Genomic DNA, 144,179 nt, shown 5'->3' on the forward strand with positions numbered 1-144,179 from the left:
GTGATAGGATTCATACAATCAGGATAAATCAGATAGTCTACCTGAGTCGAGGTGTGGAGGCTGCAGTCACTGAATTGAATAAGGACATGTCTGGTAACTGAAGGATTGTTCTTGATGATTGGAAGGAAACCTTGTCTTCAGTCTAAGGTTGTTTAAGGAAACACAGCTGATTTGTTTCCATTTCCTTTTCCTTCCTCCAGGCTTAAAGAACACTAGGGTAAATAAGTTCCTAAAACTCAGATCGACTGGGCAGAGAGAGTTGGTGGAGCACTCTGTGAAATACTGAAGATGATCTTTTTTTTCCTATTTGTGAGAGTCAGTGATTTTTGGAGTCTATGCTTTGTATTTACGTTTTCAAGACTTCAGTGAGATTTAGCAAGATGTTTAAAGCTGGGGCTGGGGTAGAATAATTCTTGAGAATTTAAGTTTAATTTCATACCCTATACAGTGGAGATTAGCATTCCAAGCCTTACTTTCACAGAGAATCAGGGAGTTATTATGTGATATATTAGGGATCATCCTCCACACAGCAGAGAACCCCTGGCTTCCTGCCATGTCCTGAAAAAAGGGGGAATGCCACGGTTATTTACAGGACCATTTTTTCCTTTGGGAGGTTTTGTTCTAGTTCACCTTAGCTCATTACTGATTCATGGGCTGCTATTTTGGCTGAATGATGATGGAGGAGCAATATTAGGTGAGAGGCTAACCAAATATGCTGTAGGCTTTTCCACCATCCCTATCCTTATAGGGTCTTTGCTGTCAAAAAAATCCCAGTCAAGATAATGCCTTCCTTTCATCTCCTCCATCCATACCCATGAATACTTTTCTCCTATTAAGGTTCACTTGTAAAAGAACTGCATTCACTATTAATGTGTCTGCATTTGCACTTTACAAGGTACTCTGCTTTTATTAAGCACCAGTCTATGAACTGTTTCATGTATGTGCCCAGAAGCCCATCCCTTTTTCTGCTCCCCACTGGCAGTTGGCTTTGACTTAATGGGGAGATATGGACCCTTCCAACATGCCTAGCTCAAGTGGAGTCTTCGACCAGATGGCAAAAATACTACAGCTTTGAAGACACTTTGGCTGCATCATTAGACCAGTTTGTAATTATTTTATGGTTAGCCCAAGGTATTGAAACACCATTTCTGAAAGTGGACTTAGAGTTATCTTGGCAGATAAGTGTTTGTTTATTGAGTCTTATTGCTTTAAAATTAGAGGCGACTTTTTCAAGAGAAATACTTTGAGGCTAATCCCAGCTGACTTCTGAGAGGTTATTCCTCTGAATAATAGAAACATAGACTTATAATATTTACTTAAAAACTGTGTTCAGGGCTCAGCAGATAAGGGAGTTAGTTGTACAGACAGTCCGTGGCACTTATATAGTAGATAATAGAATAAGAATTATTGGCTTATAGAAACCAAGTACAGGCTACTATTTTGCCTGGTGTTACTGATTTGGACTATGCAAGCCCAAACTTATTCAATAGAAGAAGAGCGTTTTTCTGTTCTTCCAAACACTACACTACTTTGGAACTTTTGTTTCATTCAGTAGCACCAGTCTAACCTACTATATACTGATAGAAAGTTAGAATATATATATAGTTATAGAGCTACATCTACAGCTACATCTATATAACATTTGTGCCCAAGAGTGATTTAATTAGCTTGTATGATCAGTTCTCACTGCTAACAGGTCAGATGGGTGAGTGTAGGTGACAAAGGGAGAAGGGTTACAATATCAAATTATTGCACACAAAAGCATCTTTTTTTCAGCATCACCTTGATTTATTTTCCTAGTCTTTTTTTTTCCTCAGATGGAAAAATAATTTCATCAAGAAAACAAATATTTCTGCCAAAGCAAAATAATTTCATGTTTTAATGCTTTTCTTTTTAAACAAGTCAACATTGAACTAGGACATGCTCTGACCCCACTCCCCTCATTTTGCTGACTAAAATTTTTTTTAAATCCATTGGCAGAAAAAAAGATATTTTCCTCAAATAGGATGATCATATTTTATTGCTGCTTTGTTTAGTAGACATTTTTCTCAATTGGGAAAAAAAAGTCTAGGTGAAAAATTACCTAACAAGAGAAGTAGTTTACATGGTCATAACATTTAAATTGCTGCCAAAAATGTAAAAAAAGATTTTAAATGTAAAATATCACATAACTTCAAAAAGCTTACCTCAGTTTTCTATCACTTATCATGTACTATAAGTCAACTTTCTAAATAGGATTATAGTCCTTTATTATAAGCCCCTAGTTGTACTATGGTATACATTTAAAAGAATGCTACTACAAAATTTTTCTTTTCTTTTTGTTTCTGCCTATTGTGTACTTAAGCTATAGATAATTTTTGAATAAAAAGCCTACGGTAGATATAAATGCAATAGTTAACTGATCCTGTTTGCTGATGTACTTTTCGTGGTCCACGGAAGGTGGCGTCTTTTAGTCCAGCATCTTCTCCTGTTTCTTGCCTTCCTTTTTCTTCTTCTTAGATTCTGCTGTGATTAAAAATAAAAGAAAGAGAAGAAGAAGCATTGCATTAGTAAGCTATGAGGGAGGGAGCCACTTGTCTTATAAATGGCCAGGAATGAAATGATTAGATACATAGAAAAAGTACGTGTGTATTGGGGTGGGGGGGCTCTGCTTTTGTGCTTTTGTCAGGAGAATGCCTATGAAAATAGGCAGGAGTAATACAGCTTACCTCCCTGTGTGAACGCATATAAATGCCTGTTATCTTACTGGTTGCCCCCATTTAATAAACAACATACTGTCTGGGGTTCCTACTTAGAAAATACAAACACAGCCAGAATCTCTGAGAGAATAAGCCAGGTCACTGCTCAATGGAGAGCTACAAATGCTTTCTTAGCCCTTCATTTCCCACATTCCCTTTCCATGGAGAGTTGATAAGCATTCTTTACTGACAAACGTTTTCAAAGTGCTTCCACTCCTGATTTGCCCTCTGTTTATACATTTAGCCAGCTATTCATATACAAAGGACCACCTTTGAACCTACCAGACATGGAGCTTTGACTCTACAGAGACTCCTAGCCTTGGATGAAGCAAGTGGAGTGTACCAACCTGGGCTAAACCAGGTGAGTAAAACTATGAGGATTTAAATCAAAAGACTTTATCCTTTTCCATTCAATCATCTGCCATCTCCCTTTTCCTAAGCATAGGAGAATGCAGTATAGAATAGAACATGTCAGCTTTGGCTCCAAAGATAAGAATGGTCAGCATCACCAGGCTAGTGAGTAAAAGGATATTGCTAAATGTTGCTAAAATACTTCCCCCATTTGGTCCACAATAGTGGCAGAAATGTATGGATTTGGGGCTGGAGCCAGACTGCTGGAGTTTAAATTCTGGCTCCATCACTAGTTACTATAAGACTGAGAAAGTTAATTTGTGTATCTGTGTCTCAGATTCCTCACTTGTGAACGGGCATATGAATAGTACCACTTCATAAGGTTCATATCCAAATTCAATGAGTTGTATAAAATCCACTGAGAACAGAACATGGCACAATGACATGTGCCAATAAAGGTAAGCAGTCATCATTAGTGTGATAGTAGACTAAGAACAAGAGGTAATTTCTCTGTAAGATTAATACGCTTTGTCATCACCAAGACATGTGCACTGAGCAGGTTATTGAATGTGCTAAGCAACAGAGGAATATCAGGACACAAACAATGGCCAGTAGGGATTAGGGCTTTGTTCATCAGATCATAGGACATGTGTCCAAGAGGGTCAAAAGGCTTATGATGAGAGGGGACATGACACCAACCACAAATGGTGTACAAAACCCAGCTTATACTTAAATAGAGCTTGAGCTTTTTGCATTCTTACCAGCTCTTCAGATAAGTTCCAAAGTCCATTATATATTAGATGAAGTAGTATTTCTGTACAAAGTAATTGTCCTAAACTTCCTTTACTCAAGCTTCAAGGGTGCAACATACACAATTAGGTCAGGAATTGCTAAAATTTTGCTAAAGTGCTGCTCACAAGCATTCATTTTGTTCATGTGTATCCTCAAATTTTCCCCTCTCCATTCTGAAGTAACAATTTTTTATTCTTTCTATTTTTACTTGTCATTATAAAAGTCTCCCTTTTTTTAACCTATTAAAGGTGAGATGACCAGAACTTCCAAGTTTAAAGATACCTCTAAGCTCAAAGAAGGTTTTCTGTTCAATTTCTGGACAAGTAATGTCTGAACATTTAATAATTCCCGCTCTTTGGTTGACATTTAAAGTAACAGCTGTATATTAAAATGGTATCCTCAGGGAATAATCTAAGATGACAACTGAAATATAACTTTGATTTCCCTTGTCTGATTTTCTCCAGATCCCTTACTGGGGAAGCCTTAGTAATTTATAATCCTCTAGTTCTCCAGTAGAGTGGAAGTTTGGGGCAATAATTTGCATATTTTGGCTAGCATGTCCCTATTTCATATGTAAGTAAATGGATCCCATACCAATCAGGTGTTTGTAAAATTTTATTTCATAACACTTAAAGTTATTCTGAATATTGAACACTATTTGATCTGACTGATGTAGGTTGTTCATTTCAGGGAACACTTTGGGAATGGGAATCTCTCCTCAGTTCTCCTTGGTAAAGGCAAGAGCACATCCTCTCTCTGTTACCTGAGCCTGACATTTATTTTATATTCATCAATTAACAACTGGCTAAATACCAAGAAATCAACCAATTGCCATGTAATCTGCATAACATCAATCAATTTATTTTTTTGATGCAACTGGCAAGTCATCATGGCATTCCTTTGACACACTACACACCTTAAGTCCACTCTGGGTTCAATATAAATAGGAAAATGAGGAGCCTCAGTAAAAGGTAGTGGGAAGAAGGAAGAGTTTGTATTTGCATAAGGTCAATTTGATTTCTCACATTGTGACTTTTACGTACATTTTACTGACAAAATGAGCTTTGTCACTACTTGTCTCTGTGGTCTCAAAAACTTGTGAACATCCTCTCAAGCTTTATCCTGTCTACATGAGGGTTTTTAAATAGTATCATGGAATCTATGATCAAGAAAGAACTTAATCCAACTCCCCTGTGTAATTGGTGCAGAAAGAGAAGCCAAAAGAGTGTCAGTGATTCCTCAAGGTCTACAATGATCCAGCAGTAGAATCAGATGAGGTGCCGTTCCCTGACTCTTGGACCTCTTTGCACAGCACAGCACCACATCCATTAATCATCACATCTGTAGTAAATGCCCATTGGTCTTATTTTGTGCTTATATGTTGCCCATTGTCCAGATCACCTCCCTTTACTTGAATCTCTACACTTAACGCTTATTTCAATTCCCCCAAGCACATCATTCCTTTTTCTCTCTCAGTCTTTGGCCTTCAAACCCACTCTTTATTCCATCAACTCCACACTTCCATGACCACCTCCATCTTGTTAATGCCTCCCATCCTTCAGGAACCACTTTTGACACCACTTCTAGTTTGTTAAGCTCTTGATCTGAGTTAGAAGCCTATTATCTTTATTTCCCCAGCAGAGCACTTATCTCTAGTACTGTAGTTGTCACCAAAGTATAAGCTGTGAGAGGGCAGAATCTCTACTACTGTTAACCCCGTAGCCCACAGCATGGTACCTAGTGCATTATAGCTGACTAGTAAATCTTCAGTGAACTAAATAAGTCTGCAGCACGGCAAGAACACATGCCTCATTGGCTTGCCATTTTCCTTATGTACTCATTTTCCTTATGGAGGTTCCCTGAATTTTCCTTGGTTATTTCCACCTCAGTCTTTACATATTATGTTCTTTTTACCAGAGTGTTTTTATTCCTACTATCCTAGCTTTGCTTGGCCAACATCAACTCATCCTTAAGATCTTCAGTTTCACTTCTTCAAGGATGCCCTTCCCAAACTCCCAAGCTAAGCATATTTCACCCATGGTTAGACACTTCCATTGTGCCTCTCATTGCTAGTAATATTGTATTGAATTATTTAACATGCATTTTCCCTTCCTACGAGGGTAGAGACTATGTTTGCCTTTTGCATCTGTGTCTTCGGTGCCTGGTACATGATAAGCCTGGTACATGAAATGCAAAAAAATATTTGTTGCATGCAGAGTGAAGAAATAAACACTTGAAGGGGAAGTAAAAAGAGTCAACTCATTAGTACATAGAAAAGTAGTATTTCTCGAGGAAAGTAAAAAAGTATAAATTCAATCAGAATCTTGTAATATTTCAGTGAAATATTTAAAGTTCTTCTTTAAATATTCTTTGAAGAATTTTTTACAAAGAATAATTTACAAACATATATACATGAAATTTATCCAAGCTTCTCAACATTTTTCTTGTCTTCAAAGTCCTGAATTAACTCTGTGGGTAAAAGTAGTGTCCGATTTTAGTAGTCTTTCAAGGTTGTGGTGAAAGAAACCTTTCCTCTAAGCATGAGGGTCACGAATTGGCCTAGAGCAGGGGTCTAACTGGGTAAAACAAAGTGCTTTGTAATAAAGTCATACAGTGGCTACTCTCAAAGGTTTTAAGAGCCCATGTGATCATTGTCCTGACTTGAAAGAGTAGGGCACCTTAATTCACACTGAAAAGAGCCAAGTCCAGGGAAAGCAGTACACACTCACCATACCTCAAATAACACCCCAGGCTACTGTCACTCTTCCCCACCTGGACTGAAGTTGTGAAGCAGAAACGGGTGCAAACAGGAAATGAGCCATTGTCAAAACGTGAGAGCGAAGGGCTTGTTCTGTTCCCTTGAATGATCACTCCCGAGACATTGCTGCACCGGAAACTCACAGTGGTGCCCTTGGTGTGCTTTAACTTCCTGGGTTTCCAAACTTTCATCCTTTCTTTGGCCAGTTTTTGAGTTGATGGAGGAAAGTGCTTATCTCTCTCTCATGGTATATATGTAAAACTTTGTATTATTTGAATAGAAGCAGGATTTTTTGTTTGAGATATATTTGAAAGTGTTCAGAAAGCACTAAGACTTTCCTAAAAAAGAACACTCTAAACAATTCGGGATCTTCATATTGCTATGAATGACAGCACCTGGAGTGCCATCTTTGCCATATTCTATGTAGAAAACTCAAAATCTAGCCAGGAAAATTCTTTCAATGCATAGCAACTACTGATCGTAAAGAATAGAGGCAGTGAGAAGAATAAGAATAATATGAGTTATGCTAGAATAAATTCTGAGCTCATATATATACTTTAAAATCTGAATAGAAAACAAAATCTTGATGGACTCTGAAGAAATAAGTGGCACGGCGGCCATTTGTTTAGTCAGGCAATGAGGCTACAAGTTCTGTTAGGAACGTCCTGAGAACCAAGTCTTCACCGAGAGGATTGGTTCAGACTGATGTCTTCCATTTACCAGCTCTGTGATCTTGGGCAAATCAATCGTTCTGCATCTGTTTCTGTAAACTGAAGATAATAAAACCTGGTATATCCTCCTCATAGGGCCATCGTGAATATCATATGAGATGATGACCTCTAAGATCCCATTTTACTACTACTAAACAAAAAAATTCATATAGCAGATATTTACTCTATATCGACTACATATCTGGTGCTGTTCTAGATGCTGGGATATAATAGCAAACAAGACAAAATTCTGCTCTCACAGAGCTTACATTACAAGTACTGTTCTCAAGGTTGCTTTATGTCAGGGTTTTTCAAAATTGTAAAGTACTCTGAAAGTGTATATTTATATTAAAGATCACGGCACCTATTTTTATGGCTTCACTCCATATTTCTCTTGGCACACCACAGATGCATGTGATGTAAAAGAGAATTAATTAGTAGGGAGAAAAAGTATGTCTATAGTAGATTTGGCCTGAGGGGGGAGAGAGTTCCTCTTCTCTGAGTTATTTCATTCTTCTTAAAAAATATTAGTTAGCTTTTCAGTTTTAAAAGTAATACCAGGGCTTCCCTGGTGGCACAGTGGTTGAGAGTCCGCCTGCCGATGCAGGGGACACGGGTTCATGCCCCGGTCCGGGAAGATCCCACATGCCGCGGAGCGGCTGGGCCCGTGAACCATGGCTGCTGAGCCTGCACGTCCGGAGCCTGTGCTCCGCAACGGGAGAGGCCACGACAGTGAGAGGCCCGCGTACCGGAAAAAAAAAAAAAAAAAAAGTAATACCAGCTTATATAGAAAATAAAGAAACATATGGTAAAGAAGTTACCCATGGTTTCACAATATAAAGATAACACTTTTAGCAACAGGTTGTATTTATGTTTCCTTTCTATAAATATATGTAATATATACTTTAGACTAGGAACATATTGACAGTTGATAAAGTATATTATACTAAAAGTTCTATTGTATTCGTTTTCATGTCACTGCATATACTCTGAAACATGACCAAGTAGTATTCCTTTATGACATGCCCACTCTTAGTTTTTGTAACCTTTCTTCTTTTGCTGCTCAGTTGGCGTGTTCCCACTTTCTGTTATTATGAATAATGGTGCAATGTGTGTTTTTACAGACAAATCACTGTATGTTAAAATTCCGCCTTAGTATAAATTATTAGAAGAGGATCTACTTGATCAAAGGCCAGAATGTTTTTAAAGCTCTAGGTATATTCTGGCATATTTCTTTCTTGAAAGGAAGTGCCAATTTAAATTTTTATCAGCAACCTACATGAGTCTATCACAGCAAACTCGTTCTCAAAAGGCAAATAATCAAACAGGATGCATCATCTCTTTTCCATCTATTCACAGGCCCTTTTAGAAATGGGATTGCCATGTGGATTGTACAAGTAAACACCCACTCCCGTATCCAATATTAGGGAAATATGGAAGAAATAAGGTTGTGAGTGAGCATTGAAAGTTTAAACATTTTTTGAACACCTTGAGAGGAAATGTTATTCTATGAAGCAGAAGAGTTGAAAATTCTGGGATAAGCTAATCTCATTTTCTGAGCAAAATGTCTTGGTTTGATTTCTCTCTTTCACATGATGTATGGGGTAGACAGAAAACATAAAAAGAAAATTAAGAGATGAAAAGATTTGAGAGGCGCTTGAATTTTAACTGAGTCAACCTCTCTTTGCCACTGATTCAAATAAAATGGCTTTGGGTCATTAAATCGATGGGAGGAACTATTGATTAGACTAGGAAGAAGAGATTTGTGCCTTCTAAGAGGTAGGATTCCTATATGAGGAAGCTATGAACACTCAGAAATGGACACTGGAGATTCAGAGGTCAAGATTACCAGCAGACAGGGACAGCGGGAGGCATGCCATAGAAAGCCCTAAAGCTAACCTGTGGAGACTCATTCAATAAATCATGAAAACTGAGTGAAGGAAAGGGATCAGATTACTGACAAACAGTAACATCGCAATGTAAGTAAGTCCAAAATCTGGATACCACCAACACCCTTTTAATGCTTCATGAACCTATTTAAAGGAACTCACCTGTATTTAAGAATTAGCTGCCTAGTCACCTGGAAATATCTAATTCCTTGCACCATGCCAGCTGTGTCTCAGAACTGATAACAAGGCTTGCTGAATTGTAAATGTACAGCTCAGTGATCCACCAGGGATCCAGGTACTAGTTGGCTTGGCTTCCCGGCATGGCACCATTCATTAAACTTCCCAATATTAAGTGGCACAATACAGGAAGAAATTTCTATATATTTAAAAATCAAAAATATAATCTGTTAAATTTTTGTTCTTAAGATATTATTCTCAGATATGGTTCGGTCCAACATCTGTGTAATGATTTGTTGTTTCCTCTTCAATTTCTTATTTTGTAATGTCACTTGCTTCATTTCCTCTTTTAGGGACTCAGTGCATTTACTTCTAGGATTTTGTATGGAATACATACCTACCTCTATACATACATATCCACCTGCATACGGCTGCTACTCAGTGCTGCCCACGTGCTGACAGCTGTTCCTTCCCTCACTGTCCACCTTCCTTTTTGCTCATCAATTCTATTTCATAACAATACCTACAACTTCCTCCCAATTATCTGCCCTTCTACACGTTTGCTTTCTGACATCAAGTAGATGTGCATAAAAAATAGTATACATCTGTGTCTAGACACAAACAAAATATGTCTGGACTCTCTGAGGAACCTCTGTTCTGCCCCCATTTACTTTGAGAGGTGACTCGGCACTTAACTGCACAGCCTCCAAATAGCAAGTTCAGCCATCAGAGCAGCGGTGAGTAATGTGGACCTAACAGAAGATTTAGTGGAGGTGAGGAAATTATTTCATCAGCCACCCAAAGCAAGCTTAGTAAAAGTCCCTAAGCATGTCAGTTATTTTCCAAAGCAACTCCCACTGGATCAGTAGATGAAGCCCTTCTCCCTTCACCCAGAGACTCCTCTTTTCAGCCTCTTTTCCCGCTTGTCTCTCTGTTTCCTTTTCTTTGAAGGAAAATGTTGAGATAACTATTGGCTTCTCCAACCCATCTAGAAAGGAATCCTCTCTAGGATGCGCTTCCTTTATACAGTAGACATGAGTGTGATGGGGTCACTCCTATGTGCATGTGTGTACCAGGTAGAGAGTCACCAAGTCAAACCCCTCTTTTTAGCTTAGCACATTCACATTGTCCTTATGTATCAGCTACACCTATTCATGTGTTTGAAAATGTAAAAACAACTGAAAATTTTTGTGGATTTTTCCTCTGAATTCACAAGAGAGAAGATCAGTGAAGAAAGGAATCAGAGTTGTTTCATCTGTACATCCTTTAATCCAGGGCTTTCTCACTTGTAGATAGTTACAGAAGGAAAACAAAAAGCTCTGTGCATGTGTGTGTGTGTGTGTGTGCGCGCGAATGCCTGTGTGTGTGTGTTTTTGTCTTTTTCAGCTTTGGCCAAAAAAAAGGTTTTTAAGTGTTAAATAACACTGAAGAGAGGCAAATATAGCTAAAGCAAGTGAAACTCTTCAAAGAATGTGTGATTTTACATAGGTAGCTTTGAGAATGTAGGTTATGATTATGCCCGTATATTTGCGGGTACAATAGCATGCAAATCTGATACCTGTGTTAGAGACTCGGGGTATGTATGTGTTTGGTTTGGCAGTCACTATATGCTGTCATGCTTGGTGATACTGCTGGCCCTAACTCCGTCCCATGCCTCCCAGCTACTTTGCAGAACTCTAGAAGCTAAAATAGAGTGATATAATTAAATCCACATGTCTCTCCCCGCCCCCCCCCACACACACAGCCTTACAAGGGGGAATGAACGTGTAGATTTCTTCTGTTCAGCAAAGCATCTGCCCCTTCTTCAGTCCTAGGCCACTCTCATCACCTTACGCTTCTTGACAGTGACTTCCCCACACACAGATTAACTGCCTTCTTCTACATCAAAAGCAGAAAAGAAGAACGCTTATTTCTAATATGATATTTAAATGTTTAAAAGCTTGTTTCTGCACTAATGAAGGCATAGGTAGAAAATTTACCTTATTATAAAAATATTAAAATTTATATTGTAGCTCATCAGAAATGAAATGTATAATTATAAACAATAAGTAATTCCCACTTAGCACATCATTATTTTTCTATTACCATATCTGATGTTTAATATTATAGGACTGGTGTTACTGTAAACTCAAATTATGATTTATGAAAAAGGGGAAAAGCTTGAACTCTAGAATATTTAAAAGCTCAGTAAGTACAGCTCAATAAATCATTTTTTATTCACTCTCAAATAAAATTTTTTGGTATGTGTGTATATATATATATATATATACGTATATATAAGAATCAGTTGTTTTATATATAATATATATTTTTTATATATATAAATTATATATATATATCTTATATATATAAATTATATATATATATTTTATATATATATAATATATTTTTATATATATATTATATATATATGAATCAGTCGTTATGGGCTGAATTATGTCCCCCTCAAAAATTCATGTTAAATTCCTAAGCCCGATACCTCAGAGTGTGAACATATTTGAGACAGGGTCTTTACAGAGGTAATTCAGTTAAAATGAGGTCATTGGAGTGGGCCCTAATCCAATATGACTAGTGCCCTTACAAGAAGAGGAAATTTGGACACAGACATGCACATAGGGAAAACGATGTGAAGGCACAGGGAGAGGACAGCCATCTATGAGCCAAGAAAAGAGGCCTGGAATAGACCCTCCCCTCATGGCATTCAGATGGAATCAACCCTCCTGAAACCTTGATCTCAGACTTCTAGCCCCCAGAATTGTGAAAAAATTAATTTCTGTTGTTTATGGTATTTTGCTACAGCAGTGCTACCAAGCTAATACAGCAGTGAACTAGACTTCACACTAGTTTTCATTTTTGTATATCCTTCAGATCACCCTCATTAGTTGTAGAGATGCAAAATATACGTGTTTATTCTTATGTTTTTAAAAAAATCTGTTCCCCACATTTTAAATAACATCATTTGAATATGTGACTTTGGTACTGCATACTCTAGGACTTTATGCTCATTAATGGTTTCACAGTGCTCTCTGCATTAATCCACTTACCTGTCTCCACCCTTGTCCTCCAGATTTCCAGCAGGTGAGCTACATTTCCCCATTACTTGATTCCTTCCACCCCCATCCACCCAACGCCCTGTCTACAGCAGCAGCAAAAGTTAGATCTGAGGAGATTCCTGTCGACTTCTCTACATTTTTTGAGACAGCAGCCTTCACAGCAGCTTAATTTATTACTCTTGTGCATCTGGGCGAAGACCTGAAAATAAAGTTGTCTTTTTTTCTGTAGAATAAGAATAATTCCTGAAATTATCTTTGCCTTGCGAAAGCGAGTGCTGTGAATGTGTGAACCTGCGGCAAAGAGCTCTGGGCCTTGCCCCCTGTGTGACCCAGAAGGAGGACACCAGAAAAATGTTTACCTGCTTCTTGCTCTTTGGATTTCTGATGAGCTCTCTATAAATACTGTTCTTTCCTCCTGAAAAAGTCTTTTTTTCTCTTCCCTGTCTGTGCGCTGAGCAACAGCCAGCCCGCTTTGATTTCCCTGTAGGCTCCTGAAGGCTTTGCATCAGGGCCAAGCTGGCTGGAGTCACGGAGAGTGTGCAAAGTATCTCTGCTAGCAGCACTTGTTACCAGGACACCGGTGCCTTGGATCCTGGGGAAGCACCAACATCTCTATGAATCTCACAGTGGAGAGAAGGTAGCCCTGAATCCAGCCCTGGGTTGAGCCTTGGAGGCCACTGAGTGTAACAGGGTGCATTTCACTGCTGTGTCTTACTCTGGAGGAACTCAACCCCTTTAGAGGACCCCAGCTTGAGAACTGCAGCACTAAAAGTTATCATTTGCTCCCATCCAATTATTACACAAAGACAAGCTTGAGTCAAAAATTATCTGACATGACTCAATCGTAAATGACCCCAAACATGCTTATACCAATGTTTTAGAATTATCGTTAAAACAGAAACCAAAACTATTCATTTATTTTACAATACCCAAAGAGATCCCATAGGAAGCGCTCAGTTTAGGAAGAACTGGTGTAATAGAAAAGAACTCTGGACACAGTCCTGACTTCAAGTTCAAGCCTGACCCCTCACTGGCTAGTGACCTTGTGCAAGTTGCAACCTTAGTGTCCTCCTTTGTAAAATGCGAACCAAACTCCTTGGGGCTTTGGTGGGGACCAAGTGAGACAATGCATGCTAAGGGCTTAGTATAGTGCCTGTCATGTTGTAAAGACTCAATAAATAGCAACTGCTTTTGTGATGCTCAAGAAATGCTGATGATAATAGCTAAAACCTAAAACACAAAGCAAAAGTTAGAAAGGAGAGATGCAGAAGCTTCAGGGGGAAATAAAAAGAAGGTCTCTCAACCCAGTATCTAATTAGTGCAAACATTGTTCTATTATGCAGCCTTCCTTGATACTAATTATTATATAGCTGTTTTGTGTGTGCACAGCTAATGAGCCTCTGAGCACGGAATTTACCAAGGGAGATGGAAGAAGACACACAGCATGAAGTAAACTCTACAAATATTTATAGTTCCTAGTCCTCACATCTGTCCCAGCATAGAAACAAAAATTCTTCAGTAAGGATGGGAGTAAAACACCCAGGTGACTCTTCTTCCAGGTGAGTGTCTTGTGCTTTAACTGTGATTTCTGTATACATTTTTTGGCAGCCAGTGAATGAATGATGTGCTCTAGTGAGCCAGACCAGGACAGTTTAGTTGGATACATCATTCATTCATTAAGTCGGTACTATATGTTGAGCTCCTCTCAGGGACTAGGGACATGAGATGTAGTAACTTGCAAAGGGGAATGGGCTGTGGCTCCTGACCTCAAGAGGTTCAGGGTGGGGCAAGGCAGACATGCACTCATGGCAGAGACAGGGATGAATGTCTTATCAGAGGAGCCAGCCCTCGGAGAAAAGGCAGCAACTCAAGGCTCGGGAAGGGAAGTCTGGCAAGTTCTCATATTGATCTCTTTTCTAATCCTTGAACAAAACAAGCTCTTTTTGGCCTCAGGACTTTGAACTTCCCCTTGTTTCATTTAGAACATTCGTATGGCTAGCTGCTCTATGTCTTCAAGTCCAAGTTCAAAAGTTGCCTCTCAAAGGAACTTTCCCCAGTTACTCTATCTAACTTAGCCCCCTTCCCTTTTGGTCACTCTGACACTTGGCTCTTTAGATTTTAAGACCACTTACTCGAATATGTAGTTCTAATTTTAATTACTAGTTATTTATTTTGGTCGCTATTATCTACCCACCACCACCACTAGAACATAGCAGTAAGAGGGAAGGAAACTTGTTTAATATCAGCAGCACCTAACATACAACCTTTACCACTGTAGGCTCTTAATAGATTTTATAAATAAATGAATAAATTGGAAACAATGCCCAAAGACAGCATGCTGCTCTCTTTCATAGCCTTTGTACTCTGAGCGGTACATTGGGATTTATCCTCCTGTTTTTCCTATTGCACTATAGGTCCATATAGGTCATTGATTTGTCCCTGGTGCTAACTCTAGCCTATAGAACCCCCTCCATAAATACTTGCTCAATGAACGAGCTGGGTTTTACAGAATGAAATGTATGAAGTATAGAAGAAGGAGAACAAGTTCCAGGTTTCTACAATCATAGGTGCAGAGAAATGGACATATAAGAGTTCATGGCCCGTTCGGCCATCTCTGGGAGTTTGATGTGGCTGAGGCAGAGTATACGGGCAATGCCAGGAACAAGGATCCGGCAAGAGCCAAACTGGATGATCACGTCCTGCTCACGAGCCAGGATCTGATTCTGTTGCTGGTGGAAGTGATGATAAAAGAGGGATTTTAGGAAGAATAAGTGGGTCTGAAATTCATTACCTTTCTTAGATAAGAAACTGAGATGCCCATGTTGAATAGATACAGGGGTAGGTGCTGTACATAATGCAGGAGATCTAGAGTCAGGCTGCCTTGTATTTAAGTCCTGGCTCCTCTGCCTATTAGCTGTATCACCTTACACTAGGCGTCTCACTTCTCTAAACCATAGTTTCCTTATACATAAAATTGGGGATGATCATAGTAACTATTTCACAGAGTTTTTGTGAATATTCAATGACACAATGTATGAGCAATGTACCCAGCTATAATCAAAACCTACTAGGCTCTCATGAAATATTAACTATAATTACTATCGTTGTAATCACCATAATTCTTTTGCCTGAAAAGGTGCTGAGGGAAACGCCCACCTCAGGAAATCCATTTGGAAGGAAGGAAACAGTCTGAAAAACACTGCACATTTATCAGGTATTTTTACATAAATTACTTCATCTTTACAATAGTGCTATGAGATATTCATTGAAGACTTTAGTTTACAGAAGACAAAACAGATATTCTAATAAGAAAGTTGCAGAATTAGATTTTCTCACTTCAAGAACAGTATCATGGATGGGAAATAAAATAGACATTCAAAGATTTCCACAAGCAGAATAAAAAAGAAATGAAAACCTTAAGGCCAAACTGAACATGAGTGTTTCCCTCTGATCAAAAAGAACAAAATCCCCATAAGATGCCCCAGGCTGCCTCTTTCTGGTCAAATGCAAGGGCAGCAGCCATCAACCCCATCAGGGGTCTTAGAGGGGAGGGAGCCCATTCCAGGCTGGCCTACAGTGGGATTCTGTGCATTCACCTCTCTCAACACAGTTAAAAGTCTCTCAGCCTAGCAAAGCTCATCCACAGAGGGCTGCATGCTCATTCCCAAGGGATGTCAGAGCCCAGAAAATAGAAAGAAATGTTGGGGAGCATCTTTTATCTTTAAAAGAACTAACAAAAGAATCTACTTAGCGGGAGAGAATCGAGAATGCTGGTAATATCACTTTACTGACCCCCTTTCCCATTTAATGATCAGTTGCTAAACGCTGTGTTCTGCACACAGCTGAATCTCACACTTAAATGGTTGCTGTCCTTTTGATTTTTAAAGATGAATTGACAAACCTGAGAGGGCTAGGAAATCATCCAAAAAGAGAGAGCAGCGACATGGCAAAACTTTTAGAAATAGCTGGGAAGAACTAAAAGGAATTAGGGTTATCGATAGCAGGGAAATTTAACAAGGGCTTGGTACGAGCAGAGCATGAATTGGTGGACAGGACAGCAAGAGGGATTAACACTGTTGCCTGGACCACCTGTGACACAGACATCCATCCATGTGCTTCTCCCTCTGCCTACCCCAGAAACCATTTGTGAATACCCTTCTGTCAGGCAAACTTGGAAGCAGATATATGCCAAGCTGGCCTGTCAGTATCAAAAGGAGTTTCACAATACTTCACAATATTTATGTATCTTGTTTATAAAGCAACTAATAATTTCCAGGTCAATGATAACTCAAGATTCTAGAACGATCCAAGATGATCATTAGGCTATATCATTTATGGCACCTAGGAAAATCTCAGTTCATCTAGGTGCCTTCCACTCAAGCCCCCACCTTGGCCTCATCTTTGACTCTGCATTCTGGTGATAGCTACCAGCAGCCCGCTCCCCTGGGCTGTACCTGCTCCCACAGACAGCACTGCCTGGAGGACCACAGCTTCCCCACAGAAGGGCCCTTCCTGAGTCCCATTCAGCTCGGCCATCTTCTAATTCTACAGTGAGTCCATCCTCCAAGGGGACCACTGAGAAACACTTGTGGCTTGGAGAACAGTTATTTGCACCCCCCCCAAGGGTTCTCTGCTCTGATCTTTGATATAGCGCTGTCAGCCCAGGCTGGCCACAGCTCAATTATTCCTGTGCATTATTTTCAAACTGAAAAGGCTGAAATGACTCAACAAAGAATGACTGGTGGTTCCAATAAGGAAAGACCTAACTCTCTCTACAGTTGGGTACTCAACTGGCCCAATATGATTACTCCGGGCAGCTCTCTCTCCAAGAAATGTCATCAGTGCCTCTTCTAGCCCGACAGGAGAGAGGGGTAGGTCTGATGATATACTCCAACACATACTCCCTGAAGGATCACTCACTAAAGAGCAATTCAAATCCCTTTCAGCTTCTCTTCTCATATTTACAGGCAGAGTTTGGAAAGTTATAGACATTTCCCAGACCCTCTTACAACATAATTTTATATGTGACCTACTTTCTACCATGCAGGCACTCTTAAATGAGTCTTAGAGGGAGAAGTGAACAAGTAGAAAATAAGGCCAAATTTGGGGATATTGGACATTTTGGCAAGAAAGGAGAGGTGGACGTGTCTGGTTTTAGGGGTACAGGGAAGGTGAAGTTTCCAGTGTCCAATTCTTAGTATTATATGTGCTGAGCAGTGGGTAATTTCAGCAAGAGGGTCTCTGCTATATCAGTCACGTATGGTGTGATTAGACATTTCTCTTGAATCTCTTGCCTTCTCTGCAATATTGTTGGATCCAAGTCAAATCCTCTGGCCCTTGTAGAGATTCTGTGAGCTATATAATACTCTCCAATCAACACCTTTCTGCTTCACTAGCTAGAATAGATGTTGCTGAGGCTAAAAACTCTGACAGATATGGGATTTTCTTAATGAAAAATTTTAATTAATACTCTCAATCTCTTTTCCTAAGAAATTAAAATCTCAAGTGCCCACACAATTGCTCACCAATTTCTCCCTGCCAGATTCTGGCAGCAATTAAGCAAATTCCAGTTATAACCTTTCAGTCAATCATTGACCTTCCCCAGAGCAATCTGTCCCCATCCCCAGGAAAGCTACATTCCAATTTTGCATCTTTCAATTCTTATGCCTACATTAGAATATCAATAGTCTCCCTTCTTCTGTATACATAATATAGAAGTGAATGACTAAAACCTCTCTTCAGATTAAGTGGGATTCCAACACAAGAGAACCTTTAGATAAGGATTTCCAACCTGATATCTGGTATTACTGAAAGTGTGGACCAAGGCTAGAGAATAGAGTTTGTACAATATTGACACAGCCATAGGAAGGACCACTTCTTTACCTTCAAAAGCTAATGCTGTTAGAATGGAGTGTAATGAAGTTTAAGGCAATTTTTAACCAAAGCAAATGGGATATTTAGTAATTTAGTAATTTCCCAAAGTTTAGATGGCAATTCTAGATATTAAGTGCCTCCTCTCCCCAAGCACGTCTTTTTTTTTTCCAGTACTTTATTTTATTTTATTTTAATTGGAGTATAATTGTTTTACAATGTTGTGTTAGTTTCTGCTGTACAATGAAATGAATCAGCTATATGTATACATATCTCCCCTCCCTCTTGGACCTCCCTCCCATTCCCCACCCCCGACCATCCCATCCATATAGGTCATCACAGAGCACCGAGCTGAGCTCCCTGTGCTATACTGCAGGTTCCCACTAGCTATCTATTTTACACATGGTAGTGTATTTATGTCAAAACTAATCTCCCAATCCATCCCACCCTCCCCCTCTCCCCCTGTGTCCATGCGTCCGTTCTCTCCTCTCCCCAAGCAAATCTTTTAATCTTTTAGCCTTGTTAATAATCAAGTCACAACCATCATCCCACAACGGGCATGTTTTCCTATCTCTCCTCAATTTCATGGTGGGTTGTCACAGCCTTACCAACATCTTTATGTTCCATTCTAAAATTTAAAGAGCATGTTTTTCACACTGAAAATCATGCAGTTTGCGTATTGATCCACTACCATTTCCCAAAACAAGAGGCCAGTAACCAAGCAAAAGAGTTTTATAAAACAAACAAACAAAAAAAAGACAAAAAAATCCCAGAACTGATGATGTGTTTCATGAGAAGGATAATGATGTGTGGGGAAAAAAAGGTACATTCTAGCTATAAGTTCAGTGACTGGGTTTAAAAAGGCAGAATAATGATGTCAAAAGAGAACAAAGCCTGGAGCTGATTCTGCTTCTCAACAATATGGGGACTTGGATGAATCACTGATTTTTTTTGTCCTCATTTGTTACATGAGGGTCCCATCAATCACAGGCAAGGTCCCCAGAAGCTCTACCATGTAATGAGTCTAGGAATTGAGATTTATCTAATACTACCAGAGTTTCATGGGTTTGTAAAACCTAGTGGCAGCACGGTGCAATTGAAAAGGCAGTGGGTCTTCTGAGTCAGTCTGACTTTGAATTTGAATCCTCGTTTCAACACTTACGAGCTGTGAAACCTCGGGCAAGTTGCTTAACCTCTCTGAGCCTGTGTTTTCTTATATATAGAGTAGGATAAATAAAATGCAGTACATAGTGTTGCTTTGAAGCTTCAATTAAGCTTCAAGTTAAATTAAATGATGAGGTAAAAAGGAACAAAATTGGGTCATTTGTAGAGACGTGGATGGACCTCGAGACTGGCCTTCAGAGTGAAGTAAGTCAGAAAGAGAAAAACAAATATCGTATATTAACGCATATATGTGGAATCTAGAAAAATGGTACAGATGAACTGGTCTGCAAGGAAGAAATAGAGACAGAAGTAAAGAACAAACGTATGGACACAAAGGGGGGAAGGGGGGTGGGATGAATTGGGAGATTGGGATTGACATATATGCACTAAGATGTATAAAATAGATACCTAATGAGAACCCGCTGCATAGCACAGACAACTCCACTTCGCTGTACAGTAGAAACTAACACATCATTGTAAAACAACTATATCCTAATAAAAAAATAATAAAATAAAATAAATTAAATGATGAGGAGTGCCTATGACAGTGCCCAAGTCAAAATTAGTGGGTCCCCTACCTCCCTCTGTCTTTTTCATGTCCTGAGCTAAAATAGGAGACAGCATTGATGACTTATTCTTTCCTGAGTAAAGGAAGAAATTAAGTTATTACTGTATAACTTTGAGAAAAATTTGCTTAAATGACTTCTTTACTACAGCTTCCACCAGTCTTTGGTGGATCTAGTGTACAAAACCTTTTTCTCCTCTTTTAGCATTTATTTATTTTACAAATATTTATTCAGCACTTAACTACGTGCTGCTCCATGTTCTAAGCAAAAGGGATACAGTGGAGAACAAAATAGACCAGGTCCCCATCCTCCTGAAACTTATGTTCTGGGAGATGTCTTCTTTCATAACAGTTTTAGAAATAATGTTCTAGAAATTGTCTTCTTCCATTTGGTCATCATCCCACACATCAATATTGGGCTTTACAAACCTCACCTTCTCCTATTTCAAAGGAAAATAAACTCATGGAGGTTACCTTATACTCATATGAGATTAAGTGAGAAATCCACAGGGTATAAAAGAGAACATGAATTTAGAGTCAACCAAATGTGGACTCTGTCATTTATTAGAGATGTGACCCTGGGCAAATATTGAATAAATTAACCAGGGTTCCTCAGTTTCCTTCATACCACTATTTACCTGCAAGGATATATGGAATTTTTATGAGATAATATATGTTAAACACTTAAAGCAAGGCGTGAGATTAGAAACAGAACAATACTAATAGTACTCATAATAGAGATTCCATCTTATTACTTATTTTTCCATTGATCAGAAATAAAGGAGCTATCTTAAGTGCAGAAGTTCACACAGGGAAAGCTGTAATACCCATTCATGATTATTTGAGAAAAATGGTATAAATATATGTGAAACCCACACATGCCACTTGTTACATTTTACTTAAACCAGGAAACATATGTCATGAAAAGTGTGAGTGAATCCCATTAAGAAAATCTTCTATCTGACATGTCTCCCTAGCTCAACTCGTAGGATAAGATGATTCTTTGTGCAGAGTTCCTGGTGCCAAAACAGGATTCATAGAACCCTCCATTGTTGAGAGGGAAAAGAAAAGATTACTTTTAACAAAGGTATGTTAGGCACAAAAAGAAGATTACATTTTAATGACCTACGAAATGCATAACTGGTAATGTTGTGAAATACAGACCTCAGGGTAATGCCATTTTCAATTAATTATCTACCTTAATTTTTGACATAAAAAATTACAGACTGTCTACACACTTGAAATATTTTTACCACTATCTTTCAAGTCTGAATCAGACTTTTAACCTTCATTACATATCACTAAATGGGAAATGTAAAAAGGTGAACTATTCACCAGTCCAATTAAAAAGGAGCCTCACTTAACGTATTTATCAAATATCCTGAGGAGTCTTTTTTAATCACGTTCCCATTTTGTCCGATATATTCCAAACTTTTCAACATTCTCCATATTCACCCAGCCCCACCATCATCCACCACCTACTTAATCACGATCCCATTTTTTTCCTCCCCATCCATTAAGCTGCAGTTTCTCTCACCACAGGAGAGAACAAGGATGGCATGTGTGCTTCTGTGTGTGTGTGTGTGTGTGTGTGTGTCTATGAATTTCACACTAGAGCAGTAAGTCTCAATTTTAGTTGATACTGAAATCTCCTAAAGAACATTTTAATTTTCAAAACGACTGATTCTGACTTAGTTGGTCTGGGTTATACTTGGGTACTGGGACTTTTATAAGTTCCCATAGAAAATTGTGTGTGCAGCCCAGGTTGAGAACCACTGGACTGGAATATAGAGATGTCTTCAATCCCTTTTCTTTTCCCACTCTATATTTATGCTGAAGATTTTGGTTCTCTGACTAGGTTAAAAATCAATTACTTTGAAAACTGTATCTGTTAGTTCTTCCAGTTTGGGGACTATCTCACTGAATAGATGAGGCCACCGATTTCCATTAGATCTGGGTAGTTGTCTCCAGGTGAGTGACATTTGTACAGTTGGCACACGAACTCAGTGCACTGACCCTAGCCCCACGTCATGCCTTCCAAATATGCACTACAACCAGCAGAGGCTTCCATGCTCTGGAAAGAGCAGCCTGAATCCTAGACATTCACCTGCAGGTCTACCCTGCTTCTAACCATCCTGAAGTTGGAGGTAACCATTTCTATGGACCACCTCATCAGAGGCTAAAAGAGTGAGGCCTGTGAAAGGGGTCCTTCCTGACCATCAGCGGCAAGTCAGCCAATCCTTCCCAGTTTCTGGGGATATTCTTGTATTCATTTATTATGGATTTCATGTTAATTTTTCTGAGTTTCTCCTTATGATTAATCTAGCCAGTATGAATTTTCAGGTCCATTTTAGAATCAAAAATGAGCAAAGGCCAAGGAGATATTTTAATGCAGAGTTCACTGAGGCCCACTGTATTCATTTGCTAGGGCTGCCATACACCGAACCAAAGAGTACATGGCTTAAATAATAGAAATTGATTTTCTCACAGTTCTGGAGGCTAGAAGTCCAAGATCGAGATGTCAGCAGGGCTGATTTCTTCTGAGGCCTTGCTCACTGGCTTGTAGGTGGCTGTCTTCTCCCTGTGTTTTCACATGGTCTTCCTTGTATGTCTGCCTGTGTCCTAATCTCCTCTTATATGCCAGTCATATTGGAATAGGCCCACCCATATATGACTTCATTTAATTCTAATCTCCTCTTCAAAGGCTCTATCTCCACATACAGTCATATTCTGAGGTACTGTGGGTTAGGACTTCAACATTTGAATTTTGGGGGAAATAACTCAGCCCATACAACAATGAAATAAAAGAGTTTAACACCTCTTTGTCTTCCCTCCGCTGGGATTCTATTTGTATGAAACCATGGCCGTGATATTTGGTTTGGTTTACTTTCTCCAGCATGAGAGCAGAGTCTGACTTTCTGGGAATGGATAGAAAGATAGCTCTACGTAATTCTGAAATTCCATGATAAATGTAATTGGTAAGCTAACCTAACTAAACAAATATAAAGGCTCTAAAAAAATATTAGAAGTACAGAACCTATCAAGTTATGTGGTAAAAAAGGAAAAATATAAAATAATTTAACTGATTTCATGAAAACTATATATGTTGATAATCTAGGAGAGACTTGATTTTTAATTTTCAGCCTCTTGATCTTTCTAAGTTTGTCCATACTTGTCAGGATGTAGTCCTGATTTAGGGTTTGAAATATATAGTCACCATGCAGCTGTCTTAATTGGCCTGTTTTGCTAAGTTGTTTATTTGTGCGAGGAGACTGTTCCTATCCCCCCATCTGTGCAGAGGACTTCAATTTGAATTCATCAATTGCCTGCTGAAAAGTACTTGTATGATGCTCAATATATGAGCTTTTTTCAATCCCTTTCTAAAGGTAATTCACCCAAGTTTTCCTTCTGGAAAATTTGAGTGTGCACATCTGAAGATCCCGCCTGAGTCCGTCAATCCACTCAGATTAAAATTATGGTTCAAAGGCAGCAACCTACCTTGAGGTTTGGTCTTAGTCAGTTTGCCACAGGGCTTGGAGATGGTGACTGTCTTCTGACAGTCAGCGTTGTGGAGGGCTCGCTTCAGGCTTCCAGTTCTGGTCTTCAAGGCAGTATTCAGGTCACATTCTCCCCAGGCCTGGAACTGGTATTTGCACTCCGCTAGAGGCAGGGTAGGACCAAACAGAAATCTGTGAGTTCCTCTTGGAGTGCCATGAAAATAGACACTTTTGTTAACTTTTTGTAGTGAGGTAATTGTAGGTTCACATGCAAGAAATAATACAGAGAGATCCCATATACCCTGCACCCAGTTTCCCTCAGTGGTGATATCCTGCATAGCTATAGTCCAATAGCACCACCAGGAAACTGATGTGGACACAGTCCATAGACGTTATTTAGGTTTCCCCAATTTCACCTGCACTCATTTGTGTATATGTACGTGTGCACATTTAATCCTCTGTGACTTTATCACATATGTAGGTAAGAGTGAGTACCCCCACCGTTAGTATTCAAACAACTTCTAACACAAGGGTCCCTCGGGTTATCCTTTTACAGTCAGAACTTAGCTTCCTTCTTCCTTTCCTACCTCCTTAACCCTTGGCAATTACTAATCTGTTCTCCACCTCTGTAATTGTGTCATTTTACGAATGTTATATAAATGGAATCATACAGTATGTAATCTTTTGAGGCTGGCTTGTTTTGCTCAGTAAAATTTCCTGAAGGTCCATCCAAGTTGTATTAATCAATAGTCTGTTCCATTCATTGTTGAGGAATCCTCCATGGTATGGATATACCCCAGTTTGTTTAACCATTCACCAGTTGAAAGATATCTGGGTCATTCCCAACTTTTGGTAACTGCTAAAGCTGCTATATACATTCATGTATAGGTTTTTATAAGAACATAAATTTCCATTTCTCTAGGATAAATGCCTAAGAGTGAAACCACTGCATTGTATAGTAAACACAAGTTCAGTTTTGTGAAAAACTGCCATACTTTTTTCCAGTGTGGCTCTACTATTCTGTCTTCCCATCACCAATGTATGAGTGATCTAGTTTCTCTGCAACCTCGCTAGCAATTGATGTTATTTCTAATTTTAGCCATTCTGATAGGTGTGTAGTATATAGTGATGTCTCTTGGTTTTCATTTTTATTTTCCTAATGGAGAAAAGATGTTGAACATCTTTTCAGGTATTTATTTGCCACCTATATATCCTCTTCAGTAAAATGTTTGTTTATGTCTTTTGCCCACTTTCTAATTGGATTTTTAGTTTTGAGAGCTCTTTATATATTCTAGGTATAAGACCTTTAAGACACACTTTTTAGGGCATTTTGCATGTAGTTCTTTAGGGTACCCATATACAATTTAAGATCAAATGTATCTGAATTTCACCATGCCTTTATAGAATTAACCTCCATTCATAAAAAGTTATAACCCCAAAGGTTATAGAGAATGAAAAAGATATAGTGCGTATATTCATTATCCTTCTCCATTGAGCAATAGGCCAAAGCACATTTCTGTCAACCAGTGAGAGTATTTGGGGCATTGTGTCCCACTATGGCTGAGAAAGACAAAGAATCTAGAATGTGAAAAAACAGGCAATTTCGGTGTTCAGTGGTGGGTTTAAAGTTGGAAGTGTGAAAGATTCCTTCTCAAATAAGGAGATGAGGTCAGCATGAAACTGGTAATAGTCAGTGAGAGAAAATCTGTGAAAAGTGGCTCATAGCAGCCCTGCTGGATCTGATAAGTAAATCTATGAAACAGTGTGGAGAGTGGGGAGGGAACAAAAGAGAGAGAGGGACTGGAAGTAACAGAAAGAGATCTGGAGGAGGAGGAGAATAAGTAAGAAAAGAGGAAGGGAAGATCAAAGGAATCTAGAAATAGAAGAAGGAAAGAGAGCACTGCTAGGAGAGCTCAAGGGCATATTTTCTGTCCATTTTGGTAAGATAGTGGCCTCAGTCAGGGACTATGCTGACACGCCCACTGAAAGGAAACATGCAGCAGTATCTGGAGATATTTTCAGTTGGTGCAGTTGGTGAGGTGGGGAGTGCCACAAGAAACTAGTGGGCAGAAGTCAGAGATGCAGTTATTATCCTACAATGCACAGGACAGCCCTCCCTCCAGGACAAAAAACTGTCTGGCCCCAAATTCTGGTAGAACTGAAAATGAGGGACCTGGGGTTAGGCAAGATGCTTGGTTATTTTTCATCTGATAAAATAAACTTGTTAAAATAATAAATAGAGTCAACCTCAAAAAGATGCTTGATGGGAGAATGACAGAATTATCTCAGGGTGGAAAATTAAATCAATAGGACAGAAGGGGTGGGATTTACCTCCAAATTGCTTTTTCCAGTTGCAGGGGATCTTACATCTCTGGGTCTTCATGGTTTGTTTACACTCAGCTCCGGTCCGGGTGCCCTCCCGGGTGCCCAGCCCACAGTCCCCACTGGTGGGCACACACACACTCCACTGCCATTCTCCACAGTCGGACTTCTTCACTTTCTTTTCTGAAAGGGAGGAAGGAAAAACAATCAACGTCCAGAAAACTCTTGAACTGCTAGATATAACCAAGTTAATTCCTGAGCTCCATAATTGCATGGTTGTGCTTTTAACCTCTATCTTCAGTGTCCAGTAAAGAGTAGGAACTCAATAGGTATTAGCTGAATGGTTGAATCAACCAATGACCAAGAGAATGGAGAAAGAAACCAAAGGAGCTAGAACTAATATTCATTTAGCTCTTACTATGTGCCAGGGACTGTGCTAAGTGATTTACTGACATCTCCTTTTAGAAGCAAACATTTCTGAAAAAGAGAAGATGATCAAAGTCAGTTAAACCTAAAAAATGAGAAAATATTCTTTGAGAAGTAACAGCTGTCAGATTAGCCATTTCAATGCATGTCAATGTTCCTTTCTCTGTCTTATAGATGGAATAGCATAAATTAAATGTGGTGGACCACAGATGTAATAGACTCTCAGCTCCACAGCCTCCTTATGACATTGGGAGTGACACAGAAAAGGTGCTTTATCCTCTCTATGCTTCAGTTTCCTCCTTTGTAAATATGAGATAAAACAAAACTTGCTTGCAGGACTCTTTTTGAGGAAGAGTGTCAACATAAGTAAAACACTTGATTGCTGGTCAGTTTCTGTATGTTGTAGCTGATAATTATTATTATTTCAGTCAGTAGTTAATGATCACCACCTATACTTCAGGACTTAGAGTGGGGGGTGGAATCAGAGGGGATCACTTAGGCTCCTCTAAATACTTGGAAGGAAGGAAGGTGGGAAGAAAGGAAGAAAGAAAAGGAGGGAGGGAGGGAAGGAGGGAGGGAAGGAGAAAAGACAAAAATCAGGTAGTTGGATTAGATGGACGTTAATCAATGAAGAGTTTGGTGTTCATAACTGTCTTGCTTACCTGGTTTCTCTTTCTTTCCTGCTTCAGCAGTATCCACAGCTGCTAAAATGAAAATAAATGCCAGGAAGGCAGCTGCAAATTTTCGACGCTGCTGCAGGTACTGTTGAGTCTGCATTCTAGGAATAAACAGAGAAACAGAAGAAGGTGGTGTCAACCTAAGTAACTATAGTCATCCTTATAACTCCTGACAATTCCCAAAAACAGCCACGGTGTTGTAGCCCATGTGGATAATCTGAATGGACACAACGAATGGATTACCTGTGCAAGTATATGTTTGCTGTTATCTTCAGATGCATCAGTAATGACCAACATCTCAGATTTCTTTTTACCGTTTCCATCATCATGATTATCTTATCATCATAATTCTATTATTCATTGGTCCACTGAAGAGTAAAGCCCAAAACAGAAGAAGAGCTAGCACACCTTCGATCTATAGCAAAAACACTTCTAAACTCACATGTGCTGAAAATCCACTAAATTCTAGGATGGAATGAAGAGTTTACACTTACTCATAATTTGAAATTCTCCACATTTGATATGAATAAAAATCCCAGGATAACATTATGAAGACTCCCTTAGAACTTAAAGTCATTTGCGACAGCCTAGTGTCAGTATGACTGCCTTGCTAAGCAAATTTGGGAAGTCTCAGTTCAAGCCCCAGGACAGCCCACTTCTTGAAGCTACACCAAGTCACTGGCTGCAGCAAATCACCTGGCAGTCATTTATCTCTATCTGGTATGTTCATGGTGTTTTATACTTCATATAAAAATGACAATAATAACATATGGTCATTAACTCTGAGAATTTTTCTTCCAGAAGTATAGATTGTTTAGATAATTTTACATTCTCATGAGTGTAAACAATAAAATGTCACACATATAAGGGATTGAGATCACTCTATTCTGCAATTTGCTTTTCCTCATTCAAACACATCTACGAAATGATGTCCTTGTCCGTGAATTTCTCCCCTTTCTGTGACATTGGAAATGCTATCCCTTATTAGTGTTTTTTAAATTCATGACTCTAGATTCCATTGTATGGATGAAGCATATTCCATCTATCAGTTAAAGTTAGTATTTTGGTCATTTGGTCCTTTCAATGAATCTTACATCCTAAATAGCTACTCAGCATCTCCATTACTTTCTAAAATCTAAAATTAGGTGTTTTGTTCTTCCTCTTAATGCTAAATTTTTATAACTATACTTCACTGATGGTCAGACAGAAGAGTTCCTACTGTTGCTGAGACTTTTCCTATGACTCTCATTGGACATGAACTATATGAGAAGCCAGTCTGGATGTACTGGTTGGCAAGTCTTCTCAGAGTGCATCTACACTACTATACATATGTCACTTAGCCATGCGTCATTTACAATTATTAGGTGTAATGTGAACCAAGGTGAAGGTCTTCTGTTGTTCTCTCCAAAGGCTGTCCAAGAACATACTCTCAGTGACAAACCACTTTGGAGGCGGAAACTTTTCATTTGAACTTTCTTAAAGGGTAAGTTAACTTTTAAATTTAGAACTTTAAAATTTTAACGTATTTCTTTCCAAGTTGGAATACACCTTTATGTTTCACAATTACCTTTGAATACCTGAAATATTTAGATTGTGAATTAGATGAGAAATCAGAAATTTCCATCATGAAAGCACAGCTCTTGAGAGAACTTTCTGATCAAGCAATGGAGAGATGCTTGCACAGCCTTGTAAAGAAATGTCACTGAGGAAACATGGCCACTTGGCAGAAACAGAAAGAACTCTTCCATAAATAACACACACACACAGAGTTATTAATAGAAAGGTGCTATTGCTGGCTATTTTAACCTCAGCATTTCTAGTTTGACATTGCTAAGTTCTTACTTTTATAATTATTTTCAAAAAGCTTTCTCTCAATCAAGTTAAATTCACTTAATTTCAAGAAAAAAAAATCCCACATGGGCCAGAATTTCCTGACCAAAAATTTCTTGTGAGTCATAGAATGGTCTATTAAACAAGTGATCTTAACTATGGTGGGAGCAGAGAGGAAGGAAGGAGAGAGGAATTGGGGTGAGGGTTGAAGAGTTGGTAGAACGGAAGTGCACTCTAGTCTGTTATTTCTCCTATTGATTCAGAAAAATTCGGAATCTTAATTAGTGGGCAAACGGTTAACTTCAGCTGTTAGATGTTCTAAAGAAAAATGCATGCAATTCCATGTGCACAGGGAAAATATGTAAAGTATGTGATCAGCAATAGGTGTGAGTTGGAGAATCTTCTCAACCTCTTTTCCCTTCCCTCCTGTTTTGCCTACCATTCTGCTTAAGCCTCTATTTTGATAGCTTAAGATTTTGGGGGGTAGAGCAAATGAAAAAAATGGTTATTTAAAAGAAGAGAGTAAGGGAGTTTAGAAAAGAGATGACTCAAATTATCCAAAAGCCCAAGTAGTATGCTGGTGCCTTGGTACCGTGGTAAAAACTTGGGTAATTAAACATGTGTAGATAACAGTTTCCCTTGCTTGTGGTATTTGCATAGTTGATTGTTTATTTGTCCTTAGCATCAAACAAAGGCAAAAGCATCTGTATATAGTTTAACCCTGCCTGCTATCCAACAGATGATAGATGAGCACGGAGGCAAGAACATTGACCTTAAGGAAGTGGTCAGGATCATGACTTACTTTTCACACGGAGGGAAATAAAACAGTGGCAGAATAAGCCTTGCTAAGTCAGCTCAGTTCTTTTGAATAATTTACTTATTTTCACCCCCTCCTACTGCCATCTTGTGTTGTACTTGCTCTGACAGATTTAATTTCATAGGGTTTAACGGTTAAGTTGAAGACTACCCTAGATGTCTGTTGTCTGGAAATTATTGTTGAGTTATCTCAATCACTAATAAGTATGAAGTTCAAAGTTTCCCCTGAGTTGGTTTCTGAAACCAACTCAGGGGAAAAGTGTTGATTTATTAAATCCTGGTCACTTCTATAGAGAAATCTCTGATGAAAAGGAAAAGAGAGCTTTACTTTCCTTTAGCATTTTAATAGGATCTAGAATAGGATAGGATCTAGAATTTTTTAAGATGATTAACATCTCGTGTAAACATAAAACAAGAATGCTGGAATCTGTCTCTTAGTGATCTGTTTGGAATGACTAATATAGGATTTGAAGGCAGAAGCTTTGGCTTAAACTTCAGCTCCACCATATAATTTTTGGAATGTGCTTGGCAAATCACAACCATCTGAATCGCTGTTTTGACATCTACAAAGTGGTTTTGATTATAACAACAACTTGAGAGGTTTATTGTGAAAATGCAAGATGTAGACAACAGAGCTAACCCAGAATATCAAGAAATATATTATTAGTTGTTGAATAAAGTTAATTCACCCCTACACTCGAATTACTTACTAAAAGGAAGTACTCCTTTTTATTAAGACATAACAAGCATGACACTTTAAGCCATCTAATATCTAAAATCAAAAGATAAAAATTTTAAAAAACAAAAAAAGAGACAGAGGTATTATTTAATGCCAACTAAAGATTTGTTCAGCTTTCTAAGGATACAAATTTGTTCAGCCTTTTGACTTCTTAAAAAGTTAAAATAAACTCAAGGACCTTCATCCCCAGTATTTCTTTGGAGTTTGCTGAAGTAAAGAGACTCCATGTTGAGAATTAGGGAAACTGTTGATGTAATTTAACATGTATGAAATGAAAAAAAATCTAACTTTGCAACTGCATGTTATGCCTCTTGTGTGGTGAAACTATTCTACTGTCCTCTTTATTTCAAGTACCTAGGATAGGGCCCCAGCACTTAGTTGCCACTCAGTAAAATTTTTGCCAGCAAAAATTACCACCAAAACATGGTATCAAAGAGAGGAATTAATATTCATGCTAAAATGATGTCTCAGCCCTTTGTCTATACCATGGGATGTAAACTTCACTGAAGAAATTGGGCTGGAAACAAACAGAATCTAAAGCAGTTTCTTACATACAGGAATAATCAGTGAATGATTTGCAATGCTTCTGCATCATATATTACACATCATCAGACTTTTCTAGATATTTTGTGATCTACCTGCCTAAATCTCTGTGAAAAAGTAATTTTTTTCCTTTTTATAGGTCACTTTTCTTTATTTTCACCAACTCTTCTTCAAGTCGTAATCCTCATATTGATTTATTTTCAAATGGTTTGGTCATTACCTTAGATTCCTAAAGTCTCATATAAATAGCCATTATGTTTACAATGGAATCTTTTGCTATATCAGACCTTCACTTTGACCTTGTTAAGCTTATTTAAACACTAAGCCTTGAAAAGAATGTGTCCCAAGCACGTGTGTGCATGATGACCTCAGGTACACTCTACTCACACCCCAGAAATGAGTTCAACAGTGTTCCATCTTTGATTTTAACTAAGTTTGATTTTAACTAAGTGCATTATCAATTAGATGGATAAAGAAGGAATTCTCTTAATTTTGTATGACTCAATAAAAACAGGCAACTTTAAGGCTGAAATATTTTCATGGCATGGTGGCACCTGCTGGAAAAATGTGATATTTTAAGACATCTTCTTTAGACATCTATTCACCGATTTTTAGAGTACCTACTAAGGGCCAGGTGTATGCTGGGCATGGGAACATGATAAATGAATATGATTCAGCCCTCCACCTAAAAGAGTTCTGTCTAACTGGGAGAAAAGGGAGAGAAATGATTCACTATGGTAAATATCATGAAAAGTTTATACACATAGTGCTAGCTCAGTACATAGGCTCAAGTGATAATTTTGCTTAGCAAGATTGAGTGAGGTAGAGGGCTGGGTATATTTTATCTTTTTTTTTTTAAATAGTTGAAGTCTTCTAATTAAGGAAAAGAGGGAAGGAAGGGAAATTCAGGCAGAAAGGACCAAATAAGTGAATATGTGGAGATGATGTTTATAATACATTCAGTGACAGAATGTGATTAGAATAGAGTGTACAGTAGCAAGTAACAGTGGGTGGACCTCAAAAGGAGAAAGATAAAATGAGTTAATCCTGGGAGCTGTGAGGGAGGAAGGTAGACTTATTAACTGGTCTGGAGAAGTGAAGCAACGGAAGGTCAGGGAGGGAGGAAAAGGCTGCATGTTGTATAAATGTGACTAAAACCCTAAATTACCACCAAAGGGGCAGCCACCATACTCAACAGTTCATCCAGATATCTTTAATATAGTACATTTTTAACCCTTTTGGCTTTGTTTTTATTTTTGTTTATCAGTTTTGTGGCTGTTCTATGTACTTTGATTCATTTTGGGGTGTTTATTACCAAAGTACTATAATTGGAGTCAAGAATGAGCTCCAAGACTCAAAAACTTCATACTCAAAAAAAAAAGTTCATACACACATTTAAAAATCCCTTCTGATTTTCATTAGAAAAATAAAGTTGGGCTAAAGCAGTGATTTTTAGAGCACCGGTGTTTCCAGGAAGAGGTCAAAGGCTGCTGCCAGGCGTTAAAGGATCCTGAAAATGTGTGTTGAAAGCCACCCTTCTGTGCCCATAGCTCCCACCCTTATCTCAGCTTTAGCTGGAGCAGCTCCTCTTTAACTACTTTCCTTAGTGGCTTCCTTGTAAGTTTTCATTTGTCAAGAAAGAAAAATGTATTCAAAAGTCACTGGTCTGGCCAATATCAAGATCTACCCAGTAGGGGGTATGATGGTACAAAACAGTATTTTTTCAAAAGGTAGAAATGGAAAAATGTCTCAAGTAGCTGATGTAAATATGAAATATATTTGAGTATGCAAAATGCCTTGCTTGTGGTAGCAAAAATAGGAATTTTACAAGTGTGTATTTTAACTACTCCATACCTTACAGTAAAGTTGGACATGATTATATCCTCTTATCAAAGATCAAACACACAGTATAACAAGTATGATTACAAATATGAGGAAAATATGTCAGAAAATCATAAGGCATTAAAAACAAAAATTTTAAATCTGTGGGAAGAGGACCTTTGGAGTCAGCCAGATTTCTTCCATATAAGCTTCGTCACTTACTATATCTATGATGTGGACAAAGCAGTCACTCCCTTTTACTCTCAGTATCCTCCTGTAAGAAAATTTAGAATTTTATTGTGCAGCCTCGTTGTTTGTTTAAAGATCACAATGAGAGGAGACCTTCAAGATGGCGGAAGAGTAAGAGGCAGAGATCACCTTCCTCCCCACAAATACATCAGAAATACATCTACATGTGGAACAGCTCCTACAGAACACCTACTGAACGCTGGCAGAAGACCTCAGACCTCCCAAAAGGCAAGAAATTCCCCACGTACCTGGGTTGGGCAAAAGAAAAAACAGAGACAAAAGACTAGGGACGGGACCTGCACCTCTAGGAGGGAACGTGAAGGAGGAAAAGCTTCCACACACTAGGAAGCCCCTTCACTGGCAGAGACGGGTGGGGGGAAAGCTTCGGTGCCATGGAGGGGAGCGCGTTAACAGGGGTGCGGAAGGCAAAGCAGACAGATTTCCGCACAGAGGATCCGTGCCGACCGGCACTCACCCGCCCGAGAGGCTTGTCTGCTCACCCGCCGGGGCGGGCGGGGCTGGGAGCCGAGGCTCGGGCTTCGGTCGGAGCGCAGGGAGAGGACTGGGGCTGGCGGCTTGAACACAGCCTGAAGGGGTTAGTGCGCCACGGCTGTCCGGGAGGGAGTCCGGGGAAAAGTCTGGAGCTGCTGAAGAGGCAAGAGACTTTTTCTTCCCTCTTTGTTTCCTGGTGCGGGAGGAGAGGGGATTCAGAGCTCCGCTTAAAGGAGCTCCAGAGACGGGCGTGAGCCGCGGCTAAAAGCGCGGACCCCAGAGACGGGCATGAGACGCTAAGGCCCCTGCTGCCGCCACCAAGAAACCTGTGTGCGAGCACAGGTCACCGTCCACACCTCCCCTCCCGGGAGTCTGTGCGGCCCGCCACTGCCAGGGTCCTGTGATCCAGGGACAACTTCCCCGGGAGAACACACGGTGCGCCTCAGGCTGGTGCAACATCACGCTGGCCTCTGCCGCCGCAGGCTCGCCCCGCACTCCATACCCCTCCCTCCCACCAGCCTGAGTGAGCCAGAGTCCCCGAAGCAGCTGCTCCTTTAACCCTGTCCTGTCTGAGCGGGAACAGACGCCCTCCGGCGACCTACATGCAGAGGCGGGGCCAAATCCAAAGCTGAACCTCAGGAGCTGTGCGAACAAAGAAGACAAAGGGAAATCTCTCCCAGCAGCCTCAGAAGCAGTGGATTAAATCTCCACAATCAACTTGATGTACCCTGCATCTGTGGAATGCCTGAATAGACAACGAATCATCCCAAATCGAGGAGGTGGACTTTGGGAGCAACGATATATATATTTTTTCTTTTTTCTCTTTTTGTGAGTGTGTATGTGTATGCTTCTGAGTGTGATTTTGTCTGTATAGCTTTGCTTTTACCATTTGGCCTAGGTTTCTTTCTGTCCCTTTTTTTTTTTTTTTTTAGTATAGTTTTTAGCACTTGTTATCATTGGTGGATTTACTTTTTGATTTGCTTGCTCTCTTCTTTCTTTCTTTTTTCTTTATTTTTAATTTATTTTTAGTGATTTTTATTTTAATAACTTTATTTTACTTATTTTATTTTTTTCTTTCTTTTTTTCTCCCTTTTGCTCTGAACCGTGAGTCTGACAGGGTCTTGGTGCTCCGGCTGGGTGTCAGGCCTGTGCCTCTGAGGTGGGAGAGGCGAGTTCAGCATATTGGTCCACCAGAGACCTCCCACCTCCACATAATATCAAACGGCAAAAACTCTTCCACAGATCTCCATCTCAGTGCTAAGACCCAGCTCCACTCAACGACCAGCAAGCTCCAGTGCTGGACACCCCATGCCAAACAACTAGCAAGACAGGAACACAACCCCATCCATTAGCAGAGAGGCTGCCTAAAATCATACTAAGTTCACAGACACCCCAAAACACACAACCGGACACGGTCCTGCCCACCAGAAAGACAAGATCCAACCTCATCCACCAGAACAAAGGCACTACTCCCCTCCACCAGGAAGCCTACACAACCCACTGAACCAACCTTAGCTGCTGGGGGCAGACACCAAAAATAAATGGGAACTACGAACGTGCACACTGCAAAAAAGAGACCCCAAACACAGTAAGTTAAGCAAAATGAGAAGACAGAGAAATACACAGCAGATGAAGGAACAAGGTAAAAACCCACCAGAACAAACAAATGAAGAGGAAATAGGCAGTCTACCTGAAAAAGAATTCAGAGTAATGATAGTAAAGATGATCCAAAATGTTGGAAATAGAATGGAGGAAATACAAGAAACGTTTAACAAGGACCTAGAAGAACTAAACAGCAAACAAACAATGATGAACAACACAATAAATGAAATTAAAAATTCTCTAGAAAGAATCAATAGCAGAATAACTGAGGCAGAAGAACAGCTAACTGACCTGGAAGATAAAATAGTGGAAATAACTACTTCAGAACAGAATAAAGAAAAAAGAATGAAAAGAATTGAAGACAGTCTCAGAGACCTCTGGAACAACATTAAATGCACCAACATTCGAATTATAGGGATCCCAGAAGGAGAAGAGAAAAAAAAAAAGGGACTGAGAAAATATTTGAAGAGATTATAGTTGAAAACTTCCCTAATATGGGAAAGGAAATAGTGAATCAAGTCCAGGAAGCACAAAGAGTCCCATACAGGATAAATCCAAGGAGAAACATGCCAAGACACATATTAATCAAATGATCAAAAAATAAATACAAAGAAAAATTATTAAAAGCAGCAAGGGAAAAACAACCAATAATATACAAGGGAATACCCATAAGGTTAACAGCTGATCTTTCAGCAAAAACTCTGCAAGCCAGAAGGGAGTGGCAGGACATATTTAAAGTGATGAAAGGGAAAAACCTACAACCAAGATTACTTTACCCAGCAAGGATCTCATTCAGATTCCAAAGAAGAATTAAAACCTTTACTCAAACCAGCTTTACAACAAATACTAAAAGAACTTCTCTGGCAGGAAACACAAGAGAAGGAAAAGACCTACAATAACAAACCCAAACAATTATGAAAATGGTAATATGAACATACATATCTATAATTACCTTAAGTGTAAATGGATTAAATGCTCCAACCAAAAGACATAGACTGGCTGAATGGATACAAAAATGAGACTCATATATATGCTGTCTACAAGAGACCCAGTTCAGACCTAGGGACACATACAGACTGAAAGTGAGTGGATGGAAAAAGATATTCCATGCAAATGGAATTCAAAAGAAAGCTGAAGTAACAATTCTCATATGAGACAAAATAGACTTTAAAATAAAGACTATTATAAGAGACAAAGAAGGACACTATGTACTAATCAAGGGATTGATTCAAGAAGAAGATAGAACAATTGTAAATATTTATGCACCCGATATAGGAGCACATCAATACATAAGGCAAATGCTAACAGCCATAAAAGGGGAAATCGACAGTAACACAATCATAGTAGGGGACTTTAACACCCCATTTTCACCAAAGGACAGATCATCCAAAATGAACATAAATAAGGAAACACAAGATTTCAATGATACATTAAGCAAGATGGACTTAATTGATATTTATAGGACATTCCATCCAAAAACAACAGAATACACTTTCTTCTCGAGTGCTCATGGAACATTCTCCAGGATAGTTCATATCTTGGGTCACAAACCAAGCCTTGGTAAATATAAGAAAATTGAAATGGTATCAAGTATCATTTACGACTCCAACGCTATGAGACTAGATATCAATTACAGGAAAAAATCTGTAAAAAATACAAACACATGGAGGCTAAACAATACACTACTTAATAACCAAGAGGTCACTGCAGATATCAAAGAGGAAATAAAAAAATACCTAGAAACAAATGACAAGGAAAACACGATGACCCAAAACCTATGGGATGCATCAAAAGCAGTTCTAAGAGGGAAGTTTTTAGCAATACAATCCTACCTCAAGAAACAAGAAGCATCTCAAATAAACAACCTAACCTTACACCTAAAGCAATTACAGAAGGAAGGACAAAAAGACCCCAAAGTTAGCAGAAGGAAAGAAATCATAAAGATCAGATCAGAATTAGAAAAAAGTGAAGAAAACAAAGGCAAAGATCAATAAAACTAAAAGCTGGTTCTTTGAGAATATAAACAAAATTGACAAACCATTAGCTAGATTCATCAAGAAAAAAAGGGAGAAGACTCAAATCAATAGAATTAGAAATGAAAGAGGAGAAGTAACAATTGACATTGCAGAAATACAAAGGATCATGAGAGATTACTACAAGCAAATATATGCCACTAAAATGGACAACCTGGAAAAACTGGACAAATTCTTAGAAAAGCACAAGCTTCCAAGACTAAACCAGGAAGAAATAGAAAATATAAACAGACCAACCACAAGCATTGAAATTGAAACTGTGATTAAAAATCTTCCAACAAACAAAAGCCCAGGGCCAGATGGATTCACAGGTGAATTCTATCAAACATTTAGAGAAGAGAAAACACCCATCCTTCTCAAACTCTTCCAAAATATATCAGAGGGAGGAACACTCCGAAACTCATTCTATGAAGCCACCATCACCCTGATACCAAAACCAGACAAAGATGTTACAAAAAATGAAAACTACAGGCCAATATCACTGATGAACACAGATGCAAAAATCCTTAACAAAATACTAGCAAACAGAATCCAGCAGCACATTAAAAGGATCATACACCGTGATCAAGTGGGGTTTATCCCAGGAATGCAAGGATTCTACAATATATGCAAATCAATCTATGTGATACACCATATCAACAAATTGAAGAATCAAAACCATATGATCATCTCAATAGATGCAGGAAAAGCTTTTGACAAAATTCAACACCCATTTATGATAAAAACCCTCCAGAAAGTAGGCATAGAGGGAACTTACCTCAACATAATAAAGGCTATATATGACAAACCCACAGCCAACATTGTTCTCAATGTTGAAAAACTGAAACCATTTTTACTAACATCAGGAACAAGACAAGCTTGCACACTCTCACTGCTATTATTCAACATAGTTTTGGAAGTTTTAGCCACAGCAATCAGAGAAGAAAAGGAAATAAAATGAATCCAAATCAGAAAAGAAGAAATAACACTGTTACTGTTTGCAGATGCCATGATGCTATACGTAGAGAATCCTAAAGATGCTACCAGAAAACTACTAGAGCTAATCAATGAATTTTGTAAAGTAGCAGGATACAAAATTAATGCACAGAAATCTCTGGCATTCCTACACACTAATGATGAAAAATCTGAAAGTGAAATCAAGAAAACACTCCCATTTACCACTGCAACAAAAAGAATAAAATATCTAGGAATAAACCTACCTAAGGAGACAAAAGACCTGTATGCAGAAAATTATAAGACACTGATGAAAGAAATTAAAGATGATACAAATAGATGGAGAGATATACCATGTTCTTGGATTGGAAGAATCAACATTGTGAAAATGACAATACTACCCAAAGCAATCTACAGATTCAATGCAATCCCTATCAAACTACCAATGGCATTTTTCACAGAACTAGAACAAAAAATTTCACAATTTTTATGGAAACACAAAAGACCCCAAATAGCCAAAGCAATCTTTAGAAAGAAAAATGGAGCTGGAGGAATCAGACTCCCTGACTTCATAGTATACTACAAAGCTACAGTAATCAAGACAGTATGGTACTGGCACAAAAACAGAAATATAGATCAATGGAACAGGATAGAAAGCCCACAGATAAACCCACGCACATATGGTCACATTATTTTTGATAAAGGCAAGAATTTTATTGTTTTAAGGATTTTTTTTACATAAAGTGGTGTAATGTTCATTTTGAATAGGAAGTTATATGTCAAAGATACATATGTCAATTCCTAGAGCAACCATTAAAAGAATTAGTTCAGAGTTACAACTTAAAAGAGTAGAAAAATTAAAGTAGGAAACTTAAAATAAGGTTTGATTAACCTAAAATAATCAGAAAAGGAGGGACAAAGGAACAAGGAACAAATGGGATAAAAGGAGATAGCAAGAAAGTATGTGTAAACCTACACATATGAATGATTGCATTAAATACAAATAGATGAAATGTATTAATCAAAAAACACAGATTGGGCTTCCCTGGTGGCGCAGTGGTTGAGAGTCTGCCTGCCGATGCAGGGGACACGGGTTCGTGCCCCGGTCTGGGAAGATCCCACATGCCGCGGAGCGGCTGGGCCCGTGAGCCATGGCCGCTGGGCCTGTGCGTCCGGAGCCTGTGCTCCGCAACGGGAGAGGCCACAACAGTGAGAGGCCCACAAACCGCAAAAAAAAAAAAAAAAAAAAAACCACAGATTGTCAAAGAAACAAGCAATACTGAACTGCATGCTATCTACAAAAGACACACTTTAAATATATATATATATATGTATATACATATTTATATTTTTTTTTAAGTTAAAAGTTAAAGGATGGGAAAAGTTATTCCACAAAACCAGTCATCATAAAAAAGCTAGTGTGGCTATAGTAGTAATAGTCAATGTAGACTTCAATTCAGGAAGAATTAACAGAGACATTTCATAATTAGGAAAAGTATCTATTAATCTAGAAGGCATAATACCAAATGGATTTATATATAATAAAATTTCAAAAGACATGAATTACTCACTGACAGAACTGAAAAAAGAAACAGACTAATCCAGAATCATAATCTAAGGTTTTAACCACTCTAATTGGTATAAGTGAAAAAAATTCAGTATGAATGAACTTGACTTGATACCAAACCCTAACAAGGACATTTCAAGAAACTATAGACCAACACTCCTCATGAACATAAACATAAAAATCTTTAAAAAATATTAGTAAATCAAATCCAGTAAATGTTAAAAAAAAGCTAATAAATCATAACTGTGATGATGTTTTTTCCAGGATGCAAGGCTGTTTTAACAGCTGAATGCCAATGTATTTCATTGCATTAGCAGAATTACCAGAATAATGGAGAAAAATCATGGGATTATTTCAACAGATGCCATAAACCTGAATCAAATCCAACACTATTTCATGATAAAATAATGATGCACTAAAATTAGAAAATTGCTGTAATAGTTTTGTTCTTCTTCTTCTTCTTTTTAACGGGCATAAAAAAGTTACCTAAGTATGTTCAGAGTCTTTAAGGAAAGCTTCCAGAGGAGACTAATTTTGAGTTTAATCTCAAATAACAGATTAGTTTAGAGAAAGAAGAACATGCAGGCAAAGGCCTGCAGGTTTGAGTAACTGTGATATATTTCAGGAATCAATGATTAGTTAAAAATTGCTCAAGCATCAGTGAGAAAAGTTGAGAAATAGAAAAGAAACTAAGAGATGGAAGAGACTAATCTTGATGTTTCTTGCTTGTCATATATAAGGCTCACGTGAGAAATGCAATTATGTTTTACTTTAGGAAATACGGAGCTATGAAGAATTTTGAGAGAAGGAGGACCAAGACCAGCTGTGAATATGAGAGAGCACTCAGCAGTCGGTAAGCAGAGTGAATGGAGGATGTGAGCCTAGACTCAGGGAGGGTTAGACAAGGGCAGTTGACATAATCCAGGTGAGACACTGAGAAGACTTACACTGTGACACTGGAAAAGGGATAGAGAGAAGACCAAAAAAGTTATTTAAGGGATAAAATTTATTGGACTTATCACATTAATTGAATGTACTGTGGAAGGAGAATCTAAGACATCTCCCAGATTCTAATCTTCAATCCGGAGGTAGGTGCCAACATAAACAATATGGTTTTAAACAGATTCATAAGTAATACACACTCAGATCTGTCCTAAGGACAGTATTCTCAGCAACCGACATATATTAAATCTCAGAATTTGTATAATAGATATTTATATATAATATAGTTAATATAATATCTATTAATATATTAATTCTCAGACATCTGATTATTTAGCTTCTTTCACTAGCCTGACTTTTCAGATCAGTAAAAAAAAAAAAAGCTTAAAGATGTTAAATGACTAAGGTTAAGTAAGGAAAGGTAGCAAAGATCTGTTTGGACACACTGAGTTTGAGGTACCAATAGGATATCTGAATTGAAAGAGATAGTAGTTATCGATCTAAGAGACCACAGAGTAAGAAGACACAGAGTAAGAACTGAAGACGTACACAAGACGTGAGAATTCTAATTCTTACATAAGTGAATCGGGGGTAGCAACAGAGCAGTAAGAGGCAAGCAAAGGAAGTTGAATCATGGAAACCAAGCAAACAGGAAGTTTCGAGAAGTAAGAAATGATGAACAGTGTCAAATTCTAGAGATAGGTGCCTATGGGAACTAGCAACAAGGAATCACTGGTAACATTGAGGTATATTTTAGCAAAATTGTGAAGTTAAATAGAAGCACATAGCTGCTTCTGAAACAATCATTAAGTTAACATTAGTTTAGAGACTGTTTCTTGGCCAGTGGGTATCTGTGTGACTCGGCCGAGTTATTATGTTAGAAGAGCCTAATAAATATTCAATGTGACATAATGAAAGGCCCTGAGAACTGCCGCAGTGTAATGGAAAAGACTCTGTCCAAGAGTCAAGGGACCAAGGGTCTGCTCAGGGAACTGCTATGACTCAAAAGGACGGCAAAGACAATGACGTGTCAGAAATAGAATCCCATGGGACTCTTTCAGGTAATTTGGATTAAAGAAAGGAATCTTTTACTCATAAAAGAATAAGAGAAATAAGACACCATCTCACTGCTCTTGGTTGCGAGTCAAAGTGTGCTAGGCACTGGATACTTTGTGTTTTTATAAAGCTCTAAGCCACTCTTCTGAACCCCTTGCTCCACAAAGCACTCCTCTAAGGACAGCAGCATCAGCATCACCTGGGAGCTTGTTAGACATGCAGACTGTCAAGTCCCACCCCAGACCTTCTGAACTAGAATACTCATTCTAACAAGGTCAAGATCCCCAGGTGATATTGAAAATTTGAAAACACTTCTTCTAAACCATAATAAAATAAATAAAAAACTTAAATATTTGATTACTATTTGATTACTTATTTAACTTATTTATGGTCCAATTTCTTCCAATAATTTTAAGGTACCTTTTAAAATATATACATTCTAGAAAGATGAAATAATAAAAGTAAAGAAAAAGGCAAAGGGAAAATAAGAGTAGGGAAAGATAATAGCCATCATGGATTAAAGGCTTTGCTCTGTGCTAAAAGCTTCCTCTTTTATCCTCTCAACAACATTAGAAAAGAGTCAATATTATTTCAGTTTTACAGGTGAGTAAAACATAAGTTAAAGAATCTAGGTAACTTGCCCAAGATCACAAAGTGTTAGAAGCAGAGTTTGTAAGTCAACTATATTTCAATTAAAAAAAAAAAAGAATTTGAACCTAGACTAGTTAAAACCAAATTAGGTCTGTGCTCTTAATCACAAAGTTGAATAGAGAGGTTAAAATACAAAATGCCCATGATGTACTCTTTTATACTTACTAATAATTTACCAACATTTGGTTCTATACTTTCTAGAAGCTGATGTGGAGAGAGAATACAAGAACCACATCCGTATTTAATTCTCTGCCCATCACAATGCTATTTGTGCTGTAGAGGAGAGAGCTATCACTACTTTTTTGAGGAGCTATACATCCTTGTAAAAATGTGAATTATGTAAAATCTCTAGATTACATTTTCCACTTTGCAGGAATTCTTGAATATACTTAGTGACAGTCTAAAAATGAATGACTTGAGGGCAAGTCATTCATTGACATTGAGGGCAAGACAAAGAGATCAAAATGGTTCCTTCATGCCAAATAAAATTTCTAAAAGCAAAATTACAAATAATTTTACCCCCCAAAATATATGCATATGGAAATAGATAGATGTAGATGTAGATACATAACTCCTGCAAAGATATTAGAAATCCTTGTCCTTAGTATAGGTACCAAAGTGGATGGAGCTGCCTGACTTCAGAGCTCCTAGTTTTCTCCTCTGTCTGTAGTTTAGGGCCTATGCTAGGTTAGGATGGAACAGGAAAGATGAAAGAGCCTGAAGGTTATCCTCTCTACACACCCACCGCGAACCCATGAGTGATTTAAAATCCCTTCCTACATAATTCCCACACTGCTAGGAAGTGTCCAGATGGGTACTAAGACACCTGAAGGTAAAGATGTGATGTATGTTTTCTTGGTTTAGCTTGCAAAGTCTGGGTTATTAATGCCTGGTTCCATACTAGGAACAAAGCACTAGAATAATGAAACAATTGCCCAGGAAGCCATTTGGATTGAAGTTAGCCTCTCCTTCAAGAACGGAAGAGCTGAAACTTGCCAGCTTTGATTTGCACGCCTTTCAGCTACTATTTCCAGCCAATTCAGTTCATACAGCTCCAGCTTTCATTTAGAGCTGAGCTCATTGACTAAAAAAATAAAGAAGAATGGAAAAAAAAAAAAAACAAGAAAAGAAATCAAGGAAAGGCTTAATTGATTATGCAGAGTGTTGCTTTGGGAAAGAGGAAAATCTTGTTAGAAGCCTAGCAAACTCACTTCATTAGGGACCTAGTGACATCTTCCAAAACCAGAACATTACATCAGGTTAGTTTAAAACATCAAGTGACATTGTAGTTTGGTAGAGATACCTCACCCCCATTCATTCTGTCTGCCTCATTCTTTGCATTCTTCATCATATTTTATCAACGGTGAAAAGTCTGCTACTAAAAAACATGCTGAAAGAGATGTAACACTGGAAACTAGAAACATTAAAATCAGGCGTTGTGATTCTGCTCACTCGTCTTGTCCTCTAAAAGCCCACTTTCTGTTTCTGCTTACATGGTTATTTTCACCTCGTTTCCACATCCTCTTCTCTCATACACAGAGTTCCTTCCACTCATTCTTCTTTCATCTAATGATTCACTGAATGCACTGTTGGTAAAGGAATGTGGACATGAGTATCACATCTCATGATGGTTCGTGAGAATCAATTGCTTCTTGTTCCTTCAGAGATCCTGTGAAGTCCTTCTGCATGGTTTCCATGTCAAAAAAAGGAGGTTGTTGATTTTTTTTTCCTTTTTTTGGAAGCATCAAATGCCCCACTTACTGAACTCCATCCTTTCTAGAAATAATTAGCCTGAGGGCTAAAACTACCATTGAAATTTATAAAAGAGTGACAAAGAGATCAAAATGGTTCCTTCATGCCAAATAAAACTTATTTAGTTGTGTGAGAAGGTGGCTAATAATAGTGATCTTAGGGCCATAGAGTATCTGGGTTTCAGGAAATTTTGACACATTCTGAAAACATACCTCTTGAGTAAGACAGCGAAGTTCCAGTCAGGCAATAACTCTGTGAGGTGGGTACACTGTGATATAACTACCCATTCCACCAGAGAGTGCTTATATTGAAAGGGAAAAAAATCTAAAATCAGTAATTTAATCTTCCATCTCAAAAATCTAGGAAAAAATTCAAATCCAAATTGAATACAGGTAGGGACTTCCCTGGTGGCACAGTGGGTAAGAATCCACCTGCCAATGCAGGGGACATGGGTTTGATCCCTGGTCCAGGATGATCCCACATGCCGCAGAGCAACTAGGCCCGTGCATGGCACTGCTGAGCCTGTGCTCTAGAGCCCGCAAGCCACAACTACTGAAGCCCACGTGCCACAACTGTTGAAACCCGCACACCTAGAGCCCACGCTCCGCAACAAGAGAAGCCACCGCAGTGAGAAGCCCATGCACCGCAATGAAGAGTAGCCACCACTCGCCGCAACTAGAGAAAGCCCACGCGCAGCAACGAAGACCCAACGCAGCCAAAAATAAATAAATAAATAAATAAATTTATAAATTAAATACAGGTAAGAAATAATCAGGATCAGAATAGAAACTGACAAATAGAAAAGAGAAAAATAATAGAGGAAGTCAACGAGATGTCCACAAGAAATTCACAGAAATTTCTCTCTTTAACTCTGTTCTGTAAAAATCTGTGCAAATACTTGGAATGAAAACATGAACAGGATTGCAGTTAATGTGCAGGCCACTTGAAACTGGGGGAACTATCAAATTACACTGATGGTAAATTCAAGATTAATTCTATTCTTAATGGACTACAATGTTGACTTGAAATAAATGAATTAAAAATTAATAATGATAACTGGAAAGTCCTGCATTTGAATGTATTTAAATCAATAACTTAAGCAAACAGCAATAACTTGCTTCACAGTGCTTCACAGGATACAGTGAAGTGTTTATTGGACCACAAGCTTAATATATACAAATGGTAAATATGGGTGGAAAAATGAAGCTAATGAGCAATCAGTACATTCTATTTTTAAGAAGCTCAAACAGAAAATTCTTCTTTATATGAGCTGGAATCTCTCCACCATAAATTTCATTTAATTTTTCTCAGAGGTAAATGAGGTGAATTCCTGGCAACTCTTGCATAGACAATAGGATACAAAATTAACTCTGATTATAATATGTCTAACATGATGATGACATCAGGGAACAACACTCAAATAGGTTAGAGATTATTACCTTGCAGCTGCAAATTTTAACTAGATTTAAAGTAGTTGCTAACCTAGATCATATTATTTCTTTTAAACCATAAAATAATATCTTGTTCTACTAGCAAATAAATCCAGAAATTTTATATATCTATAAAACTGTGTTCTATACATCTTTCAATCTCCATACTTAGTAACTACCTAGGTACTCAGCAAATATTTACTGAATGAATAAATGAATAATGTTTAAAAGACTGACCAGCCCAACCCAATGAAACAGCATCACATGGTTGATGCCCTTAGGATATTGATCATTATCTTTTGAATTTCATATATAATTCTACAGGTTTGGCTATTTCGGTTTCAGGTCCGTAGTAAATTAGAAGGAAGAAAATAAATGCTATCACCAAGTACATCAGTATCCGCATAAAGATAAAAGAAAATATGGGAAAATTATTTTTAAAAACTCATATGCACATATGAGTCATTTAGGATAGAGTCAAATAGCCCCCAACAACTCAGTTTTCCCTGATTGGAGCACCCAGATGTCACAGTATTGATATCTGCAAGACAGCTAATATCATCAATGTACACCGATGTTTCTTATATGTGATCAGCAACATAGAAAAGTATGCGCAGTAGCTTTACAAGGCTACATCTGCAAAGCTAATGAGCTGAAAGAATTAGTACATAAAGGCATAAACTCTCAGCTCTCTAAAAAACACTCTAAACTCCACTATTCATAGTTAGTTGCTTCCTATGGGAGGCTGACAGCCTCAGTCTCATCACAGTTTTAGAAAACCCCCATAGCAACTTAAGTTACTAGCTTCCAGCGATTCTTATTTTCACCTCAATTATCATAACACATCAGAGCTGTAGAATGAGGACATTAACTCCAATTTATGGACATGTAAACCAAATGAACACAAAAGAAAGTGAATCAGGAGAAACTGAGACAAGTCTACTCTTTAAAGGTAAAGATGTTGTTTTCCACTCAATCATTCACTTAGACTGAATAAACTGATGGTGTGAATGTGTACAACACACCAGGCACCAGGTCAAGTGATGCAAATGTAGAGGTAAGGCAACTCTCTTCAGAAAACAGACACATAAACAAATTTGGAGGAGTATTTTCAGAATGAGTTAAAAATTGAAAGGTCTGATATGTTTAAAATACTATATATATATGGTATTAAATTTTTTCCTTTAAAGTGCTTTTCATTTTTAATCACTAATTAGACTAAATAACTACTAACTACTTTTCAGCCCCAAAATGGTGTGATTCTATCTTGTTCAATTCTGCAAAACCACTGTGGGATTAACAATGGCAGGCACTGTTAATCTGCAGTTAATAGACTATGAGATTGAAGATTTAATAGATTGCATAACTTACCTCAAACCACACAGCTAGTTAGTAGTGAAGCCAGATAAGAAGTTAACTTGATTTGAATCCTAATTAATTATTCAATATACTATATAATATGTCTCTTCCATGTTTTATGACAGGAAATCATCAGCTATCCCATCTCATAGCTTGAAATCTCATTCTAGTCATATGTTTACAAAGGAGCATACTGAATAAACAAGACTTGTTCCCCATATGGTATAATAGCTGCTGTTCTGCTAGTAAAGTTTTTCTCTCTCCTCTCTTGACATTCCACAGTCACAATTTGTGAATGAATTCACTGTTAATCTCTACTTGCAGTGCTTCTTTTAAATAAATGCTGTTTCCAGAGGACTTATAAAAAGGAATTTATGAATTACCAGATGTAAAGCTTGTCAGCTATTTTTGGGTCGACATGGAGTTTCTTTCTGTTTAGGATGTGATCTAAGTACAAACAAAATGTACCTTTTTTCAGAGAATTTTAGAAAGAGGAGTGACCTTAAATTGATCCTTCAGCTCCTAATCCACCAACTAGAATTTATGTAGTGTTGTTATGTACAAGACTCTGTGGACATAAATAAATAAGTAAGTAAGTAAGTAACATGTGACCCTTATCCATAAAGAAAGTAAACTAAAACTTGAAGGTTTTCATGAAAATGTAAATGTAGCTCCTTTGCTCAATATGACAAAGTGTCCCAAGGAATTAAAAGCCTTATGCTGTATATGCTTCTCAAAATGCTTACAATGTGGTCCATTCTGAAGCCAGGGAGACCTATTTACTAGATGATTTCTTTTCTTTAATACATTTTTCCAAATTATAAAAGGTGCATATGATAATTATTATCACCTGTGGACTCTCCCCACAGAAGACCAAACAGAAAAATCTATTAACTAAGCAAAGCTAATTTTAAACCTACTACAGTAAGGAAGATATAACCTTGACCACATCTCACTGTCTCAGAAGGAGTGGATTCGGGAGAATATTTATAGATTTGGGAGATCTGGTCTCAAGTAGTTGAAGTCGAATCTTTGAAGGCAATGGATTGACTAGGACTGAATAAAGTTCATAATATAAAGGTTTAGTGAAGCAAAGGTCATAATGTGAATCTTGATAAGTGAACTGTTGTTTAATATGCAAACTCTTTAACCAGGTAAGAAATCTATTGCTGGGGCTTCCCTGGTGGCTCAGTGGTTGAGAGTCCGCCTGCCGATGCAGGGGACATGGGTTCGTGCCCCGGTCCAGGAGGATCCCGCGTGCCGCGGAGTGGCTGGGCCCGTGAGCCATGGCCGCTGAGCCTGCGCGTCCGGAGCCTGTGCTCCGCAGCGGGAGAGGCCACAGCGGTGAGAGGACCGCGTACCGCAAAAAAAAAAAAAAGAAAGAAAGAAAAAGAAAAGAAATCTATTGCTCTAATGGGAGAAAAATTTGCCCAGAAAAGTAAACTATGTATTTGGATATACTGGCTTTCAGGAATTTTATGAAGCATCAAAGTTATGACTTGGTTTTATAGCCCTATCTTCCTGGCGAAATATTTCCCAGAAATACGGGAGTTAATCAGAAGCTCTGCCTGGCTTCGTTCTCAGTGTTGCTCCTCACTTCCCAGTTCACTTATATGTGAAGTATGATTTGTGATTATTTTTTATACTTTAGAGGTTATTTGACCACATTGTAGGTGCCTCCAATGAAAATCAGGAATAAATATTTGCAGAGATGGAAAGAAACATTTATTTGAGGAAAACAAAATTTTCATTTGCAATTTGGAAAATTTAGACATATCATCTCTCAAGAAAACTAAAAATGCATATAAATTTATTTATTTTATTTATTTATTTTTGGCTGCATTTGGGTCTTCATTGCTGCACGTGGGCTCTCTCTAGTTTCAGCGAGCGGGGGCTACTCTTCGTTGCGGTGCGCGGGCTTCTCATTGCGGTGGCTTCTCTTGTTGCAGAGCCCGGGCTCTAGGCGCACGGGCTTCAGTAGTGGTGGCACACGGACTCAGTAGTGGTGGCTCGCAGGCTCTAGAGCGCAGGTTCAGTAGTTGTGGCGCACGGGCTCAGTTGCTCTGCGGCACATGGGATCTTCCCAGACCAGGGTTTGAACCTGTGTCCCCTGTGTTGGCAGGCGGATTCTTAACCACTGTGCCACCAAGGAAGCCCCAAAATGCATACAATATATTCATTAATACTGATATCATTACAGGATATCATTTTCAGTAACAGCACAAAAACAGCAGAATCAGCCCTTCTGCTGGTGGATTTAATTTAAAAGAAAAGAAAAGAATATAAATCTGCACTTTCTTTTGATTTCCTCCCCACTGAAACAAGTTGAGATGACTATTTATTTTGCACTTAAATGCAGGTGCTATACTAAAGCTTTGTATACACATATTCTTACTTAATAGTCACAATGATCTTGCAAAACAGGTAGTATCATCACCATTTTACAGATAGAAAAAACAGAATCAAAGAGGTTAAGCATCTTGCCCAATTCATATAGGTCTTGGTAGAAACATGAACTTTGTATATCAGATTTCTAGGCCTGTTCTCGTAGGACTGGTAAGAGTAGGTTAACATGACTGTCATTGTGAAATTAGAACCTCAGTAATGAAATGGGATCTCCTAGCTTTCTATCAATAGAACTCGGATCTACTAATGACTTCCACACTGGAGGGTCTGTTTTTACAGAAAGAACAGTCCTCTGAATCATTGGAAAAGAAGAACCTCGGCTTTCGGGGGTATGACAAGCAGAATTCTAAGATGTCCCCAAGATTCCCGGGCCCTGCTGTAACATACCTTCTCCTAATTACTCAAGCAAACACTAAGTGTTGCTGTAAAGAGATTTCACATATGCAGTTAGATCCCAAATCAGTGACCTCAACATAGGGAGATTATCTGAGTGGGCCTGACCTAATCACCTGAGGCCACTAAATTAGGATCATGCAGTCAGAGACAGGGGACATGTGAGGGGGATTTGGCACAAGGAACATTCTCCTGCTGGCTTTGAGATGGACAGGTCACCTGGCAAGGAGAGTGGATGGCATCTAGGAAGCCAGTGGCCTCCAGCTGAGAGCCATCAAGGAAACAGGACCTTCAGTCCTACAACTACAAGGAACTGAAAATGACTAATAACCTGATTGAGTGTGGAAGCAAATTCTTCCTCAAATCCTCCAGAAAGAAACACAGCCCAGCCAACCCTTGATTTCAGTCTCAAGACCCTGAGCAGAGAACCCAACCACCATGCCCAAACTTCTAACCTACAGAACTGTGAGCCAGTAAATAGGTGTTGTTTTAAGTTTACAGTACTTTGTTACATGGCAACAGAAAACAAAAACAAGGGGCTAAACACTTTCATAAAACAAGTGCTAACCTTTGATTAGGACTTCAATGGATACTTCAGTTGGCTTGAAAATGAGCTTATCTATTAATAGTCTAATCAATTTTCTACAAACTCATAAGTAAATTGCAGGACCTTCAAATTCCTCTGGTCCTCTAATCATGTGGACTTATAAATAATAATAATAATAGTAATAACAAGTAAATACTGCTTTAGGGTTCAATGTACTTCCACATTCATTATATCATTTGAGCCTAACCCAGTGGAGTATACAAATGGTAATTATTAGTATCCTTTCTTACAGTACAAGAACTGAATATGTAGAAAAGGTAGGTTACCAACTGAAGGTTAATCACAAAAATTTGGGGGTGCAAAGGGGTGGCCAAAAGGTGACAAAGTCTTCTGATTTCGCTCAAAACAACTTTTTTTCTCTGGGCTGACTTAAAATATTTTGGCAAAACAACGGAGTTATGTCCCCCTCTCCAACTCTCTTCCTATTTCAAGAAATAAAAGAATAATAATTTTATATTTGAAATAATTGCTTTGCTTCCCACATCAGATTTTCCTACTCTTCACACAATGTGAGCCTTTAAAACATTTATTTTTATGTTTTTAAAAACACTTTAAAAACATGCAAACTGATTTTATAAAAACTTGAACTAAGCTGCAAAATAACATGCATGATAACGGAAAATTGTCAATACTCAATATGGATTCACTAACTACATCTATAAAATGGAATTCTATGTAGCCATTCAAATGTGATCTATCGCTATGCACATGAAAAGTTGTAATATATATTTATTTACCTTAGAAGTGGCTGATTCCATTTATACAATCCCATTTAATAAAAAAAATATATACATATACACACACACATATAATATACTAAATTTTTCACTGAGGTCCTGTGGTATGTAAGACATTTTAATTTGCTTTTAATGCTTTCTAAATTTTCTGCAGTCCTTATAAATACTGTATATTATAGTGTATTTTTGCCATCCAAAAAATACACTAAAGTCATTTTCATTTTACAAAATAATTTGATCCACACTCTCAGCCTAGTCATATCAAAGCAACGTAGTTACTATTAAATATCCAGAGTCTATATGAAGGTTGAGAATTAAATATGGAGCGAGGCTCTCATCTTTAAGAGATTACGCCTCGTTCCCATTAGTGTAGCTGGGCACGCACCTCTACTTCACAGGCTCAGCATCTATAGCTTCATGACCAATGCCTACAAATCCCTGACTGTTCCTGACCACCAGTTTGGGCTTAAGTCACAAGTGCCAATTAACGCTTCCAATAGCATCCTAAACCTGGCCAGGTACTCTGAGCAAACAAACAGGCCTTGACTCTTCTTCAAGGCTCCAACTAAAGTAAGTTGAAGGGAATTTTCTTCCTTCACTTTCTCTTTCATGGGCTGTGAAAATGTCAGACTCTTTAAATGGAGCTTCCAATCAGAGTTGCTGAAACCTATAAATTTCCAGACAAAGGCAGTGGATAAAAATGACTGTGAGTTCTTTTGACAAACTTGAAAAGTAGGTGTAACTTGGCCAGGGTTTCAACCGCCCACTCTTATTGGGATTACATCCTTTGCCTTCCTCCTCTAGAGACCTAATGTCATTCACTCCCTGTGTCCCTTTGTGTCTAAGGAATAAAACTAGGATTCTAATAAAGCATGAGGACCCTTGGATCTTTGGCTGGCTCTGAACCAAAGAAAAGGCACATGAATTTTATAGTTTTCTACTGCCACCACTGGAAAATATTCCATGTAGGGTCAAGTGGGTAACTTTTGGCAGGGTCATCTTCAAAAAGGGAAAAATAAATAACCAAAATGTGGAATAGAACAATATTTTGACAATTAAAAAGAAAAAAACTGAATCCTTAGTCCTAACACCCTAGCAAAATTGTTTTAATTTTTAATTACCTTTAATACTTTCCTCACCTTCATATTTATTTTTACATAGTCACTTATGATACTCACAATTTTGGTTGTTATTCTCAAAATTTAACAAGTCATAGGCTTTTTTTTAATAGTTCTTTGTTATGTCTTAACTTCTATTTTTAATGGCTGCATAATTCCTACCAAGTAGATGTGCCACAGTTTGTTTTTTCCCTTTTTGCCAATTCCCAAAAATGAAGATTCATACCTAAATGTTAGGCAAAAATATGCAAGTAGCAAAGCCCCATCCTGCAGCCCACTTGCCTCAGACTAGCTCTTCCACATGTCATCCTGCGGGGAACTTTCCTTTTCTGGAGCTATTCCTGGTTCTATAAACGGGTTAACGTAAACTGGGTCTCGTGAGGAGCTCAACAACAGAGTTTGTTTAGGCCGTTTTTGCTTCACACCCAAGTCAAAAGATAAGAGAGAAAAAGAAGAATCCATAAATAGATGGTGAGGAACCAGCTCCTACTTTCTGACTCATGGGACTAGAAATAAGTCATTGAAACTGGTTTGTGCTGATATGGGACAGGCATTTTTTCATCTCCCAAGCAGTATAACTACTTACTGGGGAAAAAGCAAAATGCCAGCAGACCGAAATACCTTTACAAGCCATGCTTCATACAATCGATAAAGTTTATGGGCCAGCATACTAGAAATGCTAGTAATTAAGGGTGGAATTAGTTGTGTGGGGTGCTGAGGGAAGATAGAAATATGTTATCTTGGGAAGTGGAGCTTTGCATGATTCTACAATGCACAGCACCATGAAGGCGGCAACTGATGTCCTGACCTTTTTCTACTGAATGATTTATTATAGAAATAGAGATCATGTTAAGAAAGGGAAAACAGTGAATCTTAAATGTTATTTTTATTAGATGCGATAACAGTATTGTGGCTATAATTTTTAAAGAGCTTTAATCTTGGCATTTCAGATGAAATAATAAAATGTCTAGGATGTGCTTTAAAATACTTAAGGAAAAGAGAAGTTTTGGCATACCACCCAAGGAAAAAGAGTTCACAGAGCATTGCAAGTATATCTCAATTCTGTTCTTATGTATGTACTCAGTTTTGTCGCTTTTTGTTTCCTTTTATTTTATTTCCTAGAAAGAAATAATACTCATATTTAGTCCAGTTTTGGGTATGTAAAGTCTTCCACATTTTAGGATTTATCTGCAAACTGATTTTTTTTTTTTTGTCGTTGTTGTTACTTTTTTATAGCTTAGCCAAAGGGAGTTCTTCCTTCCAGCCATAGTTTGAGTGCTGACTATGGCCACTTAAGTCTTAAAGTGGGCTGCTGATGGCCAATAAAGTGTCCTGGTACAAAATTTAACAATGCTTCTCTCCCTGCAGCTGAACGCAAGCCCCCAGCAGGGCACAATTGGTGTGCATTTTACTACTCACTCTCCCCCTGGGACGGGCATCCCTGTGCAGGGCACAATTTTGCATTATGTTGAATTACGTGCAACAGTCTTGGTCCTGAACATTTATGTTCTTTTTGTAAAAAATTTTAATCTCTGACTTCTTTGCTTGACAGTCAAGTATCTAGTCAGAAGCCAAATGAGGATCACTTGCTCCCCACCAGGACATCTCTTGCACCACCAAGAGAGTTTGGCTGGTTGGTAAGTTTCTCTGCCATCTGCCCCAGTCTCCAGAAAACAGGCCAAGCTGCAGTTACTGAAAAGCCCATTTTCTATTGTGTCGTTAATTTCTCCTCAGTGTTTCTAGTTATGTGTCCTTGTGGTATTTGTACACCTTGGGGAGGGTGAGGAGGCAAATAAAAATGTATCCCATTTCCATTCGCCAAACTGCTTGGATTGCTCATGAAGGTAATAGTAATTGTTTTGGTCAAGTAGGGGTAGGATTAGATGTGAATGTCATATATCTTGGCTATTGTTTCCTCTATTATAAGGCAATTCATAATTCTAAATTGGAACTGATGCTTCCAGAGAGTTTGGCAAACAAAAAACAGAAATAAATTAACTTTCTGTAGGTCATACATCTGGTGATTGATGTTGGTGACTGAGTCAGTGGTATATCCCAACAATCTATACCTATCCTGTCTGATACAATAGCCACTAGCCATGCATGGCTACTGAGCACACAAAATGTGAATGGTCTGAATTGAGATGTGCAATAAATGTATAATATACATCAGACTTTGAAGACTTAGTATGAACAAAATGGAATGTAAAAATATCTCAAATATAGTTTTCTCATTCATTCTATCAGTAATTCATTTATTCAAGAGTTGGGCAAGTGGACTAGTCATTAAAAGTAGAGCAATGAATAAGACAAGCTCAGTCCTGGCCCTCATGGAGCTTAAAGTCTAGTGGATGTTATTTAAAATTGTCTTCCTTTATTGGTTGGCCTTTTGCATGAATACTCTGACTGTACTTCTGATATTCTCAAAACAGACACGACTGTAGTGCTGCTGCAATGTCAAGGACAGGGATATGTGCTAAGGGAACATCTCAACTGCCAACTGGCAAAGGTGCCATTTCTCAATGCTCTAGAGCCTCACTGTTCAATAAAATAGCCACTCATCCCAGATGAATGTTTGAAATGTGACTAGTCTGAATTACAATGGGCTGCTAAGTGTAAAATACACACTGAATTTCAAAAACAGTATGAAAAAATGAATAAAAACTATCTCATTCATATTTTATATTGAGTATATGGTAAAATGGTAATATTTTGTATATAGGTTTAATAAAATGTATTATGAAAATTAATTTCACCTTTTTCTCTTAACTTTTTAATGTGGTTACAAGAAAAATTAAGATTACATATTGGCTCTCATATTATTTGTATTGGCCAGCACTTCTCTGTACTGCTGTTTTCCATTCCACCAGTGCAAAGAGCCACACCAGATGCCCTGCAGAAACCTGTGGAACAGCTGATGGAGGAACTTGAACCAAACTAGGGCACTAATAAGCTGCCTCAGCTTCTTTCTCTTTTCTTTTCTGTTTGAGGATAACTTGTACCTTGAGTGATTAGTGGACACAGTTCAAATGTCTAAGCAGCGTGATGCAATGGAAAGGCAGTAGCTGTTAATCAGAAAACCTTATTTCTGCTGGTCTCAGAGTTCTTATTCACTTAATGAAAAATCAAGAGTAAATCATGAGATGTTGCAGAATCTCCATCTCTTTAGGTATAAACTTAAAAATAATCTGTTCTCAACAAATACTTAGAAAAGCACAACCTTCCAAGACTGAACCAGGAAGAAATAGAAAATATAAACAGACCAATCACAAGCACTGAAATTGAGACTGTGATTAAAAATCTTTCAACAAACAAAAGCCCAGGACCTTCACAGGCGAATTCTATCAAACATTTAGAGAAGAGCTAACACCTATCCTTCTCAAACTCTTCCAAAATACAGCAGAGGGAGGAACATTCCCAAACTCATTCTATGAGGCCACAATCACCCTGATACCAAAACCAGACAAAGATGTCACAAAGAAGAAAACTACAGGCCAGTATCACTGATGAACATAGATACAAAAATCCTCAACAAAATACTAGCAAACAGAATCCAACAGCACATTAAAAGGATCATACACCATGATCAAGTAGGGTTTATTCGAGGAATGCAAGGATTCTTCAATATAGGCAAATCAATCAATATGATACACCATATTAACAAATTGAAGGATCAAAACCATATGATCATCTCAATAGATGCAGAAAAAGCTTTTGACAAAATTCAACACCCATTTATGATAAAAACCCTCCAGAAAGTAGGCATAGAGGGAACTTACCTCAGCATAATAAAGGCCATATATGACAAACCCACAGCCAACATCGTTCTCAATGATGAAAAGCTGAAACCATTTCCTTTAAGATCAGGAACAAGACAAGATTGCCCACTCTCCCCACTATTACTCAATATAGTTTTGCAAGTTTTAGCCACAGCAATCAGAGAAGAAAAAGAAATAAAAGGAAGCCAAATGGGAAAAGAAGTAAAGCTGTCACTGTTTGCAGATGACATGATACTATACATAGAGAATCCTAAAGATACTACCAGAAAACTGCTAGAGCTAATCAATGAATTTGGTAAAGTAGCAAGATACAAAAGTAATGCACAGAAATCTCTTGCATTCCTATGCACTAATGATGAAAAATCTGAAAGAGAAATTAAGGAAACACTCCCATTTACCATTGCAACAAAAAGAATAAAATATCTAGGAATAAACCTACCTAAGGAGACTAAAGACCTGTATGCAGAGAACTATAAGACACTGATGAAAGAAATTAAAGATGATACAAACAGATGGAGAGATATACCATGTTCTTGGATTGGAAGAATCAACATTGTGAAAATGACTATACTACCCAAAGCAATCTACAGATTCAGTGCAATCCCTATCAAACTATCAATGGCATTTTTCACAGAACGAGAGCAAAAAATTTCACAATTTGTATGGAAACAAAAACGATCCTGAATAGCCAAAGCAATCTTGAGAAAGAAAAACGGAGCTGGAGGAATCAGGCTCCCAGACTTCAGACTATACTACAAAGTTACAGTAATCAAAACAGTATGGTACAGGCACAAAAACAGAAATATAGATCAATAGAACAGGACAGAAAGCCCAGCGATAAACCCACACACATATGGTCACCTTATTTTGATAAAGGAGGCAAGAGTATACAATGGAGAAAGGACAGCCTCTTCAATAAGTGGTGCTGAGAAAACTGGACAGCTACATGTAAAAGAATGAAATTAGAACACTCCCTAACACCATACACAAAAATAAACTCAAAATGGATTAATGACCTAAATGTAAGGTCAAACACTATCAAACTCTTAGAGGAAAACATAGGCAGAACACTCTATGACATAAATCACAGCAAGATCCTTTTTGACCCACCTCCTAGAGAAATGGAAATAAAAACAAAAATAAACAAGTGGGCCCTAATGAAACTTGAAAGCTTTTGCACAGCAAAGGAAACCAGAAACAAGATGAAAAGACAACCCTCGGAATGGGAGAAAATATTTGCAAATGAGCAACTGACAAAGGATTAATCTCCAAAATTTACAAGCAGCTCATGCAGCTCAATATCAAAGAAACAAACACCCCAATCCAAAAATGGACAGAAGACCTAAATAGACATTTCTCCAAGGAAGATATACAGATTGCCAACAAACACATGAAAGGATTCTCAACATCACTAATCATTAGAGAAATGCAAATCAAAATACAATGAGGTATGGCCATCATCAAAAAATCTACAAACAATAAATGCTGAAGAGGGTGTGGAGAAAAGGGAACCCTTTTGCACTGTTGGTGGGAATGTAAATTGATACAGCCACTATGGAGGATAGTATGGGAGTTCCTTAAAAAACTAAAAATAGAACTACCATATGACCCAGCAGTCCCACTACTGGGCATATACCCTGAGAAAACCATAATTCAAAAAGAGTCATGTACCACAATGTTCATTGTAGCTCTATTTACAATAGCCAGGACCTGGAAGCAACCTAAGTGTCCATCAACAGGTGAATGGATAAAGAAGATGTGGCACATATATACAATGGAATATTACTCAGCCATAAAAAGAAACATTATTTGTAGTGTTATTTGTAGTGAGGTGGATGGACCTAGAGTCTGTCATACAGAGTGAAGTAAGTCAGAAAGAGAAAAAGAAATTCTGTATGCTAACACATATATATGGAATCTTAAAAAAATAATAATAATGGTTATGAAGAACATAGGGGCAGGACAGGATAAAGACGCAGATGTAGAGAATGGACTTGAGGACATGGGGAGGGGGAAGGGTAAGCTGGGATGAAGTGAGAGAGTGGCATGGATATATATACACTATCAAACGTAAAATAGATAGCTAGTGGGAAACAGCCGCATCGCACAGGGAGATCAGCTTGGTGCTTTGTGACCACCTAGAGCGGTGGGATAGGGAGGGTGGGAGGGAGATGTAGGAGGGAGGAGATATGGGGATATATGTATAAGTATAGCTGATTCACTTTGTTATAAAGCAGAAACTGACACACTACTATAAAGCAATCATACTCCAATAAAGATGTTAAAAAAAATCTGTTTTCTCTAGTTCAGATAGAATTGTACTAAGTGAGATAAATATATGCATACAAAGCCACCTGATAAACTGTAAGCCATTTTGTCATTATCATCATTTATAATAATGATCATAATAAAATTCTTCCATAAGCAATCAAGAAAACTTTTGAGATGTAGAAGATTAAAATACCCTAATTCTGGGGAAATTCCAAAAGCAGCAAAAATTCAAATAGAAATATTAAAACACAAATGTTTAAATAGTAAAATTGGCAAAGGAAGATGTGAGTTACAGGAGTAGGAACTCCTAGTGGAGTCACGTATTATAGAAGGGTAGGGGCAATTTGGTTTTGGAGCTCACATCTAAATCAATTGCCTGATGCCAAGAGATCACTTTGATATTACTTGTTTTTCCAATGAACATTTTCTTATACATGCTACTGATTCAAAACAGCAACAGCAAACTCACCCTATGTATATTGTAGCCAATCATTTGAGTATTTCTGCAGTAGCAAAAGGTGGGCGGTAGGTTTCTGATTTCACGCTGCCTAAGTTGAAGATTGTTGAAACAGAGGGCACTTTGTACAACTTCTGGCTTAGCAACACCAGGCACCACACCACTTAGCCCATAATTGCACACCAGTGAGACACAGAGACACGATTATTTTTCTAGGTATGTGAGCTGGTCCCAACATTCCTGGTCTCCATCAGACCCTGAAAATCAAGGCAGATCCGATGGCCTCAGAAGTCCTAGTTTGGTTGTGCTTGCTGTAGTCTGGGAAGCTTGTCAGAGAGTGGATATGGAGCTCTTTCATGCTTACTTGACTGCACAAACAATTCAAAAAGTAGCCCAAGTCAGAGCTAATTTTAACCAGTAAATGCATCTTCCAGTGTGCATGACAAAGAGGCTGACATCATGGGGAAATGTATAGAACTGAAGGAAATGAGCTTTGCCCAAAGAAGCTTCCTTAAGACAGGGCTAGATAATAGTGTTGAATAATATTTTTTTAATAAGGCATTGTGGTAAAATAATACATGATCTTTTTTTTCCAGAGAATCTGTACCACCACTTTCCTCTGGAGCAGCTAGTCAGGTGAGCATGGTTAAGTTTGGCTTAAGTCTGATTTTGTGGTACGAAGGGGCGTGGGACTTCACCCACATGGAGGTGGAAAAGCCACAGAAGATGTTTAAGATACAGTGAGCAAACCCGTCTGAATGGAATGGAGGTTTCATGTAGTGGCACAGAGAGGGGCCTCACAGAAAGCAGATGGCACACTCACCGTGCATTCACTGAGGAGAGTGTAATGACTGCGTTATTTACAATGATGTGAGAGGAGTTAAGTGAAACCAAGGGGAGGTGTTGAAACCTCCTGAGGTGAGCAACAAGAAGGTGCCTCCCCCTTTCCATCTGAGGTGGAAAGTGGAAGGAATCATTGTCAGAACCTCAAGAAAGCTCAAACTGTAGGAGACCACAGCCGAAGAGGACCAACCTCTGCAAACTCAGGAAACAGCCGAGACCCCTTTTTTCCTCCTCTCTGATCTCCTGACTGTGCCTTCACTGAGCAAACCCAACCAAAAGCCAGACGGCAAAGGAATCTGCTGATGTTTCCTAGAAAGTTCAGCCTGCTGGTATTCGGAGCAGAATAGAAAATACTGGAGAGGGGAATTGAAGGGACGAATAGAACATATCCCAAAGAGCTGATAAGTTAGATCAAAAGGATACTGGGTGACTAGAAGCTTTCCTCTGGTGGGCTGGGCTGGAGAAGTGTCTATGTTTCCTGTCCATCCCGCTTATCCTGTCACAAGTTTGCTCTGAATCTATTTCCCATTGTCCACATGACAGGTAGCTTACACTGCAGGCCGCAAAGAACTGTGACAAGCAGCTATTCTACAGACGTTCAACAAGAAATACATAAATCAAGGATTAAGGAGCAAGAATGAACAAGAAATAGGCCCATGGGCAACCTGAAAAGTTCAAAAAAAAAATTCTTAGGTATAAAAACATTATTGTTTCTAATCTTGAGTTTTTGAAAATCTTGAGATTTGTGTTAATCCAAATTTTGATTAAATTTTTATTGAACTAATACCAAACTCTGTATTCATTAGCTGAGTAAATATGCTTTAGATTTTCTTTTTCCTGACTCAGCCAGATATTGATCTGAACTATCCAAAAGCTTTCTGAGTCTGAGCAGACATGAGACAGAGAAAAGTGTCCTAGTCATTTAATATGGTAGATTCTTTAATGTGGATTTGTTTTTCAAATTTTCTGCTCCTTCTGTAGGTTTTAACATAAGAATGTTGCTAATTAAAGAGCTATCAACCTCTTATTATAATTCATGTTAATAAATACATGGCCACTGGGTGGCTGGCCACTGAGACACAGTGAGACCCAGTCAAGATTCTGTGCACATTCTTGGTGGCTCAGCATACCGTGTTGAGAACAGCTTGTTTTCATAGAATCCCTGCTTTATTCCTGGCCCTGTTGCCCATAATTATTGTAAATCAGGACTATTTCCTGCTTTCCTGCCCAAAATAGCAGGAAGCATCCAACTCTTTCAACCCACTTTGCTCATGGGCACCACCTCTCTGCAGGGGTTAGGGTTCACTGCCAGGAATTTCAAAAGAGCTGACTCTGTTTTGGTTTCTTATCCAGAACGTAGCTTGTGAGCAAAGAAATGAAGCAAGATCTGTAATACATCCAGGGATTTAGAGAAATGGCACAGCTTCAGGCCTGGTTAATAGCCGCGAGCCACTGGCAATATAGAGCTCTTGCTCTTTTCCAGATTCATTGTGGGATCAGTTCCAGGTGAGACTTTGTGAGCCTGTGACTAATGGGAAACAATTGGAGAACTCTGGAGTGTGTCTTATGAAGTCCTAAGAGCAAAGAGAATGTTCACTGCCCCTTGGCATTTAATACAAAATTGCCCCGAGCCTTCCTATATGCCTCCTCTATGGGTCCATGCTACTTGATGGGGGCATTCACAGCCAGAATACTATTCATGCACAATATGTCTAGCCTCACGTCCAGCCTTTGATAGCCCCTGGGGGGTCACTTTATTCAGGCATCCCAGTGCCTAGAATGGACTACTTCTACCTATAATAGTTAACACTAACTGTTATTTATTGTTATTGTTGTTGTTGTTTTTCTTTTTTTTTTTTTTGGGGTCTGGGCACAATACTAAATGCTTTGTATGCTTTTATCTCAATTACTCTTCACTATAAGCCTACTAGCCATCCCTGTTAACCCCACTGTACAAATGAGAATACTGAGTTTTAAAAAGATCAAGTCAAAGAGCTAGGGTGCTAACTAGGAGGTGCTGTACCAGGAGTGCAAAGTGCACCTTGGCCTGCACCTTGGAGAGGCCTCTGAGGGACACAGAATAGCACCATGCATGACAAATAGAAGCATCCCGACCAGACCACCAAATATGGTGGGCAGTCATCTCCAAAGAGGAGGCAGACATTAATATAACTCAAAATCATGCTCTGGTATGAAAAACACACTCCCATCAAATGTACAACCTTTGACCTTGGACAGGGAATCTGCCCTGACTCCTCATCCCTGTTTCCGCCCTTGTGAGAGGGATAGATACCAAGAAACACAACCCTTCTAATTCTAACTTCTCTGCTTGAGAATCAGCCTTAAAGAACTAAACTTCTGACTCTTCTGCCAGAGACCCTGTCCTGACCCTAAAATCATAGGGGACCCCAAGTAAAAGGTACTCTTTACTTAAAAGGCCAGAGAAGCCCCAAATTCTACCATAGGAGCCAAAGCCTCACAAATCCCCTTCATCGGGGTTAATCCTTTCATGGAGCACCCATGCCCTTTTACCCTAAACCTTGTAGTGGAGGCAAAGTGTGGACCAAAGGCCTTAAGTGAGATGACTGTCCCCCTCTGAGGTAGCAATGTCACCTCTTCTCTCTTTAAAATTTGAATCTTCTTTCTTTCTTGATAGATGATAGACAGACAGATAGATAGATAGATAGGACATTAGTATTGCATTAAAATTCACTATTTAAACACTTTTATATCTTTTATGCCATTTGACTTAGAACTTTGTGACCATCAGGGTGGCCATAGGACCTAAGGCAGAGGTGGTTGATCCCAGCAGGATAATCTGAGAAACATAAAAATGCATCAGCTATGTTAAATGTGCTCAACAATTTTTTCCTTATGTCTTCATGCATTTATTTTCATTAATATTTATTAAGCATTTTGTAGGTATTGGCTATGGTGCTAGAGAACAGAGACTGAGAGCAAAACACAGCATGGTACCTGCCCTCAAGGAGACCACAACCTGATAGAAGAAACTGACAAATAAGCCAGCAATGATAGCGAAGATATCAGAGCATTATGGAAACAGACAAGCAAGGATCTCACTCTTCTTGGGAGCTGGGGTAAGTTAGGGAAGGTGTTTCAGAGACACTAAAGCCTGGTGGACCCTGGAAGGGATGAGCAGGCATCAGCATTAGATGCTCTGATGGCAGAGACAAGGAGACACTAGGGCCTGGCAGGCCTGTTCACCACAGTGGGTCTCCTGACTAATAAAGAAGGACTATGGGGCTTTGGAGAAGGGTGCTGCAGTAAAAGCATGAAGGCAGACCTTCTCTGTGTCTCAGATTATCTTCACAGGGCTTTCATTTTTTCCTGAATTCATCAGTTCAACCCCAAGGGATCATAACTCCAATTCCTGAGCACTACTTTGCCCAGCTAAAGGTTCCATTTCCAAAATCCTACTCTGAATATAGTACAAAGTTTGTCTAACCTATTCCTGCCATGTTGTTAGGGATTAGCCCTTTTATAATTTAATCCTTCCACCTGTACCTTAAACTGAATTCTCACTCGTTCCCCATTTTTAATGTTGTGGAAATAGGCTCTTCAAGGATGTTTTGGATATTTGCAAAGGAGACAGGCTGAGGTTCTAGAGAGAAAAATGTAAAAGCTCTTGTACTGTATATGCTAAAAACGTGGCTTCTGCAATCAACACCCTTATATAACTAGAGTTTCCTAAACAATACCCTAAAGATTTGCAAAATGCGTCAGAGAGAGAAATGAACCACGGCAATTTGGGAAATAGAGTTGACATGTGAAAGTAAAGCACTCCTGCCGTTAAAGACTGACATGGTAAAGAAAGCAGGAAGGGGAGAGCCCTAAGTTACAGTGAGGAACCCATGGGTGGTATAAAAAACACTGAAGACGGGGGGATGCGGCAGGCTGTTTACAGGACCTGCACTATAAATGTCCAGTAATCCACCAGGAGAGAGAGCAGTGAGGGTTGTCACAGTACTGGAGGTGAACCAGCTCACATACGATTGGACTGGATGCCTAAAAAGAGGGAGGAAGAGTGAGCCTCTTGGTCAATTCACATAAGTAATAAAGAGAAGGGTCCCGAGTTTCTCTGAAGGAGGCCAAGAATGGCCGAGGCTTATGTATATAAAGTCAACAGAAATGTATAACACGCCTACTCAGTGCAGAACACCATGTGTAACAGAAGTTTACATTTTGGATTCTCATGGAAAAGTACCAATGAGCTCCCTGACAGGTGCAGAATAAGCAGAATTCTGGGAACTCAGATTAAAGCAAGCAAACATGAAAACTACTTTTTCTTTGAACGCTACATGTTTTTTACTTTATATTGTAATTTTAAAATATATCTTAACATTTGAAGATCAAGACCTAACAAAGTAGAGGTAACCCAGAATGCTTTACTCTTGGTTGTCAAAAATCCAGAATAAGAATCATAACGTTAATATATGTCCCTTAAAAGTTCTAGTAATTTCTTGTTTTTGTTATTTCTTGGGTTTTCAAATAACACATCTTAAAGGCATTCTTTTTAGAAGTAAATGTTATAAAAATTATTTTTGTGTAAAATAAAAATTATACAGAGATTTAAGAGAAGTCAATACAGGGACTTCCCTGGTGGTCCGGCGGTTAAGACTCCGCGCTTCCACTGCAGGGGGTTCGGGTTCCATCCCTGGTCAGGGAACTAATATCCCACATGCTGTGCAGTGCAGCCAAAAAATTAAAAAACTAAAAAAAAAAAAAAAACTTTTTTAAGAGAAGTCAATATAATAAAGAAAGTAAAGCCTAACATGTCCCTACATTTATTCAGTAATTTATAATTTACTTAGAATATTGTGCAGATTTTCTCATTTGATCCCAACCATTTTGTGAAGCAAGCGGGGCAATCTGTATTATGCCCATACTCCAGAGGTGAAACCTAGTTCTCAGAGAAGCTGAATGCCATGAAGAAGTTTGACACAGCTAGTAAGAAACAAAGCAGAGGCCACATACCATGTCTGCCGGCCCTTAGTTACCGAACGGCCCAAATGTTGTTGGTATTGTAACACAATATTTAACTAATGGTAAAAAGAAGAATTTGGTTGCTTTTTTTTTCTTTTAATAGATTTATTTATTTATTTATTTATTTAGTAATTTTTGGCTGTGTTGGGTCTTCGTTTCTGTGTGAGAGCTTTCTCCGGTTGCGGCGAGCGCGGACCACTCTTCATCGCAGTGCACGGGCCTCTCACTGTCACGGCCTCTCCTGTTGTGGAGCACAGGCTCCAGACGCGCAGGCTCAGTAGTTGTGGCTCACAGGCTTAGTTGCTCCGCGGCATGTGGGGTCTTCCCGGACCAGGGCACGAACCTGTGTCCCTTGCATTGGCAGGCAGATTCTCAACCACTGTGCCACCAGGGAAGCCCCGAATTTGGTTGCTTTTAAAATGAAAATAGACAGTTCTGGCCATCAGGTGAAATTCAGTGAAAAAAAAATTCAGAATAGACTAGATTCAGAATAGACTAGATAAAGAATAGACTTCAGACTAGATTCAGACTAGATTCAGAATAGACTAGATAAAGCAAAATTCTGAATAGACTAGGAAATCAAAAATGGAAAAGGAAGTTGAATTTACCAGCAACAATGCCAAATATCACAAGGAGTTTTATGGACCATCAGCGCACTCTCCCTCCAATCACTTCTGGGTGTGAGCTCCAGGTTAACGTTTTTGATAAGGAATTTCACAAGGTATTCAATATTGTGGTTGCTGTCCTTGACATGAAGTTTTGTTAGGCAGAATGTAATAGTGGACTCCACCTTACACTTACTTGGTGCTTTTATAATTTTAAGCCATTTCCACTTGAATTATCTCATTTTATTTTCTTGATAGGTGGTTGGAGTATATAGCATGTGCTATTTAATGGTAGGGCACAGATGCATAAATATCTCAAAATAACTCAAAAAGTATATCAGTTCTGCTCTGCTCTCCCCACTCTCAATGTAAACTGTACGCAATTTAGTTCCTTCATGAAACAATAGCTATTACTTATATGGCTTCAGAGAGAAAGCACTTGATGTTCATGTTTATTCATTGTATAGTATTTATTGTAATCATATCAATAAGGCACTGTTTCTATGGGCCAGCTGCATGAGACATGGAAATAGCTTTGTTTCATAACACTCTCTTTGTATTTTTTTGTTGTTTTTATAATGGAATTTTGTTGTATATGGCTCTGAATTCTACTAAGTGCTTCAGATTGAAGAGTTTATTTGCACAACTTATTCCTTCTTTACTTTCCCTGCACTATGATAGTAGTTTATGAAACAAGTCGCACACCAGAATCATTAGTTATGAAGCCAAGGAAGAATTTTAAAGTTTCCCAAGTAATTCTGATGAGTTGCCAGACTTTAAAATGACTGTGCGGGGCTTCCCTGGTGGCGCAGCGGTTGAGAGTCTGCCTGCCGATGCAGGGGACACGGGTTCGTGCCCCGGTCCGGGAAGATCCCACATGCCGCGGAGCGGCTGGGCCCGTGAGCCATGGCCGCTGAGCCTGCGCGTCCGGAACCTGTGCTCCGCAACGGGAGAGGCCACAACAGTGAGAGGCCCGCGTACCGCAAAAAAAAAAAAAAAAAAAAAAAAAATGACTGTGCTATGGACATCCTTTTATTTTACCGTAGACTCAGGTTGAATGGTTATATTTTGAGGATTCCATCTGATTATTATTGTATTATTAGAATGAAAGCCTTTCCCCAGACCAAAGTAAAGCCTAATCGCATGAAAACTTCTCTTAGGCTGACTCCCAATTTGTATTTGGATCATTTGATATAAACCAAGTAATAGCCTAGCATGTAAAAAGTACTTAAGATGACAAAAAATTCTTAAATTCCCCTTGTTTAACATCCATTCTTTCCATACACAATTACTGAATACTGCTGAGGTTAGTACTATGTGCATAAAGATGAAATGAATAGAATGGAGACCCAGCCCTTAAAAATTCAGTGGGAAAATTACAATTTCATCCTGTTGTTAATCCATTCCTCATCACAATTATATTTGGGGATGTTAAAACAGCACATATGAGTGAAAAACCAAGCAAATATCACTCACTGATCTACATCTATAGAATTTCTTGCAGTTCACCCAGGAGGCAGTCACTAAGAAACTAAAACAGATAAACTTAAGGGCATATATAATGCCCAATAGGGCCAACAAAGGGCCTGTTGAATGCAAAGTCTTGCAAAGTCTCTAGGAAGTAAGAATAAATTTAACATGTAGCATTACCCTCTCCCACCAAAAAAGCTTTGATGTTGCACAATAGTTTGCCACCTAGTTAAATAGTTTTAAATAAAGCTGTCTACAAGGTAGGAAGGCTGTAATCTGTATACAGGCTGCACAGTATATTCGAGGTCCACCCCTTGAGAACATACAGAGAATGATACAAAGCATAATGGCCCTTGCATGGAGTCACGAAACACTATCTCAAAAAACACTGCAAATCATGTTAACTGACCCCAGGGTTTGCATTCCTCCCCTTCTTGCATGGAGTCACGAAACACTATCTCAAAAAACACTGCAAATCATGTTAACTGACCCCAGGGTTTGCATTCCTCCCCTTCTCTCTGATCTTTCCCCCCTTTTTACTCCTCTCTCCCTTTGCTTTGAGCCTTCTGACAGTCAAGTACTTGCACAGTTACTTTGGGCGACAATATGTTATCCGCAGTGGAAATCAGGAGCTTTAATTCAAAAGGTGACCACTCTTGACCTCTGACCCTGGTGCCTCCTACCCTGCTGCTCCCCTCCATTTTCTGTCTCCATGGAACTGAGTAGTCAAGTGGAAAAATGGGAGCAGGCAGAGCCTATAGCTATTCATAGACCACCCCACTCCCCTTCGCTGCCCCCCCAAAAAGAGAGAGAAAGATGAATGAAAGTCATTCATCAATAAGCAGGAGATGAAGAAGAAAGCCCTACTGGCTGAAAAGCAAGCTAAGAAGCAGAGAGGGCAAAAGAGGAGGACTGCCAGGAAAGAAAAGGGGAGGAGTAAGGAGCTGGTATGGAGGGCAAGTTGTGAGTTCACGAAAATATAAACCCAGGGGCTGAAAAGCAGCACTGCACATTTCCCAAATCGAGTTAGCTGTAAGGGGCCAACTGTTTCAAAAATGAATGCCTAGGGCCTTCCCTGGTGGTGCAGTGGTTAAGAATCCACCTGCCAATGCAGGGGACATGGGTTCGAGCCCTGGTCCAGGAAGATCCCGCATGCCACGAACAACTAAGCCCGTGCACCACAACTACTGAGTCTGTGCTCTAGAGCCCACGAGCCACAACTACTGAGCCCATGTGCCACAACTACTGAAGCCTGTGCGCCTAGAGCCCATGCTCTGCAACAAGAGAAGCCACCACAGTGAGAAGCCCGCACACCGCAACGAAGAGTAGCCCCCACTTGCCACAGCTAGAGAAAGCCCACGCACAGCAACAAAGACCCAACGCAGCCAAAAATAAATAAATAAATTTATTAAAAAAAAAAAAAAAGAACGCCTTTTACTTGTGTCACACCTTCGTAAAATAAGAATGCAGCTAAAGGAGAACCAAAGGGAGAAGGCCTGAGCCTCTGGGATTGTTCTTTAAACATCTTGATGGCACCGTTGGGAGCCAGGAGATACAGCAGCTGGGACACCTGCTCACAGAGATGAGAACTGAGACCCTAAAATCTACACTCATCCAGAGGAAATGTTTTTATGTGTCAGAAAGCAAGTGACAGCAGATATATTATTTGTTACACATAGAGTCAATCTTTATTTCAACTATCTTGGCTGAGCAATCTGACGTCCCCAAGATCAAACTGCAACCTAAGAAAGTGGCTCAACTCCGACTGGCCAATGGCCTCACAGTCAACCAACGTCGTAACAGCACAGAGGCTAGAGAACAGAGTATTTCCTCTCAATCTAAGAATGTTAGGTGTGAAGAAAAAACAGCATTAAATTCAGATCAAAACTAGATAGAGTTCAGTGATTCTGCAGCTTTCACCATATTTCCTCCTCCCTCACAAGATGTAAACATTTAATAACTTATTAATCATCTATCTGAACACCTGTTTTTTTCCATGAGTGCCGTCTCTGAGACTAGCACTCCAAAGTAAAAAGTTTTCATTTTATGTGAATCCAAGGCAATGCCACATGCATCCAGATAAAAAAAAGTTAGGGCAAGAAAATGTTTCTGCCACCTGTGATCCATTTCTCTCCCACCAATGGGACATCACCTGCACCCATGTAGCTTGATAAGAATTGTATTTGTGGGAAGCAAAGTCCCCTACTTGCTGACATATTCCAGCTACTTTCAAATAGAAATCTAAAACCATTTTCCCAGAAAATTTGGCATTAGTCCTAAATAACTGTTGCATGTTCCCTAGTTTTTCCGTCTGTCAATGATACTTTTCTGACCATCTACATTTTCTAGCACTTAGGTTTTGAGCATAAGAATACGATTGAAGGAGGTGATGTATTGTGATTGGGGAAAAAAAAAGATGAGGCCGATAGTAACACTGGCAAATTCACACGAGCTCGAGTGGAAATCTCATGAACTTCAAACATACATACTTACCACTGTCAAGGGCAAGGCCCTTGAACATCTCACACAAAATAAGACTAGAGATGAGTGTGGAAGAATCTCTCATAGAAGAAACAATCAGAGGCTCTATTGTCAGTGTTCTAAGCAAGACAGAGACTAACCTGCAGCTAATACTTTTGTGAAGACCCCCTCCCTGCATGGCTCCCTTACCTCCTGCTTTACAATTCTACAGCTTCTCATGAAAAGCCCTGAAATGGGGACTAGAATGCAGAGGCAGAGTGGATTCAGCTCCTTTTGGGCCTCTGCCAGATTCTCATTAGGTCCTGGCCATGTGAGCCAATGCTGATTTCCATGGCTGATCTACCCTAAATCTGCCCTTCCTGAAACACTAGGCTTTGTCCTTCCAGTCACCGTCTCTAAATGGGGATTTGGGTGAGAGCAATACCAAGGGGACCATCATTATACACTCATTATTATGAAATTGACGGCTTCTAAGTCTTTCTGGCTGAAAGCTCTGATGGGGTGAGATCAATGGATTGTAGAATCATTGCTTTCCCTGGTAATTCAGGTTACAAATGAGTACTAGAATGGGAGGGAGGGTAAGGAGGAGGATAAAGGAAGAGTGTTTTTCCTCAAATTCACCTCACTTCATGCTGGAGTGAGAGGCCATCCATACTCACGAAAGGCTAATTATATAAATCAGATGCCCTGGCTGAGTTTCCAACCCCCTGGGAGCAGGGAGAGCTAGGAATAAATGAGGTCTTCTGCAAAATGAAAGAAACCCTTTGAAAAAATGCCAAAACCAATGGTTATACAGCTTAACTCACAATTTTTTTATAGAAACAGAAAAATCTGGACCAAGGATAACAAAAATAGCTGAGTTTTCATCTTCCAGCAGATTTGGAAATGTACTCTGAATTTATTTACCTCCTTGCTAGTATGTACTTTACTTTGCATCGCTAAATGTGACAACTCCTGAGATGTTCAGATATCTAAATTCATCCTCAAAATAATAGCTGACTTTTGTTTTAGGAAGATCACATTTGTGTTAGGATGCCATGATAAAAAGCCATTGTTCAAGTAGCAGAGCTAAATAAGGTGGGAAAAATCATAGCAGTAAGAAAAAGGGATCTAGACATTTAGTTCTGGCTTTACCACTTGCGAACATGCAATCTTGGACAATCACTTCAATTTTCAAGGCTTCAGACTCCTCATATGAAAATAACTGGATTGATGTACACTAGCACCATTTGGTCTATGATGTCGCACATGCTACAAGTAGTCAATACTCAGAGGAACAGCTAAAATTCACCAGCTATCAATGGTGGACATGTCAGTTACTTTGAACATAAGAGTTAAAGTTTGGGCTTTGGTGGATGTTAACATTTCCCTATGGTTAGTCTTAGCTTCCATGAAAGTTCATTCCTTTTCCTGTCCCAACTCACTGATACTTGCATCCTGCTGGATCCACTGAAGTACAGCATCTGAGAGCTATTTAATTCCTGACAATGTAAATTCCTTTTTAGGGCAGGACAGGAAAGGTACCAGGATTCCCAAACCTGGTTCCTGGAAATTACTCAATATATGTCTGTTAGAATAAATCATTACATAAATGTATGAATGGAAAGGCCACTTAAATATTTTAAAGAATGCTTCTAACTGGATGGAGAGCTGACTTGCTCATACTGATTTTTCTTTTCAAACAATCCATTTTTTATAATTTTTATTTCTGACCAGACCAATGCATTAAAATTCACTCTTGCCTGATTAAGAACTCAGACTAAACATACAGGTGTAAATTTTCAAAATCATAGTTATCCAGAGATGAAACAGATTATTGAGGCCATCTGGTCTTTCTCCTTTTAGTTTTCAGAGGTAAGAGGCTAAGAGAGATGAGATGAAATGTCTTGCTCAAAATCATGTAATCATAGTAGGACTGTGGTGGAGCTGAAACCAGGACCCATATTTTAGGATACCTAAGCCAATGGTCTTTCTATCATGTCATGTCCTGATTCTACTAAAAGTTTCTCTTATTTGAATACAAACAAACACAATATAAAATGTATACATACTTAATATATGTGTATATGTAAGATTTGCTCTGTTCTTCATAAGTGAGAAACAGCTTCACCTGTTCATGGAACCTCTAAACTATCTAGGATTATGTTTCCTGTCCTCTTTTCCCAAAGGGAAGAGTTACAAAGTCCCTACTGAGGACATGCTTAGATCTTAGCAATCCTACTCCCTCTGACTTGCTTTTCTTACAGGCTGTAAAATCTTTCGTCCAGGGGGAGGAAAAACCATCCCTTACTGAACCAATTCATTGTTTGTCATTATAACCTTTATCCCCTGAGTCCTGCATGGCTTTGGAGGCCCCAAAATTGATTACTATTCAAAAGTCATAAATTTTGTTCTCTTTTCCTATCATCTGCTATATGTGTTCTCTCTTGGGGGTTGCATTATGGTTTTGTTAGCAACTCAAATGAAGAAGGGATATAGGGAACCTGGATTTACCAGTAGGAAAAAAAAATCAGCACAGAACTAATTCTTCTATTTCACATCATTACTTCATAGAAATACATGCATTCTTAGGTACAGTCCTGCATCTTACCAGTGGTGATCAGATTCTCAAATCAATCGACCAAAACCTGTTGAAACCACTAGAAGGATCAACCATCTGCCTTCTTTCCTTTTCATGGTAGGTTATGCCAAACTGCTGATGAGTTTGGGGTTCAGAGCTTGGTAAGGCAAATTTTTGTTGAAGATATCGCAAAAGGGACTTCACTGGGGTGATCTGGTCATGATCACAGTTTATATCCTAAGATAAGAGAAGATTAAAATCTTTGCAGAAAACAGAATGACCAAAGATAAGATGCTCCTGACCCAAACTCCATCTCGCCATCTCTCTCTAGGACATTCCCCAGGTTCCATGGAACTGAGACACTATTCTAGGAACTATAGGGATTAGGGAAGAACAAGAAGGTTTGAATCAACTGGCTAACTCGAGATTTACTGGATTACCCTGAATTGTCTGAGATGGATATTTTGCTCCCTAACAGGCTCAAGTGGAAATTGTTACCTCTAAACCTGAGAGGATGACTTTTTCTGTTAATTCAAATCGCCCAATGAAGTTGGGACTGAAAGATGAAGAGGATGGGATCTAACATAGACATTGAAATGGATCTGAAAGCAAAGAGGGTAAGTTGGGTACAATTTCTCTGTGAACTGGGTGGTCGGGATGCCCGAGGAAATGGGTTTATATCATCCATTAGCCATGTCATACAAAGATAGATAGACCTGATTTTAAGATACAGGTGGCAATTCTGAAGCTCTAAGAAATCTATTAAAACTGTCAGACATTGGCAACATGGGAGAAGTGTGATGTTTTCTGGTTTGAAGGACAGGATATTAATTATTGTCTATTTTGGTGCCAGTAGTTTTCAAAGCCAATTTTAAAATTATACAGTTTTAATCATTCTACAGCGAAAAATGAATATAAATTAGGGTGTGCAGCAATGAGGCAGACAAATAAATCCATCCATTTCTCTTTGAGGAGTCTCTGCAGTGTACATTTCTTAGGACAGTTTTACTTGCTTTTCTACCAATGAAAGAGAGAAGGGTAAATGGGACAGGAAACCAGGCAGTGCGATGCCTACTAAAATGAGAAATGGAAGATGCTTGAAGATAAACTTGTCTGGCTTGACATCTTATCTGGGTGGTTTGTTCTGCCCATTTGCTTTCTTTGCCTGATGCTTAGCTGAAATCTCTACAGTTTCTGAGACATACTCTTTATCTCAGCTTTCAAATTCAGTTTAAATACCTACCTTTTGAAAGATTGTTGCTATTTATTTTTTTTAACTACTTCCCCATCCCTCCCTCATATTTAATGAAAAATAGAAGCTGTTAACACAGGGGAGATTTTTAAAATCTGGTCCAAGGGCAGACAAAAACGTAAGGTAAAAAGAGAGCTAGAGGGCTTCCCTGGTGGCACAGTGGTTGAGAGTCCGCCTGCCGATGCAGGGGACACGGGTTCGTGCCCCGGTCCGGGAAGATCCCACATGCCGTGGAGTGGCTGGGCCCGTGAGCCATGGCTGCTGAGCCTGCGCGTCCGGAGCCTATGCTCCACAACGGGAGAGGCCACAACAGTGAGAGGCCCGCGTACCACAAAAAAAAAAAAAAAAAAAAAAAAAAAAGAGAGCTAGAAAATTATATTTGTTTTTTAATAAAAATTTTAAAATATTGAATTTTAAGTAGAGTCATACTCTAACTTACTGTAAAACAAATGTGTAAAACATAAATTATGGAGTAAAGGAATTAGTTGATATTAAAACTAATTCACTTACTTTTTACCTACCTCACAAGATTGTTCTGAGAATCAAATGAAAAATCAAAGATTGAGCATAATAAAAATGCTGAGATAATTTTATACTGTGGTACATGTTATTTATACTATGATATTGTTACAAAATGCTTCTAGGTATTTTACCACAGGTATTTTAGTAACACTCTCTCTTTTTCTCCCTTTTGGTTACCCATCCCTCACTCATCCTGCTGAAGCCAATAATCCTCCTGGTCACCCTCACTCCCCACTTAGGTCTCCAAACAGACTTCTTCAAGAGTCATCTGACTTGTCTATCTCCCAGTCCACATCACGTGTTGTCTTGTTCCACACCCACCCCAACCCTCTTCCAAGAAGCAGAAAATGAAAAGCAAAAAGCAGAAAGAGTAACAAAACCAAACAATTTTTTTGAAGAAAATTATATTTCCCAGCCCATCTTAGAGCTGTTTTGCAAGTGGTTTAGGGAATTGCCAGTCCAATGCACTCATAAGAGACTTTGGGAATTAAGTCATGAGGGGACAAAGGTAAAGGGTGTGGTATCTGGTTTGTGGGTGAGGATTATGACAGGACAACTTGATTCTGGAGACAGTAGCTCTGTTATTTGCCTAGTGGTTTAGCCAGAAATCCTGATTCCCTTCCTTCCTGTTTGTGACAGAAATGGTGTGATTCCTGAGTAGCAGCTTCCTGAATCTTAGTTTTTTGATTATGACAAAGGCAGCAACTCCTATAGTGACCCAGCTATGCAGTGTGTTTTCAAGAGTCATTCCCAGGAGTTCAACCTAGAATCTATTTCTTCAGCTCTCTCAATAATTGTGGGAACTATCTCTACCCCTTAATCAATCTCTCACTGCTTAAACTACCCAGATGGGATTTTGTTGTTTGCAACTAAAAAACAATTTTTTTTAAACTGACCTAAACTCACTCTTTCCCTTGTCAAATTCTGCTCTCAGCCAACCCTTCCATAACTGTCAAAGGATGAAATAAACTCTCACTAAGATTTTTTATTTCAATTCACACGCAAGAACTATTCTGAAAATTTACAAGCAAGTATAAATCTTGCCTCTATCTCCAAAAAGATTGAAATCTAGTGTACCTCAGATATCCTCTTTGTTTGGATTGAGAAGCTTCATTTAATCCACTTAGGAACCCAACAAGAACCCATATCCTCTTGGAACATAACCTCTTCTTAGCATTGGATGCTCATCATGCATGGTCTTACTGGACTGGCATAGATGTAGGTTTATTATTCAGCCTCTTTCATTTAGCTGCTGAGAAATCACATTAGGAAGGCAGAAGAAAGTATCTATTTTGGAGTCATTTAAGCAGAGCATTAAGCTATACAACAGAGCCAAAAATTTCAGAAGGCTATATGATACCCTAAAGATAGAATCCCAAGACAGGCCCACTCTCTAGAATAGGGTCTACTTTGAGTACTCTATTAATTAAAGCAGGTTCAGCATTATCATGACTTTTTATTCTCTTCTATATTTATTGACCTACTTTGTTCCATGTCTTAGGGCATATAGCAGAGATGAGAGTCACCATTGAGGAATTTATTGTGAACAGAAGACACACATGTATAGAGATATTAGTAGCACAATGCAAAGATGGCATTGTAGAAGTAAGTAAAAAGTGCTATAAGAATACAGACTCAGTCTCAGGAGATTTGATAGGCTTAGAAGTCAAGGAAAATTATATATACATGAATGTGCAGTATACATTATACCTATTTTTATGTTCTCTTAGGTCCAAACCCATCCTTCTATATGCTGCTTTGGGATACTTCATGATTCCTTAGTGTTTTGTTTGCAGTTACCTAGTTAATAACTTTATATATAGTTAACCAATATTTATATTCATTCTCTCTTAAAATAATGTGTGGTTTTTCCTCATGGCTGGTCCTGATTGATACAGAAATTGACAGGTATGAAACAGGGAATCAGAGCCTCATAGATGGTATTTAGGAATTGGTTTGGTTGTGTCCTTAGGTTTGAACACAGTGATGGGTTCCATGCCAACGGAAAATAGGATGCTAATAATTATGCAATGCAACGGCATCACAGTTAATCAAATGAACACCTGTGGTTGATTGTGATAAAGTGCCTACTGAAGAAAGTGCCTTGAGAGCCCAGATGGCTGATGTTCTTGACCACTGTGGCAGCCGTGATAACTGTGAGGACCGTGGTGTGGGCTGGATTCTTCTGAGTACTCTGCAGTGATTAGAGAAAGAAGTGGCAAGCTCATGTCTAAATTCTTATCAATCACAAATCACAAAAGAGAAGTTACGTGGCATCCCTAAAAGAATCTCTTATCTCTTGTAACCTCTGGGCTGACATCTCTGAAAATCAAACACAACATTTAATGGTGTGTGTTACAGAATTACAAACTATGTTGAAGTCACAGCTTCACCAGGTATCTAATGTTCAAGTCAGGACATTGGGAAGTAGAGTTCCTGATATTTGAAAAGGAGAGATCTAGCTGGACTCAGACAAAACCCAGACACTTAAACCCCTGAGTTACTCTGAATTTCCCTCTAATACTCATTACTGACAGCCTAACCTGGAGCCAACTAGCAAAACAGAAATGTGTCTGCAGGGTCGCGACTCCAGCACCACAGGGTAGACTGTAGAAGGGTAGGTTTGGAGCTGAGAGACAAGAGTCTGGAACAAATGTGCAGCTCAACTGTATAGTGTGAGAGGTAGCATGACGTACCAGAAAGACCTAGTTATGCCGTTCTGTGATCTTAAGTAAGTCTCTGCCTTTGTTTCTGCATTTGCGTATTGAAAAGAAAACATTGGACTAGATTGGTAGTTTAGTTCCACTTTTGTTTTGAGTAGCAAAAACCTCTTATCAAGTAAAACCATGTATAAAACTTTACTATATAAAACATATAAAAATAAGCTGCTCTGATTATATTTTGTACCCAACTGGGGGACCTCCCCTTGCCCACTGCATCCACCCTGAGGTACCTCTTCAGGGCCCTAAGGCTCTACTGAATACAGTCAGTAAACCTCTCAACAGGATAATCTCTCAAGATCCTTCTTATTCTAAAGGTACCTGATTCTGAGATTCTTCATGTCTAACGTACCTTGTTCTTAAACTGCAGTCTCTGACCAGCAGCATCGTATCACTGGAGACTTGGCAGAAATGAAAATTGTCAAGGCGCTGAACTCAGACTGCCTGGGTTCACATCTCAGTCTCCCCACTCACCACTGTGCACCCTGGGAGCAAGGAGCTTACCCTCTGCTTTCATTTCCACCCCTGGAATTTCCATCCGGAGAGCCCTTCGTAGGAAGGAGGGAACTCAAATAACATAAGAAAATCCCTTGGGAGGACAAACAAGTCACGTTCCTGAGAAATTCAGAGTGAGGCACTTCCATAACTACATATGTCAGGTGACCGCATGGAAGAAACCTTTATAACGACAGGCCAAGGTCACCTCACGTTAATAAGAGAGGTCTCACGTCTTTCAAACAGGAGGGAGCTGATTTCCAAAATGACCAATGGCAGATACCAAAGGATCAAGAGGGCCCAAAAGAGAGCGGAAAGCACTTTGCTGTAGACACTGGCTGGCAATTCATCAAGAGCAATAAGCAGGGGCACTAAAGCCCCATGGGGGGCATGGGGTCTCAGAGGGGGTTCCCAAAGCATCACCTTTCCTACAAATGAGCCAGCTGCCAGATTTGGTAAATGTCGTAAATCTCTAAGAACACGGCTGCACTCATGAGGTAACCCAGGTGTGTGGCCACGGAGGATGTTGGAATATGCAAGGCCAGCACTGCCTGTGTGCCAAATGGGTCACAGCCGCCCCTCTGGGCACAAGTTTCCCAGGCCCCTTAGTGGAACTGCTCACAATTAACTGCTTTGTCTGTCCCCAAGCCCGCCTCTCTGTTGGACATGGGGTTCCTCTCAGGTTGGTGGTCTCTCTCTCTCTCTGTCTCCCTCTCTCTCTTTATTTCCACACATGCATGGCAATCTTAATCAGAAATCACATCAGTCCCCTAGAGCTTTTCTGAGACTATGTTAGCGAATCCATCACTTAGGATGCCAGGCTTGATGAAAAGAAGCCCTGGGTGAGTGGGGAGGGAGCAGGGGGCTGGGAATGTGGACGCAGGCTCCGGGTGCTCTCCTCGCACTGGCCTTCGGATCTGAAGTGCTTTCACCATCCTGGCCTCTGGTATCCTCAGCTCAGGGATCAGAATATGATTTTTAGATTTTTTCCCATGTGGTTATGGAGAATATCATATAGGTTGGAATATCAAGAATTTTATAAACGTCGAAGTACCTCCAGCATCATACTTTCTTCTTTAAACTTCCTAACAGAGCAGTGGGTGTGAAAATGTGGGTAAAGAGTACGAGAGGAGTCCCAGAGGTCCCCAGTGTGGCAATCGCGGTGGCCCAAAACTCCTGACCACATACGCAGGAGTCTCAACTTTGGGAAATCCTGTAGGCCTTGAAACTTCACTGACTTTCTTTCCATCCACCAGAAGCTTCAAACTGTTCCTGTCCCACACCAACAAATGCAGTAACAGATAACCATGTGTCTTTTCTTTCTGTCTCTGGATTTTATAGGGCCTTACTGAAAGAATACCTTAATTAAATACAGTACAATAATTATATGTACAACAGTGATGGCTTGCAGGGTACTGTGCTATATTTAAAAAGATAGGCAGAGTCCCTTCCTGTCTTTGCAGAGAAGAGATGCATCAACACACACTGAGTGGTATAGGACCTGCGAATAAGGGCTGACATGAGTAAGTACCCTAGTAGCTCAAGGAGTGGATGTTGAGCTTGGCCAGAGGTTTAAAGAAGATTTCCTGGATAAAATGGACTTGAGCCTTTCTTCACAAGAAGCAGTCTAGTGCAGAGAGCCCACTGGAGATGAAGGTATGAAATAGACCAAGAATTTCAGCACCTCACATTTCCCATGCTGGCCCCGCTAGTAATTCCAGCAATTCCAGAGGCTTTAAAGCATAGAAATGAGTTCTTTTTTTTTTTTTTAACATCTTTATTGGAGTATAATTGCTTTACAATGGTGTGTTAGTTTCTGTTGTATAACAAAGTGAATCTGCTATACATATACATACATCCCCATATCTCCTCCCTCTTGCATCTCCCTCCCACCCTCCCTATCCCACCCGTCTACGTGGTCACAAAGCACCAAGCTGGTCTCCCTGTGCTATGTGGCTGCTTCCCACTAGCTACCTATTTGACATTTGGTTCCTTTATACAGCGTTTTACCACATGTGGCTCCACATTAAATATTAACTTCTATATATTTTACATCTATTTTTATGTTTTTTGTTATAAAAATATATTTTATACTTATATTTTATGTTACATATATTTTATGTTACATGTATTTTAATATAACATATTTTGTGTTACATATATTTTATATTTTGGACTCATGATAACATAATTTTTAGACAACAAATGGCAAGCTCTAAGTTTCATTTAACCTTGTGTTCCATTTCAGAGACCTGACTCACAGATGTGTGTGCTATGACTGAATGAACACGTGAGTGAGCAGCATCCACAGACATCTCTGAGTGGAATGCTTCCTCTCCTTTATCTTTCAGGGCGTTCATTTCATTCACTGTGAGTTTATAAACGGCATGGATTTTGGAGTCAGACAACCAGAGTTCAAATCCAGCCTTTGCTCATCACCTGGCTGATGACTTTCAGAAATCTACTTAACCTTCCTAAGACCTCGGTTTCCTTATTTGCAAAATGGGATAATAACCCTTCAAGTGAAATAAGGTATTTGAAAGCAGTAAGCATAGCCCTCAATACATAGAATTAACTTCCCCTCTATCAGCACCCAAGTTTCTTTGTTCTCTGGCATTTTAGGGACTAGTGTCATTGTCTTTCCCTTTTACCTAACTAAAGGGAGAAGCTTCTAATCCCCCTATCTATCTACCCACCTATCTATTTCTCTATATATCCATCCCCCCCACTAATATCTAAGCTATGTGAGTTCTGGAGTAACACACACACTAGCTTTCAGATCTCGCCTACTAGCCCAAAGACCTTGTGCTTTACTTAGCAACAATTGTACTTAACAACTCTCAGCCTCAGTGTTCTCATCTGTAAAATGGGATTCATTAGTTTCCATTCTTTATAGAATTATTGTAAGGATTAATTGAAGTTATTTACGTAAAGGATTTATCAGAGATCCCAGCTCAAAAAATGTTAGCTATTGCAAAGGTTAGCTTTTTCTCCCCTCCATTTCCTCTCAGGAAGCTTAAGTCTCTAGAGGGCATGAGCTGAATACCCATAACCTGAGAGTTCTTTCTTGAGTATTTCCTTAAAACTTGACATTGAAGCAAAGCACTCCCAGGGACTGAAAAAAAAAACATCTCTGTCATTTCACTGAGACAGCCACTCTCCTCACAGAGCTCATAGTTCCTTTTTTGGCTGTTCAGCTTCCTCTGTAATCACCGAAAGCTCAGGATTTCTCCCCTATAGGGTTTTGTTTTCCATTTTATCAGAATCTGACTGAGATCTCAGACTGTTTCTGGGCATCCACAAATGGTATTCAAACCTGCCCAGAAGAGGAGAAGGACAAACTGCCAAGATCTCAGGACTCAGAGGCTGGGTGCAAGGCCTGAGTTATCTTGCTGATGTGGGCAGTGCCTGCTGCGTGGTCTCCAGCCTCTCACAGCTTTGCTAGGACTCACTGACTCTATATTTTTCTACATTGAGGTTAGGGTTTAAGTGACATCAAAGGGTCAGAGGGAATGTTAAGATGGCCTAGGTCACTGTTTCAATCCATACTCAATACTACTGCCCTCTTTGATACCCCCCGGATACATAGTCCACTAATTAAGAATCCACATGGAGGAGTTCCCATGACATTCTAAAAGGCAGAAAACAAATCCCTCCCTTTTTCCAGCTCTGAAATTCCCTTGCACACATGTATACATATGCTCGACATGTGCTTGGAAAATACAAACACATGCATTCATATCTAAATGACAACCACTGAGCATCCTCAATTTTATTTTATTATTATTAATTATTATTATTTTATGCCATGGGTGAATAAGATAGTCTTGTTATTTCTTTTCCTATTCACCTTTCATCATAATTCACCCACACACTCACACACAGCCCTTTCCCATGCTCAAACTCACTCCTCACTCACCTGATAGAAAAAATAAAAGCCATACGTGGGGTCTAAAATCTCTTTTTAAAGCAGAAAATTTTAGTGTCCAATTTAAAATGCAAACTGTATTTTCTAACTATTCTGTTCTGCTGTTTTCCTCTTAGAGTTTAATATCTGGCCCTTGCATTAATAAATATATATTTATTATAAGATTATGAACACTTTTACTCCATATACAACTTAAAGCTATGGCTGGGAGAGATTTTTTAAAAAAGGAAAAAACTTCTGGAATGTGTTTAGATAGGAGAAAGAGAGCTAAAACAGGAATCAGGAGTACTGTAGAAAAAAAAAATATGACGCTGGACACTGAATAGAGAAAAGTAAGTAAACTTTTATAACATCGTGGGGTTTTCCCCAAGTTTGCATCATCCATTTTCTCTTGATTTTCTGACATTAGCTTGTCAATTGAATTTCATTCCTAACAGCAGTAGCCTTACACAAACCAGCACTCTGGCCTCTCTGGGGCCCTGCAGCTCATTGTCAACCTACCCCACAGGAGACCTTGTTATTCCTCTTTAGAGGTCTGAGTGTGATGGTTATTCATCTCGCAGAGCAAGCTGGGATTGGGGGAACCCTCTGTGTTAGAACTTCTGGCTTGATTTTCTGCAGACTCAAAGTCAGCTCTGAGGTGAACTGTATGCGCTGTGGCTCTGTAATGAGCATTCAACAATGTGCTTTGTGTCCACAGGTGTCCCATTCAGAGCATCCAAGCTAATGGACAGTTAAGGAAATGACCCAACAGCTGGCAGGCCTCCCCTGCTGTTGCCAATATTGTTTTCATGCTCCAGGCGGTGCTGAATTATAACACACCCGCAGCAAAACTAGCACAGAAGCCCACGTCCACCAAACTCTAAGGTTAATACCACGTATCAAACTGGCTTCGGGCAGCCTTCTACCTGCCCACAGCTTGACTAAGAATCAAAGAAATGTTTGCTTGGCAAGAAGATAATCCTTTAAACCAAATTTGGCTTGAAGTTGTTTGGCTTTAAAATAGTTTTTAAACTATTCTCTCTCTCTCTCTCCATATATATATATATGCATATATATACACATATACATGTATATATACACATATATATTTTATTCCTATTCATATATTATGAATATATGAATAAGAATGAAATGACTATATATTCACAGTTTCATATTTCACCACCTAAAAAGATAACCCCATGTCTTTGTTTATGCCCATGTGCGAACTACAAAATTCCTATGGCAGTAATGGCAGTATTTCTCTTGTCATTAATAGTGCTTATCACTGATGCCAAGTTCTTACATGATGGATGATAAAAAATGTTTTACATGTGGATTTGTAATTTCTCTATAGCAATAGTATTTTTGCTAGGTATTTACTAAAGCTTGAGCAACTTTTTAAATGAACATTAGCATATGGTTCCCTCTCCTTGTCTAAACCCTATTTAATATTCATTTCTCAGTTGAGATACAGCCACAGCCTTTGGAATTCAAACATATGATCCCAGATTTAAATACATGTAATCAGTAAACATAAAATATTGTTTAATGCTTAAGTCTTGAGTTAAGGTTCTATTCATAAATTTATTATTAGAGTTTTTATTTGTTTTTTTTAAAAACAGACCATACGTGTAAGTAAAACAGTATGTTTAACATTAATAACTGTTTAATTTTCATAAATATATTGTACTTCAAGTTACAGAATAAGAACTTTAGACTTAGTTATTGAAATTGTATGAGATAACATTTTAACAGTTGTTTTTATCCCTGCCCAGGAACAGAAAAGAATTCGGTGGAAACTCAGTAGGCCTTTCCTGATACTCTCCTCCCTAAACCATCCCTCCTTCCCTTGACAAGCACAATCATTCTCCATCTAACTACCCTGTTTTATTTTCCTCATAACTTACCATTAACTGAAATTGTGTCTACTTATTTGGGTCTTCATTCATCAAGAATAAAAGCATGTACCCTCTACATTTTCACCCTTGTGTTGCCGTATAGTATAGTATGTGGGCATCCTATAAATATTTGATGAGTGAATAAATGGGTAGATGTTTTCATATATACTCTATTTTAAAAATACAAAATATATAATCTCATATCATTATTTCTCAGAAGTGATATATAGACAGATATATACAGGCAGTCACTGCTTTACACAGAAGTGTGAGACAATAAAAATGGTCACATAAAGTGAAACCATGGAAAGCAACCTTAATAATCATTGGGAATAATTATGATTGTTTCTTGAGCTTCAAAAATCTTTTGCCAAATCATTAAAAAATCTTACTATCAGAGGTAAATGTATAGGGAAATAAAGAAATATAGCAAAGCTCATACTTATTTAGTATACGGTAACTTACAACATTAGAAATGTTAAGATTTAAAGTGTTTCATTTTTTTGGTAAAATACTGATCAAGACTACTTTGAACAGCTTGCTTTCTTTTTCTCACTGTGTAAATTACAATACAGACTGAGCATCTTTTCTATGCCTTGGCCAATTGTCATATGCCTTTCTAGGTCTGGATTGGCCTCCGACGTTTTATTCTTCATGCTTTCAACATCTTAAAATATACTTGAGAATTCCATTAAAGTGAGTTTCTTGCCAGCATCAGTCCCTTTGGGACATGTTCATCCTCTTTGTTTTCTCTGCCTTCCTCATTTATACAGACAAGCGTGGCTCCACTAAGTGTCTTAGGATGCGTAATGCAGAGCCTCTCAACTGGCAGCAGTGTCAACGTTCCCACCTACAGGTATTTCTTTGCTAACTCCATTTATGTTTCATTTGAATTTCACTTCCAGTGTTAAATCACCTCTCATTTCTTGCCTGCACATTCATTTCTGTTGGCCAATTTCTTCTTTAAATTGTCTGTTTTTGAAAAATGTCATTGGGTTTATACTGGGAGACAACGAGGCAACAATACTCCATGCTTCACTGTCTGTGCATAAAGTGAATAACAGATGCAGAGGGACCAATGATGGGCAAAGGATGAAGGAAGTGATGTGACTGGTCACTGATTAGAAAGCAAATCTGTTAATTATGGAGTGATTTGTGGACTGAGGAGCTAGCAGTCTAATTTGTACTTTATGCAATTATTTATAGTTAATATACTCAAATTTGGACCATGCTGCTGGGGAAGAGGTGCTAATTAACTAAACCGTAGTAACAAAAATTCATGCACATTGGAACCATGCAAAGCAAAAACTGCCTGTAATTGAAAGTACCATTGCTCTCCCAAACTTTCATATGACTTCTATCTCTATGTATGAGAGAAGCTACTTTAGAACCGTGCAAAATCGGGTTTTTACCCTCAGAAGTCATGTATTAAAAACAGAGGGATCATACTTTCCTTATTGCCTTTCCCTGAGGAATAGAGAGCTGTAGATTTTTGGTTATTGCGTAGGTCAAAGAAAACAAGATGTTGTAATTGTACTACTACATATTTGCATGTATTAGCCAGGATCAGAAATGCATAAATCAGTGGTTTTCAGACTTCATCATGTGTTAGAATCACCTAGATGGATTATTAAAACACAGATTGCTGACCCCACCCTCAGAGTTTCTGATTTAATAGGTTTGGAGTGGTACCTGGACATCTGCCTTTCTAATGAGTTCCTAGGTGAAAGTGATGCTGCAGATCAGGAACCACATTTTAAGAACCACTGACTTAAGCACATTCAGAATCATGAAGAGAAAGAAAAGAATCGGGAGACTGAAATCTGGCAAGAGCACAGAAGCTAAATCAAAGTGCTTTGGGTATCTTAGACATCCTTTATTTTAGGCTTCTAGTTTTACAATTAAGGAAGTGGAAGCCTGCAAAATTCAAATTATTTAATTCAAATACAAAATTAACCAGACTTAGAGTCTGGTCTAAAACCTAGAATCTATAACCAATACTTTCTGGAAGATAGCTAGCACCATAAGAGACCCTATTCTCAATAGCTATAAGGTGAAACTATGACACACACACACACACACACACACACACACACACAAAGAGTTTCTCAAACTTTGCTGCATATGAAATGGCCTGGTTAAAAATAAATATTCTGATTAATTAAGGTTCTGATTTCAAATGGAGGATGCAACCCCATGAGATCCAAATGCATGTGAACTGTTCTTTAAGAAACTGCTTTAGAATTGTGTAAGCCAATGTTTTAAAGCACAGAATCTATACACAGGAGAGAACAGAATGCCAACTTTTTTTGGAATTAATTTTACAAAATACTTTTACAGACTATGAAAACTCCCCAAACTATCCTATGAGGTAGATGAGGCACCTTCTTGGAGAAACCTTGGTCAAGCCTCCTCCATTCTAGAAGCTTCCTTTTCCTCATCTGTATAGAGGTAAAATTATTAAAACTGATCTCATACAATTGTTCTGAGGATTAAATGAGATAAAATATATGAAGGCAATTTGTGAAGGGAAAAATATTACATGGGTGTTAGTTGTTAGCTTCATTATAGAGAAGCCTAAACAGGATATGATTTTTTTTAATATCAAGTGGAGAATCTGCAGAAAAAAGATTCTGAATTGTATTACAATAGGCTCATCCTGGCAGAAGCTTACTTATTGGTCAAAGGAACCAGAAGAGGTAAAACCTCTGTAAAATCACAAGACATCACCCTTCACAGGCCCCAAATTACCTGGAACAGGACTTGGAGACTAAATCCTAATCTGGAACAATAAAAAATATAATATATCCTAGGCTCAATGGTTTTCTTAGAAAACATCTTGTCTAATCTCTGTCCCCAAGACATTTCCTGCCTCTTCTGACTCTCCAATGAACTGGGGATTGGAAACCAGACAGTTTTGACTTCCCAAGCTTTCTTTTCTTTTAGCAAAGCTGAAAGAATAATTTTTAAGGAAGGAAAATGAAAATGATCCATTTACCTCAACTCTGCCCTCACTATGAAGGAAGATCCTGGAACTGGAGAAAGAAAATATCAGAGAGGGAGAAAGAGTCTGCCTTCCCGCAGAGTGTTGAACATAAGACACTTTCTCCCTTTGAGGGCCCATCACTTGTTTTTCTCCACATATTTTAATCAATATTCGTTGAGCCATAACAATCTGGCTTCCACGGTCACTCTGGTGTTGTCATGAGTAACTACTTTTTCCACTGGCTGCAGAAGTAATGAGTCTGTACATGCTGGCAGAAGATCATTCCTTTGAGCAAAGCAAAATCAGCAGTTTCAAGGGAAGTGCGGGCATCTCAGTGTGGTGATCAGCCCACATCTAAAATGTAAACAAAGTACAGAAAGCAACTCACAGGCCAACTGATCTCTTTTGGAAGGTGTGGCTTCAAAACATTCCATGTGCATGTGAAATGCCTAGACCTCATTACAGAGTTTTCCTGAAAGCTGATGCATCCAAGGAAACCTTAAATTAAGGAGCAAAGTAATAACATATATTCCCCAGAAAACTGTTAACACAGCCTTGCCTCATTCTAGCAAAAGTATGTCGCAAGATCTCTTGAGGAGGAAGGTATAGTACTGAGCTCGGGGATTTGAGTTAGATGGGAGCCTGGTCACCACCAACCACCACATGCCTGAGGCTCCTTCTCATGAAAAGGTCTCCTAGACGTTGAAGGTGCCCATGAAGGTCAGAGACCTGAGAAGCCTGAGTCCGGCTCACACTGCGTTCTGAGGATAATCCAGTCTCTCCACAATTCCTTCTAGCCCAGAACACTCCCCTCTTCCCCCCATATCAGCTCTTTTCTCTAGATTTCTTCCATCAGTGGCACTGGAATTCTTTCAAATTGATCAACATCTCATTTTTCACTACCCTTTCATGCCCCTACCTTCCATCCTAACATCTAGACTTCCATCCTAATGTCAGATAGCTTTTATTTTCCTTTGTAGTGTCTCCAGAAAGAATTCCTCCTAAGTACCTACTTATGTCAAGGCATCAGAAATCCATCCATCCATTCATTTATTCATTCTTTCAGACATTTGGTATCATGCAAAGCATTGGGCTAGTTAAGTAGGGGAGAGACAGTGATTTAAAATAACCGCTATATGATAAGAATGAAGTCAGGATTCACACTCTTGTCTCTACCAAGAACTCCCACTCTCCCTTATCTTTTTCAGTCTTTAAACACAAGTCAGGAGACACTTCTTCCTGGAAGCCTGCCCTGAATCCACCCCCAGCTGAATTAGGTGTCTCTCTTATGGGCTTTCAAAAGTGCCTATCTAGATCATTGCACTGATATTGCATCCATTTGCTGTTGATGTGCCTGGCCCCCAACTAGACTGTGCGCTTTAAAGACAGAGACTGTGTTGTATTCATCTCTGCATTCCTAGTACTTAACATAGAGCCCAGTAGACTGTGCTCATTGCATATTTTTGAATGAATGAATGAATGAATGGATAAAAACTATGAAAGAAAAATCATAGAAAGTTGTGAAACAGAATAAGGAATAAGTATTCATTTTTAACTAGAGGAATGAAGACAATTTTCATGGAGGAGATGGTATTTAAGCAAAGCACTGAAGCGTGAACAGGATTTCCAGAATTTGGAAAGATCAAGGGCTTGGGGGAGGGGTGGTACACAGAGGATTACTTTTTAAAACCTAACGGATTCTCTCCACCTCTAATATGTTACTTCTCTGAAAATAATCTTTCTTATACTCTAGCAAAGTTTTGTTTTTTCCTTCCTTGCTTGTGGAGAACCTTCAGTGATGCCTTACTATCTATCAGGATAGAATCCGAGCAGATCAGCTTGCCCTTCAAGGGTCTTGCTATTGTTACCCAAAACTTTTTTCTAATCCTAACTTTCACTCCTTGGCCACCCACTGTCTGCACAAATCAGGCCCTTCTGCTCTCTGTCCCCCGGTATCTTGCTTTTTATCATCTCTTTGGCATTCCTCTTTCTCCATCCCTCACCTACAATGCCTCCCCCGTGCCTTCTTGCCATAGACAATACCACTCTGTCTTTGAAAACCCTACCCCCTTCATGCAGCCTCCCTTTCCACTCCAGATTGGAATACCTTCTTCTTCTAGACAATTTGATAACCACTCGTTTACCATTTAATCATTGTATGGTTTTCTAACTATAAGCCTGCTTTGTCCCCCTTATGAGGACCGAAATAAGGTACCTACAAGCTAGGATAATGGATGGTGGCTTTTTGTAACATGCACAGTGTTCCAGACAAATATTCTATTGATGAAAAATTCTTGATAACTTAACGCACTCCTCTAAGGATGTATGAGGAGTCTTTCCTTTAGGCAGACATCTTATTATTCAGCTACCAGCAGATGGGGGTGCGTACCCTAGATATCATATTTAATTTAATGAGAAGAAATAAATTATCTATTATCAGTGTGTCTACGTTATGAAATCACTAACTTTGCCTATGTTTTGATATACAAACTTGCTACTTTCCTCCTTCGTTGATAGAATTATAGTTATTTTTACCTCTTCCATGCAGCCAAAGTAATGGCATTTTTTAAACTGTGTGACTAGCCCTTTAAGATAGGTGCATCTTTTTCACTGTTTTTACCCTTGCCCTTGTCAAGGGCTTCTTCATGCTTTTCAGCCTTCCAGGCTTTGCCCCGTCAAACCACATCAATACCACTCTCAAACCTTAATCGTAAACAGGCTCAATACTTCACGTAAAGGAGCGACTTCATCACACACAACAGGCTGCAGGGCATGGAGAATCCATCACCTAACCTTTCCCAGCCTCTATCCATCTGTGCCCCACTGTTGGATATCCAAGCTTGACAGTGAATGCTTTCCAATGGGAAACTGTAGCAGGATTTTTTTCCCATCCTTTGGTCCCTATTGTATGTTCAGCTGCACTGAAGCTAGCTGCTAATCAAAGCCAGAGACTCTCATACACAAACAAACAAGGCATTGTGGCCTCCCCTGGGGCTGGAACACAGCAATCCAACAAACAATTTGGTCAGGTGATAGCAGCCTGGAGGAACAGACAGAGCATTGCCCAGACATCCTCTTGTCTTCACTCCCCACCTCCCCTTCCTCAGCACGAGCCAGTCGAACCACCAGGTCAGGCAAACCGATGCTTGAGAAAGCAATGGAAAATAAAACAATATGCACTAATATGCAGTCAAAAAGATCTGGTCTGACAACAGGATTCTTTGTCCAAGAGAGTGTATTCTCTAGATCATAGTGAGGTAGAAATAAAATACATAGCATGAGAGCATATTCCTGGACACAGGAAAGAGGAAGAAGGAAGGGATTGGACCAAAATATCTTCAGATGCTCACTGGGCCCTTGTCATAGGCCAGTGGGGTGGCCGTGGAAGAGTGTGATTTAGGAGCTTTGTGGTTAGATATATTTGATCTACAATCTCAGTTCTACCTCTTACTACCTCGTGACCTTGGACAAGTTACTTAACCATTCAGAGACTCGGTTGCCATTGTTAGTAATGTTGGGGAATTGTGCTCAGAAAGGAAAAAGGAGGGAAATGCTAAGAAAAGAAAGCAAGGTCTTCAGCTTCCAGAAGTAGCTAGTGATAGAGGATGACGGCTCCTCCCTGGCCCTGGCAGTTCCTAGGAACACAGCCTTAGAGGCACTGGTAGCTTCTGAACTTTGACATACTGCCATGTGTCCCCAGAGCACATCAGGGAAACTAGGGATGCCCACGGCCAGCATGAAGCCTGGATCAAGATGTCTTCATACAACAGCAGGAGCTGGGACTCTGGGTGCCTGCACATTGATAATGGAAACATCCCTGAGTTTGAAAGACGGAGCAGAAAAGCTAGAGATGCCAAAGAAAACGATTGCTCACATCACAGTTTTTGGTTAGGGCAGCCAGTTAATGTTAAATCTTGCCAGGGTTGGTGGAGATTGCAGGAGAGAGGGGAAATTAAGTAGGAACTAGGTGAAAGGTTATCTTAATTCTATGCAATGATAAACATGAACTGAGTACCTACTATGTGCCATTTGTTATTTGGGTAGTGGTAACGTGAAAGAACTAGAAACAACTGTCTAGCAGTACAGTATAGAACAGAGAGGTTCAGTGAGAAGATGCAGGACCACTGAAACTCAGAATCAATATAGTGACTTCCTTTAAATACAAAGGGGAGACAACCCCAAATGATTTAATAATTGAAGCATCTTCATATGGAGACCTACAAATGGAAATAAAATCAGTTAGATGCTATCTTGAGGAATCTATTATAAGATCTGCAGATTTACTTCAGGAAACACCAGTCAATATTTCCATGTCTTATCCTTTCTAGGATGTACCTTAAATGTCCCTCAATTGCACATGGCACTCCTCATTGGGTATGTCCACATCCTCATTTCAGTAAAAGTCAAATTTATCAGATAAGCCACAGTCCCATAGTTTCTCCATTTCCACCTTCTGGGAGAGAATTTTTTTACTTGCTCCTTAAAACTTTACTAACTGTTCTACACTCAACTGTCACATTTCTCACCTCTTCCAATTCAGAGGTTCCTGGCCTCCCCACAGGAACTCCAATCTCACTGCAGCATTAGGAGTCACAGTAGATACAAATATTTGAAGATTCTCAAGGGACAATGTGTGATTTTGCTTAAATTCCACCAAGAATAGAGATAAGCAATCCCATGTCGCATTAGATGAGTAGTGAAATCTATTCCCTTTTGAGGAAAACAGCCCCTAATACTTAGGCTGATCTTCCTCACCAAAGAAACATTAAAATCACCTTAAGAAGAGTGGTCACACCTTCCTCTGTTCTGTACTTATTTTCAATAGTTGCTCAAGTTCCAATAGATGATGATAAATCTGGCTATACCTTGGTATGGACTTGGAAGCTAGACAAGGAAAGGGGTCAATTTGAGATGGGAAGGAGGCAAGGAAATAATATTTGTTCTTCAAAATAAAATTAAACAATTTTTAATAGAAATGCCCAAGTCTAAACTTTTTTCTGATTTCAACAAGATATTTAATGTTACACATTAGAGGCGGCAAATGGAAGTCAGGGTAGAAAACTAACCCAGGAAGCTAACTAGTGTGTGTGTAGCTAAGCCCTGGGCCTGGAGGGATCCTATTGTGCCCATGAAAGGGAGCCTCTGGGTCTTTTCCTTGGTCTCCTTTCATGATCCCCCCGCAAGAGTGGGGGAGATATGAATGGAAACAATGGGGTGGAGAGTGTAAACTTTATGGATGAGTTGACTCCAGTGACCAGGTTGTCTAAGTCATGGCCCTGCATCCAAGATTGCTCAAGTCCTATTTGAGGCAGCAACTCTTCACTAGAACAACTGATTCTGTTTTGCCTTCAAATACTTCCTCTGCGAGGAACGAGGAGGGGACAGGCTGGTTCCTGTCCTGGAATGACTTCTTGGCATTTTTATACTAAGAGGCATGTAGAGCTTAAGAGATTTAGAAAGCAAACAACACAAATCCACCGGAGAGAAATCTCCTAACGAACCCCACCAGAGCCGGATGGGCCAAAAGGGCCCAAAGAGAGTTGCCGAGCCGTTCATCCGGAGTGGAGGAAACCTCAGCGCTATCTAGTAGAGTTTTCTCTGAGGTCTGAAGCTCCTCTCCCCAAGCTCATGCTTGGCTTCTGTCTATCAGATTTTTGGATGTTTTCCCTAAGGTCTCAGTTCAAGTCCACTTCTCTTTCTTTTGTCTTCTTGGTTCTGCTGCCTTTGAAGTTAACTGCTCTCATTTTAACCTCTTGCAAGAGAACATCACTGGATGAGATTTTGGAAACCCACAGTTAGCTTGCTTTTAGGAAATGTGGATCTAGTTAGAGAGAAGTTGGTAGAAATCCACCTCTACCCACTTATTCCTGCTAAATTGCTTTTGATCTGTTTCTCCAAACCACATTCATTTATGACAGCCTTGAAGTGCATCTTCAAATCCCCAGATATCATATATCAGAGGGCAAACTCTGTGATCCCTAACCATCAGACTCAAACCACTGTTTTAAAAGGCTAGAAATCATTTCAGGCTCCAGTTGGTGGGAATCCCAATACTGGCATGGACAGTAAAAGCCTTCCACCCCTCCTCTACAAACAAGAGTGCGGTTGACAAACCCAAATTTGATCTGACTCACTTTAAACTAGAGCCAATCTGTACACTATTCATTCCAAATAATAATAGAGCAAATAAATAATTCCCCAAAGGGTGCCAAGCCCTGGAGTGACGTGCATCAAAGAGGTTTGCTGCCCCTGCAGGTTTCATTAGGCCCTCTCTTCTTAGCCCAGAGCACCTCAGAAGTTCCCCAGGTTCCTGGGACCTGCTAAGGGGGTGAGATTGGACCTGGGTGGGATCAGGCAGCTGTGGCTTCCCTGGGGAGACTTTTACCCCTGGATATGCATCTGGAAGGGTCCTCAAGGTTAAGAATGGAAGATAATGTTTACTCAGCTTGACCTTTAATTTGTACACACTAAGGTCCACAAGATTATCTGTTCCATCTAAACAGCGCATCCTTTGCTGGGATATTTTTTGTTTGCTTCATGGGATTATGTTTGTTTGTTTGCATTTTTCTATTTCCAACTTTTTAATGAGAGTCCATCAGATTAATTTACTAAGCTTTTCTTAATGATTCAAATTTACCCATGTCAAGCTAAATAAATTGAATTTCCATCTTAATTGGCCCACTTAGCAGAAACAAATGCACATGTTAATGTGTGAAAGCTATAAACATATAGCATACATCAATTACTATGTTGATCTAAAAAGCAGGACACACAATTATTTGTACAACTATTTTCAAAGGTTAAATCAGAAAAACTATAAAAGTGTATCAGAGTGTTAACAGTGGTGTCCATTTTGAGCAGGATTATAAGTCAATTTTTTCCTTCTTCATAACTTAAAAAATTTCAATATCTTGTAGCATGGACATTTTTCTAGAATGAGAAAAGATAATGTGTTTCTCCAGGTATATATTTGTGTTTTCCTAATAACAAACATAATAATGAAAAAACCCTATTGTTTTTCACATCATTAAAATTAATCAAACTTTTCACAAGTTTGAAATGAATTGAGCTGTATGTAAGATTCTGCGTTTTGCCAGAGGCATTGAATTTAACAGTTAACTATATATTGTAATCAAGAAAAGAGGATGAGAAGAAAGGCTTTATATTATTGTTTCAAAACTTAAGTACCTCCACCAGTTAAAATAACGTAATAAACTCCCTGCTTTCTTTCCTATAGCAGCTTCAGGCTTCCTCATTTGATCACCTTGGACCATATCTAAAGAAATATACTGTACCCAGAAGGCAACGTTATTCTATAGAAAATATTTTTTGAAGAACTAAATTGGCCCTTGCATAAGATTCTCCAAAGCTGCAGGATATTTTTTTAAGCCTAAGATCCAACTTCTGACTTAACATGGACACCCCATCTGGCCAACTGGAAGATGCCCAGTGGAAGCCTTCGGATGTTCTAATGCTCGGAAATGAAGGTCACTATGTGTTACAACTTTAGCGATGATTCTCTGCTATGGGGAGCAAAAATCCCATGGGCAGGTTTAGAACAGGCCATATTATTAGCAAATAAGGAAGGCCATTATGAAAACATTATTTTAAAGTTTTACATGGTCTCCATTTGTTTTATCCTGAGTGGAGACTTTCTCTGTCACCTAAGATTGTTACTGAGATATGTTCCTTATTGATTGAATTTGAACTCCGAGGCAAGAGTCCTTGGCTCCTTCCTTAGGCAGCCCAGCATCTCCCAGGAAGCCACACAGATGGATGGTCCCTGCTTTACTTCCCTTATGGTGTGGAAGGGCACATCCAAGGGAAAAACGGATGTTCAAACCTTAACTAAGAGAATACTCTAGCATTCAGAAAGCGTATTACATTACATCCTTCTCATCGTAAGAATGAAGTTTCCTAAACACTATTACGAAGGCAGTATTTGGCTCACTTACACCCTCGCAGGGGAAGGCTCCACAAGAAGCACAGGTAAGAGGCCTGAGATCACACCTGACAGAGGGCCTTGTATTCTTAAGGGGCTCAGTCAAGTCAATAGCAGTTTGGATGGTGACTGCAAATTTCTTTTATAAATAATCCAACATTGTAAATATGACTTGCACATGAAGATACAGGAGTGATCAGCTTTTGCACATAGTAGGAAGCGTTATTGTCAGTGACCTTCGTTGTGTGTTTCAAGCTATGCATCTCATGATTAGAGAGTTCTGATTTCTTGCCTGCTCTCCCAATTTATGGAAATAAACACTAGTGACTGGTCACTCAAAGTGAGGTCCCCAGGCCAGCAGCTGCTATCGCCAGGGAGCCTGTTAGAAAGGCAGACCCTGAGAGTCCACCAGAGACCTACTGAATCAGAATCGCATTTTAGCAAGATCTCTAGGTGACTGACACGCACATTGAAGTGTGAGAAGCACGGCTATAGTGTAAACAAAGTGCTGCTAATGAATTGTAAAAACCTAAATTTAGTGAGAATAACCGATTGAAATTTTTGGTATGCATCCTTTACAACTCTTAGGAAGCCCTATAACATAATATTTAGTAAAACAATTCATAACCATTTTAGTTTAACCTTTTTTAGAATTGTCTACTCACTTTTTTTTTCACTCTGACTCCGATTTCCTTTTCTTCACACCTGTCACACATCTTTCCTCCTACTCACTTCATCTGGTCAAACTTACCTTTCAGCATCTTAGGCAATCTCTAGGGGTCCTGAGAAAATGATAATGACAAGCAGCAGAGCTGGGGAAAGAGACAGGCAGGACTGGCTCCGCTGATTTTATTAACAGTAGCTTATGTTTAGTGTAGCAGTTTACAGTTTATAAACAGTGCATTGTTACGATCTACCTTTACCACCAGCCCATGAGGCAGGCAAAGCATCTATCATCACCATCGTCATCAACACCATCATCATGAACATCATCACCAGCTTACAGATGAAAACCCTGAGGTTCCAGGAGATACAGGGACATACTCAGCATCCGGCAGAACTGCGATGAGAAAAATGCAGGCTCCTGAATCCAAACCTGAACGCTTCTTTCCTCTGAGCTGACGGCTCCATAATGGCAGCAGGGCCAGAGCACATGGCTATGGATGTCACCAACATCAGCAATGAGATGGCTGCACCTTGGCTTGGGAGTGCCCGGTAGGCAAAATGCTCTCCTAGACACTATAGGAAAGGCCAAGGTCAACAGTCTTATTTGGGGACCTTACATGTCAAATTCCCTGGGGCCTGGAGCACGATCACATGTTCCGTGTGTTTCTTTTCAGAAGGGGTTTTGGATCTGCATTTAGAGAGAACAGTCTGAGAGTATAGAGGGCAGAAGCATTTCAAGAAGAAGAAGGTCTCAGCTAGGTTTCTGTTTGTTTTCTCATGCCAGCTGGACATGAGAAATAGAGCAGTGGGGGAGGGAAAGCAAGGGTGGACTTTCATGGCGGGGGGCAGGGCTGCATCCCCATAATCAGCATTTCCATTATCCTCATCAGACACTCCGGAGCAGTCAGACTCTGGGTTCTGTCCTTCACACTCGTTTTCTAGATTAATATTCATGTCAATCCTAGGAGGTATTAGTGCTGTCGTCTTACGGATAAGGAAATTGAAGCAAGAAAGACCACGGTATTTGCTAATGGTCACACAGCTAGTAAGAAGCGTAGCTGTGGTTTACCTTGACTTCTTTAAACTTAGAGCTCAAATATTGGAGCCTTACAGCTAATGTTTCTAATACATCACCTGCATCCAGGTGCCCTGTCACATGTCCATCTTCCTTGACTCCACCTCTTAAATCAGAATCTCTGGGAATGGGCTCCAGGCATCTGTATGCTAAGACATGACTCCAGTGATTCTGATAAACACCGAAGAAAGGAAACCACTACGCTGGGTGATTTGGCCGCTTACTGTACATACACTGGAGTTTAGGTTTGACATGAGAGGCAACTGAGAAAGAAAATTAATTAGTCAGAGGAAGATACGGCATTATACCATAGAGGGGAAAAAATATCCAAACTAGGAATTTTAAGATCTTTTAAGATGATCAAGATTCTTGTATTAAATAATGGGGTCATCTTAACCTCTTTAAATTTGTATCCTTATCAATTAAAAAAAAATCCTGTTCAGCCTACCTAAGTAGAATTGTGATGAAAATATGATGAGAAAATAAATGTTATTAGTTCTGAAAAGCAAAGGCCTATAAGCACAGTGAAGTTATGATGAAAATAATGTCCCAAGTGCTCAGTCTTAAGGCTTTGAGTAACACAGTTTGTTAAAGAAGAGGTAAGGTTTCCTTCTCCTTTACGCAGGTGAGTCAGAGACCATGCAAGGTCGAGAGCCTTAAAATGAACAAGGTCGAATATGATTAGGAAGACACTCCAGAGAACTGGCAGACCTATATGATGTTTGCAATTAAGGAGGTAGAGGAAAAGACAGGAGAGCCTTCTTCTAGAGGTTCAAGGTTGAGAATGGGGTGCTTGGGTTTAAACAGGAAATTGGTACCAGGTGATGTATAGAGGGATTGAGTATAGAAGGCAGTCAAGGTCCTTGGAACGTGAGGAAGAGCAGAGAAAATGGTATTCAGAGTCATTTACTTATTTTTTCACTCATTCATCAGATATTCATTGAGCATTTCAATGGTCTCACTCTAGATATGCTAGGGTTCTGAGAGGAATGAGAGAGTCCCTGCCTTCTAGGGGTGCATGGTCTGGGTGGGGTGGAGCTGGTGGTAAAAGTGAGTAATTCCAAGAGGTAAACGATGTGCTTTTCCAGTGTTGGCGCTGCTGGGAAAGGAGGAACTGAAGTCGCCGGAAGGGTGGGTGGAGGGGAGAAATAGAGCACCACTAGAGGGAGGATTTGCCTGGGAAAACCCTCCCTTGGCGCCGTTAATCTCAGACTCATTCAGTTTCACCTAAATTCCACAGCTGAAGGTAGAAGACTGGCTATCGTTCCCTCCATGTCTGTGATTTCATTGAAGGACAGTCATCTCATATCTCAGTATAAAAAGTGGAAGAAGTGGGAATAAAAGGTGAGAGATACAGAATGCTATTTGTGCCTTACAATGATGTTTTCGTTTTTAATAAGCACAATTCTTAGAATTAAGAGCCCAAGTGTCAGTTACTATGACTTACTTCATTCAAGATTAATATGTAACAATAGATTTTTTTCACTAACTATGAAGTTTCAGAATCTAAGAACTCTGCTTTTAGGAAACTCATTATGATGATGTTTTTATTTGAAATATCACTTTATCTAAACCTACTATGAAGAAATGGCTCCGAAGTAAAACCCAGTAGAAAAAATTAAATTATTTCTCAAAATATCTTAAGCATGAACTATTCACTGTATTCCCTGTTACTTTGAAGAAATAGGGATTTGTGGTGAATGTGATCTACATAATCAAATCTGCAATATTACCATAATCATAATGCCCTCTGATATGTTACATTATAATTATCCTTCTAAACCACAGAAATCTTAACTTGTCATTTACCAAATACTAAAATAGGGAGGAACAAAAGGCTTGTTATATTTGACAATCTAGAAAGATCGTATGACATCTATGCCATGTGGAAAACTATTCCACATACAAGACTGGCAAGAAGTGCATGGAAAAATGGCCCAGTGGATAGAAAATTGAATGGGCCATAAACATCAAGAATGGAGAACTTTCCAAAGTGAGGCTGTGGCCCAAATTCCACTCAAGCCAATTGACTCTGGAAGGAAAAAAGCCGGCTCAGCTTGTAAAGAGAAGCTCCATATCTGAATGTTATTTTACCCCAGGGCAATGACATGGTTTTGTGTCAAAAGGAAACAAAAGTTCTCTGATTATTCATTAGAACTGCAGCCAAAAGAGACAACATTCATCACCCTTAGAGAAGCTCCACTCAGCATCCAAACAAGGGCTGTTGGGAGGCCTGACTCACCTGATGCTTAAAGATGAGCATCTCTTTAAACGGGACTGACCTGCACGCAGGTGTAAACCAGCTTGCTCCCTGATCACCCTGGGAGGTCTCAGTTTGGGCATTACCTTTAGGAGGGATGTCAAGGACAGCCATCCTATTCACTATGTCACCATATTAAAAAGTGTAAGTGTTGGGAGAACTGGAATTTAGAATCTGAATTCTAACTACTGGCCCTCAACCCACCATTAACTCATACACCATTTCAAACAAGCCACCCAAACTCAGTCTCCTGAGAAAATTTTGAATAGTAATAAAATACCACATGGCAAATAAGAATATGATCAGAATTCACATGAGAATGTCATTTAAATAAGAAAGCAAGAGTATCTTCAAAAGGAAAAAAATAGTTAAGCCCCAAATACTTAATTTCTAAGATTGATTTTATTGATAAAAGTGATTAAATTATTTGGGGACCTTATTTCTCTCAAGTTATTTCCAATAATCAGGTTCTGTGAAAATTCAAACCAGGCCACTAGCTTTTCTAGAGTAAAAACATCAAAAATGTTCATTAAAAAATGTGGGTTCTGCCACATGTTGCTATATGTGAAGACTAAATAGGTACATGGAATTTTTCAATAAATCAGTAAATTTATTATACCCAATACCATGAAAAGAGGTCTAGGAAACCACAAAGTAATGTATTATAAACATAATATATTGTACTATGAGTATTTTAAATATATGTTATCATCCTCATTCTAGATAATACTGCATCGAAAAGTCAGATAATAAAAAGTCACATATTAACTGTAGTTTCTTTTCTCTCACACTCTAGCTTTGTAAATATAATACATTTTACCGACAAGCAAGCATCTGGAACACAGCACCTAATGCATTAAGGATGGCTTCAGGTGGGTGTTCCTTATAGAGGCCTTTCCCTAAATGATAAAAAAAAAAAAAAATGTCCTAAAAGAGGGCTGGGAACAGGAGGAGAGGAAAGATGAACTTCTACAGATTTAAAATACGATCAGAGAATAAAAAGCACCAAAGTTTCTTACAGCACAAAATAATGGTATTAGAGGTTTTTTTCACAACATAATTTTTCAAAAGCCCATCCTCTAATTTAAATGAGAAAGTACAAATATTGCCACTCTAAAATAACTCATTTCCCAAAGGGAGGAAAAAAGAAAATATCCAATTTTCTTTGAATTTAACTGAACTATAAAATTTTTTTAAATGATTTCGTCTTTAGAATGCATAATTTACTTAAAAAGGAACATAATAAAGATGGAAAATAGAAGCTTTATTTTCTACGCTGGGAGACACCTCTTTTGTTTCACTCCCATTACCTTTCAATATTTCAAATATCAGTTCATCCCCAGATGATCAAGGGGCTAAAAAGGGCTTTGCTGTTTCGTCAACTCCACATTTGCCTGAGATCATGAAATGGCTTCGTTATATCATTAGTTCGAAATCTCCTCTTGATAGTTCCTGGACCTCCTCCCAGGCCCTTCCCTCCAACACACACCCGTAGGTCACCTTTCTCAAGTTGTTAAAGCAAAATGCCTAAATAACCCTCCAGATGAAAGCAAAAGATGCCAAAAGACTGGAACTTTGATTTCTCTCGAATTGTTCATTCTCTCCAACCATCACCTCCCCCCACCACATGCCACTCCTACTTTTTCAGTGTATCCCCCAGACTTACAGAGCAGCTGTTACCAGAGGTAGGGGTGAGTTAACAGGAGTGTAGATAAACTCAGTGTGTGTTCTGGTGTTCCTGCGTGTTCTGTTAAAGAAAAAGGTGTGTGTGTGTGTCTGTGTGTCTGTGTGTGTGTTGAAGAGGGAGCAAGTATTATGTTCTGTGTGTTAAGTAGAGAAGGGAAGGAGTTGAATACATTCCTCCCTTTTAAAATATTTTAACTTATTAGAAACATCAACTCAGAAACTAAGAATCTAGAAGATTGGTAATTAATATACCCGAGCTTTATGTGGGTGAAATAAAAAGTTCAAGTGTCTCTGTACAGGGCAGTTCTTAAAATTATTCTAATGAGAAATGGGATTCAAGGTGTGTCTTTTAAACTTTGGACGTAACCATTTCTAGAACCATTCCTGGGCTGGCAGGCAGGACAAGGAGTGCCCGGATGCTCTGCGAGGGACCCGCAAGGTCAGCTGGCGCTGGGAGGCACAAGCCCCCACTTGGTACCTAGAAATGCCAGCTAAGACGCATCAGCTGGCAAGCCCTGGGGCAATCCAGGAGGCAGGGGAAGGATGGGAAAATGAGCCCCGCTTGCTCAGGCTGCCTGACTTTCTCTCTCTTCTCTACCCAGCCACAGTCACACCTACTAACTCAGGTTTTACAAAGAGCAAAGCCCCTGCATGTTCTCCATTCCGCTGGAAGCAGGAACACAGTCCAAATGCGCACATAACATCACAAAAGCTTCTTTCCTTCCACCCATCTATAGGCACCCTGACCATCCTGACCAGACGTCCCCAAAATATGCCTCTGGAGCAAATCAGTTTTGAAAGCAGCCGCACCAGCAAAGACACCAGCAGCCCCTCTCCCACTCCTACCACGGTCATCCGCGGGCACCCAGAAAAGTGGCGGAGGACGAAGGGGAAGTCGATCGGAGAGCCCTCGGAGGAACCGCGCATTCCCTTCCACTTACTCGGAGTTGCAAACGTGCCGCGTGCGCTCAGGCTGCCTTTGTTGGTCGGGGCGAGGTTTTCTGCCCGGAGTCCAGGTACCCGAGTCACTGCTGCTCGCGGCCGCGCCTCTCCCTGCCGCCGGCACGCACGGTGGCTCACTGGTCTCTTTCTTCCCCTCTCCCCACTTTGGCTTTTCCTCTGCTCTGCGGCTCCCTTGGCGGGATTTTCGGACGGGAAGGCGGGGAACCAGACGGATCCTGCCTCGGAGTGGAGCACGCCCTGCCGGGGAGGGGACGGAAGGGAAATGGAGAATGGGAGGGAGGAGAGGAGCTGGCAGGGAGAATGCGAGGGCTGGGCGAGGGTGGGGGGGCGCGCCTTTCCCTCGAGAGCTCATTGGGAAACTTATTAAAAGCAGGGTTCACCAGGGGCAGTATCTCCCCACCCGCGCCGGCACGCGGATTTGAACCCAGAGGCCAGAGGATGAAGCCCTGTTTCGTTTTTAGCAGAGACAGATGCAATATCTCTTTCCCAAACTTTGTGCATGACCTCTCCTTTAGGTGGGTGCGTACCTCAGTTTATCAAGTAGCGCATCTTAAATGGACGGTTGATGGCATCTTAAACTACAGTTTGGGCCCCAGGGCGATTCTTTTTAAATGATACTCAGGGTGGAAAAGCAGTCTTCAAGACCAGGCTCTCATTTGCCCCCACGCCTATCGCCCTCCCCCCGCGCAGCTTGTCACTTCAGCTGTCAGTCCCATCCCACCTGTGCGTCACCACATGTGCAAAGGACTTTTTTGCGCTTGTCACAGAATGACAGATGTCTGAAAGTTCCCAATGAAATGCCACGTTCATTTAGGGGGCTCTTTCCTTTTCTGGCTTCCTTGGTACATTTAGTGACCTATTTAGTGACATGCCTTTGACACCCAAGAATTTAGGGGATTAACGAACGTAGCTCGAACTCCGAGTTTTGTAAAACTCAGAGGCTGGGCTTCCGTGTCTTTCTGGAATTACATTTTTCTTCGAATGAGGAAAGAAGCTAAGGTAATATACCTAGGATTGTTTAAGTAACACACAGATGAGTATTTGTGATATAGATGAAAGTATTGCGCAAACATGATTAAGTATAAAACAAATTTACCCAAACATTCTCAAAAAGGAAATTTTGAGGTTCTCCTCCGCTCACCCGTTTTTTCCTGCTCATCGTCTTGCTCCTTTTACTTCCTTTCAGCTTATCATTTGATGGCGCCCACCCCAAATGTGGTTGCAAAATATACTTCCATTTCCTATAGTTCTGAGGTAACATCCTTTTAATTCAGTTTGATAAATATCTATTAAGTGTCTTATATAACTCTTTTTTTATTAATTTTTATTGGAGTATATATAGTTGCTTTACAATGTTGCATTAGTTTCTGCTGCACAGCAAAGTGAATTAGATATATAGATAGATAGATAGATAGATAGATAGATAGATAGATAGATATAACCCCCCTCTTTTTTAGATTTCCTTCCCATTTATGTCACCACAGAGCATTGAGCAGAGTTCTCTGTGCTATACAGTAGGTTCTCATTAGTTATCTACTTTATACATAGTAGTGTATACATGTCAATCCCCATCTCCCAATTCATTCCACCCCCCTCCCTGCTTGGTTTCCATAAGTTTGTTCTCTACATCTGTGTCTCTATTTCTGCTTTGCAAATAAGTTCATCTGTACCATTTTTCTAGATTCCACATATAAGCGATAGTATACCATATTTGTTTTCCTCTTCCTGACTTACTTCACTCTGTATGACAGTTTCTAGGTCTATCCACGTCTCTGCAAATGGCACTATTTCGTTCCTTTTTATTGCCGAGTAATATTCCATTGTATATATATAACACATCTTCTTTATCCACTCCTCTGTTGATGGACATTTAGGTTGCTTCCATGTCCTGGCTATTGTAAATAGTGCTGCAATGAACACTGAGGTGCATGTATCTTTTTGGATTATGGTTTTCTTTGGGCATTTGCCCAGGAGTGGGATTGCACGGTCATAAAGTAGTTCTATTTTTAGTTTTTTGAGGAACCTCCATACTGTTCTCCATAGTGGCTGCACCAATTTACATTCCCACCAACAGTGTAGGAGCGTTCCTTTTTCTCCACACCTTCTCCAGCATTTATTGTTTGTAGATTTTTTGATGATGGCCTAAGTGCCTTATATAACTCTTAAAATTTACATGTACTTTGAACTCAACCTAAACCCCAAAATAAGAAACATTGTTTTGTGGGAAGTAGTTCTTAGGGACTTAGGGACTCTGAGGGCTATGTAGACAAGTGTACCATGGAGGAGCTGGGTGGGGATGAAGAGCTGTCTCTACAAGCAGTGCTTTGAATCAGTCAATCAATCCATCCATTTTTTCAAAAGCAGAGGCATCAGAAATTCACTTGCACACCTCTAGTCTGTCCCCATAACCAAACTCTCCATACACCTGCCACACACCATCCTCAAATGAAATAAATGACTAAGGAACTATCTTCCTTCTACACACAGACTTCCTGTTGCCTGTTTCCCTTTTGTGATCCCATTTACCCAATGAAATACAGCAATGTTTGTTTTAATCTGATTTTACCTGTATAAATTGTGGAGGAATGGACATTATCACTTTTTATTATTATTTTTCCCAGACCCTTTACTGAAAGAGACTTTCCATATTCACTCTCACTCCATAGGGGTGAAATTTCCAGGCTATTAAACAAGGAGTTATCCATTTTCTCTACCTTCTTAAACATTATCTTAACATCTACAAATGTAACATGTTGCTACCAGTTATGGTGTTTATCTATAGGGTTGATCAAGTAAGCATGAGATCCCCACGATTTCCACTCCATTACATGTTATATCAAAAATATAACCCTTTATTCAAATAGGAACATATGAAAATTATTTACATGAGTGGTTCTCAACCAGGAGCAATTTTGCCTTCAAGTGAACATTTGGCAATGACTGGAGACATTTTTGGTCGTCACAGCTTAGGGGAGGGGTTGTTACTGGTATGTAGTGAGTAGAGGCCAGGGATGCTGCTAAACATTCTACAATGCACAGGACAGCTCCCACAGCAAAGAATTATTTGGCCTGAAATGTTAATAGAGCTGACATTGAGAAACCCTGACAAACATTATTAACCATTGCATTTTTTTAATTAAAATTTTTTTTATTTATTTTTACTTTTTTATTGTGGTAAAATATACAATGATTTTTAAGTGTACAGCTCTCTGGCATTATGTACACTCACATTGTTCCACGATCATCACCACCATGCTTCCTAGGCTCTTAATTAGAGATGATAATGGCTGGAAGGAGCCATAATTACCATTTTTAACCACTGTATTTTAAAAATATAAAGGAAGATTAAAGAGAGTTTCTTTTTAAGAAATAGAAGTCTATGAGATTGATATTAGCCCAGCACGTACACCAAAGTTTAAGAGAAGATGTTTTCTAATGCAGTCTAAAATGTGCAACTTCAAATCCAAACTTCGTCCTGTGTCACAGTCATGGGTCTGTTGATCTAAGATTTCAAGTCATTTCATTTATTTAGCTGACATTCCCTGAGCACTTAAGTTTTTGAGTGAATAGAGCCATGGACAGAAACAGATGAAAAGCCCTACTCTCATACAGCTTACATTTTTGTTTATATAAATAAACAGGCAAATGAAATTAATTAAGGAATTAAACTTTTTTAAGGATGTGATAAGTGCCATGGAAAAAAAGACCGTGAAGGAAGATGAAATCATCAATTTGGGGGAGGAAAAACTTTCTGGTGCGAAATGTGAGTGAAGACTTAAAAGAGGTGAGGGAGCTGACTAAGCAAATATTGGGGAGAAGGACCTCCAGACAAAGGTCAGCAAATTCGAAGGTCTGACTTTGCTGGTTGTGATAGAGGACCCGTGGGGAGGTCACTGGGGCAGGAACATAGTGCATGGAGGTGAGGAAAGTAACAGGCCAGATCATGCAAGGCCTGTGTCCACCGCAAGGACACAGGAATTCCACTTTTATTCTGAATGAGGTGGGAAGCCGTGAAGAGTGGCAGAACGGGACTCTGGTCCAACAGGGTCTCTCTGCTGTGTTGAATGGACCACTTGAGGGCAAAGGTGGAAGCAGAGATCCCAGTTAGGAGGCTACAGCAGTAATCCACTGTCCAGACTTCTTCCGCGTGTCCCTGTTTCTCGTGAAGAATAACTAACCCCAAACTTACCCTTTCATACTTTCTCTGCCCCCAAAAATGCCTGTCAGCAGTCACCTTGGTTTGCTCATGCCAGTTCCCAGCCTCTCCAGGGGTAATTAATGAGCCCCCTGCATGGGTGTTACCAGGCTAAAATATAACTAAATGCAAGATGATTTGAAGTCATAGAAATCATAACATGTCCTAAGGGTGTTTTGAAAATGAGGCCGCTGATTCTGCAGTGACAACTTCAAGGAGAGGTGTGATCAGCATGAAGTTAAAAAATGTGAAAGAACCTGCTGAAAAATTGGCCAGCAAGTCCCCTGGATTGCCTGCTTGGCAGGATGTTTAGATTCTTGATTACCACCCTGAGTTCTTCAATATGGCTAGAAGGCAAAAGGACAATTCATCATGCCCTCAGTTTGACAGAAGTCCCATTAATACATTTCTCATCCTCTCTCTGGAATAGTTGAAAGGTAATTTTTTTAAAAACCTTTTATTTTTTGTTCCCTGCAACTATATTACAAAACTTACTTCAATTTCAGGTAATTTTTTTTAATGATTTTGCTGTTTTTTGATAAGAAAACAGAAAACTCAACTAAGAAGGGCTTAAGTAATTCAGGAATTTATCTCACAAACAACACAGGTTAGTAGACAGTGTTTTAAAGTCTTCAAGGACCCAGGTCTTTCCATCTTTTGTTTGTTTGTTTGTTTTGTTTGTTTGTCTGTTTTGCAGTACACGGGCCTCTCACTGTTGTGGCCTCGCCTGTTGCGGAGCACAGGCTCCGGACGCGCAGGCTCAGCGGCCATGGCTCACGGGCCCAGCCGCTCCGCGGCATGTGGGATCTCCCCAGACCGGGGCATGAACCTGTGTCCCCTGCATCGGCAGGCGTACTCTCAACCACTGCGCCACCAGGTTAGCCCTCTTTCCATCTTTTGACTCTGCATCTCCTATTTGTGAACCACTTCTCTTCAATATGGGGTCAGGGAGCTTCAGGCATATGTGGCTTAAAATAAAGAAAGCCCAAACCCCAGTGGAGGATAGACCCCTAGCCACACAGCCATAGACTCTGCCAGCAAAAGGAAAAGGTGGAAAGGATTTGGGAAGCAACCCACAATGCCTGCTAGAGTTTCTCCCTGAAATTTTTTAAATGTGCACTTTATCACTCAGTCTCTTATGAATCTAAGTAGCTTGACTCAAGCCCCTCAATCTTGTCTTTCTTGTCAAGAACTGCTAAAAATCAAGGTTCTAAACTGGCAAAGCTGAGGAGCAGGACTTGGGCAGTGGCCTCCCCCAGACTCATCCAGAAAATCCAGCCTGAAACACACAAAGGAGCTTGATCACACGTTACAAGAAAATAAAATCTACAGACCAATATCCATCATGAGCATGGATGCAGAAGTCCTTAACGAATATCATCAAATCAATACTAGTAATGTAGAAAAAAATATAATACTGTACATAAATTGGATGATTATCCCTGGAATGCAAGTTTGGTCCGCCTGCCGATACAGGGGATGCAGGTTCATGCCCTGGACCGGGAAGATCCCACGTGCCGCAGAGCGGCTAGGCCCGTGAGCCATGGCCGCTGAGCCTGAGCGTCAGGAGGCTGTGCCCCGCAATGGGAGAGGCCACAGCAGTGAGAGGCCCACGTACCACAAAAAACAAAAACAATAGAATTCACCATTTTAACAGATTAACTAGAGAAACAAAAGGAACACATTAAATATACAGGAAAAGCATTTGAAAAAATTCAACACCCATTCATGATAACAATTCTCAGCAACTTAAGAATATAAATGAATATCGTTGTTCTGATAAGACATATCTGCAGAAAGCCTCCAGCTAATGTGATACTTAATAGTGAAAGTGAATGCTTTCCATCTAAGATTAGGAACAAGGCAGGAATGACCACTCTTACCACTTTTATTCGATACTGTATTGGAGACTTCAATCAGTAAAATAAAGCCAGAAAATGAAAGAAAAATAATGAAAAGGAAGAAGTACAATTGCCTTTATTCTCATATGACATGAGCATGTACATAGAAAATTGTCAGGAATGCACAGAAAAGCTTCTAGAACTAAAAAGTGTCTTTAGCTGGATACAAATTATAAAAATCAACTTTATGTCTATATTCTCGCAATGAACAATTGGAAAATGAAATATTAAAAAGTACATATCAAAAGCATGAACTACTTTGTGGGATAAATTTAACAAAACATGTCAAAGGCTTATACACTGCAAAACAACAAACATTTCTGATAAAAGTTATAGAACACCTAAAAAAATGGGAGAGATTCGTTATGTTCATTGCTTTGAAAATTTTAAATTGTTAGGATGAAATTCTCTCCATACTTATTTATAGATTAAATGCCATCCAAACCCAATCCCAAGAGGCTTTTTTATAGAAATTGACAAAGTGATACCAAAATTCCTATGGCAGTGCAAAGGATCTCAAATAGGCAAAACATTAAAAAAATATTTTTAATTAAAAAACCTTTTTTCCTTGAAGTATAGTTGATTTATGATATTATATTATTTTCAGGTGTACAACATACTGATTCAGTATTTTTAAAGATTATACTCCTTTTAGAGTTATTATAAAATAATAGCTAGGGCTTCCCTGGTGGCGCAGTGGTTGAGAGTCCACCTGCCGATGCAGGGGACATGGGTTCTTGCCCTGGTCTAGGAAGATCCCACGTGCCGCGGAGCGGCTAGGCCCGTGAGCCATGGCCGCTGAGCCTGTGCGTCTGGAGCCTGTGCTCTGCAACGGGAGAGGCCACGACAGTGAGAGGCCCGCGTACCACAAAAAAAAAAAAAAAAAAAAAAAGCTAAATTTCCCCATGCTGTACAATATGTCCTTGTTGCTTATTTATTTTATACATAGTAATTTGTATCTCTTAATCCCATACTCCTATCTCATCCCTCCCTAGCTCACTCTCTCCACTGGTAACCATTAGTTTGCTCTCTATATCTGTGAGTCTGTTTCTGTTTTGTTATATACATTCTTTTGTTTTATTTTTTAGATTCCATATATGTGATAATATGAAGTATTTGTCTTTCTCTGTCCTAGTTCAATAAGCATAGGTCCACATACATTGTTCCAAAGAGCAGAACTTCATTCTTTTTTATGACTGAGTAGTATTCCAGTGTGTGTGTGTGTGTGTGTGTGTGTGTGTGTGTGCGCGCGCGCGCGCGTGCACATATGCCACATCTTCTTTATCCATTCATCTGCTAATGGGCTCTTAAGTTCCTTCCATATCTTGTAAATAATGCTGCTGTGAAAATTGTGGTGCATGTATCTTTTCAAATTAGTGTTTTCATTTTCTTTGGATATATACCCAGCAGTGGAATTGCTGGATCATACGGTAGTTCTATTTTTAGTTTTTTGAGGAACCTCCATACTGTTCTCCACAGTGGCTGCACCAATTTACAATCCCACCAACAGTGTACTGGGGGTCCCTTTTCTCCATATCCTCACCAACATTTGTTATTTGTAGCCTTTTTGATGACAGCCGTTTTGACAAGTGTGAGGTGATATCTCATTGTGGTTTTGATTTGCATTTATCTGATAATTAGCGATGTTGAGCATTTCTTCATGTGCCTCTGGGCCATCTGTATATCTTCTTTGGAAAAATGTCTATCAAATAGGCAAAACATTTTTAGAAATAAAGAACAAATTTGGAAGACACACTGCTTGGTATCAAGTCTTACTGTAGAGTAAAAATAATCAAAATTATTGTTTAGTACTGGCATAAATATAGACTTATGGGTCAATGAAGAACAAAATCATCAATTCACAAATAAACTCAAATGTATTTTAGTGGAGAAAAGATGATCTTTCCAACAAATGGTCCTGAAAGAACTGGATATCCACATGGAAAGAAATAAACTTTGACACCACAGAGAAAAATTAACTCCAAATAGACCTAAATGTAAAAGCAAATACTATAGAATGTCTAGATAAATAGTAGGAGAAAATCTTCATTACTCTGGAGTAGGCAAGGGTTTCATAGATTGGACATAAATAGCACGAACTATTATTAAAACATTGAGAAATTGCACTTCATCAAAATTAAAATTTTGCTCTTTGAAAGCCATCATAAAAATAATGATGCAATCCTGACAATGAAAATAAATACAATTTTCCCTCAACATTTGCCGGAGAGATTTGTTCTATGACCCCCATGATACTAAAACCTACCCATGCTCAAGTCCCTTATATAAAGAAGCATAGTGCAGTTGGCCCTCTGTATGCATGGGTTCCACATCCTCGGATACAGGAGGGCCAGCTGTCTTCTCAAAATATGTGTCTGACAAAGATCATGATCCAGGATATTAAAGATTCCATATAACTCAATAATCAGGTGTCAGCCATCCTAATAAAAAATTGCCAAAAGATCTCAACAGACACATCACAAAATGAAATATGTAAATGCCAATAAGCATAGAAAGAAATGCTTAACATCGTTTGCCCTGTCAAGGAAATGCAAACTCAAACCCCAATGAGATACTACTACCTACCTACTCAAAGAGCTAAAATTAAAAATATTGACAATCCTAAGCATTGGTGGTAATATAAAAAGATGCAACCAGTTTGGAAAACAGTTTGGCAGCTGTTAATAAATTTAATAAATTAAAAATACATCTATCATATGATCTAGACTTTTCACTCTTAGGTATTTACTCAAGTTAAATAAAAATATGTATCCCACACAAAATTTTGTATATAAATGTTCATAGCATTTTTATTCTTAATAGCCCCAAATTGAAAATCCATCAGTTGTTGAATGTGTTAATAAAATGTAGTAGATCCATTCAATGAGATATTACTCAGCATTAAGAGAATAAACTACTGCTACATGGCGACAACATGGATTAACTTCAAAAACATTACACAGAGCAAAACAAGCCAGACACTTGTGAGCATATACTGTATGATTATATTATATAAAATTCTAGAAAACCTAGCCTAATCGACACTGACAAAAAACAGATCAGTGTTGCCTGCAACTGCAGTTCAGGTTGGGAGAGGTTGATAGAACCACCAATTAATCTATTGATGTGGTGATTGCATGGAAATATACATTTATTAAACATCTTCAAACTGTACACTTAGCATGAGTGCATTTGATTGTATATAAGTAAAATTCTTAAATGGACCTCAAGAAAATTTTTTACAAAATCAAATAATGAGGTAGCTAGCTGTAGTGGTTAACGACATTGACTCTAGTCAGACTTCCTGGTTTCAAAGGCTGGGACTTTCACTTACTGGCTGTGTGATCTTTGGTAAGTTATTTAACCCCCCGTGCCTTGGTTTACCATTTGAAAAATAAGGATAATAACAGTGCCTGCCTCTCAAGTTTGCAAAGAAAACTAAGCTTTTAAAATGTCTAGAACACTGCTTGGTTATTAATAAACACGATATCATCATTCGCTAAACTAATAAAGAACCTTTAAAATTACTACGTAAAAATCTGAGGCAGACACTGCATTATATTGGGACTAGATCCATGTGTAAAGGAGATAATATGAAGTAACAAGTCCTTTAAATATGTACTTTCCCTTAAATAAAAGCTGTATCCTAAGACTCTCAAACGTAAACCACTTTATTTTAAGAAATCAGTTTTTCTTTGCTCATTTCCCAAATTAGATTGCTAAACCTTATTATTAACAGATATTTTGTTGAGAGTCAACAAAGAAGGATGTCTGCAGTATGTAGGTGCCTGACTAGTCAACCCTCAGATTCTGCTTCAACACCAGCTCATCTAGGCAGCACTTATGCTGGGGATACACAAAGACAAAGCAACATGTGAAGACACGTGCCCTGTCCTCAAAGAGATTACACATATGGCATTACTGACAAATGTGTATGAGTTTATAATGAAGGGTTGTTTCCTCAGTTCAGAGGAAAAAGCATCCACAGCAAAAGTCAGGAAAAATTAAAGAACACTTAATAGAAATGGAAAATTTTTTACTGGTTTTGAAGAATGGGTTTTATGAGTCAAGTCAGAGATGGCAATTATTCTAGCCAGGGAAGCCCATGAAGTCCAGAAAAAATGCTGGGTATGGTTTGTGGGCAATTTTGGCTGAAGCAGAGGCCAGACCTGGGAGCAAACTTGAATTGGAGTGAAGGTCACTTTGGGGCAGATCTTGAGTCTGCCTTTATTGTCAACCCTGCAGAGACGTGGCGGTGTCTGAAACTGACACGGTGCAAGCAGTATTTAGGAAGATTAATCTGACAGATGTATAAAGCATGGAGACAGACTAAAAGAAAATCCTTTAAGAACTTGTCACCTTGTCAGTCTTTGATTCAATAATTCAAACTTTTACAGTGCAAGTAAAATGTATTTGAATGACATCGTCTAAAGTTTGGCCGTTAATAATGTGCTTCATTTCTCATCGTCTCCAATATCCATTTCTACTGTAGCCAGGTAGCTCTCCCCAGCAGCCTCTGTACATAGCATGCTTCTTTACGCCTCATAGTTTCTTGCTATTTTTCTGGACTGATAAGGTCTTCCCTGCTCTACTGCATTTACCCAAACCCTATTCTTCAGTCAAGTTCCTCCTGCACCATGAAGACTTTCCAGGTTTACACAGTGGCAATGAACTGCTCCATCACCTCCAACACCTCTCTCAGAGCTCATTGTTTAAAAAAAACAAAAACAGAAACAGTGAGTTGTCATTTGGAAGGAATGCAGACTCAAGAATACTGGGTTAAAAATGAGCAGAATCAGATTCCCTTGATCTGTTGCTAGTTAGTTTTCTGACGTTGGATAAACCACCAATGGCTCTTGACCTTCATGTTCTTCTCTTTACAGTATAGTAGAACAAGTAATCTAAGATCCTGCTATTCTGAGTATGGGATTGGATATTTTATTATATTATTATATAATTGGATATTTACTATTATAATTTTAGGAATTTGGAAGTCCATAGTTAATGTGTCTTTTTTCTGAACAAAATCCATCTTTCTTTTCATTTTCCTTCTTATACATTGCCATCTTCAAGTGCTACAGGAAATCCACTTTCTTTAAATACTGTAAGTTTTACAAAGTCTTTCACATATATTTTCTCATTTGATGCATATCAGGAACCCATAAGGATAGATACCATATTATTCTGTCAGAGCTGAGGAAGCAGAAGTTTAATCCTCTGATGAAGATGGTGACAACTTTTCACAGAGGCATTTCGATCTTGTCTAGGGTTCTTTCCCCACTCCCTGCCCTGCTTCTGTCTGCCTGTCTGTCTGTCTGTCTCTCACTGACTCCCTCTACCACTTCCAGAAAATGTACATATTTTATACTTGAGATGAACAAATTTCTCACTAATGGCAGTTCTGCAGTATACTGAAAAGGAGCAAGGTTATGCCCATGCGCTCAGCTGAGACCCTCCTTCAGACATTAGTATTTCCTTTCTTGTATCAGAAGATTTTTTTAGGGGAATCAGGCAAAGGGATGTGAGCCTGAGTCATCCTGTTCAGATATGTTGGGGCTCTGTGGTTTATTTTAAGATCAGTTGTTATTTAGTAATTCATGGCCCTAGTTTTATTTTGGAAATGACTTTCACTTCCATTGGGCATGAATATTTAAGCCAAGATTATTATTATTTAAGACCAAAGTTTAGCCTATGGAAGTCAGCAAAATATTTCCCAAGACTCAAGGAGAAAGTGGCTCTAGGACATATTAGTACAGATGGTCTGCAAAGCATCTACTACACACCTACACACAAATACACAATCACACACACACGTAAGGAAGGAATCAAAGGAAGCCTGTCAACAAATGATATATTACATATGACCTTTTGGCAAAGGGTACACACACACACATCTAGAAATGAAAGGAAATGTGCCCACAAATTATGTTTACCAAAATTGCTCCTTGAGATGAAATTTCAGAATAGTCATTTGTTCATTAGAGAGAAAGAGAAGGAGAGGGGAAGGGAGAGGGAGAAGCAAAAGAAGCCTGGAGATACTGAATACCTTGTTTGTCCAAGGCTAACTTGCAGTAACTTATGCATATAAAGCAATTTTTCTTTCAAGGATACACCAAACTATCCATTTCCTGCTAAATGTGCATAAAGAAATAGATGCAGATGTTGGATAACTGAGTTGGAAATGGAAATGTTCTTCTTATTCCTGGGGTACAAGAGCTCAGAGTTTGCAGCATTTCTGCTTCTGCTGTCTCCCCCTACCCCCGCACGGGTTTGGGTTGTGCATGAAAAGGGAGATTCTGTGACTAATATCAATGAGACAAAGAAATGAAAGCTCTCTAATCCCTGGGCCAGGCGCCAGCCGTCCCACTGTACGGGGCCACTGGCCAGAAATCCCACTGTATGCTGGGCCCCAAGCCAACCACGATTGGATACAATGAGTTTCACAGCCACTTTTTCAGAGCTGACAGCAAATGTCGGGGCACCAACAGCCTTTGATAAGAGCTCCAACTTTCTCTCTAACATTTCTACCCAATAATACTAAAGCTTTTTTTTAATTTATAAAGCGGTACTCTCTTGAAGATTGCTTAGTGCTTTTAGAGACACAAACTCATTCATCTCAATGCTTATAGTGAGAAGGGGTGGGGCTGGTGGCCAAGACTGGGAAATCAATATTCTCTTCCTGTTGAGAGAGAGAGAGGGAGAGAGAAAGAGAGAGAGAGAGAGAGAAAGAGAGAAATAGGCATATTACTTTGTGCAACAGTTCCTTCTGTTATTGAAATTTCTAGACAATATCTCACATGAATATTCTTCCTTAAATTGAATGTGTGTATCATGAGCTAACTAATACTTGCTCTGTGATTCCTAATGAGTTGTTTACTTAAAATGTCTTCTCTCTTCTTAAGACTGGGGGCTTTTGAAAGGCCAAACACATACACAAACCAGTTAATACGGGCACCTCTCATTGAACTTTCTGGCTGTTTCAGATTTAAATATTGATTTCTTTCTTTTGCTCTCTCCCTCTCTTCACAATGGCAGCAGCTGTCAGGAAGTTGGGAACTTCATGCCAAGAAAGCACCCAAGAGAATATGAACACCATTAAAATCTTTTTTACCTTTTACTTTATTGTTCTCAAAAAGCTCTTGAGTAGCTAGCTGAGTATTGGGTGACCAAGAAGGGCTGCTCCTCCACCGAGGAAACGTTGGATCTGATTTCCATTAGAGATTCTGAATTATTTAGTGGGAATTGAGTGCCCCAATCAGCTGCTTTCTGAGTGGTTGCCTTTAGGCATCCATTCACATTCACTGTGCCTTGAGGTCTTCTTCTCTTGAAAGCAGAGTATGCACAATTTGAAACGTGTTCATTTTTATCTAGAATGGTTGGGGGAAAACTTACTTTCCAAGAAGTAGGTTGAATATAGTATGCAAAGTGAGGCCTAGTACATTGAAAGTTAACAGAAATGTGAGGATCTCATTTAATCACAACCTGCTGTCATTTCAGACTCTTATCATAATGGATTCCGGCATATAATTTTCAGATTCCGGCATGTAATTTTCAGATTTTTCATTCTTTCAAACTGTAAACGGATGGTAATTGCTGTAAGAAGTTAAATTCCTAGCACTCGTTACCCTGCTGACTTACTGGTATATATTTAGTGGATTGACATTTTTGATTGACACTAGTGGAAATTTCAGTGGAAATCTAGACAAGAAAATAAAAGGTTGGGTTGAAGGAAGAAGCCAGTATATAAATACCTATATATCCCTTTCTATCTCTGTGTACATGTGAAAGACTCATCAAAACTGGAACAATAATACCAATGACTTATTATAGGTTTGCCATTTTTTCATTACACAGCATGCTTAGAAAGATATTATAGGGGATGAATTTGAAGAGATGAACAGGGGTCAGATTTATGGATAACCTTGCCAACATTCTTAAGGAAGCTAGACTTTATTTTATTGTTATAGGCCTTCCTTGATTTGTTTTAAACCATAGAGTGCCATATATCAGACTTCCCCTTTAAAGATCTTACTGCATTGGGTAGGTAGAATAGAAAGAGTGGAGATGAAGCAAGGACACCAGCTGAGATGATCTAGGTGCTTGAATAAATAAACCAGCAATGGTGATGGAGGAACAAGAGATTCGAGAGAAAATCATTGTCAAGAAGCAGTGGCTGATTGGCTATAAATGGTGAAAGGAAAAAATTATCAAAAATAACCCCTAGGATTCCACGTTTGTGGATGATGATGCCAACTTTTGAGACAGGGGACAGGATTGGACAACTAGAGATGAGTCCACCTTTAGAAATGTTGAGTTCTGAGGTTTATGCAAGATTCAAGTAGAGAGTGTATTATTTGAGCAAAATTTAGAAGTATATACCACTGTACAAACCGACAATTTAAAATTCCCCTTTTATGCATTTTTAAAGAATGATTCAAAACTATGGGCCCCTTGCTTTAATTAGTCCATTTATAATACTTCCTTAAATCAGTTTGTGCAAGAAGCTCTCAACCCTACAATAAAAATCTTTTCAAGCTAGAGTTTGCCCTTTTAAAAGGGGTGTTTGATTTATCTTTCTGATGCTTCTATGTCCAAAGTAAAAAAGGAGAAACTTAGCTAATGACGAATTCTTTCATTTCTCCCAGACTTGGAGGTAATCATATTTTGGTAGTTCCCCATATCAAAGTGGCTGGAGGAAAGGGAAATCATGCCTTTTAAAGAAAAATCTGGTTATCTGCTACTTAAATGACAAAATTGGTAGCTTAACTAAGTCTTCTTTCCCATCTCATTCCATCCCTCCATGTCCCTTCTCTTATCCATTAAAACAATCATACTAATGACTCTTTAGTAAACTTGCAAGGAGATTTTTGCTATTACCCAAGCTTACAATTTCAGTGTCTTAGGTTCTGCTTGCTTTTTGTTTTGTTGCGTACATGTTTGTGAATATTCTTTCTTGTTTTTTCATTATTTTGTTCTGTTTTGGCTTTCTGTATGTATGCATGAGAGCATCAGTGCCACCTTAAGGTCAGCACTATTTCCCTATCCCAGCTGGGTGAAATTTCCCTGACATTGATTTTACATGTGTTGGGCTGGGTACTTGTCTCCGGTTATTTTGACATTCCCATGCTCTTCCCTTCCCCCACGTTCCCTTGCACTACACTGATTTTGGCCTCATCCTAGTTAGGTGAATGAGGGAGAGAGCTGGTGAGAGGAGTACAGTGTTTGCTTTGTGCATGAAAGCTAAAGGATTGGAATAACTACTGAGAAAAAAACTTTGGCACCAATGAGAATTTTGTCAAAAAGGAAAACTGAGTATATTTGAGAAGTAATCATAGAATAACTATTTCCCAAAAAGCTGGGAAAGTGTAAGGTGATATCAAAAAGATGACTATAAAAATTGAACATTTATTTTGCAAATTAATTCAGGAGTATATAATAAAAACAGGCTATAATCGTCTTCATCTTCCAGGCACTGGGGTAAGCAACTTACAAATATCACATGTAATTCTCACAAAAACTCTGTGAGGTAAATGACTCATCCTATTTTTTGGATGAGATCACACAGTTAGAGGGGGTCAAGTTGAGGTCTGAGCCAGTCCTGACCAAGAATATACTCTGGTCTTTTTCAGTCTTCATCTTCCCAAATTTTTCATTACATTTTTGCCACATCCTATAACATTTTGATCTCTGGGAAATGAATTATTATGATTACTCACGTTTTGAAACTGTAAATTGCTAGAGAAAAGTCATGATGGAATTCAGATAAGGAGATTACTATCTAAAGTGTGGCCTCCATCTTTAGGGATAATTAGGAATGCTTGCAGCTTCAAATAATAGAAAACCTGACTGACAGTATCTTGCATAACAAGACTTCTAGAAATAGGTGGTTGCTGGCATTGATTCAGTGTCTCAAAGATTTGGGTTCAGTCTGGTGTCTCTGCCATACTGCTGTCCTGCACTTATGTCTACAAGATGGCTATGTCTCAGGGATGGTTCTGGACAGAGGGTTTCTCCTTGAGTATCTCTTTCTCATGGGGAAAGGATAAATCCTTCCAAAGGCCCCCAGAAGACCCCTTACACATTATTAGCCGTGACAGTGTCATAAGTGATTGACATGGAAGGAAGATCAGTAAGTTGAAGATGATAGGATTTTTTTTTCAGCCTCTATATGGTAGGAAGGCAAAGGAAATGGAGGTTGCAGAAGGCTATGGGGTAGCCAACAAACACTTCTGCTACAACTATTACATGAGATGCATAGATTGTTCCCCCTATGATATGACAAACAAATTGTAATTACATGATCTCTCCCCCAAAGACCAAACATAGTTACTTGCACCTCCCTGGGTTTTGGGTTTTGTTTTTTGTTTGTAATGCTGAATTTCAGCATCTGTACTGAGTTTTAGGAACATTCTTTAATTTCCTTTAACTAGCTCACTATTAATAAAGAGCTGCTGCAATGGAAAATAGTTATTTTACTCTGAATTTCCATCAGATCACATACTTCTGCCTGTGCCAACATTCTATTCTCTCCCTTATACCTTTTATTTTCTACTTCAATCTCTTCCTTTAGAGTTTTTGGTTGCTCTCACCTTATAAACTCAGGATTCCTTAGCAAGATCTATTGATAACTAATTTGTGTACATTGAAACTGACTATGTATTTTAGACATTAACATTTTGTGTCTCTGGATCAAGGAGGAAAAGGTCAAATTAACAGCTGAGAAATACACTGCTTCAAACATTTTTTCTATCATATTAGTTAGAATAAGAAAACACTAACAGCATAAGATATATTTTCAGTAAGTCACACGAATGCCTTATTCAGCCAAATATTTCATCTCTAACAGTGGCACAAAAGATGTGTAGTGTGGCCAAATGTTATTAAAGGAGGGATGTGTGTTCAGGAAGATGAATTTTTCCTGATTAGCCAATTATATATTTCTTGTTGATGAGTTTTCTAAACCCCAATTGTTCCCCTTCATATTTCTTTTCCACTTCAAGGTGGGGAGCTTTGAGGGAACCACATGCAATGTCATCCTTTGGGCTGTGTCACTCTAAAACCCAGTAATAGGAAGACTACTTGTCCTTCCATATGAGCCACATGTCCAATATCAGATTTTTCAGTAATAAAGGCAATACTTGGGGCTCTCATTTGCTTTGTCCCTTTTCATTTTTTTTTTTTTTTTTCAGTACGCGGGCCTCTCACTGTTGTGGCCTCTCCCGTTGTGGAGCACAGGCTCCAGACGCGCAGGCTCAGCGGCCATGGCTCACGGGCCCAGATGCTCCGCGGCATGTGGGATCCTCCCGGACCGGGGCACGAACCCGTGTCCCCTGCATCGGCAGGCGGACTGTCAACCACTGCGCCACCAGGGAAGCCCAGTCCCTTTTCATTTTTATTTATTTTTCTGAATAGGCGCAGAACTTGACCTGCCATGTAGTGTGTCATTTACTGGGTTCTTCTTGAACCCCATCAATAAACAACTTACAAACATAATTCCTTCTCTTTCACTCAATAGCTATCTGACTTTATATAAGCCCTTTATCTCACCCTTTTTCTTCTTAAACACTTGATTATCACCATATCCTATGTGCTCTGATATGGATATATATGATATAGATGATACTATATCAGAGGACATAGTAAGGATCTGGAGGCTTTAGATTAACATTAGCAGAAAAAGTGTGATAATGAAAAAATTAATGCACATTAACATAGCATTTACTATGTTCTGGATGTTGTTAACAGTGGTCCACTTCCTTGAAAGTGTTGAAGATCACTGTAGTCAACGTGGTACAGATACTGAAAGAATCACAAGACTTGGATTCTATTCCCAGCTTAACTTTTCTGGACTCCATTTTTTTTTTAAATTTTCAAAATGAAGAGTTTGAAAATATGCTTTGTGAGGACTCTCCAGCTCCCTAATTCTATGATTCTATAGTGTAGTTTGGGCCACTCCAATACCACAAATTCAATTATTGATTGGGCCAAAAAAATTATGTAACAGTCCCTCCTCCTGTCCCCTCTCACATAAGGGAATGGATCGCAAATGATCAAGCCAATTGGGTTGTCTCTTTTTAGAAAGCGAGATTCTGATTCAATTATCTATTGCTATGTTGTAATAGGGAAGAACCTTTGTATTCAATTACAAGTTAATCACCAAAGGAATGTTGCCTCTAAGCTTAAATTATACATAATTGCCCATCTCTGGGAACCCTGCCTCCCAGGTAATGAGCATTAAGCTAAAATATCTTTGTGTAGCTCACAGGGCCCACCTGTGAATGCCTGCAGGGCGGAGGAAATTAACACATCTCCTCCCGGGGCTGACGGGAACCAGGAAATGTTTGGCTTTACTCCCTCCCCTTTCAGTAAAAAGGAGCGTGAACCTAACTCAGGCAAGATGTTTCTTTGGGAGACAAGTCCGCCATCTTCTTGGTTTGCTGGCTTTCCGCATAAAGTCGCTATTTCTTGCCCCAACAAGTCGTCTCTCAATTTATTGGCCTGTCATGCTGCAAGCAGTAGGACCTTGGACTTGGTAAACAAATTTTGGTGCAACCAGCCAGGAGCCTTGCTGGTAAGGCCCTAGCAGCTGCCGGGACCACTTGCCTGAGCCTGAGGATATCCCCTTCCAATTCCCCAAAGCGGCACAGGCTGCCCAGCATTGGCAGTTGGAGCAAAAGCCCGTGACAGTAAGGTAAGTCACTCCGGTGTGTACACCCGGGAATGTTATTTCTCTCCGTTTGGGGCTTTTTCTCTGGAATAAGCCGATTTGTTTTCTATTTGAGTGGGGTACCCTGTTGGACCTAGGAAAGAGTTGCATTTCCTCTCTGTTTGGAGCTTTTTCTCCGGAATAAGCTGATTCGTTCTGTAGTTGAGTGTGGTATCCTGTTGGAGAGAGGAAAGAGTTGTGGGACTTTTACTCAATTTGTGAACTGGTTCATTTGTTTCTTTGAATGCTAGCATTTGTGTGTGCAGGTTGTATTTTGTTTTTCTTGAGTTTGTCTTTAAAAATGGGTAATATTTCGGGCTTTCCTGGTGGCGCAGTGATTGAGAGTCCGCCTGCCGATGCAGGGGACACGGGTTTGTGCCCCGGTCCGGGAAGATCCCACATACCGCGGAGCGGCTGGGCCCGTGAGCCATGGCCGCTGAACCTGCGCGTCCGGAGCCTGTGCTCCGCAACGGGAGAGGCCACAGCAGTGAGAGGCCCGCGTGCCGCAAAAAAAAAAAAAAAAAAGGTAATGTTTCAACTATTCCTAAAGAAAATCCTCTGAGGCGCATTTTAAATAAGTGATCTGATTACAACTATGAACCCATGGGTGAGAGGAGGATGTTTATTGAAACAATGTGTAGCCACAGTACCTGTTAGGATCTCCACAAGGGGTTTAGGCAGGGTTATCTTGGGACCCTGTATACTAAGTACTGCTACCCTTACAGTGTTAATTATGTTGTTTATGGTCTCCTGTGTCGTTGGTATACGTAAAACCCCAAGACCAAACTTGAGCGTTTATTTAGGATTTTCTGTTTGTTCTTTGGGTTTTTCGTTTTATTTTGTTTGGTACTGTTTCTTCATTTACAGCCAAATCCGTTTTGTGATATTTGAAACTTTTACTGATGTCAAATGGAGGAAAGAATTGGGAAAAAAAAAAACAAACCTGTCTGTTCTTGCCCAAGAGTGGGACATTCCCAGGAAGAGGAGACAGGTTCCACTCGGTTCCTAAAATCAGAAAAAGCTACAGATGGAAATAGAAGTGTCTTTTCCATAAATATTAGTAAAAAAGGGTTAGCCATCTAGACAGGTGACCTTGATTTGTCCCATCTGCCAGAAACCCAGTTTGAATCCAACGTTTTTTTGTAACTGATGGGTTTTACATTGTTGTACCTGATTCATGGCTGAAATTTTGGAATGGGAACCGTGAGGTCTGTATGTTTGTTTGTGTGTTTTTACACGTGTTATAGATGTGTGGCATTGCCATAATTAATTTGTAAAAGAGCTCTATGTAATTGACTTAAAGGAAAGTAAGCACTTACATAAATACTCAAATATAAAAAACTGGCCAGAATGTATTTTGGATTCACATGATCTAGGAAATATTCAGTATTGAATTAATATTTAGTACTAAAGTTAGATTAAGCTTGTTGGTTTGATTAATACAGACATGTCTTTACAGTCATTTACATTAAGTATAGTGCTTTTATTGTACCTAGGTTTACTAGAAATCAAGTAAGATCTTATTATTCCTGTTAGAAATGTTGTCAGCAGGAAAAATAACATTATGACAAGATTTTAAGTAAATGAGGTAAGAGTTTTAGATGAACTCTATAGGAATGATTATGTTTTGGGAATGTCTATTTAAGATAGTCTCTGGATTTTCATAACTTGCAACTAAACTAAGTTAAATGGAGAGAATTCATTGAATACCTGGGTCCTTTCACACAGGATGAAATATTAGAACATTAATTGCTGGGCAGGTCTAAATTTACATACCTTTAGGAGAGGAAGACTAAAGCATAAGTTTGTCAATCAGGAAATGCTGGAACAACCATCTACAAAGACTTGCCTCTTGGTTTTCATTAGAGGTTAAGGTTTTAAGGTTAAGAATTATAAGGGAAACATTTCAGCATACAAAAATAGAGGATGTGTGTTTTCAGCAAAGAAGGTATGAGGAATGAAAATGCATTTTGTTAAAGGGGGAAAGGTGACTTGGTCCTAAGCTGGTTGTTTCTGAATGGAAAAAAAAAAAGTGAGGGACAGATTGATATGGAAACAGAAAGTTGTGGAAGGTTATTGGAGGAGGAACACTGAGTTTTGTGCATGGTCAGGATTGGGTAAGATTGAACCTAATTAAGAAAATGAATTTTTAAGGTAAAGTGGTACAAAACCTGAATTTGGTTCTCTAAAAGGAGAAAATTTTCTTGAAATATTGAGCTGCTTTTGGTAATAGATTGTGAGTTTCTTTAAGTGATCTGTATTTGCCATTGAAATCTTTTATTATCACTGGTTAAAACTTTTCCATATTTTTGTCAAATTTCCCGAAGTTCGAATTCTAAATGAAGTTCATTTGACTTCTAGCTAACTTTGAGTTTTTCCAAAGGGTCCCTGGAAAACCTCTAATTATTTGTTTTCTCTCCATCTCAGAGAGGGGACTATTAAACTAATTAGGCTTATTTGGTATGGTAAATTACATAGGAAGCATTGTCAAATAAGTGGTGATAAAACTTCTTAGATTGTATCATATGGGTAAACGTTATTAATATACACACTCTAGAATTATATGGAGCTCCTAAAATTCTGGTACATCCTGGAAAATGGTATCAGTTATAATTTTAGTAGTTATCTTAAATTTTTGTATGTCACAGCAGTAACCAAGTTTCTCTTCAATTGCATTGTAGTCCCAGTTGGTTGATGCCAAAGCAAAAAGGCATCCTTTGGGCTTCCCTGGTAGCGCAGTGGTTGGGAGTCCACCTGCCGATGCAGGGGACACGGGTTCGTGCCCCGGTCTGGGAAGATCCCACATGCCGCGGAGCGGTCCGTGAGCCATGGCCGCTGAGCCTGCGCGTGCGGAGCCTGTGCTCCGCAACGGGAGAGGCCGCAACAGTGAGAGGCCCGCGTATCGCAAAAAAAAAAAAAAAAGCCTCCTTTTAATGGTTAGAGATGATCAATTGCTATTTATGGTTTTACAGTGGCTTTTTAAAAATTGAAGTGTAATTGATTTATAATATTGTAGTAGTTTCAGGTGTACAGCAAAGTGATTCAGTTTTATATATATATTCTTTTTCAGATTCTTTTCCCTTATAGGTTGTTGAGGTTATTTATAGGTTACAAAATATTGAGTAGAGTTCCCTGTGCTATACAATAGGTCCTTGTTGGTTATCTATTTTATATATAGTAGTGTGTATGTGTTAATCCCAAACTCCTATTTTATCCCTCTCCCCACACCTTTCCCCTTTGGTAACCATAAGTATTTTTTCTCAGTCTATGAGTCTATTTCTGTTTTGTATATAAGTTCACTGCATCATTTTTTTTTAGATTCCACATATAAGCAATATCATATGATATTTGTCTTTCTCTGTCTCACCTCACCTAGTATGATAATCTCTAGGTCCATCCATGTTGCTGCAGATGACATTACTTCATCCTTTTTTATGGCTGAGCCATTATCTACATATATACCACATTATCTATATGTAGTCCATTATCTATATGTAGATAGTTCATTATCTACATATATACCACATCTTCTTTATCCATTCATCTGTCAGTGGCCTTTTAGTCGCTTCCATATCTTGACTATTGTAAATAGCGCTGCAGTGAAAATTGGGGTGATGGATCTTTTCCAATTATAGTTTTCTCTGGATATCTGCCCAGGAGTGGGGTTGCAGGATCACATGGTAACTTCCATAAAATCTTACGGAAAAACCCAAATGAACTTTTTGGCCAACCCAATAGTTTTTTTAAGGAAACTCCATACTATTCTCCATACTGGTTGTACCAGTTTACATTCCCACCAACAGTGTAGGAGGGTTCCCTCATCTCCACACCTTCTCCAGCATTTGTTGATATTATTTGTAGACTTTGATGATGGCCATTCTGACCGGTGTAAGGTGATACCTTATTGAAGTTTTGATTTGCATTTCTCTAATAATTAGTGATGTTGAGCATCTTTTCATGTGCCTTTTGGCCATCTATGTCTTCTTTAGAGAAATGTCTATTTTAATCTTCTGCCCATTTCTTTACTGGGTTGTTTGCTTTTTTGATATTGAGCTGTATGAGCTGTTTGTATATTTTGGAAATTAATCTCTTGTTGGTCACATCATTTGCAAATATTTTCTCCCATTCTGTAGGTTGTCTTTTCATTTTGCTGATGGCTCCCTTTTCTGTGCAGAAGCTTTTAAGTTTAATTAGGTCCCATTTATTTATTTCTGTTTTTATTTCCATGACCCTAGGAGATGGATCCAAAAAGATATTCCTGCAATTTATGTCAAAGAATGTTCTGCTTGCTTTCCTCTAGGAGTTTCATAGTATCTGGTCTTACATTAAGGTCTTTAATCCATTTTGAGTTTATTTTTCTGTATGAAGATAGAAAATATTCTAATTTCATTCTTTTAAATGTAGCTGTCCAGTTTTCCCAGCACTACTTATTGAAGAGACTGTCTTTTCTCCATTGTATATTCTTGTCTCCTCTGTCATAGATTAATTGACCAAAGGTGCATGGGTTTACTTATCCTGTTCCATTGATCTGTATGTCTGTTTTTGTGCCAGTACCATACTGTGTTTTTAAATATTTTAATTTTATTGGAGTATAGTTGATTTACAGTGTTGTATTATTTTCAAGTATACAGCAAAGTGATTCAGTTATACATATACATATATTCATTCTTTTTTAGATTCTTTTCTCATACAGATTATCACGGAACATTGAGTAGATTTCTCTGTGCTACACAGTAGGTCCTTGTTGGTTATCTATCTTATATATAGTAGTGTGTGTATGTTCATCCCAAGCTCCTGATTTATCCCTCCCCCACCTCCAGTTTTCCCATTTGGTAACCATAAGTTTGTTTTTTGATATCTGTTAAGTCTGTTTCTGTTTTGTAAATAAGTTCATTTGTATCTTTTTAAAATTAGATTCCAGGGCTTCCCTGGTGGTGCAGTGGTTGGGCGTCTGCCTGCTGATGCAGGGGACGCGGGTTCGTGCCCCGGTCTGGGAAGATCCCTCATGCTGCGGAGCGGCTGGGCCCGTGGGCTGCTGAGCCTATGCGTCTGGAGCCTGTGCTCCGCAGCGGGAGAGGCCACAACAGTGAGAGGCCCATGTACCGCAAAAAAAAAAATTAGATTCCACATGTGGGTGAAATCATATGATATTTGTTTTTCTTTATCTGACTTACTTCACTTAGTATGATAATCTCTAGGTCCATCCATGTTGCTGCAAATGACATTATTTCATTCTTTTTTTATGGCTGAGTAATATTGCATTGTATATATGTACTACATCTTCTTTATTCATTCCTCTGTCGATGGACATTGAGGTTCCTTCCATGTTTTGGGTATTGTGAACAGTGCTGCAATGAATATTGGGGTGCATGTATCCTCTCAGATTATGGTTATCTCCGGATATATGCCCAGGAGTGGGATTGCAGGATCATATGGTGGTTCGATTTTATGTTTTTAAAGGAGCCTCCATACTGTTCTCCATAGTGTTTGTACCAATTTACATTCTAACCAACAGTGTAGGAAAATTCCCTTTACTCCACACCCTTTCCAGCATTTATTGTTTGTAGACTATTTGATGATGGCCATTCTCACTGGTGTGAAGTGATACCTCACTGCAGTTTTGATTTTAATTTCTCTGATAATTAGTGATGTTGAGGATCTCTTCATGTGCTTTTTGGCCATCTGTATGTCTTCTTTGGAGAAATGTCTATTTAGAACTGCCCATTTTTTGATGGGGTTGTTTGTATTTTTGATATAGAGCTGTGTGAGCTGTTTATATATTTTGGAGATTAATCCCTTGTTGGTCTCTTCATTTGCAAGAGTTTTCTCCCATTCTAAGGGTTGTCTTTTCATTTTGTTGATGGTTTCCTTTGCTGTACAGAAGTTTTTAAGTTTAATTAGGTCTCAGTTGTTTACTTTTGTTTTTATTTTTGTTATTCTAGGAGGTGGATCAAAAAAGATATTACTGTGATTTATGTCAAAGAGTGTTCTGCCTGTGTTTTCCTCTAAGAGTTTTACAGTGTCCGACCTTATGTTTAGGTGTTTGATCCATTTCGAGTTTATTTTTGTGTATTATGTTAGAGAATGTTCTAATTCTAATTTCATTCTTTCACATGTAGCTGTCCAGTTTTCCCAGCACCACTTATTGAAGAGACTCTCTTTTCTCCATTGTATATTCTTGGCTCCCTCATTGTAGATTAATTGCCCATAGGTGCTTCAGTTTATTTCTGGGCTTTCTATCTTGTTTCATTGATCTATATGTCTGTTTTGTGTCAGTACCATACTGTTTTTGATTACTGTAGCTTTGTAGTATAGTCTGAAGTCAGGGAGCCTGATTCCTCCAGCTCCATTGTTCTTTCTCAAGATTATTTTGGCTATTTGGGGTCTTTTGTGTTTCCATACAAATTGTAAAAATTTTTGCTCTAGTTCTGTGGAAAATGCCATTGGTAATTTGATAGGGATTGCATTGAATCTGTAGATTGCCTTGGGTAGTATAGTCATTTTGACAATATCAATTCTTCCAGTCCAAGAATATGGTATATCCTTCCATCTGTTTGTGTCAAATCCAATTTCTTTCATCAGTTTCTTATAGTTTTCAGAGTAGACGTCTTTTGTCTCCATAGGTAGGTTTATTCCTAGGTATTTTATTCTTTTTGATGCAGTGGTAAATGGGATTGTTTCCTTAATTTCTCTTTCTGATCTTTCATTGTTAGTGTATAAGAATGCAAGAGATTTCTATGTATTAATTTTGTATCCTGCAACTTTGCCAAATTCATTGATGAGCTCTAGTAGTTTTCTGGTAATGTCTTTAGTATATTGTATGTATAGTATCATGTCATCTGCAAACAGTGACAGTTTTACTTCTTTTCCAATTTGTATTCCTTTTATTTCTTTTTCTTCTCTGATTGCCATGGCATAAAAGTGGTGACAATGGACATCCTTGCCTTGTTCCTGATCTTAGAGAGAGTGCTTTAAGCTTTTCACTGTTGAGAATGATGTTAGCTGTGGGTTTTTCATATATGGCCTTTATTATGTTGAGGTTAGTTTCCTCTTTTCCCACTTTCTGGAGAGCTTTTATCCTAAATGGGGGTTGAATTTTGTCAGATGTTTTTCTGCGTCTATTGAGATGATCATATGGTTTTTATTTTTCTGTTTGTTGATATGATGTATCACACTGATTTCTGGATATTGAAAAATCCTTTCATGCCTGGGTTAAACACCACTTGATCATGGTGTATGAACCTTTTAATGTATTGTTGGATTCGGATTGCTGGTATTGAGTATTTTTGCATTTATATTCCTCAGTGATACTGGCCTGTAATTTTCTTTTTTGTGGTATCTTTGTCTGGTTTTGATATCAGGGTGATTGTGGCCTCATAGAATGAGTTGGGAGTGTTTCTTCCTCTAAAAGTTTTTGGAAGATTTTCAGAAGTATAGGTGCTAACACTTCTCTAAGTGTTTGGTAGAGTTTGCCCGTGAAGCCATCTGGTCCTGGACTTTTGTTTGTTGGGAGTTTTAAAATCACAGTTTCAATTTCAGTACTTGTGATTGGTCTGTTCATATTTTCTATTTCTTCCTGGTTCAGTCTTTGAAGATTGTACCTTTCTAAGAATTTGTCCCTTTCTTCTAGGTTGTTCATTTTAGTGGCAAATAGTTGCTTGGAGTAGTCTCTTGTGATCTTTTATATTTCTGTGGTGTTAATTGTAACTTCTTTTTCCTTTCTTATTTTATTGATTTGAGTCTTCTCCCTTTTTATCTTGATGAGTCTGGCTAAAATTTTATCAATTTTGTTTATCTTCTCAAAGAACCAGCTTTTAGTTTCATTGATCTTTTCTATTGTTAGTCTCTATTTCATTTATTTCTGCTCTGATCTTTACGATTTTTTTCCTTCTACTAACTTTGGGTTTTGTTTGTTCTTCTTTCTCTAGTTACTTTAGGTGTAAGTTTATGTTGTTTATTTGAGATTTTTCTTGTTTCACGAGGTAAGCTTGTGTCACTATAAACTGTCTCAGAACTGTTTTTGCTGCCTCCCATAGGTTTTGGATAGGCATATTTTAATTTATTTGTCTCTAGGTATTTTTTGATTTCCTCTTTAATTTCCTCAGTGATCCATTGATTGTTTAGTAGCATATTGTTTGTCCTCCACGTGTTTGTGTTTTTTGCAGTTTTTTTTTCTTGTAGTTGATTTCTAATCTCATAGATTTGTGGTCAGAAAAGATGCTTGATATCATATCAATTTTCTTAAATTTACCGAGACTTGTTTTGTAGCCCAGCATGTGATCTATCCTGGAGAATGTTCCATGTGCACTTGAAAAGAATGTGTATTCTGCTGCTTTCAGATGGAATGCTCTACAAATATCAGTTAGGCCCATCTGTCTAATGTGTCATTTAAGGCCTGTATTTCCTTATTGATTTTCTGTCTGGATGATCTGTCCATTGATATAAGTGGGGTGTTCCCCACTATTATTTTGTTACTGTTGATTTCTTCTTTTGTGTCCGTTAATATTTGCCTCATATATTGAGGTGCTCCCGTGTTGGGTGCACATTAATTTACAATGGTTATATCTTCTTCTTGGATTGATCCCTGATCATTACTTAGTGTCCTGCTTTGTCTTTTGTAACAGACTTTATTTTAAAATCTATTTTGTCTGACAGAAGTATTGCTACTCCAGCTTTCTTTTGATTTCCGTTTGCATGGAATACCTTTTTCTATCCCCTCACTTTCAGTCTGTATGTGTCTCTAGGTCTGAAGTGGGTCTCTTGTAGACAGAATATATACAGGTGTTGTTTTTGTATCCATTCAGCCAGTTTCTATCTTTTGGTTGGAGCATTTAATCTGTTTACATTTAAGGTAATTATTGATATGTTTGTTCTTATTTCCACTTTGTTACTTGTTTTGGATTTGTTTTTGTAGGTATTTTTTCTTCCTTTCCTCTTCTGTTCTCTTCTCTTGTGATTTGATGACTATCTTTAGTGTTGTGTTTGGATTCCAATTTCTTTTGTGTGTGTATACCTATTATAGATTTTTGGTTTGCAGTTACCATGAGGTTTTCATATAGCACTCTATATATACATGATTGTTTTAAATTGCTGATCCCTTAATTTCAAATGCATTCCAAATATCCTGCATTTGTACTCTCCTCCTCTCACAATTACTGGTTTTGATATCATATTTGTGTGTGGATGATTTCCTACCTTTACTGTATGTTTGCCTTTACCACTGAGTTTTCCCATTTCATAATTTTCTTGTTTCTAGTTGTGGCCTTTTCTGCCTAGAAAAGTTCCTTTAGCATTTGTTGTAAAGCTGGTTTGGTGGTACTGAATTCTTTTATCTTTTGCTTGTCTGTAAAGCTTTTGACTGCTCTGTGAAATCTGAATGAGAGTCTTGGTGGGTGGAGTTATCAGTTGATAACTTTATGGGGGTTCACTTGTATATTGTTGCTTTTAATATTTTCTCTGTCTTTAATTTTTGTCATTTCGATTACTGTGTTTCTCAGCATTTTCCTCCTCGAGTTCATCCTGTATGGGACTCTGAGCTTCCTGGACTTTAGTGACTGTTTCCTCTCCCATATTAGAGAAGTTTTTAGCTATTATCTCTTCAAATATTTTCTCAGGCCCTTTCTCTCTCTCTTCTCCTTCTAGGACCCCTATAATGCAAATGTTGGTGTGTTTAATGTTGTCCTAGTGGTCTCTTAAACTGCCCTCATTTCTTTTCACTCTTTTTTCTTTATTCTGTTCAGTGGCAGTGGTTTCCACCACTCTGTCTTCCAGCTCACTTATCTGTTTCTCTGCCTCATTTATTCTGCTATCAATTCCTTCCAGTGTATTTTTCATCTTAGTTAATGTATTCTTCACCTCTGGTTCTTTATATTTTCTAACTCTGTGTTATAAACTTCTTTTAACTTCTCACTCTGTGATCCATTCTTTTCCCAAGTTCCTGGTTCATCTTTCTGATCATTACTCTGAACTCTTTCTTGGGCAGATTGCCTGTCTCCACTTCAGTTAGTTGTTCTTCTGGGGTTTTATTTTGTTCCTTCCTCTGGAACATATTCCTCTGCTGTCTCATTTTCTCTAAATTTCTGTGTTTGCAGACTCATTTCCACAGGCTGCTGGATTGTCATTTTCTTGATTCTGGTGTCTGCCCCCTGGTGGTTGAGGATAGTCTAGAGGCTTATGCAGGCTTCTTGGTGGGAGTGGCTGGTGCCTGCCCACTGGTGGGTGGACCTGTGTCTTGGCCCTCTGGCGGGCAGTGGTTTGTCATGGGGTTTGTCTAGAGGAGTCTGTGGGCTCAGGAAATCTTTAGGCAGCCTGTCTGATGATGGGTGGGGCTGTGTTCCAGCCCTGTTGTTTGCTTGGCCTGAGGAATTCCAGCACTGGAACCTACAGGCTGTTGAATGGGACCAGGTCTTGGTGCCAAAATGTCAGCCTCCAGGAGAGCTCACACCAATGAATACTTGCTGTTTCATCTGCCACCACTGTCCTTGTCCTCATAGTGAGCCCCAGCTTCCCCCAGTCTCCCCAGGAGCCCTCCAAGACCAGCAGGTAGGTCTGGCCAGGTTCCTATGGAGTTGCTGCTTTTGCCCTGGGTCCCAGTGTGCATGAGACCTTGTGTGTGCCTGCCAAAAGTGAAGTCTCTATTTCCTGCAGTCCTGTGGCCTTCAAAGTCAAGTGCTCTGGGGGCTCCTCCTCGTGATGCCAGACTCCCAGGCTGGGGAGCCTAATGTGGGGCTTAGAACTCTCTCTCCTATTGGAGAACTTTTGCAATATAATTATTCTCCAGTCTGTGGGTCAGCCACCTGGGTGGGGGGTGGGAGCATGGAATTTGATTAATCATGAGTTTGCCCCTCCTAACATCTTGTGGTGGTTTATTCTTCATGTCTTTGGATGTAGAATATCTTTTTTGGTAGGTTTCAGTCTTTTCTAATCAATGGCTTTTCAGCAGTTAGTTGTGATTTTGGTGTGCTTGTGAGAGGAGGTGAGCTCAAAGTCCTTCTACTCTGCTGTCTTGTCCAGGAACTCCAGCCACTTTAAAAAATCTACAGTGGCTTTTGAAGGACTCTATAGCTATTTTGTGAAGAAGTGGGGAAGAATGGTGAAATCCTTTATGTACAAGCATTTGTGCTATTACCTCAGGGAAAATAAGAAAAGAAAGGGAATGAGAGTGAGGATATGTTTCTTCAAGCTTGAACTCCTCCAGCTGAGCTAGTTGTCCCAGCCATTCTGGCTGTCATGCCAGTATATACACCCCTTCTACCACCTTCCATTCCTTTCCAGCCCCAATTCCTGACATGGGGCCTCAGGACTGTCCCTGCTTATAGGAATCAATTAGAAAATCTTCTGTTAGTTTCTGGGGCATAGGGACTTGGTCTGGTATCACCATCTAAGACCAGACAGGGCACCCAATTTGGGCCTGGAGCCACTCCCAGGGCAAGGCAATTTCCATCACTGTTATCTCATATAGGGGACTAAATGCAAATAACCAGCCAGCTGGGTATCTCAGACTTTAATTGGAAAGAATACAACCCTGCTTTATAGGGAGGATCCTCTACACCTGAAGCCTGCTTGGCAGTACCCACAGCTGAACCAAATTGGGACCCCAATGAGGGAAGAATACCCTTACTAAAGCACCCCTTATTAGTGCATCTTGGCAGAGCTTTGAAAAGAGGAACCAAAGCAAAAGACTTTGAACACAATTCAAGAAACACAGAAAAAAAAATTCAAATGAAGACTTTCTTAATTTTTCAAAAAGATTTATCAGGCCTACAGATGTCATACTAATGCAGATCCCAAGGCCCTTGAAAATAATATTAGAATGGTAAATTTGACATTTTTGGGGGCAAAGTGCCTCAGATGTCAAGAGGAAGTTGCAAAATTTAGATGGTGCATTTGGAATGAACCCTTCTCAATTGTAGATGTTGCTTTTAAAGTGTTAAACAGGGAACAATAACAGAAGAAAGAAGATGCAAAAGGAAATGCCACTTTTTTGGCAACAAACAGGGAACAGTAACAGAAGAAAGAAGATGCAAAAGGAGATGCTACTTTTTTGGCAACAATATTGGGTTTCCCAGAAGGCAAGTAACCCGAAGAGAGGTAAGCCCCTATTGGGGAAGGAACAGTGTGCTTACTGTAAGGAAGAAGAACATTGGAAAAGAGATTGCCCTAGGTTAAAACATAAGGAAAACAATAAAAGATGAGAGTCTGTCATATGGTAGAAAGAGAGGAACACTCAGATGAATGTAGAGGTCCAGGAACTCCCTTGGACTAGAGACATCTAATTTCCCACAGTAGCCCTGGGTAAAATTGACAGTGGGGAACGAGCTGATTAACTTTCTGGTAGACCTCACCCTGAACTTTTTCACCAGAACAGCTTGACATCAGAGTCCACCAGAACATGATGTCAGCCGACAGATAGCACTCTTGAAAACCCCAGGAAAGGAGACGGAGCTCTTTCCCCCTCCCTCCACATCTACAGAAATGTAAGACCATAAGTGTGTACTAGCGGCATTCCAGGGAAGCTCAAAAACACACGGCCAATATGAATCCCATTAAAAAGGTATTCTAGAATGCAAACCTCTTAGTCAACCTAAATAATAATTTTAAAATATGTAAAGTAAAATGAGATTTTTTTAGTAACCAGTTAGATTAGCAAAGTTTAAAAATTATTTTTAATTCCAACAATGTTATGGAAAAAATAGTTTAGATTTAAAATTTTTTAATAGACTTTATTTTTTAGAACAGTTTTCAGTTCACAAAATAAAAGGGTTGGGGGGTGTTGCTGGGACACCTAACCTAAAACAATATCTTCTGAGGCAAGAGGATTACTTCTCCCACAGATTGACTTGTCAAAATACCAGCCAGTGTATTCAGAAAAGGACAAAGAGAGGGCCAAACTGTGAAGATTTACTTGGATCACACCTTGGAAACTGTGCTGTAGCACATTCATAATAGTACCTATTACAGGAGAAATGCCACCTTATGGTGGATTCAAAAATATAGATAATGGGGCCTAACCTACAAAAGACCATCCAGCCACTCACTCAGAATTGCATGATTTAAATGACCCAAAGACTGCTCTCAGACATCCCCAGATGGGGAATCAACACAGAGGAACCTGCCCCACTGAGGACTGGAAAATAGACTTCACTGAAATGCCTCAAGCTGCAAGAAATTTCAAATAACCTGCTAGTGTTTGTGGATACTTTTGAGGATGGGTGGAAGCATATCCCACCTGGAGAGAAAGTCTCTGAAGTGATTAGAGCCCTTCTTAGGGAAATTATCCCTTGATCTGAAATAAGGCATTGAAACTACACTCATCCTATAGACCACAACAGGAAAAAAACAAGAAAATGAATCATATGTTAAAAAGAAACATCACTGGGGCTTCCCTGGTGGCGCAGTGGTTGAGAGTCCGCCTGCCGATGCAGGGGACACGGGTTCGTGCCCCAGTCTGGGAAGATCCCACATGCCGCGGAGCGGTTGGGCCCGTGAGCCATGGCCGTTGGGCCTGCGCGTCCGGAGCCTGTGCTCCGCAACGGGAGAGGCCACAACAGTGAGAGGCCCGCATACAGCAAAAAAAAAAAAAAAAAAAAAAAAAAGAAACATCACTAAAATATGTCAAGAGACTAATTTAACTTGGTATAAGTCCTTGCCAGTTGCCCTGCTACAGATCATTGGCTCCCAGAAGCAGGCTTAAATTAAGCTCCTTTAAAATATTGCATTGTAGGCCATTCCAGGTGTCAGCTCAGGCAGGAAAATCTATAAATGCTCTAAAAGACCTAGCAGTTTCCAGTTAGGCTAAAACTTTGTGAACTATACTAACCTCTGTGCATGAGTTTGCCTCCAACAGGTCTATCCAGTTGAAGTAGATGGTAATTTCATTGCAGCTGGAGAAGTGTCAACCAGTTTGTTTAATTTTGTCCAAATAAATAGCACAGGAATGTAGTATGTTTATTGGGAACTAGAACAAAAACCCCAAGTTCAATTACAAATTAGACAACAAAGTGCTAAGGGGTTTCATCAGGTTCAAATAGTTGTAGATAAAAAATAAATGACTAAAGAGTCTAAGGAACATTCGTTGCCTCTGCAGGAAGTAGCCAGAACAGTCTTCATCTCTTTCCCACAAGATTGTAGAATGGACATTGACAGCGGGGAGTTGTAATAGGGAAAAAACTTTGTATTCTACTGCAAATTAATCACCAAAGGGACGTTGCCTGTAAGCTTAAATTATACATAATGGCCCATCTCTGGGAACCCTGTCTCCAAGGTAATGAGCATTAAGCTCAAATACCTTTGTTTAGCTCACTGGAAACATCCTGACCAGGCCCACCTGTGAATGACTGCAGGGAGGAAGAAATTAACATATCCCCCCTGGAGGCTGACCTGAACTAGGAAATGTTTGACTTTACTCCCTCCCCTTTTAGTATAAAAGAACCCTGAATTCTAGCTCAGGCAAGATGGTTCTTTGGGACACAAATCCACCATCTTCTGAGTCTGTTGACTTTCCAAAAGAGTCACTATTCCCTGTGCCAAGAACTCATCTCTTGATTTATTGGCCTGTCTTGTGGCAAGCAGTATGATCTTGGACTTGGTAACAGTGTTACAAACCACCCAAAACTCAGACATTTACATACTCATGATTTTGCAGTTTGGACTGGGCTTGTCAGGCCAGTTCTACTCTGAGTCATGCTGGGACTAGAACATCCAAGAAGTCTCCTTCAATCATGTAACTGATGGATGCCTCAGCTGCAGTGGCTGTACATCTCTCCCTTTCTGCACACTTCCCCACGTGGCTAATTTGGGATTTGTCATAATGGTGCCGGGTTTCCAGAAGGAGCATACCAAAGGGACAAACCCAATGTGCAAGTGCCTATCAAACCACCACTTAGTTCACACCAGCAGATGCCCCATTAGCAAAAGGGTCAAATCCAAAGCTAATGCTGGAGGGGACTATATAGGACGTTAATAGGAGGAGACAGGGTTCATTGGGACCATAAAAAACAATCAACCCAAGACACCAATATGGGATTTCTGGTTCAAAAAATTGATACCAACGAGTACACTAGACCAGCTTCTGACCCAGGCTCCTACAATTGATGAACAAAATCTATGTTTTGTTCTTTGAAAATAAAAATCACAACAGAACTAATCTCTGAGAAGTTCTTTTTTCTTGAGTGGACCTACTAAATCAAATGACTAGTTTGTTATTCTACTACAAACTATGTGGATGACATTTAGCATTTATTGCTCAGCTAACTTTTACTCCCTAGTTCTTTTTAGACGAGATAAATAGAATGGAAAATATGATCTGGTTTGAGTTAGAGCTAGAAAATTCCATTCCTTCAGTATCAGCCTTTCTCTTGACAACCTAAATGGCTATTTCAAATTTGGTGATTAAGAATGTACTTTTACCAGAGGCTATTGCTAATGGAGTTCAGACTCCGGCTCCTGATTGCACCTGTGGAGGAATGAGTGTGTTGTTGGCAGAGCAGCTGTAACCTCTTCCTGCAATAATCCGGCAGCTCACTGACCCAGCACCAACTGCTGCCATTGATTTTTCTATACAGATAATTGAAAACAGCTCGTATGCCTGTATTTCATACCCATCATCAGTGACATTGAAAAGGCCTTAATTCCTGTGAATATATCATGGTCCCTGTTGCAAACTTTAGGTTTGAGCTGAAGAAGCATTTTCCTTTCTGTGGAAGTACCAAAGAAAAAAAAAACCCAAAAAACAAACAAACAAAAAAACAGCTAAATTCAGAGGAGCCAGGCCAAACATAATTTCAGAACTGAGATGAAAAGTTATGGATAGTGAAAAATTTAAAGAGGCTTCAAGCAATGGGACTAAACACAGAAACTGAAACTGAACCTTTGCAGTATGTGGAGTACATACAGAATATCACTACAACTTAAATATTGTCAGAGGTTTTAATGTTATGAAAGAGTCTTCAAAAGTTTGGTTCTATAGCATCCGAGTTAAGAACTTTGGTGGTTTTCAGAATGAAGATAGTTTAAAAACAGGTAAATTTAAAATGAGAAGACTAATCCAAAGACTTTTAAACAAATTGTTAATACACATTGAGCGTGTATGCATGCATTTCCAAAAGGACAGCACAGTGGTTTCCTCTTAAGTTGTCAATACCCACTGACTGACATACTATGAAACCAGACCTTAGGTCAAACTGATGGAATTTTTTTCCATTTTCATTTCAATTTTTTTTAACTTTAAATTGAAGTATAGTTGATTTACAATATTGTGTTAGTTTCAGGTGTACAGCACACTGATTTCAGTGTGTGTGTGTGTGTGTGTGTGTGTGTATATATGTATATACCTTTTTCAGATTCTTTCCCTTATAAGTTATTACAAAATATTAAGTATATTTCCCTGTGCTATACAGTAGGTCCTTGTTGGTTATCTGTTTTATATATAGTAGTGTGAATGTTAATCCCAACCTCCTAATTTATCCCCTTTACTTTCAGCTTTGGTAACCATGAGTTTGTTTCCTATGTCTGTGGGTCTCTATCTGTTTTGTAAATAAGTTCATTTGTATCATTTTTTTTAGATTCCACATATAAGTGATATCATATGATATTTGTCTGTCTGGCTTACTTCACTTTGTATGATAATCTCTAAATTCATCCAAGTTGCTGCAAATGGCATAATTTCTTTTTTTTTTGTGGCTGAGTAATATTCTATTGTGTATATACCACATCTTCGTTATCCTTTCATCTATTGACAGACATTTAGATTGCTTCCATGTCTTGGCTAATGCAAATAGTGCTGCTGTGAACATTGGGGTGTGTGTATCTTTTTGAATTACAGTTTTCTCTGGATATATGTCCAGGAGTGGGATTGCAGGATCACATGGTAGCTCTATTTTGGTTTAAGTAACCTCCATACTGTTCTCCATAGTGGCTGTACCAATTTACATGCCCACCAACAGTGCAAGAGGGTTCCCTTTTCTCCACACCCTCTCCAGCATTTATTATGTGTAAACTGTTTTATGGTAGCCATTCTGACCGGTGTGAGGTGATACCTCATTTTAGTTTTGATTTGCATTTCTCTAAATAATTAGCCATGTTGAGCATCTTTTTATGTGCCTGCTGGCCATCTGTACACCTTTTTTTGAGAAATATCTATTTAGATCTTCTGCCCATTTTTTGATTGGGCTGTTTTGTTTGTTTGTTTGATATTGACCTGTATGAGATGTTCATATATTTTGGAAATTAATCCCTTGTCGGTTGCATCATTTAGAAATATTTTCTCTCATTCTGTAGGTTGTTTTCTCGTTTTGTTTATAGTTTACTTTGCTATGCAAATGCTTTTAGGTTTTAATTAGGTCCAATTTGTTTATTTTTGCTTTTATTTTCATTACTCTAGGAGGTGGATCCAAAAAGATATAGCTGTGATTTTTGTCGAAGAGTGTTCTGCCTATGTTATTCTCTAGGAGTTTTATAGTATTTGTTCTTACATTTAGGTCTTTGATCCATTTTGAGTTTATTTTTATGTATGGTGTGAGGGAGTGTTCTGATTTCATTCTTTTACATGTAGCTGTCTAGTTTTCCCAGCACCACTTATTGAGGAGACTGTCTTTTCTCCATTGTAAATTCTTGCCTCCTTTGTCATAGATTAATTGACCATAGGTGCGTGGGTTTATTTCTGGGTTTTCTATCCTGTTGTATTGAACTATATGTCCATTTTTGTGCCAGTAACATACTGTTTTGATTACTGTACCTTTGTAATATAGTCTGAAGTGAGGGAGCCTGATTCCTCCAGCTTCCTTTTTCTTAAGGTTGCTTTGGCTATTCAGGATCTTTTGTGTTTCCATACAAACTTAAAAATTTTTTGTTCTAGTTCTGTGAAAAATGCCATTGGTAATTTGATAAGGATTATATTGAATCTGTAGATTGCCTTGTGTAATATGGTCATTTTAACAATCTTGATACTTCCAATCCAAGAACACAGTATACCTTTCCATCTGTTTGTGTCATTTTCGATTCCTTTCATCAGCAACTTTTAATTTTCCGAGTACAGTTGTTTTGCCTCCTGTACAGGTATGTTTATTGCTAGGTATTTTATTCTTGTTGATGAGATGGTAAGTGGGATTGTTTCTGTAATTTCTCTTTCTGATCTTTTGTTGTTAGTGTATAGAAATGCAAAAGATTTCTGTGTATTAATTTTGTATCCTGCAACTTTACTGAATTCATTGATGAGCTCTGTAGTTTTCTGGTAGCATCTTTAGGATTTTCTATGTATAATATCATGTTATTTGCAAACAGTGACAGTTTTACTTCTTCTTTTCCAGTTTGGATTCCTTTTATTTCTTTTTCTTCTCTGAATGCCATGGCTAGAACTTCCAAAGCTAGGTTGAATGAACGTGGTGAGAGTGGGCACCCTTGTCTTGTTCCTGATCTTAGAGGAAATGCTTTCAGTTTTTCAGCATTGAGAATTATGTTAGCTGTGGGTTTGTCATATATGGCCTTTATAATGTTGAGGTATGTTCCCTCTATGCCCACTTTCTGGAGAGTTTTTATCATGAATGGATGTTGAATTTTATCAAAAGATTTTTCTGCATCTATTGAGATAATCATATGGTTTTTATTCTTCAATTTGTTAATGTGAAAAATCCTTGCATCCCTGGGATATCATGATCATGGTGTATGATCCTTTTAATGTATGGTTTGATTCAGTTTGCTAGTACTTTGTTGAGGATTTTTGTGTCTATGTTCATTGATGATATTAGCCTGTAACTTCCTTTATTTGTGATGTCTTTGGTTTTGGTGTCAGGGTGATGGCAGTATCATAGAATGAGATCGGCAGTGTTCCTTCCTCTGCAAATTTCAGAAGAGTTTCAGAAGTACAGGTGCTAACACTTCTCTAAATGTTTGGTAGAATTTGCCTGTGAAGCCATCTGGTCCTGGACTTTTTTTTTGTTGGGAGTTTTTAAATCACAGATTCAATTTCAGTACTTGTAGTTGGTGTGTTCATATTTTTTGTTTATCCCTAGTTCAGGCTTCGGAGATGGTATAACTTTCTAAGAATTTGTCCATTTCTTCTAGGTTGTCCATTTTATTGGTGTATAGTTGCTTGTAGCAGTCTCTTGTGATCTTTTGTATTTCTGTGGTGTCGGTTGCAACTTTTCCTTTTTCATTTCTAGTATTGATTTGGGCCCTCTCCTTTCTTTCTTGAGGAGTCCAGCTAAAGTTTTATCAATTTTGTTTATTTTTTCAAGGAACCAACTTCTAGTTTCATATTTTCTATTGTTTTATTAGTCTCTTTCATTTATTTCTGCTCAGACCTTTATGATTTCTTTCCTTCTGCTAACTTTGGGCTTTGTTTGTTCTTCTTTCTCTAGTTGATTTAGGTGTAAGGTTAGGTTGTTTGAGATTGTTCTTGTTTCCTGAGGTAAACTTGTATCCGGATAGACTTACCTTTTAGAACTGCTTTTGCTGTGTCCCATAGGCTTTGTATCATTGTGTTTTCATTTCCATTTTTCTTTCAGTATTTTTGATTTCCTCTTTGATTTCTTCAGTGATCTATTGGTTATTTAGTAACATATTTTTTAACCTCCACATATTTATGTTTTTTACAGGTTTTTTTTCCTGTAATTGATTTCTAATCTCATAACGTTGTCATTGGAAAAGATGCTTGATAAGTTTTCAATTTTCTTAAATTTACCAAGGCTTGATTTGTGACCCAAGATATGATCTATCCTGGAGAAGGTTCCGTGTGCACTTGAGAAGAAAGTGTATTCTGCTGCTTTTGGATGGAATGTCCTATAAATATCAATTAAATCTATCTGGTCTAATGTGTCATTTAAGGCTTGTGTTTCCTTATTGATTTCCTGTCTGGATGATCTGTCCATTGGTGTAAGTGGGGTGTTAAAGTCCCCCACTATTAATGTATTACTGTCGATTTCTCACTTTATGTCTGATAACATTTGCCTTATGTATTGAGGTGCTCCTATGTTGGGTGCATATATATTTACAATGGTTATATCTTCTTCTTGGATTGATCCCTTGATCGTTACTTAGTGTCCTTCTTTGTCTCTTGTAACAGTCTTTATTTTAAAGTCCATTTTTCTGATAAAACTATTGCTACTCCAGCTTTCTTCTGCTTTCCATTTGCATGGAATACCTTTTTCTGTCCCCTCACTTTCAGTCTGTATGTGTCTCTAGATCTGAAGTGGGTCTCTTGTAAAAAGCATATATATGGGGTTTTGTCTCTATTCAGCCAACCTGTCTTTTGATTGGAGCATTTAATTCATTTACATTTCAGGTAATTATCAATAGGTAGGTGTTTACGACTATTTTTGTTAATTGTTTTGGATTTGTTTTTGTAGGTGTTTTTACCCCTTTCCCTTTTGTTCTCTTCTCTTGTGGTTTGTTGTGTTTGAATTCCTATTTCTTTTTTGTGTGCATATCTATTATAGATTTTTGATTTGTGGTTAACATGAGATTTGATATAACAGTCTATCCATGCATGATTTAACTTGCTGATCTCTTAATTTCAAATGCATTTCTTTTTTTATAATTAATTTTTATTGGAGTGTAGTTGCTTTACAATGTTGTGTTAGTTTCTACTGTACAGCAAAGTGAATAAGCTATACGTATACATATATCCCCTCATTTTTGGATTTCCTTCCCATTTAGGTCACCACAGAGCACTGAGTAGAGTTCCATGAGCTCTACAGCAGGTTCTCATTAGTATCTATTTTATACACAGTATCAGTGGTATATATATGTCAATCCAAATCTCCCAATTCATCCCACCCCCTTCCCTTTCCCCCCTTGGTGTCCATACGTTTGTTCTCTACAACTGTATCTCTATTTCTGTTTTGCAAATAAGATCATCTATACCATTTTTCTAGATTCCACATATATGCATTAATATACAATATTTGTTTTTCTGTCTGACTTATTTCACTCTTTATGGTCCATCCACATCTCTACAAATGACCCAATTTCATTCCTTTTTACAACTGAGTAATATTCCATTGTATATATGTACCACATCTTCTTTATTCATTCCTCTACTGATGGACATTTAGGTTGCTTCCATGTCATGTCTATTGTAAATAGTGCCTCAATGTACATTGGGGTGCATGTGTCTTATTTAGGCTGTGCCAGGTCTTCGTTGTGGCACGCTGGATCTTTAGTTGTGGCATGCATACGTCTTAGTTGCAGTATGCAGACTTCGTAGTTGCAGCATGCAGACTTCTCAGTTGCAACATGCAGACTCTTAGTTGTGGCATGTGGACTATTACGACATGCATGTGGGATCGAGTTCCCCAACCAAGGATTGAACCTGGGCCCCCTGCATTGGGAGCATGGAGTCTTACCCACTGGACCACCAGGGAAGTCCCACATGTGTCTCTTTGACTTATGGTTTTCTCTAGGTATATGCCTAGTAGTGGGATTGCTGGGTCATATGATAGTTCTAATTTTAGTTTTTTAAGGAACCTCCATGCTGTTTTCCACAGTGGCTGTATTGCTTTACATTCCCCCCAACAGTGTAAGAGGGTTCCCTTTTCTCCACACTCTCTCCAGCATTTATTGTTTGTAGATTTTTTGATGATGGCCGTTCTGACCAGTGTGAGGTGATACCTCATTGGGGTTTTGATTTGCATTTCTCTGATAATTAGCGATGTTGAGTATCTTTTCGTGTGCCTGTTGGCCATCTGTATGTCTTCTTTGGAGAAATGTTTATTTAGTTCTTCCACCCATTGTTTGATTGGATTGTTTGTTTTTTTGATATTGAACTTCATGAGCTGTTTGTATATTTTAGAGATTAATCCTTTGTTGCTTCATTTGCAAATATTTTCTCCCATTCTGAGGGTCGTCTTTTGGTCTTGTTTATGGTTTCCTTTGCTATGCAAAAGCATTTAAGTTTAATTAGGTCCCTTTTGTTAATTTTTGTTTTTATTTTCATTACTTTAGGAGCTGGATCAAAAAAGATCCTGTTGTGATTTATGTCAGAGTATTCAGCCTATGTGTTCCTCTAAGAGTTTTATAGTGTCTGGCCTTACATTCAGGTCTTTAATCCATTTTGAGTTTATTTTTGTTTATGGTGTTAGGGAGTTCTAATTTCATTCTTTTACATATAGCTGAGAGAGTTCTAATTTCATCCTTTTACATATAGCTGTCCAGTTTTCCCATCACCACTTATTGAAGAGGCTGTCTTTTCTCCATTGTATATTCTTGCTTTCTTTGTCATAGATTAGGTGACCATATGTGTGTTGGTTTAACTCTGGGCTTTCTATCCTGTTCCATTGATCTATATTTCTGTTTTAGTGCCAGAACCATATTGTCTTGATTACTGTAGCTTTGTAGTATAGTCTGAAGTCTGGGAGCCTGATTCCTCCAACTCCATTTGTCTTTCTCAAGATTGCTTTGGCTATTCGGGGTCATTTGTGTTTCCATACAAATTGTAAAATTTTCTGTTCTGGTTCTGTGAAAAATGCTATTGGTAATTTGATAGGGATTGCATTGAATCTGTAGATTGCTTTGGGTAGTAAAGTCAATTCCACAATATTGATTCTTCCAATCCAAGAACATGGTATATCTCTCCATCTGTTTATGTCATCATTGATTTCTTTCATCAGTGTTTTATAGTTTTCTAAGTACAGGTCTTGCCTCCTTGGGTAGGTTTATTCCTAGGTATTTTATTCTTTTTGTTGCAATGGTAAATGGGAGTGTTTCCTTAATTTCTGTTTCTGATCTTTCGTTGTTAGTGTAGAGGAATACAAGAGATTTATGTGCATTAATTTTGTATCCTGGGACTTTACTAAATTCATTGATTAGCTCTAGAAGTTTTCTGGTTGCATCTTTAGTATTTTGTATGTATAGTATCATGTCATCTGCAAACAGTGATAGTTTTAGTTCTTCTTTTCCAATTTGGATTCCTTTTATTTCTTTTACTTCTCTGATTGCTGTGCCTAGGACTTCCAATACTGTGTTGAATAATAGTGATGAGAGTGGACACCCTTGTCTTGTTCCTTATCTTAGAGGAAATGCTTTCGGTTTTTCACCATCAAGAATAATGTTTGCTGTGGGTTTGTCATATATGGCCTTTATTATGTTGAGGTACATTCCCTCTATGCCCACTTTCTGGAGTTTTTATCATAAACAGTGTTGAATTTTGTCGAAAGCTTTTTCTACATCCATTGAGATGATCATGTGGTTTTTATTCTTCTATTTGTTAATATGGTGTATCACATTGATTTGCATATATTGAAGAATATTTGCGTCCTTGGGATAAATCCCACTTGATCATGGTGTATGATTCTTTTAAAGTGTTGTTGGAATCAGCTTGCTAGTATTTTGTTGAGTATTTTTGCTTCTATGTTCATCAGTGATATTGGCCTGTAATTTTCTTTTTTGTTTGATATCTTTGTCTTCTTTTGGTGTTAGTGTGATGGTGGCTTCATAGAATGAATTTGGAAGTGTTTCTCCCTCTGCAATTGTTTGGAAGAGTTTAAGAAGTATAGGTGTTAGCTCTTCTCTAAATGTTTGATAGAATTCTCCTGTGAAGCCATCTGGTCCTGGACTTTTGTTTGTTGAACAATTTTTAGTCACAGTTACAATTTCATTGCTTGTGATTGGTCTGTTCATATTTTCTATTATTTCCTGGATCAGCCTTGGGAGGTTGTACTTTTCTAAGACTTTGTCCATTACTTCCAGGTTGTCAATTTTATTGGCATATAGTTGCTTGTAGTAATCTCTTGTGATCTTTTGTATTTCTGTAGTGTTAGTTGTAACTTCTTTTTCATTTCTAATTTTGTTAATTTGAATCCTCTCCCTTTTGATGAGTCTGGCTAAAGGTTTATCAATTTTGCTTATCTTCTCAAAGAACCAACTTTTAGTTTTATTGGTCTTTGCTATTGTTTTCCTTGTTTCTGTTTCATTTATTTCTCCTGATTGTTATGATTTCTTTCCTTCTACTAACTTTAGTGTTATTTTTTGTTGTTGTTGTTGTTGTTCTTCCTCTAGTTGCTTTAGATGTAAGTTTAAGTGGTTTTTTTTTTTTTTGAGATTTTTCTTGTTTCTTGAGGTAGGATTGTATTCCTATAAACTTCCCTCTTAGAACTGCTTTTGATGCATCCCATAGGTTTGGGGTCATCATATTTTCATTGTCATTTGTTACTAGGTATTTTTGATTTCCTCTTTGATTTCTTCAGTGATCTCTCGGTTATTTAGTAGTATATTGTTTAGCCTCCATGTGTTTGTGGTTTTCACAGTTTTCTTCCTGTAATTGATTTCTTATCTCATAACTTTGTCATTGGAAAGATGCTTCATAAATTTTCAATTCTCTTAAATTCACTGAGGCTTGATTTGTGACCCAAGATGTGATTTATCCTGGAGAAGGTTCTGTGTGCACTTGAGAAGAAAGTGTATTCTGCTGCTTTTGGATGGAATGTCCTATAAATACCAATTAAATCTATCTGGTCTGATGTGTCATTTAAGGCTGGTATTTCCTTATTAATTTTTTGTCTGAATGATCTGTCCATTGCTGTAAGTGGGGTGTTAAAGTCCCCCACTATTATTGTGTTACTGTTGATTTCCCCTTTTATGGCTGTTAGCATTTGCCTTATGTATTGAGGTGCTCCTATGTTGGGTGCATGAATATTTACAACTATTATATTTTCTTATTGGATTTATCACTTGATCATTATGTAGTGTCCTTCTTTGTCTCTTGTAACAGTCTTTATTTTAAAGTCTATCTTGTCTGAGTATTGCTACTCAGCAAAGTACTCTTCTAGGTGCCTTTTACAGTCTTACAGGGAATTGAAATTTTTTCTATTAAGATAATTTTTTAAAGACCTAAATAAATGGAAATCTGAAGGTGCAATGTCTAATGAATACGGTGGATAAATCAGAACTTCCCAGCCAAGCTGTAACAGTTTTTGCCTGGTCATCAAAGAAACATGCGGTCTTGCATTATCCTGATGGAAGATTATGCATTTTCTGTTGACTAATTCTGGATGCTTTTTGTCGAGTATTGCTTTCAGTTGGTCTAATTGGGAACAATACTTGTTGGAATTAATTGTTTGGTTTTTTGGAAGGAGCACATAATAGAGGGCTGTCCTCCAATCTCACCATATACACAACATCACCTTCTTTGGATGAAGACTGGCCTTTGGAGTGGTTGGTGGTGGTTCATTTCGCTTGTCCCACGATCTCTTCCATTCCACATTATTGTGCAGTACCACTTTTCATTGCCCGTCACGATTTGTTTTAAAAACAAAACGTTTTCATTACGTTTGAGTAGAGAATTGCATGAGGAAATATGGTTAAGATGGTTTTTTTCGCTTAACTTATTTGGGACTCAAACATCAGAGCGATTAACATAACCAAGCTGGTGCAAATGATTTTCAGTGCTTGATTTGGATATTTTGAGTATGTTCATTATCTCCTGTGTGGTATATCATTGATTGATCTCAATTAATGTCTCGATTTTATCA

General features: G+C 38.9%; 1 protein-coding gene across 2 annotated transcripts; it reads right to left on the reverse strand.

The window, feature by feature from the left end:
* Positions 1-1,779: 1,779 nt before the first annotated feature.
* On the reverse strand, positions 1,780-100,152 carry PTN (pleiotrophin). Of its 2 annotated transcripts, none has more exons than XM_081244531.1 (5): positions 99,893-100,152; positions 26,976-27,091; positions 25,897-26,070; positions 23,567-23,728; positions 1,780-2,502 (listed from the first exon to the last, which is right to left on the reverse strand). In XM_081244531.1, the coding sequence occupies exons 2-5, from the start codon at positions 27,088-27,090 to the stop codon at positions 2,450-2,452; spliced, it is 504 nt and encodes a 167-aa protein (XP_081100657.1). In that variant the 5' UTR covers position 27,091; positions 99,893-100,152; the 3' UTR covers positions 1,780-2,449. The 2 variants fall into 2 exon arrangements, with proteins under 2 accessions (XP_081100657.1, XP_081100656.1); XM_081244530.1 differs by having other exon boundaries at positions 1,780-2,505; positions 99,893-100,151.
* Between the last annotated feature and the right edge of the window lie 44,027 nt (positions 100,153-144,179).

Source organism: Mesoplodon bidens (genome assembly GCF_964165515.1).
Source record: "Mesoplodon bidens genome assembly, chromosome: 9".
NCBI lineage: Eukaryota > Metazoa > Chordata > Mammalia > Artiodactyla > Ziphiidae > Mesoplodon > Mesoplodon bidens.

What these genes read in the sequence shown, in the direction of transcription:
- PTN (XM_081244530.1), bottom strand. Translation starts at nt 27,090, where the DNA reads ATGCAGACTCAACAGTACCTGCAGCAGCGTCGAAAATTTGCAGCTGCC. An exon ending in CTGGAAAAAGCAATTTGGAG is followed by an intron (nt 23,729 to 25,896) that starts GTAAATCCCACC and finishes CCCTGCCTCTAG; the next exon opens with CGGAGTGCAAATACCAGTTC. An exon ending in GACTAAGACCAAACCTCAAG is followed by an intron (nt 2,506 to 23,566) that starts GTAGGTTGCTGC and finishes TTTTAATCACAG; the next exon opens with CAGAATCTAAGAAGAAGAAA.